The sequence below is a fragment of the Cuculus canorus genome, chromosome 9 (assembly GCF_017976375.1).
Source record: "Cuculus canorus isolate bCucCan1 chromosome 9, bCucCan1.pri, whole genome shotgun sequence".
Taxonomy (NCBI): domain Eukaryota; kingdom Metazoa; phylum Chordata; class Aves; order Cuculiformes; family Cuculidae; genus Cuculus; species Cuculus canorus.
The window spans coordinates 25,080,015-25,224,193 of NC_071409.1; the positions used below are offsets into that span (position 1 = coordinate 25,080,015).

At 46.2% G+C, this 144,179-nt stretch overlaps 2 protein-coding genes and 1 long non-coding RNA gene across 10 annotated transcripts; 1 reads left to right on the forward strand and 2 right to left on the reverse strand.

The window, feature by feature from the left end:
* Positions 1 to 56,809: 56,809 nt before the first annotated feature.
* Positions 56,810 to 57,584, reverse strand: RAP2B (RAP2B, member of RAS oncogene family). The gene has a single exon (XM_009567678.2). It carries the CDS (start codon positions 57,364 to 57,366, stop codon positions 56,815 to 56,817), a length of 552 nt encoding a protein of 183 aa, XP_009565973.1. The 5' UTR covers positions 57,367 to 57,584; the 3' UTR covers positions 56,810 to 56,814.
* A 421-nt stretch (positions 57,585 to 58,005) lies between these two features.
* On the forward strand, positions 58,006 to 108,856 carry LOC128853004 (uncharacterized). Of its 5 annotated transcripts, none has more exons than XR_008451184.1 (6): positions 58,131 to 58,268; positions 58,698 to 58,786; positions 80,003 to 80,097; positions 83,577 to 83,902; positions 95,215 to 95,365; positions 106,398 to 108,856. It is a non-coding gene; the product is annotated as an uncharacterized LOC128853004 (long non-coding RNA). The 5 variants fall into 5 exon arrangements; XR_008451183.1 differs by lacking the exon at positions 106,398 to 108,856 and adding an exon at positions 103,975 to 104,150; XR_008451185.1 differs by lacking the exon at positions 106,398 to 108,856 and adding an exon at positions 99,408 to 101,242.
* A 179-nt stretch (positions 108,857 to 109,035) lies between these two features.
* P2RY1 (purinergic receptor P2Y1) lies at positions 109,036 to 119,578 on the reverse strand. 4 transcript variants are annotated; one of them, XR_008451181.1, is made up of 3 exons: positions 116,033 to 116,171; positions 110,771 to 114,968; positions 109,036 to 109,176 (listed from the first exon to the last, which is right to left on the reverse strand). XR_008451181.1 is itself a non-coding variant. In XM_054074166.1 (2 exons), exon 2 carries the CDS (start codon positions 114,898 to 114,900, stop codon positions 113,809 to 113,811), a length of 1,092 nt encoding a protein of 363 aa, XP_053930141.1. In that variant the 5' UTR covers positions 114,901 to 114,968; positions 119,451 to 119,578; the 3' UTR covers positions 111,719 to 113,808. The 4 variants fall into 4 exon arrangements, 1 of the variants encoding a protein (XP_053930141.1); XR_008451180.1 differs by having other exon boundaries at positions 109,041 to 109,176; positions 109,570 to 114,968; XR_008451179.1 differs by lacking the exon at positions 109,036 to 109,176 and adding an exon at positions 109,697 to 109,822.
* Positions 119,579 to 144,179: the final 24,601 nt, after the last annotated feature.

Consider the following 144,179-nt stretch of genomic DNA (forward strand, 5'->3'; position numbering starts at 1 on the left):
TCATGTTGGCAAGGACTTGCACTAAAAGATACTAACAAATGAATATTATTATTTCATGCTGGGAAAATACACAGTAAAATGGCTTATTAGGCTCTTACCTGCATAGTTATAGCATCTGCATTTCTCATCAGAAAATTATTATTTTTGCCTTTTCTTCATGTCTTTATTAAAATTCTAATTATGATGGATTGTATCCAGAATACTGGGGGGGACCAATCTGATGTCTGAAAAGTCAAGGCTTAAACTTGAGAATGCTTTTCTCTCTCTCAGTTGCATAAAAAGTAAGAGTAATATAGAAAGACAAACTAAGAGATTACAAAAGGAAACAGAAAAAAAAATAATAATTCAGAAGATTTGGAAATGTATTTTAATCATAGAGACTGTAGAGAAGGGTAAATTTGACAATGAATTCAGGGTAGACTCAAAAGCTTCAGCCAGTCTATCATTCTGACAGGTTTTGAGATAGCTCAGATCTACTGTGCAGAAGGTAGTGAATATTTTGTGTTGTTTATTTTGAATATTTTCACTTGGAGCCAGGTCTTTTTGGTTAATAAAAATCAACACTAAGTTACAAAAAAAGTACTTGCACTCATAAATATTGATGAGGAGCAAGACTGAAAGCCCTGTTAAATTGACCAGTCCCATTAATTTTAATGAGCTGTCACTCAGACTGCAGGCCTGCAAACTGAGATACCTTCAGCCACTTGGCATATGCCAGAGTACAAGGGAAAAAGCATGTTCTCAGCTGAATGCATCCACCGGTTTCTTCACAGCAGCACCTCTGCGGCCAACGGACCACAACAAGCCTAGAGATCACCAAAAGTCAGTGGTGGGTTACACAGGCATCAGGTCCAGCTGGTGAACTACTCAATGGCCTCGTGATGCCTGCACAGTCCTTCTTCATTTCCATTCTTCTGAGAGTGTGATAAGATTCAAAGACAGCTCTGTCCTCAAATAAGTGAGTAAAAAAAAAAATCAATTCACAATTCTCCAGTAATTTCTTGACAAGTACAGGTTAAGTCAACAGATCTATGAAGTCAACGGTACCCTCCTGTCAGGTCAGAAAACCAAACTGAAAAACTGTACTGTAATTATTTGCTGCCAATTCATCCATAAATATTAATTTTAAAGAAGGAAATGAAGAACAAAGTTAAAAGCTAGATGTCACAGTGGCAAACAGACTGTCACTGCCAAAGTACCCATTCTGTAATTTACTGATCCAAGATCTATGTTATACTGCCTCTGGTCTTTAAGACTTATTTGCTCTTCAAAACCTTTCCTCCATGATGCAGAACTTTATTTCCTTCTGAAAGAAGACTGACTGGCCACAGGAAAAGGCACGATGTTGAGCACATACTTGTACCCCATGTGGAATTGCCAGATCCTACGGATAAGGCAGCCCTGATGTCTGGAGTCAAGAAGGAACTTCTCCCCCACCAAGGATGGGTAGCCCTTTCCCATTTTCCTGGGAGGAAAGCTGCATGGAAGCAGTAGCTTTAGTTCATAGCTTTAAAGCTATATGAAATCACTCAGTGTAAATATAGACTTTTAAACACTAAATATTCCAAATAAACTCTTTCCAAACCATTCACATTCAGAAATGTAAAAAAAACCCAAACAAAACACCGCAACACAAAACCAGAAAAAAATTAAAGTGTGTTACATTCTGGATAAATGCTGAAAAGGTGAAACAAGATTAAAGTGTTTGTGCCCTCTACATTACAGACATCTAGTTGTATTTTTTCATCCTTGAAAGGGCTGCAAAGAGTGCATTTGTACAGCTATTTCCTCCTCTACTGATATCTTTCTGAAATAATATCAGGCATGGACATTTGCCTTGCTGTGGGCGGTGAAATTTCATTCATATTCTCCTGTAAACAACTTAACAGCAAATTGCCAATGCATTTCCATCCCACAAAATCCCCTTAGCAACTCCTGCAAAACATCTTCATCTTTCAGAGGTAACAGTCACATAGAGACCTGCAATGGCTCCAAGAGAAAAAAATACCACCTAGGGTTAAAAAAAAAGCCCAAAAGCTTATGTTTTGCTACATAGAACCTTTTTAATTCCTAGAAGAGACCAATTCATGTTTTGAGAAGCAGCTGTTTTTAAGGTAAAGGTACCGACATTCCTTTTCGGAACAAAAATTTTTGTCCAGAACATTGGTGCTGCCATTGCACACCCTGCCTAACGTGGCTTTCACATTAGCAAATTTAGTGACAGTAATACCAATCAAACTAGCACCAGAAGGAATTTTCTTATCTTAACTTCTGATACAATTCTGGTAAAAGATCTGGCAGAACAGCAGCATTTTTTGCTTGAGAGGAATTGAGTGCGAACTGGATTCAAACTAATGTTTTTCAGAACTTCTTCTGGATTAGGAATGCGAAGAATATTCAGCAGAAAGAATACATGTGTATTTTTTCCCATTGTTCACCCTGGTACCAGCTTGGTCACATCGGCTTTTTTGCCCCTTGGCACAGCAGTGGACAAAAGTGGCAGGACACTTGCATTAAACACCCACCTGGAAATGCTCTGGAGTTCTTTGATTATCTAGATGAACTAATGCAACCTGTTACCTCCACAAACAACTCAGCCTGAACAGGGGCTGACCCACAGCCCACGTGACAAAAATAACCTGGCTAGCAAAGAAATTCAACCGCCTGGCAGGCTACCAAGAATGAACTAAAACCAGGAGGGAAGGGTGCTATGGTTGGGGTTTTTTGGTGGTGTGTTTGGTTGTTTTCTTCCCATCAGCTTCACGTATTCTTGGGTATTTTACTGCAGTTGATTTTTGTCATTAAATAGTCACCGATTTCTGGTACATCAGTGCATGGGTTAACCAGCATCCACACTTGGCAGCTGAAGTTCCAAAAATTTCGAAGTTATTCTACCGGGTATTTAAAAAACGTAAGTCCCGTGGCATTTTTAGCTACTTCTTTTCCTCGCATCTTCAAGATCAACACTGACTATTTCTAACCGTGATCTTCCTATATTACATATCCTCCAGGAATCTCATATACAGAAACCAACAGGAGCTTGTTCACTGCCAGCTGCAGAGCCCAGATCCTCCAACAGCTCTTTCTCAACCTCATACTACAAGGTTATCTTACATTTTTACCAACTCGTATAGAAACACCATTATTTCCACCAGAATATTCCAGCATGGAATATTCACAGCTGCTCCTAGCCACATATTACTTTACCGCTAGCCTTCACGTGCGTCTCACTTGCTCTAAGTGTGCACGTCTGTGGTGGGCGATGCTGTTTTAGTCACAAATCCAAAACACAGCACCACACAGGTTGCTGCAAAGAGCCTCCACCCCAGCTGGACCCAGTACCAGATCAAACACCCGGACTCAATACCTCATAACCCAGAGATTACTGGTCTGCCATAAGAAGAATTTTATTGATACGATTTTTAACACAGGCTAAATTAGATTATGCGTTTAACTATGAAAATCTTTTGTCAGTGAGGCAACTGTACTGCCAGAACGCGAGCAGTTACAATGGAACATGAAGAAATGAAGATTTCATCCACCTCTGTGTGTATGTGTGTCAACTTTGAGGAACCTCACAAGCGTGAGGTCACTGTCATTCCCTATCACATGCTCCAAGTCAACTGCAGTTGCAGCTCTTTGATCACAATCTTTGCTCTTCTGGATAAAGAGGATGAAATCTGTGGGCAATGTCAAAAATGCTAAGGCAAAATTTGTAATGAATCAATTAATTTCCAATCTTCTGAAAGTCTTGAATACTTTTAAAATACGTCTAACTTGGGAGATAAACTAGTGTTCAATTCATTTCTCAAATGGAATTCCATGAGGGTGCATTTATTCCTAGCTAAAAAGACATGCGGTAATTATACACAAGACCACGTTGTACCTTAAAGTAACATTCATTTGCTGTGAGGTTACACACAAAGTACTTTCCAAAGATAAGGCAGGTCAGTCTAATAGATCTGCTCCAATTACAGATCTAACTAAAAGCCTGTTTCTGTGAAGTTCTGAACAGCACTTTGAAGTCAGAAGGATAAAAGGGTGCTCAGGGTCTTCAAGCCTAAGGGCTCTGATATGAACAAGCAAAATGTCCAATTCCTTACTGACCAAGGCTAGCACCTACCATAGGGATTCACCAGCTTTCAGCAAAAGGTCTATTAATCATACTTTCTAGCTTATACCCACGTATGTAATGCTGCTTAAAAGAAATTCTGAATCACAATAGACTGGATCAAGGATGGTTAGAACAGGCTTAAGAATACAATAAAATAAAAACAAGAACATGGAAAATGTGCTTGATTAAACAGTGCCCATAACTGCATTCATAACACTACGAGACATGCAGGGACATCCAGGAACAGCACTAATTTCCACCAGCACAGGCCAGAGGAATCAGGTTAAGAATTCCCTCAGCCATAATAAATCTACCAGCCTGAACAACTGTTGGGTTTTTTTTAATATCTCACTATCAAACTAGAATTACAGGTCAGATTATCCCTCATGGTTTAGAGGCCTCAGCAAGAAGATGGAATTTAAGTCACTCAAGATCCCCAATGCTCTATAAATGACCAGTGGGATTTGCAAGCCTTTGGGTTGCTGTGAGTACCTTTAAGTTATTTCAACACATATTTTGTTTACTCAATCGCAATCACACAACTGAAAAATATAACCACCATGGCTAGTTGAGTAAAACGCTAATACCAGTTTGACGAACACAGCATGCATCAAAGCACGTGGGCTTCCCACCCTCAGCCCACGGGGACCACAGTGACACGATCCGTTCCTAAAGCGCTCCTACAGTCACAGTATACACCGCTCCTGCAAAGGAGGACATGACCAAGCTCATGTAGGCAACCAGCAGGGTCTGTTCCCCAAGACCCACACAAGGGACCCCCAATGCCCCTCTGTACAGATACGGCACAGTTCGCCAGCCCACAGCTCACTCCAGCACTGCTGAGCGTGGCTATTGTTTGCTTTCTGAATAGTGATGGGGACAGACGTCTCTTTGACTAAGAACGTGTTTCTTGTGAGTCAAAACTACCAAAGGGCTTAACTTCCCTCCCCCCTCCTCTTTTTCCGTAAATTCTGGAATGCAGAAACACATCATAATTACCCCAAAAGCAGAATAGGGAACACAAGCAAGGAGGGAATCGGTTTCTCTTCTTCATAATTCTAATCCTTTGCTTTCTGATCATGACCCGAGGAGTGATTGTTGCCACAAAAGGCTCACTGTTATTAGCTTGCAATTAAAGCCTTCACAGAAAAATATTCAGATTACATTCAGGCATTAATACTTAAGGAATAAAATCTTTGCTATGTACTTTAGAACACACACTTAAACATTCTGTAGTTCTATTCCTTTCTAAGTATATAAGACTTTGAGAGGGGGATAATTCTGTTCTACTGAGTAAATGATATTAAACAGAATAATGTTACAAATAAACCACATGAAGATCCAGCACAGCTTTTACATTTTGTGGCGTAAGGTCTACCGCAAACATGAAAAATTAAGCACTCAAGATAGCTGACAAAAAGGAGAGGTGTTACATTCATTGAATGGTTTTACACTAGCTGTGCTCTTTCATGTTTCCAAACAATCATTAAGAAGTTTCTCTTTTAAGTTTGAATAGTTTCCTGCAGCATTTACAGCAGAAACACTCCAGCACTGGTCTAATGCATAACATAAAAAGAAACCAACCAAGCAAAAACCTCTCCAGAACAAGAATTTATCTTCCTTCCCCTTTGTGTCTTAGTTGTTCCTCCTCTTTTGAGTGTCTAACGCTCAAGAAACATGGGAAGAGTACAGAGCTTAAATGATGACAAACAAGCCAGTTGTCCTCATGACTGGGAAGTTCACTTGGATTAATAATACCAGTGTTTCCATTCTGCATCTGTGAGCTGCCAGAGCAAGCTACTAGCAGATGAAAGGCGTGCTGCGCTAAGCTCTGACTTCTACCCAACAGCCTGACTTAAGCAAATATGAAGCCTGATCTCAGTCTTCCTCAAGCAACAATTCTGTGAAAAGAGCTCATTTACAAAAACCCACCTCCAGTGAACTTTCAAAGAGTTACAATCATATGGAGATGTTAATATGTCTCTACAACTTAATTTACCATATCTGGAGTTTGCATTTTTTCAATATACTCCTTAAACACAGTTATTTTTCTATGGTGGAGAACCACTCGATAAATTAGACTGCAGAAGGAGGACTACATGAATTGTAGAGGGGTTGTGAGTGCAGTTACCTTTAGAACTCATTAGAGCGGTACCGGGTGTACATTTTCTGTGCCACCATTTTCATTGGAGGAAATTCAAATAAATAAATTTTAAATTAAACAAGTACTGCACTCTGAAGGAGAAGCAGTAGATATGCGATATGCTATTGTGAATACAACGTGATTTCCAACAGATTTACAATTATTTAGTCAGCTTTCAAGTCTGCAAGGTCTTCTGCGTTATTACAACACTGTTACTTTTTGGTACGGCAGATTGGAGAAATCAAAGCAAGGACTCTGCACAGCAACAGTAAAACAATAGCTCTGAGGAGTTGGTAAACAGAAAGCACGTTTTTACATTGACTAGCTCTTTATCTGCGTATTAAAGCTGTGAGCAAAACACAAAGATAAACACCATGGTGTTAATTGATGGCGAATAGCCTCTTTTCCAAAATGCTTATATTCACACTACACAAGCAGCATATTTCAGGCACTTCTGTTGTAGATGGAAACACTTCCTAGTAAAAGATTTAAATGGACATAGCCTCTTCATTCCATTTATTTTGAATTCTGACAGCAAATAACTCTGAGAATTTCCTTTGCTTAGGATTAATGTTGCTCCCAGTCCCCTTTCTAGATATTTAGAGATAGTGTTTTGATGCACAGATCACAGCACTTTTAGGGGTCTCCTGGCCGAGTAAGAATAACTCCCATTTCCACTCAAAGTTCTGATATTAAAAAAAGTTTCCCAGGGGTGCTTTCGATATTATTTTAATTGTAATTCATTGCCATCGCCTAACTTCACGTATAGCTTTGGGGAATATTTTGGAAGATCAATGTAAAAAGAGGAAAGAACAGCGAAGAAGCAAAACAGAAAGAAAAGTTCCACCCAACTGGCATGTCCAGGGACACGAGTTGGACAGAAGTACTGCAACAACACGGTCATACCCCTTGCAGACTACCTGCAGCCACAACCACTGGGAAAAAGGGCAAAGCCACACGGATATCTGCACCTGACCGTTGAAAGTCTAAATTTCTCAGTTACTAAGAAGAGTCAGCTAGTTCCTACAGTCCCTACTTTCCAAAATAATTAGAAATTGTAGGCAAGAAAGCTTGATCCTTTTACATTACTCCTGCTGTTGATGTGTTCGTTAAACACTTTTTCTGCAAAAGGAATACAGCTAAAATTGTGTCAGTTACACAAATATTTTGAATGACAGATAAATACACATTCTTTAGTTGGGCAACATGCGAAATAAACAAAGGCACAGATCAGAGAGAGAACAGGCATGCAGAAGCCTTTCTTCATAGGAGGAGTTTTTCCTAAATCCGATCCATTTTTTCAGTGGTACCTGGTAGCCAAAAGCCAAAGGCAAGGGCCTCACCACTCTCATGGTGAAGAAATTCCTCCTTATGCCTAGCCTAAATCTGCCCCTCTCCAGTTTATACCCATTGTCCCTTGTCCTATCACTCCAAGCATTTGTAAACAGTCCCTCTCCAGCTTTACTTATAGCCCCTTCAGGTACTGGAAGGTCACTATAAGGTCTGCTGGAACCTCCTCTTCTCCAGGCTGAACAAGCTCTACTCTCTCAGCCTGTATGGAAGGCGCTCCAGCCCTCCGATCATCCTTGTAGCCTCCTCTGGACCCATTCCAACAGCTCCATATCCTTCTTATGTTGAGGATCCCAGAGCTGGACACAAGGATGCTTGCATAGCCTCAACTGTTGCAAGAGGTAAAAGGGGCAGGAGCCTGGGTTGTCACGTTCCAACTCATTTCTCTGGTCCAAACATCACAATTCCTATAATTCATGGAAAGCTGGACTTAAATTTCATAATAAGGTCCCGCATCCTCTTACCATGGATAATAACTAACAAGGACTGCTGTTCCAAGTCAAATGAGACACATGAGATGAACCCCAGGTCCTAATGCTACCTATAATCTCTGTAACTTACACAAAATAATTACAGCATCATCCTCCTATAACTGACAGGAATTTAAATTACAAAACTATTGAGGCTCATGAATAAAACATGAAGATAGTTCTACAAAAGGGCACCTGCCCTGTTAGCCGTTTGGATACAAACCGTGTAAGCTGTCCACGAACGCCAGTCTTCAGGTGCTGCAGGAAGGAAGGTAACCCCCAGTGCAGGGAAGGCAGCAGAGGCACTCGCAGCCAGGTAAGGGACATCCTGAGTATTCCTCACTTGGAAAGGAGGAACAACCTTCAAAGCTCATCTGCTTTTTGTGATAATTCAGTAACAAAAAAAAACCCCAGTGTTGGTGCAGGCGAGCTTTGCCTCTGCTCTGAGGCAGCGCCCAGCCTGCAGACAAAGGTGCCTAAAGGGGAGGAGAGGGGCTGGGCAACTGTGCCTGAGCTAGGATCATGCAAACACCATCACCTGTGCTCTCCCACCTGTGCCTAAAGAGTGCCACCTGTGCACTCTTTGACGTGAGTGCAAGGCTGCGGCTGACAAAAGCAAGGGCTGAGGCTCTGCCTCCATGCCAGCGGGTCATGTCACCTGCTTATCATAGAATTCCTAGGTTGGAAAAGACCTCTTGGATTATAGAGTCCAACCATTCCTATCTGCCACTAAACCACGTTCCTGAGCACCTCGTCTACCCATCTCTTAAATACCTCCAGCCATGGTGACTCCATCCCCTCCCTGGGCAGCCTCTGCCACTGCCCGATCACCCTTTTTGTGAAAAATTCTTTCCTGATGTCCAGTCTGAGCCTGCCCTGGTGCAGCTTGAGGCCATTTCTTCTCATCCTATCGCCTGTCACTTGGGAGAAGAGACCAACACCATCTCGCTACACCCTCCTTTCAGGCAGTTGTAGACAGTGATGAGGTCTCCCCTCAGCCTCCTTTTCTCCAGGCTAAACAGCCCCAGGTCTCTCATCTGCCTCTTAGAACCCTTGTTCTCCAGCCCCTTCCCCAGCTCCATTTCTTTCTCTGGATGTGCTCCAGCTCATCAATGTCTTTCTTGTATTGAGGGGCCCAAAACTGAACCCAGGACGTCAAAGGTCTTTTCCAACCAAGCAATTCTATGATTCGTGAATTCACAATACTATGTATATCTTACAAAATCAATTTCACAAACACCAAGATAATTGTGTTGCATCACACTGCCATCTAAAAATGTATTTGGATTTTACAACTTTCCTCCTCCTGAGCAGTAAATCTGACAAACGGAATTATGTTGCTTACAAGTATTTATTCTGATATACTCACAGGAGTAAATAGTTAACCTTCATTGGTTAATCAAAAGTGATAACTTTTCGTCCAGCACAGGAAGTTCGCTTAGAGAGGAAGAGGTCATCACGGCACTGACCTCGGATTCAGTTACCCCACAGCAATTCCTCAGATCGATTTTCTTGTGTAAACACAAATTACTGCGTAGCTGCCATAAGTACTCCTCATACACCTTGACTGGGAGCCAACAAAGCATGGCATGCTGACAAACTGAAAATGAATATATTTAAGATTAAAGAAGAAGGTTTGTGCAGCTCTTTTCTATTTCCTGTGTAGGCATCTGCTTATACACAGGTCTGCCTGTAGCAAAGAAAACGGATGGAAATTGGGGGTGGACCCTGCCCCAGACTGGAAACTGCAGCCTTCCTTCCACAAAGACAACGGTTGCAAGAGGAATAAACTGCTGCAGTTTGAAGTGGTGGTCTATTAATATCTTCTACTGATAAATATGCAGAAAACTAGAGCGGTAACTGCTCTTTACAAAATGTGTGATTCCCATTTTTTCTTAATCAGGTCTTCTCACACTTCTTCTCATTAGTTCACCACAGGATCATTAATTTTATTACTGCTAGCTTATCTTAATTGCACTAAAACAAATGTTTTGGATATCACAGACCATTACAGTAACAACTTCCTTTCGTCTCTGTTTCCTTAATCCACTTACCCAGAGCAGTGGTTCAGAATTTGCTTGCGATGGTCACTGTGCTTGGCCATCACTCGTGGCATCGTGCCTAAAGGCTATCACAACAACCTGTGTTGTCCATCAAAGCACATTGTCTGTGATGTGAGATCCCAAAACAAAACACGGATGTGCCTCAGCCTTTGATCGGTCTTGCCGTAAAGAAATCTGAAGAACGCCCGTTTGCGGCATACGGATCGCATGGAGCCCCAAGGCATGGCTGTATAATCAACCACTGCCTATGCACTTGTAAATGACATGTAAATTGTAAACGCATCTGCAATACTTTTAACAGTAATTGCTTGGCTCAAACATAAATATCCATGGCAGTGTTGCAAAAGCTGTGTTAACACAGGGGATCAGCGTTTGAGTTAGTAGAACCAATAATGAAACAGATGCATGCATGTCTACAGAAACAGGCCCTTACACTCTGCTCTTTGAAGCTGGGACCGTAATTGTTTGTACTTTTTGACATTAAAAAAATAAACATAGCAGCAATATGAACTTAAACCGCAAGATGCACAAAGAGTTTTCAGTTATTCTTTTGTTTTATGCTGATTTCCAAATGCCATTAACTCTGAAGGACCCACTCCCATGTTCACCAGGAGGCAAGCGGCAGGACAGCTGATCTTAAAGTGGGGACTGCAGCCCTGGCGTTGAGAAGAAACTTGAAAATATCACAGACACTTTTTAAGGCCTGATCTGTTTTATAATAATCAACCAACATATTGGGGAATCTTCTTTTTCTCTTACCTACCATAGTTGTTTGCCGTTAGCCTCGTTTTCCATTAATATTGTTAGCAGTCTAATAACAGTTAAAAAACACCACCAATTTAGAGTTATCCCTGATGAACTTTATAGATATTTGTATTTAAACCCGCATATGCTTTTTTTTGCTAACCACTAGGAATTTATAGTAGCTACTCCCCTTCCTCTCTACTACGGAACATTTCCCTGAAAAAAAACCCACACTTTTTCAAAATGTAAAATGAAAAGGATGATGAATTAAATTTAATGATTGAATTTGTGGTTTCATTTTAATCTCCTATAATTTTACTTGAAACTGTGGGAAAGTACAAAATTCAAGCTTTTGGTTGGTACCTTTTTGCTTTCCTCCTTCCCACCTGTCTCAGGAACACGCAGCACAGCTTGTGCTTATGGCTGAGTTCTACAAAGTCCTTACAACAGCTTTAGCTATACTTACTGTTACCAGTGACATTAATATCATTTAAAGTATGACCATAAACTCCTGCAGGATTTGTATGCAGGAGAGTTAATGAGAATGAGACCTAACTTGGTCTCCTTCAACACACACTTAAATAGGTAATTTCCTTGTCAAGTAAAAACACTTAAGTGCATTTGCAGATTCCTGTTCTCTATGCTTTAGGGATATTTATCTGTAAGAAAAAAAAAAAACAAATACAAACCAACCTGAAAAATATTGAGAATTCTTTCTCCCCTTAAATAAAAATAAAGAAATACAATTTTTTTATGCATTTCTGTTAGGCTTTTGTGGTGCACTCACTCTGTAGCTGGAGCAGTTGCACCCTGCCCCACTGTGTGTTTGCGTGCCTTGCACATTTCTTTACTTCCTTGAATTGACCTCTCTTTGTTTTACTTCTTGCTCAGATCCCTGAAGGATCCAGATTTATATCTTAACCTTCTTTTCTTCTTCCTTCTTCAAATTACTGGTTCTCCAGTCAGCTGCAATCCCCAATCCCATTGCTCCTCAGTCTGACCCATCCACCGCTCATCTCCTGCTCTCCCACCCTTGCTGACTCTCTGTTAACATCCGCTGTCCTTTTCTTGACCTGAGTTTGTCACCTCTTAATCAGCTATGACTCCACTTTCTCCATTTCTTTTTACAACCAGGCATTAGCCAATTCCCACCCTTAGTCTTTAACATCATCTCTCAAAAATTTTTCCTCCTCAACTTTATTGCCAAAACAATCCACGCTGTTAATTTTTTTGCCCCACTCCCTGCAACTCTCTTCCTGTGCAAATCTTGGCCATTCCAGCTCCCTTCTTTCAGTGCATCCAAAGGCAGTTGCAAAATTACGTTGGTTTTGTGCCCTTCTCTATCGTGGGTTCTCTACTTCCTCCAAAGAACCAGCAAGATTCTGTTTGCAGATTGTGTCTTTTGCATCTTACCTTTTATCTCCTGACTTGCAAAATACTGCAAAATAAATAAATAGAAAAAAGGAGATTAAATAATGCAGACATGCATATGCACTGCCAAAATCCTTGCTCTTAGCAAGTTTGGTTGCTCATGGGAAGGAATTGTAGCCATCCTAATGGAATCATAGAATAGTTTGTGTTGGAAGGGACCTTACAGATCATCCAGTTCCAACCCCTGCCATGGGCAGGGACACCTCCCACTGGCTCAGGCTGCCCAAGGTCCATCCAACCTGGCCTGGAACCCCTCCAGGGATGGGGCAGCCACAGCTTCCCTGGGCAACCTGGGCCAGGGCCTCACCACTCTCATGGTGAAGAAATTCCTCCTTATGTCCAGTCTAAATCTGCCCCTCTCCAGTTTATACCTATTTCCCCCTCATCCTGTCACTCCAAGCCTTTGTAGACAGCCCCTCCCCAGCTTTCCTGTAGCCCCTTCAGGTACTGGAAGGTGATACCTGTGTTCCTTTTCTGTATGTTCCAACATAGATGTGGGGAGAACATATTCAGAGGCAAAAACTCCATAGTAAAGCCCCTTGGTTTCATCAGGAAACCAGAAAAAAAAATTCCGTTTCTATTAAGTTAATGTTTTATTTTTATAATCTTTTCTACTAAATTCATCGCTGAAAGAAAATATCAAAATGTATAATTGAAAATCATTGAAATTAAATGTTAGTTTTTAAACATAATTCTCAGCCAAACTATGAATTCGTCTTAATTCAAAACTAATGTTTTGTTGAACAAACTGTACACATTAAAAGTTAAGTTCTTTGATGCTGTTTCAGATGATTTCTGCCCTGAACAGACTCACGTTAAGAGGCATGGCAGTCAGGCACAGATGAAAGAACAGTATAGTCTCATCTTAAGATATTCCCTTTTCATTTGAAACGGGAAACAGACTGGAGGAAAAAGAGGTACAACATTTGGGTCCCCTTCCTGCTGAGCTGTTACCGTCAGCTATACTAAACACATAGTGTATATTTGATTGAGGCAAACAATTGTAGCAGATCCTGTCAGGGTACTTCCCAAGGAATTGTTGATTTTAAACAAATTCACAGTTCCTCTTCCACTTCTCATGCTGTTTAACATATATTATTAGATCAACTGCCTTCCTGAGTTTATTTATCGGTTGGTCCAGGCAGTCAATTATTGCATGATCTGTGCTACAGGGCATGGTTCGGTGCTGGTAGGGCACAAGGCCAACTGGAGGGCAAGCTGCGAGTGTGGCAGGAGAGGGGATTCAGGGACCCACAGCACCCACTCTTCCACCTCTTATCCACACAACCTCCGCTGCCCCTGTTCAACCCCATGGAATGCTGTGAAAGGAGACAAAGAATGGAAAAGGAAGAATTAGCAGAAGCCATTGCTTGAGAACGCACCAGAGGGCAAATGTACAGACGAGCAGGATGAGTCAGTATCTGTTGGGGTTGGAACTGGATGGGCTTTAAGGTCCCTTTCAATCCCAACCATTCTGTGATTATATGATTTACAATGAATTTGATAGAATTTTCCTTTACGTGTTAATGAGCAAGCACTCCAGAAGCAATCACAACTTACGTAAAAGCCCTCTCTCTCACACACAGACTTCAGGATTGCTTATATTACAGATTTAAAGAGCCATAACGAATTAGAATCTTTCCCAGCAGGATTATAAGTCAACACCATTTAAATTAAGTGACGCGACAAAAAAAAATCCCACCATGCTTTTGTCCTAGTTCTGATTTGAAATTCTTATGGCAGGAATAGACATTTTAGCTCTATGAAAATCAGTAATAGAAACTTTCCTGTCTGGAATAGTTTTTTAATAACCTCTGTATTTTAAAGAAAAAAAGGTGACTACAGTTCTGAGACTTCCCAGGAAGCCTGAAGTGTTTTAGATAAATCTAATGGTGCTGAAACACCACTGTTTCAATGGTGAAAAAACCTTGTTCCATTTCAAATGTTGGAAGTGGCCTACTGGAAATAGTGGGGTTTAATTTTGGTTTATTACAAACAGACAAAATCTCTATTGAAATGCTCTATAACAAAACATACACTGTAATTTGGAAATGAGAAGTGCTACAAGTATTTTCAGTTTCAATATCGTAAAATGGGTAAGAAGTTATATTCAACTATTACTTCTAATAAAAATAACCCTCTGTACTTGTATTATTCTCTTGTATTGTTCTCCAACATATCCCCTTTACACTGAAGCAGGAATTTAATAAAGGAAAATGTGCTTCATTACACAGTAAGCTAGAATATTAGCAAACTAGTACATCCTTCTGCCTTATATATCCATGTTTTATTAAGTTTAAAGTGAAAGATTTTTTTTAAGCACAGTAAACCAACCTCACTGGGCCTTTTATTGGCATTCATAGTGCATTTTGAAATAGTATTGTTGTCTAGAGACTTTTATAACCTTTAAAACATTTTAGAAACAATTAAACATGCCTTTCTTAAAATAAAATCCTTCTTGCTACACGCAGCTGCCAGACTGCTAAGGTTTCAATTTTCAACACCATTTGACTTTTGTGTTGAGCAATAATTAAAACTAGAAAGCCAGTAAGGAAGCCCGTGCTTGCAGATTGCTGCTTTCTGTCTCATTTGTTCTCCTTTTGTTCTTCCAATTGTTTCAGGTTATTTTATAGGAAACCGAAGGCAGTTGATCCGTAGCAGCCCAGCATGGTCCATTCGTGCCACAAACAGGGCCTGGCGCAGGAGCAGATGTACCCACATGCCTACTGTGTCCCTCCCCAGCCCTGCAACCGCATCTGCATGCCGTAACGCTTCAAAAACCAAAATGTAAAAAGCATTCGTTTAAATTAGATGTGTATCCAAAAGTAAGATTCAGTCTACTGCCAGGTTTAAAATTCTCAGTCATGAAAACCATCAAGACTTATCAACCAAGAGATTTGATGACATTTTTACCGTCATGCCACCATGCCTCCTAAATATACTTTGAAGCCCCCTAGGTCAGCTCCACTCCCCAGAAATTCCCATTCTTTCCGTTTGGCTACATCTGATGATGCCCACTTGGGCTTAGTACCTCTCCCACCAAAGTCCGACGCGGATCTCGCAGAAAGGCCCTGGCAGCAGAAGGATGTGGAGATCCCGTCCACTCCTCAGGGCTCAGCTGGGACCTGCTTGGTGACAGACCTTCCCTAAGGAGTCCCACTGGCATCAGTTTGAAGGGATGCACATCAAACAGGTGCTAAGATTGTTTGTTTTAAGCGGGCATGGAAGGCAAGCTGAAAATGCCAGACTATGTCCCATAGACTTAAGAGATTGCATAGAATTTAAATGCATTTTCAATAAAGCGTATTTATAACTGAAACATGATATTTTATGAGCATGTATTTGTTATTTAACTTACCTCAGTTAACTTACACTGCATACAACTTTAAAAAGTAGTCCAACTACCCTGGAAACATCTCCTCTCACCAACTCACAAATCAAGAATATATTTGCCATAAATCCACGAAGGCATTTCTTTATGCACAGTGCAGGGAGAAGGTGAGAACCAGATACCCGAAGCTGCCTTCGCCGCTTTCTCGTTTGCCAGTGTTGTGCTGGAATGTGGGTAGATCACTCATGACTGAAAGATGTCTTTGCAGGACATGGCACTCTCAACACCTGCAGGATGGAGCGTGCTGCCTGTTTTACGGTGTACTGTATGCCATGATCACTTCTGATAAGAGGCTTTGCATCTATCTACTGACATAAAATTATAGGCATTTGATACAACCTCGATCAAGCTTAAAGTACCACTGAGCATCCTGACTTGCTTTCAAGTTGTTGGGATCGAAACAGGGTTTCTTTGTAACAGATCTCGGCAAGATTATAAAGGAATGCTGGCTTTTCACCTGCAAACTGAGGTGAAAGAGGGAGAAATCATAAATGCAGGTTTGCAGCTTCTGGTCCTTTCCTTGAATTTCAGCAGTGACTATAAATGCATTTATGAGGCATATGCTGTAAAGGCAGCAGGCAAAAATGTTTATTTAAAAGGTTTCTTTATCAGAGGTAAAGGCTCTGAATACCTCAGAGGACCTGGCTCTATTTTGGCTTTTCACACTCTATGTGTTGGACTGTTACTTGCACAACTGGTAGATAATGCAGTGCTGGATTCAGGAGCACCTTAACAAAAAGACTGTAAGCACGTGGACTGAGGCACAGCCACTTCTACTTCTTGCTTTCCACTTCTTTTGCTGTCAGATTTTGCCTTCAAAACCCAGGTGAATCCCAAGCAGCAGAAGGCATGGTAATTTCTGCAGGATCCAAGAATGCTCTGCAGATACATAGACTGACACCAGCCATGGCCATGGAGACTTGTCCTGCCTCGGGAAAAGACACACTATCAGCCAGCAGCAAAATCGCACAGACAAATGCCACTAATTCCATCCTGGGGGGTTTAGTGGTAAAGTGGAATTTCCATTTAGCAACAAAAAAAAAACCCTATTGGAAATCACCTAGATGTGTCATTAATCAGTTTGGTTTGCCTTGCGGGAAAACCCAGGCAGAGGGAGAGGTTTAGCCTGTGCTCCCCACCCGTGAGGAGGGGCAAGGTGTTGGTACAGGGCTGGAGGCATCTAGGAAACGCTCACCACCTCGGTGCCATCATCACTGTCAGAAGCACTTGACATCCACCCCCAGAACTAGGCCTGTGCGAGCAACACCAACTCATTGGTGAATTGTTCAGTACCTCATTCCTGAAAGCAATCTAGGCAAGATCCTCCTATTGGAACATGTAAGAGTGGGGAATAGATCGGCTTGAAGGGATCTGATTAATTGAGACATCAGAATCAGCAATGCAAATACGATAAACAGACACAAAGGACTTCAGGCTAGGTCACCAAGGCCTAAATACCCTCCAAAACACAGCAAGTATTTCCATTTCCTTTGGCATTTAGTATCTTTAATGAAATTTTTAAGTCTTTTATCAGGTCAGCTCCTGAACTGACACACAGCCTAATAATAAGAAACTTAATTTAATATATTTTAAAAAGCATTTTTCATTTACATGACTACAAGCAACCTTGCAATCTCCTTAAGGGAAGTCTATAAGGATTAAGAAAATTATTAAAACTGCCAAAACTGAGACATTTTTGAAATAACATGAGGTGTGTTCCATAGATCCACATGGTGGAGAACAGTAATCCTCTACTGTCATTCCTTTAAAAAGGATCAGCCTTCTCCACAAGAACCGACACTTCACAATTATGGCTTCTACGTTCCCTAGCCAGGTCCTAACTCGCAGCGCAGTCGTGGTGTGGATACTCCTCCCCATTCTCCACGGCTCACAGACCTTGGATTGAGGTCCTTAACCTCTTGGTATTGTGTCCAACATCCCATTATAATAAAACACCATTGTAAAGAATAGTATCAGAAGATGAGGTAATGTTATTTACCGCGTCCGGAAGGAAGGTTTTCCTGTTTGTGTCTGAAGTATACCAGAAATATCACCATTGGGGATGGAAAAATGATGTCGGGCAAGCACTATGGACACAATTGGTCTGTAGCAAACTTGCCTGTGCCAGAATCCATGCCAGGGTGTTGCCCGGCGCAGCCCAGCACCCTCAGCTCAGCACGATCCTGCACCGCGGGTGATGCTTCTGCCACTGCAACCCAGGGAGGGACCGGCGAGAGATTGGCCTTACGCGGAATTATTGACCACAGCAGAGGGAGACCGGTAAGCAAACTGGACTGTGCTTGTGTTGCTTGGAGGCAATTTACAGCACCTCTGGTCTGCTGGAGCTTGTGGCATCAGCTTGGGGCTGGAAGAGAGACCGAGGGTGTGGGGAGGCTTCCTGCCTTCGAGCGCTGCCAAGGGATCGCGCAGAGAAAGGGAGGGGGAACAGCGAGGGAGGGCTGAGCTGGGCAGAAGTCCAGGAATTAGAGAAGTTGAAGAAAGAATCAGCAGCAACAGAAGAGTTTGTTGGACTTTTATCCTTTCTTCTTTGCAGTGTAAAAATAGCAAACAATGGGGAGAAATCACGATATTTACTAAAGCGGGGATGAAATACAGCTCCATCAATAGAGGAAAAAACACAGCCAACTGGATGTAGAAGCTGTGGGACACGCATTAGCTGGTAAAGGATACCTAGCAGAAGTTATTTATGTGTGAAATGAGCTCTGACAGAGCTCACAGGGCAGAAAATCAGAGGATTAAAAATGCATCTAGGAAATAAATGATAGAACAATTAAGACGTGACAGAGGAGTGGATGAAGATGCTCTACAGAAACCTAAGGAACTGCAGGTGCAGGGGAGGAGTCATCTACAGAAACACAATTATGGGACCATGAGCAGATTATGCATTTAAATGGAAAGTTAAGTTAAAACAAATAAATAAACAGATAATAAAATATTCCTTAAGGTAAAACTGCTGAGAAGTTGCATGCGGAGTTGCATGTGGAGGAAGGTCCAAGTATTTTATGTTCTAGTCCACAATGCAAAAAGTGCTTTCTTTCTTCCAAAAAGGGGGACTTCACAGGTGTGGAAGGGAAGAGCTGATTTAGTGGGGTTCAGAGCTGGAGTGACTGACCAACCAGCCAGCACGAAGACAAGATACTTAAGAGAAAGGACAGCGCTATGCAAAATGGAAGAAAGACCCCATCAGGGAACGCATGATGACAACAAAGGTGCTGGAGATGCTGCAAAGTGCAAGGATACTGTAAAGATGCCAAAAACCAAGCAGAGTTACAAGAACGAAACAGCAGAAGGTTCTTCAGTTTAACAATTATTAGAAGAACAAAGGAAAGGTGGCCACAGTGCTGGGTGGATGGAAGAGAAATTACAGCATATCACACTTTGTCTCACACCTGACAGCAATCACTGAAAGATGTTATCATCCTGAACATGGGAGCAAAGGCAGAGGAATAATAGCAACAAAATCATCACATTTAGGCTAGAAGTAGAAGTCCAAGATGGCACATCTTTTCAGCATGCCAACGGAACTGGTGTGTAAAGTAACAGGTCTTGGACAAAGTGCTTCGTGTTTGTTTGTTTGTTTTCTTAAACATTTTTTTTCTGGAAGCTTGGGGTGAAAGTTGATAATGTAAATTATGACCAATGAAGGAGAACACCTGCAGGCAGCGTTCAGTCATAGCGTGAATATGGACCACTGGTGCTCAAGGAGACATTGCAACTGCACCTGCTGCCTCCATCGGGCAGGGGCTCGTGGCAGAGAGAGACAAGAGTGACGTGGGGCAGGGCAGAGGGAAGCATCACTGGGGGCACAGAGTGCCATGCTTACAGGTTTTCCTTGGAAAACAGGATTCAAACTGGAATAGATCCACAGAAAAGTGACTAGGATGATGGTAACAATCAAGAGCCTGGTTAACCCTGTAAGGGCAAAAAGCGGAGACAGTAGGATTGCCGTGTCAGAAAAACCCAGGGGGAACAAGAATGCTGGGGAAAAGCTGCTCTGGCCAGAGGCACTGCTGAGCCGGGACACAGGCAGGACCTGCCCACGAGGGCCTCCTGCCTGGAGATCCTCCCGACTCCTAAATGCTTTCCATTATAGGATGAAGCTCAGGGAGTCAATGGCGTTCACAGCAAGACCTCCCTTTTGGCTGGTTTATAGCAAGGGTTCTATAGGCATGTCGGGGGTCACAGCAACCAAACCAATGCTTTTCCCACCACGGAGTGGCTGTGTGGAAGCACCAGCCCAGAACAGCTCCACTTAGCTGGTACTACTGTCATAATGACTTGCATAGAATCATAGAATAGTTTGGTTGAAAGGGACCTTAAAGCCCACCCAGTTCCACCCTCTGCCATGGGCAGGGACACCTCCCACTGGACCAGGCTGCCCAAGGGACATCCAACCTGGCCTGGAACCCCTCCAGGGATGGGGCAGCCACAGCTTCCCTGGACAACCTGGGCCAGGGCCTCACCACTCTCATGGTGAAGAAATTCTTCCTAGTCTAAATCTGCCCCTCTCCAGTTTATACACATTCCCCCTTGTCCTATCACCACAAGCCTTTGTGAACAGCCCCTCCCCAGCTTTCCTGGAGGCCCCCTTTAGGTACTGGAAGGTCACTATAAGATGAGCCTTCTCCTCTCCAGGCTGAACAAGCTCAACTCTCTCAGCCTGTCCTCGTAGAGAAGATGCTCCAGCCCTCCAATCATCTTGTAGCCTCCTCTGGTCCCGTTCCAACAGCTCCATCTCATCTGCAAACTTGCTGAGGTTGCACTCAATCTCTCTGTCAATATCATTGATAAAGATATTGAACAGCACTGGTCCCAGTACGGACCCCTGAGGGACACCACTCGTCACGGATCTCCATCTGGACTTAGAGCCATTGACCACTAATCTTTGAATACGACCATCCAACCAGTTTCTTATCCACTGCACCGTCCACCCATCAAATCCGTATCTCTCCAATTTAGAGAGAAGGATGTTGTGGGGGACCGTGTCAAAGGCTTTACAGAAGTCCAGATAGATCACATCCGTCAGTTTACCCGTGTCCACTGTTGTGATTATCCCATCATAGAAAGCCACTAAGTTGGTCAAACAGGCCTTGCCCCTGGTGAAGCCATGCTGGCTGCCATTAATCACCTCCCTGTCCTCCATGTGCTTTAGCATAGCTTCTAGGAGGATCCATTCCATGATCTTCCAGGCACAGAGGTGATGCTGACAGGTCGGTAGTTCTCGGTCATCTTTTCTACCCTTTTTAAAAATGGGCACAATGTTCCCCTTCTTCCAGTCACCAGGGGCTTCTCCTGACTGCCAGGACTTTTCAAATATCATGAAGCAACCACCTCTGCCAATTCCCTCAGGACTCTGGGATGCATCTCATCAGGTCCCATAGACTTATATATGTTCAGGTTCCTCAGGTGATCATGAACGTGATCCTCCTCTACAATGGGAGGGGATTTACCCCCCTGGTCACCACCTTGCTGTCTCATGACCCAGGAAGGGCGAGGAGAGTGGTTATCAGTGAAGACCGAGGCAAAAATAGACTAATGGATGTAACACACAGATAAGAAATCAGTCTTTACAGAGATACTGGGAGACACTAGAATGGAACGAGACTTTTCAGGAAAGTCATTCTCTTTCTAGGAAACTGATGATAATCAAGCTGTATTATATGAATTACCCTACCACACCGAAAAGTCAAGCTGCCCTTCTTTTCAGTGGCTTTCAGCAGATTCCTCTTTGTGCTTGGATGCCCTTCCTAATGAACAGGCTGTGCCACCACACGCCAGACACAGATCTGACTGCAAAAACAGTGAAGAACTTGTTGCTTATTTAATTTTAGCCAATACTGGAAAGAGAGCTTTCAACGAAATATTCTTTACATAAACCTGGGAAATTCATCTTTCAGCTATGTTTTCTTTGACAAAATTTATAAGTGTGGAGCTGGGGCCTTATCCTGCTGCACCAGCAACAAATTTCCCATTTGGTTCTTGCTATGGCATCAGTATACTGAGGGTGCATTCATTTTAGCTCCACCGGCAGAAACATACCCGTTTTATATAACATTAAAAATAAAGCTGCCAGAAAGCATGCTGATTAGAAAAGGCAAAGATAAACAGCAGCCATCAGATCCAAACGAAGGCCACGGAAACAAGAACTCATGTTTTCCTTCTCTCCCCTGCTGCTGCCTGGCTGCCAGCAACTTCCGAAGCAAACAGAGGCGCTGTGATCGTTGCGTCTGCTCCGCGAGCAACCAGTGCATCTACGGCTAAAACCTGGCGAAATGCGCTGTGCCATACAAAATGCTTTGTTAAAACCTAAGGAGGTTTCCATGTGCCTTTATGGACTCCACAACCACAAACAAGGTGGTGATTTCTTTGAGAAACAGATGACACAGGGGGAAAAAAGAAGAAAATAGCATTTCCCCCTTTCCCTCAGGGTCATTGTTTTCTGGTAGAGCAAGGAGAATCAGGGCAGTGAAATGCAATAGTAAACAACTCTGGTTTTTTACATCTATTTCTGGAATGACAGAATCATGGAGTCATAGAATCGTGGAATAGTTTGGGTCGGAAGGGACCTTAGAGATCACATAGTTCCCCCCCTGGCCATGGGCAGGGACACCTCCCAGTGGCTCAGGCTGCTCAAAGCCCCATCCAACCTGGCCTGGAACACCTCCAGGGATGGGGCAGCCACAGCTTCCCTGGGCAACCTGGGCCAGGGCCTCACCACCCTCATGGTGAAGAACTCCCTGTGTTGGTCTGGCAAGATCCACAAATACAACTGCCAGAGGTTGTCAGTTCTCCAAGTCTTTCTCTGAGAGATGTCTTATTTATGAGATTCATGATTAATATGATGAAAGGTTGAAAGGATGTTCCAAGGGAGACCACTTTCCCCAATTCTGCTTCCATCGACTGTGATGAGGAGAATATTGAAATCCCTACAACCTGCTGTAAAAGCTCCATGCCTGAATTTCCTAAGAATGCCAGCCAAGCCACTCTGGTCACCCTTGGTTCTACAGAACATTTATGATGTGACTGGGAAAAGAAACCAACAAGATTAAATGAAAAATTGCAGTAGAGAAACCTAGCAGATACTGCAATTGCAATATGTGGAGAGCCTCGATTAAAACAAAAACTGAATAGCAACCAAGGCACATTTTCTGATTAAGTAGGGTTGGAAATATACAGCCTTATTCTGGCTTGATAGTTAATTACAGTCTCCAAACAGTCTAATAAAACAAAACATGCAGCCAAACGGGGTCTCTCATTAGCAAGCAGCCATTGGCTTCCCATGGAACAAAAACAAACACCGAAACCCTGCAACATTGGAACGAAGAGGAAAGTGATACTGAATTTTAAAGCTATTTTACCTACTTTTCTACATCTGAAAAAACTGAAATAAACGTTAGGAATGGATACGTCCTTTCTGTTTCCAGAGAGGAGCTGGTGCCCCAGCACTTCAGGTACCACGCTGCCTGATGTGAAACCACTTTATGGCATCCAAATGACTTACCATCTTCAGCGTGTATTGGTAAACACGTATTTATAGCTGGGACAAGCACGTTCAGATTAATTAAGACACTTTCACCCCCGTGAAAAAAGCAGCAACATTTCAGACAGACCATGTTACTTGTGAACTTCTGGGAAGATGTATTTTAGCAGCAGTATAACAGCAACAAAAGATCTACTTAAAAGAAACATGTATTGAGCAGATCCACATATGGATTTCAAATCTTCAGAGCAAATTTCAAGCATATAAAATGCATCTCATTATTTTCCAGTGCGCTGGGAAATGATCCAGCTCACCTGGCTCCCAACAGATATTTACCCTATTGTTAAACGTGAAGGTTTTAGAAACATAGAAATAAGTATTTCAGCCAAAGGAACTGTGCTTCAATGGAAGTTAATTTTGTTGGTGTTCCTTAGTTTTAGCCTTTTAAACCACAACAGCTGCACTACAGATCCCACCTTTCTTCTTGGTTCAGCTAATGACATGTCACAAAGATCTTGTAGAATTGTTTTGAGCTATTTATTAACTCTCTGAATCAACAAACTGCAGTCAAATCGCTATCAAAGACCTGACAGACAGCCTTATACATAAGAACACCTTTCACAGGCACGTCTCTGGCTTATGAAAGAAGCTGACAAATAAAGCTCAGAGGGGAGTTCTTCAACCAAAACGAACCATGAATCTCATTTGAAGGAACATGAGGTGACAGATGGTAGTCTTTTTATTCTAAAGTTAGTTTTAGTTTGTAGAAAACGATGAAAAATTAGAAGTGCTACAAGTCAAGCAAACCAGTCTTCATTAAAAAAAAATTAAAAAAATTAAAATGCATTTGTTCTTTTCTAAAAACTATCAACTGTTTCTTCCTCCCAACTCATGTTGGAGGAAGAAATGTAAGTTTAAGGAACGTCTCTGTGTCAGCAGATAAGCATTTTTCTTCTTCCCATCAGTCTTCCTCCACAAAAACTATTTCTATAAACATCACCTGATGTCTGTGATGAGTTTGCCACGTGGCAGCTCCGTGTTCTTCCCTGGCTTCTTCCTGTGAAAACAGCAAGCAGCAAAGCAGGGATCTCCGTGCAGAGGCTGCCCTCGCTGGCCGGGCACAGCCCTGCTACGCACGCGGCATGTTCTCCTGCCATGGGAATTCTGACTGAAAGCAAGATTAAAGAAAGAAGAGAAGCTGCCCACTGGAAACAAGTGGACTGTGGCAGTTGCTCTATGCTGAAAGGACTTTAAGCAATGCTATGTTTTCCTTCCAAAAGACAAGAACCCAGTTGAAGCCTGCAGACAGGCTCCACGCTTAGTGGTGCCGGTAGGCAAATAACGGCCCACAAGCATTAAATCCACACCACGACTACACGAGCATTTATACACAGGGTAAGTTATTTGCAAATACAGCCAGATGGCAGCTCACTTTGATCGTGTACGTTCCAGACCGTGCAGCAGTTTTGAGGAGTTCAACAGCAATAAAACCAACACAATATGGCAATTTTAGCTTCTTTCTGAACTGAGAACTACTGCGTCATTTCATTTACAGAGCTCTACCTATGCAGAGCAGGTCAGAGCCACAGCTGCAAACGAAGAAATCTGCAGAGGCCGGACAGCCAAGTAGCTGGAATTAAGGGATTTGCCTCTTTTTGGAGCTATAACCGAAATGATTTCTCAAATTTCCCTTTCATTATTGCCTTTCTACACTCATTACTTGCATTTCTTGGTAATTATAGGCTGTGTGTCATTACTAGAATTCATTAGCAGAGATTTGACTCTGTCTGCACCAGGCCATAACACCACAGCTTTTGTTAACCCTTCTCTCCCCGTCCCTAGCCTGGCTCGGTGCCTCTCCAGCCATTATTCATCTTTAGTTAACATACCTAAAACTGAATTGTCTGCCTCATTTATTTCCCTCCATGCTATCTTTATTACAACAGTTTGTAGAATAATGAAAAAAGAGCCTAAGGATTGTGTATTCTCCTCTTTAACACACAATGCCTGCTTTTATTTTTGAGTCAGGGAGGCGATAAATCACGATGCTTATTCTTAGAAAACTCATCCAAGAAATAAATGTGAAGAAGTCTTTTTAAACAGCTCTTTCCCTTGGGTTTGTTTCATCAGCAGAAAAAGATTTCCTTCTCAGAACAGAAACAAAACGCTCTTGGTTTCAAGAATTTTTTTTAACTATAAATTTGCTGTAATACAGATGAGTGCCAATCGATTGGAAGAGTCATAATTCACATCTAGTAACTGTAGTTCTGAACTCATCCTCACCAGAGAAGGTCTGTGGGCTGCTGAACATAACAGCAGCAGCGCTGCCCTCACCGTCATACATACATCATTGCGTTTTCCCACAGCAGTTCTTCCAAAACATTACAGTGTTTGAGCTCTTTCACCTCTGCATAATATGAGCATTTCATAGTACTCAAATTGCCAAAAAAAAAAAAGTGGCACACATCTAAAATTCAAATATTACTCAGCAAACAAATAGAAATGTAATTGGAAGTTAGTTAAAATTAATAGGTTTAGGACAGAAAACCTGATTTTACAAAAGCAAATCAAACATTGTGAAAGCCCAACTAACTTCTAAACAGGACTTTATGGTTCAGATGCTTCCCAGTTTGCATCGTGAAGAAGTTCACCAGTATCCATTACTTTTTGTATAAGTTGGACACCCTTCTTGCACCCTTGTAACCAGAATACCTGAGGGGAGAGAGGGACTGTGCGAGAAAGATGGGGAGAGGCAATTGCCAGGTGGATTTACATTAAAAAATTCTTTCTTCCCTTCATGCCCATGGAAAATCAGAAATGATGGAAGACAGAGAAACTCCCACCTGTATCGTCGGAGACAAATTCTTTTTCAGTTTTTGCAGAAAACGTAATGATCCAAAGAATATGTTCACAGACTTCCCAGAAGTGGGGGTTGACCATCTGATTAAAGACAGTGCAGACAGCACTTGGCCTTTAATAAAATTCTTTTTTCATTCATTAGAAGAGAGCTGTAGGTTGTGCAACAGTAAGAATGAAGCAATATAGTGATCTGGGCAATGCAAAATGTATCTTCTGCTTATTTCATCTCATAGATTTGGGAAAAACCTTTGCCCAATATATAAAAATCAGCGTATAGAACACTAATCTTGAAGAGGTTTTTCTATTGAAGCAAATGAGAGATGGATCCTGAGAAAGACATAACCCACCCATTTGTGACTGCAGGTGAACATATATCCCAGCCTACCGAGCACAGGATGAGTGCTTTAAGCTTTGTGAGATGGTGTGCCTAAAGTTTGCTGTGGTTTGCATGCTGATACGTACCGCGAAGACCCAGGAGCATAATCATAAATCCTTTGTTCCATTTGCAATAACAGCCTTTCAAAGTCTTCACTCAGGCTGAGAAAAATACAAATACGACATCGTCAGCCTACGTACAGAGCGAAGGCTGCTGGAGAAAGCTGTGCTCGGTCCTTGCACTTAGAGAGTACTTTAGCATAAGACGGCAGTGAGGACTGGAAAATAATTGCCCAGTCCTGCTTGGTAGGCATTTAACCATTTTCTGCTCGGAAAGACAAGTAAAAAGTGTTCCCTTCCGACATTCAATTAGGAGAGCTGTTTGGTGTCAAAGTGGCGAGGGAATTTAGTGGGGACAGTTATTGCTTCCTTATGCATAATTCTGAATTTGCTGCTCTAATGAGCCCTTCTCCATGTCCTTTGTGATTGTCACTCATCTTGGTGAAAATGAGTTGGCCTGACAAATCCTGTTAAGCCTCAGAAATTAAATGAGATCTGAAAATGCTTGAGTACACATCCGTAGCTCCACATACTGTTCTGATCAGTAGTGTTAGTTAAGCAAGCTTGGAGGAAAGCCAGTAAACCCAGAGCTATCAAACAGGATCACCAGAAGCAATTAATGGGGCCTGGGAATAACAGGAGCTCCCTGCTCCTTAGAATCACACCCAAAACAGAAGGAATAGAAACAATTAGCAATGATACAAGCTAATTCCTCTGAGCCGTCCAGGTCTATTCTGGGTGGAGCATCTCGTTCCCACACAGCGGCAGAGTGCAGGAAGCCTGAGATGCTGAGCTGCAGGAACAAGAGAAGCTCGCTCCGCGGTGATGCAGTCCTTCCGCAGCTACAGTTCCAGCAGCAACAGCGCGCAGGGACCAGAGGGGCTGGAATGCACAGAGCTAGGGTTGTTGGACTATGGACCTCTGGAGAAGAGGACATTTGATTCATTTATTATTCCAATGTAACCGCCAGGTAAAAGGGAAAGGTGTCGTACCTTCGTAGAAGCCATTTAGATTCCCTACCAAACAGGCTGTTGGCAGGAGTGCAATCCCATCTCCATCCTCCCCTGGCCTGCTGCTAAAAGAAAATTATAAAAAATATTATTTAGGGCTGGAGGGGGAAAGTACTAGACTGTGTGGTCTGTGGGATTGTCCTGTCTGTGCCAAAATAAAGCAGGAAAAGTTGGAGTTGAGAAGGAACATTCGGACAAGACCTTTCTTCAGATGCCTGAACAAAATCATGCTACCAGGAATTGATTGTGACTGTTATTTTTAATTATTTATTTAAACCAAAAGATCTCTAGTAGTGGACAGAAATATTTGAGGCATCAAAAAAAGTTTTCCAAAAGAAAAGAAAAGTGAAAGTTGAATTCTGTAGTACTGATTTAAAAGCTCCAAAATAAAATCTGACCATTGAGTATTTTCTTACCCATTATAAGTAGATGAAGAGCACAAATATCATGAGAATATCTAGCAATTCACCTTTAGGTCCTGACCAAGATCAACAGAAATTGTAACAAGTTCATGGCAGTCTCAGGATCAACCCTTTCTGGAAGCTGGTAGAGAAGGGAATGACCAGCCCAAGCAAGGTGCCCGAAGCCCTCAAGACTTCCCCGTTTGCAGATGTCCATGGTAGATTCCCTGCTGGGAGCCACAGCACAGCCAAGGGTGTGTTACACCAGGCAGGTAACGCTGTTGGATGGAAAGCTCATCTGTCTCAGTCCTTCCCCCTCTACCTGCTACCCTCCCTACAGCCTTTGAAAACATTCCCTTTGAGTCAGAAAGCTGATTTGCTCCTGCTAGGCTCACAGGGCAAGAATTCCCAGCCACAGCATCCATCCCCATCATTTCCATTCAGCAGCTCTCACCTCCCTGTCCCAGGTGCCAGGTTTTATCTGCTCCCATCAGAAACTACCTGGGGACAGTAGCTCTTTTCAGTTGTCAGTAAAGTTGAGTTAAGAGAATGGACTGTTGTGCAGTGGTACTGAGTTGAAGAGTCAAAACAGTGAGGAAGAGAGCCGCAGTCCCGTGGGTGCGTTAGGAGGGTGTGCACTGCGAGACGCTGCTGTCCGCAGACAGAATTCAAAGGCAGCTTTAAAGGTCATGAAAATTAACCGTGACATGGTCTTCCTCTGCAGCTCTGGCTTGTGATTCTCATATGATTTCAGCGATCTGACGTGGGGCGCGAAGACAAGTCAGCATTTAAAGCAAATAAGAATCACTGTCTCAAAGCAGCACCAGTCAGAAACGCTAACCGCTAGAAATCTGACTGTCCCGGTTCAGTGGCACTGGGAGAGCCTCACTGCAAGAAAAGCAACCATCAGTTTTGCAACATCATTCCTTTTTTAAACCCTAAGGAGCTCCACAGGCTCAAGGTTCCACTAAGCTCAGCTACAAAGTGCTTTATCCGTAGGGGTGTAGCTCTCACTTTCCTTAACTATAATCTGGCATTGCTAAGCTCCGCAGGCAGGTTTTTGGTGTCAGGACGTACACGGAGCCCTGCAGCCTGCAGAGAGCTGCCCAGAGAAGACGTTACTGCCGGAGCTCACTGCTGGGACGTGACAGAAGGTGCTCGGGGCAAACAGGGCAACCCTGCACGGCACCAGGGCAGAGGAGAAGGAGGTTCCCCAGAGTAGCTCAGCCTAGAGCAAAGCTGCATTAACACATGGACACCCTGAAATGAGAGTGAGGGACAGAGCGCGCTGAAACACAGCCTGCTGAGTACCTGGTCACACTTGCAAATCTGTCTAAGTCTGGGCATCAGGACCTGCATCCCTCAGACCAGAAAGTGCTCTCCAGCTCCTATCAATTTGCAGGTTGAGCCACAATAACTGTCAATACCAAATCCTGTATTTATACACTGAACTACATGGTCTGCTCATGTGACTGAGAGACACTGGTGGAAATCCATTTGAAGAATGAATTCGGAGGCATCCTTGGAAGATAGCACAAAGAATCCCAAACTGGGAAATAATATCATAGTTCAGCATGACAAAATAAATTTATAGCTCAGTGTTAGCCTTAGTGATTTGCCCTACATCACCCGCATTGAACCCAACTTCCTCCTCGGCAAATTGTGCCGGGGTGAATCACTGCTGACTCACGTGTTCAAGTTGGATATTTTACTGCAGTTTCATCCATGTGAAATCCATCCAGTTGCATTTACCTGGTGCATTACCAAGCCTGAGACCACCGCAAAAGTAAGCCACGTTTGATGCAATAAAATGTGAGGAATCAAACATTTATCATCATTTGTAATCTCTGCATTTCTCTGCTTTGAGTGGATTTAGGAGATTTTATATTCCATACTGAAGAGTAAGTGCTGAATGCCGTGACTATAGTGACATAATACATATTTGTTTGAATGCGACTGCATTCTTCCACACCACAAAAAAAGCAAAAGATGGAGCATACGAGGTGGCTGTTTCTTCAGTTGCTGACAGTACTAACCAGATGCTCCTACATGGTTCATTCATTGCTCAAATACCAGTTGCAAACCAGTAAGCACAGCCCCTCATGTTATGTTTTGCTTATGGGCAGCTCACTTCCCCACTTGTTTGACCTTATACCCTTCTCCAGAACCCTATTTGAGCCTGAAGTAAGATTTCAGATGACAGAGAGCCAATTTCACGAGAGCAGCACTATGTGACTAAGTCTGACAACAGCCAGATAGCACCGGGCAAACCAAAAAATGCAAGAGTTAACAGATTCTCCCCTTGTCTCCATAAATGCAAACTAGCTTAGAAAAACAGAAATAATTCCAACCCTGCCTCTTTCCCTTCCTTCTGCAGAAGAAACCCCCCATGAATAATGTGCTCTTTTAGATCAACAATCCTATTTGCTACCAGAACAACCCATTTCTTGCAAACAACCCTCTTTCTTTGAGAGCATAAGCAGTACATTTAGTGCACTTTTATGTGGAATCATAGAATGGTTTGGGTTGGAAGACTCCTTAAACATCATCTAGTTCCAACGCCTCTGTCATAGGCAGGGACATATATTTATCTATACAGAAAGAGAAACACGCATAAATATATATATATATATATAGTGTATATAATAAACACAGTATATAGATACTTAAGCACAAGATCCCAGGACACTCAGTTCAGCCACACTTCTAAGCCACAGTGTCACGCTCAGTGCACATCCTGGAGAGCCAGCAGACACCATGCAACACCACGCAACTCAATCTCCTTCCTGCAGCGGCTACACAAACTACAAACAGGATTAAAAAGTTTACGGTTGCTCGGCATGCAGCCACTGACAGGAGAGCTGGACCTTGCTGCAGCCAATAGGAGAGACAGACCTTGCCGGAGGAAGGTCATGGGCTCCAAGGAGACTACACTTAAAGTGTCTTTCTTGAAAAGAAGGAATTCAACACGTTAATGTATCCAGTGCCGTGTGGCCGCCTCTGCCCCTCTGCCAGTGGGATAAGTGTGCAGGCAGGATGTGCCCAGGACATAAGCCTGATGTTGGAGTCCTACCTCACTCTCCCTCACTACAGCTGGTGAAACAGCAAAAATGGGCTGAGCTGGAGGAAGGCAGAAGAGTGAAGAACAAAGTGATCAGCAAATTGCAGCAATGCATCATTCCTTCTTTCTGTATTTTCGGTAGCAAGTAGTCATTTCATAGAATCATAATATAGTTTGGGTTGGAAGGGACCTTAAAGATCATCTAGTTCTAACCCCCCTGCCATGGGCAGGGACACCTCCCACTGGCTCAGGCTGCCCAATCCAGTATAATTTATATCCAGAGTATATTAGAGCCACCCAAAGGCTACTCCAGCTGAACAGCTGCGATCCAGACCCAGATGCTGTGCCAGCGCAATTACATCAGTGGTGTTATGAACTCAGTAATGTAACAAGTTAAAAGCACCATAGGAAGCTGAGCAGTCAGATGTGGTCGCTGCTAAGGAGTCAGCAGCGCGGTGTGGCTGGCAGGGATCCCGCCGCAGAGGGTGAATTCTCTCTGTCCACATGGGTGACTGCTATCACCTTATGTGACTCTGCCTATCCTTGCAGCCCTCCCGGGCTCACGCGCATTAGGGGCACACGCAATAGCCGCAGGTGCGTAGCTACACCTTCCCCACCCATCCCTGAGCAGCAAGGAGGGCACTCGGGGCGGCCGGCCACCTTGGACTTCAGCTGTATTGAAGCAAGATCCTTCTGACTATTTGCAGATGGTAAAGTCATAAGGATAACCTTTAACGCTGGACACACATAAAATGCTTCTCTGGTCCTTCTACGGTTTCTTCTGCACTTTGTCCAACACAGTGACTTGTAATATAGATGTAAACCTGAAAATAATATGCATAAGCCTGGACTCTACAAAATGTGCTATGCTGGATATAGGGCATCAGCCAAGCAAAACGACCAGTACACAGCAATCCTGCAACAGGAGAGAGGGAAATCTGAGCGAGGCCAGTGAGATAGGTTGTTCATTCATTGTACTTTTAGCAAGAAATCAGAAAAGACACCAAAGCAAACTTTAAGGAGTCTCCTTTCCACCACTCCTCTTTGGAGAAAACAGCACCGCTCCTGGAAAAGAGACGTTTTGCTCTTTACTGATGGCTGATGTGCCTAATGCGATATGAAACCATCACTCTTGCCTTGATCTCAGGGTCCTATTTCTGACACCGCGGTAGCAGCAAGCAAAGTGCAAGAACAGCAGCGTGCATCAGCACTCACGGCAAGACAGGAAACCTCCGGCAGATCCACCCTTCCTTCCTGCGCTCCCCAGCCACGTCACACACCCCAAGCCAGGGCAGCTCACTCAGCACCGAGAAAGCCGAAACAAGCATCCTGCAACTATACTTAGAGTTTCTCATGTAACACAATCATTTCCAGAATCTCTGAAAAGCTACCTTGATGGTAAGTCAAAATATGAGACAACACTTGGTAAAATACCACGATTTTTCCTTTTCGTCACAGTTATCTAATTCTGGACTTTACTTTGACCTTAAGGAAATGAGGGGCCCAAATTTAACTAATGGGCTTCAAGATTTGTGTAGCTATAAAGAACAACCCCTGAAACCACAAAACTGCTGTCTGGGTGTTACAACATAGCGAAAGCCTGAACCAGTAAAGCTGACACGGCAAATGATAGGTCTCAGGACAACATCTGCTCCCCTGAAGCAGAGAGATTTTTCCTGGAAAAGAACCCAGATCGACACTTTTAACTTTGTCATCTTTTAACTCTTTTCTTTCCATTACAAACATGAACAAAGAGGCAGCACAACCCCCTGCACAGCATTACCTCTAGCACGGAAACTTCTTCAACGCACTTAATAGTGACCAAGATTTTTTCTTCATAAGTAATGTTGAGGGTTTTCTAAGCTACAAAAAGCAAACCGTCCCCAGGAGCCGCTTCTCCATGCGCTGGGTAAGAGACCGTGCTTGGGTATTTCCTATGGACAGACCCAGTTCCAGCACGGCTGCTATTTGCAGCCACCGTTGTTCGTTCTGAGTGGAGCAGCATTTATACAAAGTGGCTTGAAAGTGTTTGTTCTTTCAGCCACTTATAAAAAAAAAAAACACCCTAAAGAAACCCCCACACAACAAAAAAACCCTTCTGGCTGCATTGTGTGGTAGAGTAGCCAGTTCTAAGCCACGGGGCTGAATTGAATCATTAAATACAGCTTGATGCTCTTTAACCCAGTGGGGCTGTTGGCAGCAAAGGAAACAAGAGGTTCTGCAGGCACTGCAAATTGGCAAGGCTCTCATTCTCTTTAAAATTTCTCTTTACTTTACAATGGTATCATTTAGGATCTATTTTTATTCAAATCCCTGATGAGACTGATTTAGGTCTATAAAGACCGATGTGAAATTCTTTAGCTCAGCAGGAGCATTACAGGCAAAAGTAAACAAGCTACGAGGGTATATTTTTCTTGGCTATTTACTTCACTGCTATTAGTATTTACAGGCAGACTGAAAAGTCACCTCTTTTTCCTATAACAGCTTTTTTCAGCTTGATTTGCTACATAATCCAAAAAGCAAATCTCTGAGTTGTCACATTTAGGCGGACGTCGAACTCCCAACATCTGACAGACGCTGACAAAGACGCAATCAGTCAGAACAGCAGCAACACCACTTGAATATCTGGAGCAGTCGGAGAGGAAGGTAACACAAGCCAGCTTTTTTTCCCCCCCGTTTAGCCCAGCCCAGCCTAACCGGCAGCTGAAACAGCATGAATCATGCCAGCAGCAATCGTAAAGCATGGGGAGTGATGCTATGTCACCAGTTTGCCCTCGCTATGCAACGTGGGACCAATGACTTGACATCCTTCTGGAGAGGTAGAGCTGGAGTCCAGGGCTGGTTGCCCTGGTGCCACCAGATGCCCGCCCTGGCCAGGAGCAGTGGCTAGCACGCGGTGTGGGCAGCTTGCTGGCTATGGCCAACAGCAATAACACATGACAGCCCAACCACACTTCATTTTCAGATGCCAATGGCCACTTAGGAAGTGCCAAACTGCCATCAGCCATTTAAGATTTATTTGCATTAGAGGCAGCATACATTATAACTTCTTCTGGGATGGGTCAAGGGTCTACTAGAAAGCTGGGAGGGGCTGTTCACAAAGGCTTGGAGTGATAGGAGTAGGGGCAATGGGTATAAACTGGAGAGGGGCAGATTTAGGCTAGACATAAGGAGGAATTTCTTCACAATGAGCGTGAAGCACTGGAACAAGTCCAGGGAAGTTGTGGCTGCCCCATCCCTGGAGGGGTTCCAGGCCAGGTTGGATGGGCCTTGGGCAGCCTGAGCCAGTGGGAGGTGTCCCTGCCCATGGCAGGGGATGGAACTGGGTGGGCTTTAAGGTCCCTTTCAACCCAAACTGTTCTATGATTCTATGATTAAGATGCCCTGCAGTGCATCCCGGGATCCAGCTAAGCAGAAAGTCTTTCCTGCACTGTTACTATCCAGAGGCAGATCCGGTGCTGCTGCACTGATCCCTGTAGAAGAGCTGCATGTGGAACATTCTGCAATAAGTCACAAACAACTTTAATGAGAAATTAGTTCTCCAGCCAGTAGGATAAAACTGTGGGAAACATCCACAGAAGCTACTGCATTAGGAAACGTGAGGCCTTCCAATAACAGAGAACTACAGGATATTTTTCCGTTCCTACCCAAGACTTCCATTGGCAGATGAACCGCTCAGAGGACCACAGGAATTATTCTTAGCCCTATCAAAACTAAAGTCTACTCACGTCTTTTTAATTAGAGGGAATAACAGTATTTTACTTCAATTCCACATCCTTGAGTTTCTCGTGTCTTTGTAGCCTTATACCAGTTGTCAGTCATGCTGGTATCTGCACAGACAGAAGTGATATAGGTCTCCTCTTTACATCCTGAAGCTCTCTGCCTATTCCACACGTGCATCCCTTGGTTGCTGCCTGTGGAAGGATGCAACAGTTGTAGGCACTGCTTTTAGAAGCAGAGCTGCCCCCGCCCTCTGTCAGCCCAAGTGTGGCTCTGAGCAGCTGGCAGCACACAGAAGTCAGTGAAACTCTCAGACTGCACAGCCCACCACGTGGCAGTCCTCGTGGTTGAGTTCTACAAAGGTGAAGTTTGATAGTCTCCAAGGTAGTTCAGCTGATGCCGTCCAAGAGTGCCAAATTCCCCCAACAAGCTCCTGGTCAGAGAATTACAGACTGTTGCTATCGGTCTGCGCTTTTTAAAAAAGAAGGAAAAGAGATCATGCCTAAAAGTTTGTGAAATAGAGAGGCAGAAAGAGGTACACATTTGTACCTGCCAGTGCCATACGTCCCAGGAAAAACGGAAAACATTGCAGCAGATGCTTTGTCCAGAGATGCCACTGAGCGGGAGGGCCCAGCACTAAAATTCAGCTCTGCTTTCAAGTTGCTGCCAGCCTGCAGCAATACAGAAGGTGTTCTGACACTCCAGAAGACAAACACATCCCTGTCAAGTTACCAGCCACGGAAGCTGGAGCGTGGGGAGCTGTGAATCAAAGACAGACAATGGAATAACACCTGCCTCTTCCTTTGCTCTGCATGGGTGCCAATGGACAAGGAGATATTAGGGCAGAGGAACCCTTATTTATTTCCTGCTGTCACATTTGGTGATGGACTTTATGGTTCTCCTGAAGAGAACAAAAAACGGTACAATCACCAGAGTAAAAACTACCATAAGTCCTGGCGGACCAAAAGACCATGATACAGGATCCCTGGCAAGACTTGCTACTTTAAAAGCAAAATCTCATCAGCACACGCAGCTTGCATTGCTACTAAGTCTCATGTATTCTTAACTAAGAGAGCTTTGTCTTAAATAATTCAACCTTCGCAACCTTCCAGTCCGATTAAAAACATTGAAAACTATTTTATACTGCTCTCTGAAATACATTAGCAGCTGTCTCTCCTCATTGCAGAGACTGGGATTTACACATCAAATCCTAAACCCAAATCTAAAATGTTAGGCTCCAAGTCAAATAAAAATAAATGAAATAAAAAAAAAAAAAAGGAGGAGAGGGCTTACAATGAGAAAAATATTAACTTGCAATATTTTGATCATGCATGATTTGGAAGACACATGAAACAAATTAATAGGAGTGTCATCTTCTGGAACAAATTACCTTGGTGATGCACCCCATCACAGCGTTCCCAGAAACTGCCATCGCTGCCTCATCTCTCGTGCAAGATTTACCAAACTGTGGCTATATCACAGTATTTGTAGAGTCAGCTTAAGCAAAACTTCACCCAACTTCACAAGGATTAAACCCGCAAGCAATCTGCCTCTTAAGAGCCAGAGCCCAGCTGTAACCCCGTACATGACAGCTTTCCCAATGGATCATTCAGATTATCTCAGATGATGAGCTTTTAGCTTTAGTTTCTGGCTGTTCTGCCCAATATAAGTTAAGCAACAAAAAAGGAAAACCGTGAAAAAAGTAACAAAGAAAACTTGTAGAAATGTGGCACTTCTAATAAAAATCCAGATGCAAAACTTAGTGAGGGATAAGATGCTAACTTGGTCTTCATGAATTGGTTAGTCACCATAGTCCTGATCACCTGGCATCGTTCCAGAGCTGCAGGTCAATTAAACTCCTGCTGCACAGCACTCGTAACAGAAAGAGTGTGCATATATCTAGTTATGTGTATAAAGCCACAATTTCTGATTTATTCTCTATAGCTCCTAGACAAGTCACCAGAATAAAGTATAAACTGGATGGGTGTAGTCCAAATGAAGAACCTGTATACAATCACAACACGCAAACCTTATTCATCCACCCAGTATATTCTCCTATAAAATCAAACTCCTGCTTTCTGCCAAAGGCAGACTGTCACCAGCAGAAATAACAAATCATATTCCTGCCTCATGCTGAGGAAAATCATTATGTAACTTGAGTGGTCCCAGAGTGGGCCCCTCTTGTACCAACTTGAGTCAGTTCCAAAGTCAAATTGCGGTTGATTAAAGAAATACTACATTAGAATCATAGAATAGTTTGGGTTGGAAGGGACCTTGAAGATCCCTTTAAGATCCAACCCAACAGTTTGGTTTGGAAGGGACCTTCTATTACTCCATGCCTTTGTAAAAAGTCCCTCCCCAGTTTTCTTGTAGAAAATATTGCAGTTGTTCACCTCAAACCCCAAAAAAATGTAGTTTGGTAAGAAAGGAAAACTATTCTTGCCTCACTGTGGAAGTCTTACTGTGGAAATAAGATCCAAATACTCACACTACCAGTTCTGAATGACAGCATCTGACAGGGAACGTTGCACTGAGTCTGAATTGTCCTTTGGTGAACTAGGAGGGAAAACAGCAGCACATTATCCAAACCACAAAAACCTTTAAAAACTCTGCTACTATTGAGTTTATGGCAATGGACTCAGAAATCCTAAAATGATCGCAAGGTTGTGTTGGAAGAAACTTCAGCTATAGCTAAATAGGAAATAACATCAAAACATCAAGAAGGAGACAAGAGTTGCAAACTGAGGTTGCTCAGCAAGTGAAAAAAACCTGGTGCGTTAGATCAAAATGAGGACTATTTTGGTTTTTGTTTTAGCACCTGCACATTTAATTTTGATCAAATTATGAATTGAAAATAAGAGGCCAAAGCAAAATAATTTTAGCACCTCGTAGATGAAACATGGTTTTTAAAATACAAAACAATGCTTCTGATCACTTCCCCAGTGTCCTCCCCCACTCCATGCAAATGGCTCAGTATATTTGGCTCAGACTGTGGAACAGCTTTGGTGCCTTTTTTCATCGCTGCACTCAAAAGAGAAGTTAAAAGAAGAACCTTTCTTATGCCAGGTCTTCTGTGGTTACACTAAAACTTATTACGTTCAGCATTTGCAAAACATATTCCAGTTATTCCCAGACAGAAATGCTCCCGTCAGCTTTTTCACAGGTTTTTGGTTTTGATTGGAACGTGCATCCCAGCAGCCAAATTAGGAATCGTCCTTTCACCGTAACCGTAAGAGACGCTAAATTGGTCACCATCATTGGAAATGCTGTATGAAAAAGGATTCCATTTTTTACCGTGAATGGCAATATTAGTGAAAGAAAAGTAAATTATTAGCACTCTGAAATACCCATCAGACATTATAATTGGATCCTCTCTCCTGGCATCCTGCCCTCACTCAGCACTCACCCATTTGTTCAAGTACTCACCATTTTCTGGTAAGCTATATCATCATTTCCTTTCTCCACCCTTTTCTCAACAGTTGGCTCCAAGCCGTTTGTCACCTTTTCTAGTTAGAGCAAAAGCCTCAAAATGAGGAGTCGCGATTATGACAAACAGGTGCCTAAAAGGCAAAAACTAAGAAAGGTTTGGACCACAGGAGCCTTCTGCTCACCCTGGGAGAAGTCCATGGCCTCAACATCCCTCCAAGGTTGGCAGTTTGGATACCGGGATGCTTAAAGGCCAAGTGAAATCTCTGCGGACCTAAACCTGACTTTGGTCCATCTAGGGAGACAAGATCCCTGCTTGGTCTAAGTGATATCTGGGGCCATACTGTGGATCAGGCCGGGCAAGGAATTAAGTCCAGGGACCCTGCAGAATCGCAGCCTCTCCTGGACTTTGTGTTTTGGTCGTTTGTTATGTGCGTGTGATTAAAAGCTGCTGGACAGGCTCTTTAATACTGCAGAAGCCTGATCTTTTAGCATTTCTGCACTCTAAACCAAGTTTTCTTCTCCTCCTCCTGTACCTTGCTGCTGTTTTCCTCCAGAAATAGCATTTTAATGCAGTCGGCCCCCTCCTGTCTCGAAGTGTCATGCTCACCTCTTAAATTTAACATAACTCCTGCTGCCGTGGGAAGCACAGAGCATCCAGGGTGAGTTGCAAATAAAAAATTCCCAGTGATAATTTTTAAGCCAGCTGTAATCACAAATACCTTGACTATTTATCCACTCTATGCAAGTGTAAATCAGCCTTTCCCTCGCCTTTTCCTTTTTCAAGGATTTAAATTCATTCATTCGTTGCTTTTACTGCCAACAGCACAGCATTGAAAAACAAACAAAACCAAAAAAAAATCACTGTTCAGTAATGCAACTACCTGCAACCCTATGCAGCCAACTTATGAATAAGCTATAAAAATCCACCAGCCTCACCTCGGTGGATCCAGTACACCTTGAGGTGCCAGGAAAGACCATGGAAGCACAGGAGGTCTGAGCAGAACTGAGAAAGACCAAACTGCTTATGTGGCTTGAGGGAGGTCTACGACAAAAGCCTCATCCTGGGCAGGAGGGACAGCAGCAACCTCTGATGCAATACATAAAGGTTACAAAGGGAAGAGCCTAAGTTTGAGGTAAAAGAAGGAATACGGGCAGCTTAGAATAAAGATTAGCATCGGTAAAAATAAAGACAAAAGGCACTGTTTTCACCAATGCTTTCTCCCATCCCTCATTTGCATTTTTTGATGCCAGCTCGCTGATACAACATGGAAACGGTTTGACCAAGTGATGTATCTGTAGGTTTCTATGGTGATCAGCACATAAATTGCCTGCCCAGTCGTGTGTGAAAGAAACCATTCGTTTCAGAAACCACAAATTCTATGCAGAGAGAAAACCGTTCCCTGCATCAGGCTATCAAAGACTGCACTGCACAACAGAAAGCCCAGCACTTATTTACCAGCTGGAGATTTCTGTTGGTGTAGAAGTGTGGGACAGCACGTTTGGGTGATAGCTCGGAAGAGGGCAAAAAACTCTACGAAACATAATACTAATTGCCACTAAGTAATTACACTGCATATCGTAATTTTAAAATATTAATACACACAAAAATTTGTGTATCTGAAATACTGATTTATACAGTAAACTGTAAATAGGTGAAAATCAGCCCATCGCCGATGCCTTTGGGGTGTGATACTCCTTAGGTGCACCTGAGAGAGAGCAAGAGAGCTGGGAGGTGAGCCCTTGGGGAAGCTGCTGGGCTCCATCTGGGATGTTCGAGGCAGTTAGGCACTAGAAGGATTGACAGGAGCTTAAACTTTGTATTTGTTTTACCCTTTTCTTGAAAAAAAGTGCCTTGAAAATGATTGCCATCTACTCCGATACAGACAAAAAGGCTCCACCAACCAGCGGAGACAGTGTCGACCATTTATATTTTGTAAGCGTAGTGACGTGGAGGATTTCTCACATTAATAGCGCCATAGAATGTTTGGGATGGACGGGACATTTAAAGCCCATCCAGAACAACCCCCCTGCAATGAGCAAGGGCATCTTCAACTTGATCAGGTTGCTCAGACCCGATCCAACCCGACCTTGAGTGTTTCCGTAAGCAACCTTCATCTGGAGTAGAAAGAAAAGGCAAATGAGGATCTTACACTACAAAATTTGATAGGGAAGTTTTTAAGAGGCCTTAAAAATGATGTTAAGGCTAATTCTGACAAAGTGAGATGATCATTATTACTACTGAGAAAAGGCAACACAGGTTAGAAATGGTTGTTGGAAGATCCGAAGCCAATAAAAGGTGCCCTGGAGACGTGGTGAAATTCCTGTACGGAAGCTCATGCTTTCTCTAATGAAGTAGCTGTGTCTGATATTCTGCCAGTCTCTTTAATTAAACATATCACCTACACATGAAGAGAAAAGTTGGAGTGGAGTAGAAAGGGCTGTTTTATGCTGGTATCTTCCTTTCCTTGAATTTCTGTCCTGGCCATAATCCCAGAACAAGTACGCTTGGCAGAAGTAAATTTTGGTCAAATATGTGCGATCAAAGTTAGCACCAAGAATAAACCGTAAACAGGAAACTCTCTCAAGGTGTGAATCATCTGTACTTGGGAGTATCTCCATTGGTTTCGCAGTAGTCCATCAGCAGATCAACCCCTGCTCCATCAAAAATCAAATTATGATCTAGGGACAAGCATCTTATTTGTGGCACTCAAAGTCAGCATCCAAGTACAGCGCAGAAAGCTTTCACCATCTGCCCAGAAACCCACAGAACTGAGTCTACAACTCGATGGAGGAAGATTCCATGCATTATTTTCCTATTGAAAAATCTTTCCCATTTGAAGGACAGAATTCCCCATCACTGAGCCATCACCAGCCCCGCAGCAGACAACCGCAGGGCTCTGGGGCAGCCACAGTGCAGGTCACGCACGCATCCTGGCGAGCACAGACTGGCAGGTAAGGCCAAGTTTCTCCAGGGAACATTTTGATTTGATCAGGCATGGAAAGAAAACACTTGAAAAATAAATATTCGGCATAGCCGGCAATGCGCGCTCGCAGCCCAGGCGGCCAACTGTGTCCTCAGCTGCACCAAAAGCAGCGTGGCCAGCAGGGCGAGGGAGGAGATTCTGCCCCTCTGTTCCTCTCTTGTGAGACCTCACCTGGAGTATTGTGTCCAGTTCTGGAATCCTCAATGTAAGGAGATGGAACTGTTGGAACGGGTCCAGAGGAGGCTACGAGGATGATCCGAGGGCTGCAGCACCTCCCATACGAGGACAGGCTGAGAGAGTTGGGGTTGTTCAGCCTGGAGAGGAGAAGGCTCCGAGGAGACCTTAGAGCAGCTTCCAGTACCTGAAGGGGCTACAAGAAAGCTGGAGAGGGGCTGTTCACAAAGGCTTGTGGGGATAGGACGAGAGGCATTGGGTACAAACTGGAGAGGAGCAAATTTAGACTGGACATATGGAAGAATTTCTTCACCATGAGGGTGGTGAGGCCCTGGCCCAGGTTGCCCAGGGAAACTGTGGCTGCCCCATCCCTGGAGGGGTTCCAGGCCAGGTTGGATGGGCCTTGGGCAGCCTGAGCCAGTGGGAGGTGTCCCTGCCCATGGCAGGGGGTGGAAGTGGGTGGGCTTTAAGGTCCCTTCCAACACAAACTATTCTATGATTCTATGACAGTAAATAAAGTTTTCAGGTGAATATCTATTTATATTTGCTAATTTCCAAGTGAAATTCCAGACACTTCTTAAGCACAAAATCTTTTCCACTCCATTCTCTGGAAACTAAGTGCAAAAAAACCCAAAATCTGAAGTTTCACACCATACTGGTTTTGATGCAATAGCTTCTATTCCCCTTCTCTAAATGCCGCACCTCTCCCCATAACTGCTGCCCTGGCTTTCCCGGAGCAGAGGGCTCAGCGCGCTCCCCGGCACTGAGGCGCTGCCTGCCCCGGCAGAGCCAGGCGGCCACGGCTGTCAAGAGCAGGAATGGAAAGAATGAATTAGCATTTTTATTACACGCATCCCCCAAATCAGAAAAGCAACTCCATACATGTACCGATCAATGTAGAGCCACGCAGAGAGCAGTTATTTTAAAGATCTAGTTTAAGAAACTAAAGCTAAGAGGAGGGCTTTTTTCCCCCCCCCGTAAAACAAGTACGACTTCTTCACATTAGTGAAACATCTAAGGGATCTGAACAGGCTGGACTGCTGGGCCGAGACCAATGGGATGAGGTTTAACAAGACCAAATGCCGGGTCCTGCACTTGGGGCACAACAACCCTATGCAGCGCTACAGACTGGGGGAAGAATGGCTGGAGAGCTGCACGGAAGAGAAGGACCTGGGGGTGCTGGTTGACAGCCGACTGAACATGAGCCAGCAGTGTGCCCAGGTGGCCAAGAAGGCCAATGGCATCTTGGCTTGTATCAGAAATGGGGTCACCAGCAGGTCCAGGGAGGTTATTCTCCCTCTGTACTCGGCACTGGTGAGACCGCACCTCGAATACTGTGTTCAGTTCTGGGCCCCTCACCACAAGAAGGATGTTGAGGCTCTGGAGCGTGTCCAGAGAAGAGCAACGAAGCTGGTGAGGGGGCTGGAGAACAAGTCTTATGAGGAGCGGCTGAGAGAGCTGGGGTTGTTTAGCCTGGAGAAGAGGAGGCTGAGGGGAGACCTTATTACTCTCTACAACTACCTGAAAGGAGGTTGTGGAGAGGAGGGAGCTGGCCTCTTCTCCCAAGTGACAGGGGACAGGACTAGAGGGAATGGCCTGAAGCTCCGTCAGGGGAGGTTCAGGTTGGATATCAGAAAAAAATTCTTCACAGTAAGAGTCATTGGGTACTGGAACAGGCTGCCCAGGGAGGTGGTCGAGTCGCCTTCCCTGGAGGTGTTTAAGGAACAGGTGGATGAAGTACTTAGGGACATGGTTTAGGGAGTGTTAGGAACGGTTGGACTCGATGATCCAATGGGTCCTTTCCAACCTTGTGATTCTGTGATTCTGTGATTCTGTGATCTAAGCATGTGACAGTTATGTCCAACAGCAATTATCAGCTACAGTCATGATAACAGGGCAAAAGACAAAGGGTAAAAAGGAATAAAATTCATGTACTTTGTAACTAGCTGACTGTATAACCTGTGTAGAAGGCTTTCGACTCAATGTTTGCCGTCCTTGTGAATAATGGCATGAAACCCAGTTTTTATGAAGTGTTAGTCCTTCACAGGTCTTTATGAAGCTGAAAAACAAATCTCAGTCCCTGACTGCCACACACTTTAGGCAGAAGCACCGAATCCATCTATTTAGGAATTCCCAAAAGGAAAATGTGGATAATAAAAAACTGGCAACAAGACAGACCTTGTTCATCGCTGTAGACTAAGTCACTGGTTAGCACTTTTCCCCTGAGAAAGTATCAAGTAGATTCCTCTTGAGTATGTTCCCCTGTACCCAGGATTATTATTTCCCTATATACCTTGGAAGGGGATGGGCTAATGGCAGGAGTTAATGCACTTAGTGCCCTTCAGGAATCAAACCTGGAATTTGTGAATTCAGATACAACTTGAAGCAGATAGCAATGTAAGTTTAAAAAAAAAAAAAAACCAAAAAAAAAAAGAAAACAAAAAACCAAAACAAAACAAAAAACCCCCTATGTTTACTCTCAGTTTTTCCACAAACAAGCATTGAAATGTCAGTCGATTGTGTTTTACCCCGTTACAGAGAAACATAAATGCCAACTCCTAAAACATATTAGGGAATTTGTATGGCTGAGAGAAAGGATATAATATACACAATGATTTTCTTTTCCAAAGTCAATTACTGTCGCTCCCAAGCCTGAATGAAGCAGCTGCAAACCTTCAGCAAGCAGCTGCTCCCGTAAGCCCGTCTGCTCCGTCGCCGACTCTGCACCATGGAGTGCGGTGCTGAGCTGCCAGCCCCGAGCCGGCGCTGACTGACCCCACCTTAGCCCGACTGCCCGAGGCCACGCTGAGCACTGTTCATCACCCACGGCCACGCGATGCCTTGGCCTCCTGCAAGTACCTCGGTAGCTTTATATTTTGTAAAGCGCCGTGGGATCCCGGTGCATAGATAGGAGGAAAGCGAGATATTTGGGCTCCATCAGGCGCTTCCCGCGTTATGAGTGTGCGGGGTAGCTCAGACTTTCTTCATTGAGGCTCTTTTAAAGAGCCATAAACTCCCAACATCCCCTGGCACCATCATTTTAGACCATCTACAAACAGCACCACTGTACGAAGATGGAGCTTTGAGAACCTTGATCCTTGACGGGTCCCTGTCCCTGGCAGGGGGGTTGGAACTGGATGGGCTTTAAGGTCCCTTCTCATCTGAATCATTCTATAATTCTATGATTCTAGGATAAGAACTGCGGGCCTCCCACTAAGATCTGAGACCTGGTGAATGTACAGACGCAGGAGAAGCTACAAACACACAGCCAGAAGATATCGCCTTCTGGGTGACCTGCGTGCGTAAAGGAATGGAACCCAAGTACACCCAAGCACCACTTCTGCTACCTCTGACATGCCTCAAACCCACAGAAGAAACACGTATTCAAGACGCCAAACTGATGAATAGCAGAAATCAGTAGCCCATAAACAATAAATCTATAAATTTGTTCCAAATAATTCAATAGATATAAACCTTTTAGCAGACAAAGGGAAGTCAGTGGTATGGTGACAGCTTTTAATCAGAACAAACCATTTTACTTTAAAGACCCTTAAGCTCTGAACATTAATCGGCATTTATTACTTAATATTAGAAAGTTCCATTACTATCGCCCAGAGCTGGAAGACCATATGTCTTCCAGCCACACTCAGAGCGAGTGCATTTCAATTCATCAGCCCGGTTATTTTTTCAAACGAGGGCAGAGTTGCTGTCGCGTGGTACTTGCTCTATGCCCAGTGAAATTAGCAGCGACTGGAATAACCCACGATTGGAAATCTATATTATTTATAACCTTTGCGTAATCCTCTCGAGCCAGTCATTCAGTGCTGCAGCACTCACTGCATTTTCCATGATGATGCCAAGGAAGAAGCTGACGCTTTGCCCTCAGGTGCTGGAGGTGCCGAGCGATGCAAAACCATCAGCTCGGCAGCCACCTATCTCCGGAGAACAGCTGCACAAAGCATTCACCAACCTCAAATCCAGACACAATAACATGTGCTTCCTTCTTAGCACCCCCAAAATATGAGCTTAACTACTTTTTTTTTCTGTTGGGATAGAATGGGAGGAAGCAGAAATGTGTGTTTAAAAGGAAAGAGGGAGGGAGCTGAGAACACTGAAGTGCACTGATGTCTTCATTTTTCCTCTGCAGCTATGGAAGGAAGAGATAATCATCTACCAAGGAGAAAAGATGAAGAAGCACAGCGTCTCCGGCAAGGCCCCGCTAACCCGGGGAGGCCCTGGGAACAAGGGGAGGATTCTTAGCTCTTCAGCCACATGAGTTTCTGCTGGAAAGAAGGGGAGCTCAGGCTTCTGCAAAGCTCACGGTGCAGAACACCTCCGGGAGAAGAGAGTGCCATGAGATGACCATCACCTTCCCAGGGACGGCCTCTAAAGCGCCAGGTTTTCTGGAGGGAGCTCCTCAGGGGCTGCCAACAAAGCCATTCTGTTCCATACGGTGGAATTATGGCCCTGCAGAGCCACAGTAGCAGGCAGGAGCACCACCCCATCAGTCTCCGGTGAGCCCTGCTAGAAGCCCAACATCAGGGAAACAAACTTCCCGACAACTGCTGCAGCCTCACGGGCAGCAAAACAAGAGACTGGCATACTGTCTCCCAAAGAGAAGTCTGCATAAATTAAAATCTGATTATGCTACATTTTGAACGCTAGATTTTCCACAAGATGGTGAAGCACAGAGATATAGGATCTGTTTTGCATTGGTAATTAAAATAAATTATCATAATCCTTCCTGAGTCCTGCAATCACTATTTTTTAGATTGAACCTTCCCCGAGGGCTTGAAAAAATATTTTCTTTTTCCATAAGGACTGTTATTAGACTTAAAAATAGTATCTATCCTTGACAGAAAGCTAGAGCCACAGCTGAGTGTGTGCCCTGTTACCAGGCTGTAATGCAGGACTGAAATATTCCCTTTTTCACTCTACTGGATCAAGTCTTTTCGTTAATTTTATGAGCGCTGTGACGGATCATCGCTAAAGTCCTTTTTGAAGTATGCATGTTTAATCTTTCAGAAAGATTGATTTGAAAACGACCCAGTTTCAAGTGAATAAAAACTGTACCGGTTTGAAATGGATTCATTTTTGAGCCTACTCAAATCATGTTTTACATCTAACCTTTGGATCTGAGAAATATTTCCATTTTTCTTCAAAGAGTGAAGGGTGGGGCCACCCAAAGGAACTAATCCTTCTCTTTGCAAAGTTTCTACAGTGCCATGTAGCACTTATGCCAAAGCAACACAGCAGTTTTGCTTCCTGAAGTACGGAATTGCAACTTATATTTAATATACACATTTTCATACATGTGGACCATACGCCTCTGGAGGGACCCACAGGCTCGAAGGCTGACAAAGTTCATCCTTTTCTGAATGCAGAGGGGGCAGGAGGGAAAGGCAAGCCCAGGGCACCTTTGTTGTCTCTCCAATTCTGACATAGTTCTGGGGCTTATGTAGCTCCTGGCATCAGCTGTAAAATAAAAACAATAATAAAAGAGAAAAAAAAATGAAAAAAAAAAGTGACTGCTTCATCTAACTTATGGTCTTTTGATGCAGCACAGAGCAGCTGCAGAGCAGAGTGCTCAGGATGTACCCCCAGTATCACTTCAGGATAAGAAACATCCATGGGCAGGGGGGGAACCAAGCCACAAAAAAGCCCAAAACAAATTAGTTCACATTTCAGACATCCGAAAATCCAACTGAAGGCACAGGAGACATTTTTTTAAAAAAAAAATGAAATTACAACTTCTTAAAAGGACAAAAATCACACTTCTAGGCGCAAGTGAAATATTTAAAATGAAGAGTGGGGTGAAATTCTGCTCTCGTTTGCTTAAATAAGGCCCTGATTTCACTAGGGTTACAAAAGAACAGGGAATTCAGAATACATACACTTATGGAATCAGAAAATAAGTCAAGTTTAGATTCCTAACAGCACAGGTCAGTACACAAACACAACTTCAGTCATGAAGCTATATTAAAAATTCTATTGTAGACAAGGAGGATACCCAACACATTTGTTTAGAGTTTGTTTACATGCTAGAATAATACAGTTCAAGTCTTCGCATTAGTATGCACAAAGGCACTTGCCAAATGAACTCCAGTTACTCATCAATTAATTTCTGTTAACTACTTTAAGTGCTGAAAACCCCTGAGTGATGATAAAGGATGTCAGTGTCTTACACACACCTGAAACAAGCTGTGACCAGATGCAGATTGAGCAACTCCAATTTATCACTAAGTCTGTAAAGAATCCAAGAATCTCTATCCTTGAGCTCACAGTATTTCAGTCTGGACGGGTTGTTTCCATCTCCTTATCACCAGCAATACAGAGGGAAGACACAAGCCAGACGTTTCACTCACAGACAGCACTGACCGCAAACAATTCAAACAAGTCCGACAGGTTGCTATCCCCACATCTGGAAAAAGGCTGCACATGTTTAATAACCACAGCGATTTTCTGGTTTAGCAATGCTGAAAAATAATATGTGCCAGGTCAAAAACGTTTGAAAAGAACCAAGAAAACTCTTTCTAGGCACTTATAATTGGCTAAATAAACACGTTGCTATGTTACCAGTCTGATATTGAGTGAGTGTAGGCATCAAATTCCTGATTTTCTACGCTCAGAGCAGAAAAACATGATGTTTCCCAAATTGTGGATACCAAATAAGACTTTATGTATGCTTCAATATTTATGCTCAGAAGTCTGTAACTTTTGCTCCCAGTCCAGAGGTTGAAGTACAGTAGTACTGTAAGTGAATAAATAGCTAAAGGTCCCTGCAAACTCTAATTCACTCCCAGGCTGACCTAATTCTTTGGTAAATAAGCTTTTTCAAGCCGTTTCTGTGCTGAGAGTCCAGGCCTGGGAAAGACTTCAAACATACAATGTTCTCCTTAAATTTGTTTTTATTGCAAAAACACACTGAGTGCATGGCATATATTTCTGGAACGTAGGCAGCGTGTGCTATGCAGTAATTCAAATGTGAATCTCCTCTCTCTTTTTTCCCTTAATTAAAGGGAAAACCAAAAGATCCAACAACAAAAGAGAAAGCAAAACCCACACTAAAGCAAATATAATATTTGAAATAAGAAACCCAGAAGAAAATAGACAGCCAATCTGGAACACGGCAGAGCATTCCAAAAAGGAGGTAAATAGAGATCTCAAACATCAGAAACTTAATTACTCAAGTACTTCATCAGCATGCTTTCATCTTAACTTTGTTAATCATCAAGTAAACTTGGCAGCAAACTCCCAATACTAAATTGAGGTACACAACATTACTGCAGTTCAATCAAGGAATGAAATTATCACTAATCTCATCCTCGCTCCCAACTGCCTTGAGCCACATTCTAACATCACCATTATAAACTTACTTTGGTTAGAGATGTGGAAAACACTCAACACTCATTCAATCTCCGATGCCTCCCCAGAGCCCGAAGAAGCAGCCCTCATCGCTGCATTAGGGGTGGGGCGCAAGAGGAAGAAACTGCAGTCCAGTCAAGGAACTTGTACAGAAGCCACATTACGCATTTCTTACAGAACACAAAGATTCACTGTTTTGACCTCTAAAATGTATCTATTTAATGCAACTAAGGAAAGTATTTGCAGAACAGGTACCTGCAGAAGACTCCTCTTTCAGACTAGCCTTCCAAATGACAAAGTGGATATAACGCACATGCATACTTCTTCCTCAAAACGCTGAGCCGTTTTCCTCCGAGCACACCAGACACCACTGCTACTCGTTAGCTGTAGGAGTGTGATGCAAGGTGTCAGTTCACCTTGATGGAAACTGTTCTTTGCCTCTGCTCTCCCAGAACAAACCTACAGCAACCACATAACTCTGACAAGCGCAGAGTCGCAGGTATTGTACGGATGCTCAGTGTCAAGTATAACTTCCAACAAAGGCTACAGCTTCTCAAACATTTCAATGTGAACCATCTTTCCATCCCAGGGCTTTGATAAGCAATTGCTTCATTATCGCTGCCTCATCTGGGCTTCCTCCTCCCCCACGCAGCCTACAAGAAGAACGCTGGAGCTCCGAGTGAGCAGCAATGCCACAAAGTCAGCCCATGTCTGACAAACACCCATGGCAGAAGCAGCACAACGTTTTTCCTCACTATAGGCAAAAAAACCCGCAAAGGCACAGCTCGCCATGCAGCAGCAAAGAGAAGGGATAATCATCTCCCGTCTAAATGACTGTCCATTATTCTGAGCGATGAGAAGTCATCTGTAAACAAAAAGTTACACTAAGCGTTCTTATTTGCATGATCATATTTTTTGAAAGCAGAAGCCTGGAGGTTTTGATTCTTTACCTCCAGTAAGGCTTTCAGCGAGTCAAGAGACCTTCGCTTCTTGCCTACTGTGTCTATCAAACCCTACAACATGGAGATATTTACAGTACCAAGTTAATATAAACATTGAATCATACTTAAACACATCCTCTTATCTAGTGAGAACTATCACAATAATAAACCAATCTTCGAACATTTAAATAAACCCAGGTTGGTGAAAAATTACAAAGGACATTCTCTGAGATTATTCAAGTACCATAGTTTCACCTCAAAAGGCTTTTAAGCATCTTTTCTAGTAACCTCCTTCCAATACTGAGTTCTGTATTAGAGGAAAAACAGTCAACACACTCTTTTAAGCGACAGCATTCTTTCTGCATACTATGTGTCCTCAATCCTTCTCTCTTGATCTTCTTCCTTTCCTTCATTTGGTACTGCAATTCCAGAGCCAAATGCTTGTGCAAAATCAGTTCATCTGCACTGAAATTAAGATTTAAAAAAAAAATCTCGGGTTGGAGAAACTGAGGTGTAGAAAGCTTTAAATATTTGCCAGAAGGATGCAAAATCAGTGCGGAAGCTGGAAACCTATAAGAGGGCACGGCTTTGACAGAAGGCTAAGCCGGACATCCCTGTTACAGCTTTCCAAGTTAGGAACATCTTGCTCCCTCCAACTCCGTCACAGATGCAGTAAACTGTTTGGAAGCAGCAAGATGGTAAGGAACTTAAATAGTCTCTCCTATCAGAAAAGCATAAGGCTTCCCCACCTCAGGACAGTTGACACCATGGCTAGAAAGAACACGACCAGTTCCATCATCTCTTGGCAAGACAAGGAAATGACACAACTCAAGTTAATTTAATGGTAAATGCATCTCCTATCTTTCCTCAACCCTCCGAATAAATGCTATCACAAGGGTATCAACGGCCACATTTCTCAGGAACACTTCTAGGTGTATCACTGCTAACAGCTAAAACAAAACTTCTTTCAGATACCCACATCAGGCTCCACACCTGAATATCTTGCCTACTAATAACAGGGCAAACAAACATTCTACTGCAGCTCAGTACTTACTGCTTTTTCTGCAATTTTATCTCTAACAGGATAACTTGAATTTGTTAAGTATTCATCCTAATTGTTTAAACTGGGATAACAGGAGTAACACTGCAGAAACGAAGCATTAGATGAATATACCCATAAATGAGAAGCTGGTTAGGGAATAGCGATACAAACGCTGTCCTGTACCATTTTCAATACTCGATTCAAAGACAAAAAAATCCATTCCAGAGTAGTTTTTCACCTAAAAGTCCATTTACAATCATCCTCAAAACCAACCTCAAACATCCCATTTTACCCTAGCATCATAACAGAGCAGGATAACAGGACTACAGTGAAAAGCAAAGAGCTGAGCAATGTCATTCTGAGAAGTCTAGCTGCTGCAGCACTTGCTGCACAATCATAATCAGTCAATCAAGCAGAGGAGAGACATCTGGGATCTGTTACCTGCACATCACATCTCCTAACTGCACGCTTCTTATAAGGTTCCCTTAAAGACCTTTGTAGAAATAAACGGGTTTTAAATCACTAAAGCCAAATTCACATGTCAGAGACCATTTACCTAAAAATACCTCTGTCAAGGATTACCAAAAACATAGCTATGGATTTTTGATTGCTTAGTCTCCTCTTTGCCCAAACCCCTCCTTTTGCTCCAAAAGACCCAGACACTGCCAAAATGAAATAAAGTCATTACAGAACAGCTGCTTCTAATATTTTAAGACTTATTCGAACAACTTAAAAGATTTGGTCAGCTGACTTCTAGCTTTACAGTGTTTTACCTAACACTTCGCTAATATTGCAGATTCAGTATTTAAGCATAATATTTACTTCTATGCACAATTTGTCATCTACTGAATCACTATGACCTAGCATCAACAGCATTAAAGCAGCACCTGATGTGTATTAGAGCAGTTATACCCTTCAAAAAAAATAAAACAGCTAAAGGGAAATTATAATGGCTGTTCTTAAGCTTTCTGCACATAAAGTGTCTCTGCTCTAGCCTATTACTGGTCAACCAGCTCAGGTTTCATTGGGCGTTTTCTTCAGTGCGACGCTGACTCTGTGCAGCACTGAGATCACAGAGGTTGAGATCATCCGTGGTAAGGGCAAGAATTCCGATTCCAACCCCAACAAAGCCAGAAGAATACACACATGCACACAATGACTCTTAATTAGGGAAGAGATTCTCAATTACAGACCAACAAATCCTCAGTCTACTCAAATTAAAAAACAAAAAATCCTGAACAAATCCAACCCAGGCAGCCCCAGCAACACACCTCCACCCCATCTCCCATCATTAACTCACTTGATTAGCAGTTTGAACTAAATATCTGTGATTGAACCACTCTCATCTGCTATGCACACGTTTACCAAAGATTGCCAGCCCCAAATAAGAAGTTGTAGGAGTTGGGCAGATGTTGGATTTCCACAAAAAGTAGATTCTAGAGCACCGTGATGTAGCAGTGACAGGAAGGAGAAACTTTATAACACACACATTTTGCCCGAGGTGATAAAACACCACTGGAGCAGGCTGTAAGCTGTGAAGAACATTATTTACAACCATTTCACCTTTGAACAGAGCTCATATGCATCCTCACTTCCACAGCAAGTTCCAAATCTCCGCATAATGTGAATAGGCACTCCAGAAAATACTTCCCAAAGACACAGTGAAGATCTCTGAAGAGGAAGGTCTGTGTTGCTATACAAACCTGGAGAGTAAAAGAGCTTCCAACAGCAGTTGAGCTTCAGCCATTCTCTCCACTGAAGTCATGAGAGCTGTCCTTTAGTTGGAACGGGATGAGATTCTAGAGAACACACACATCACTCCTTTTCGTACAAAATTCTCAAAGTAAAATGGAAGTTTCTGCATTTTGTCACTCTTCAAGGAAATCTGGTACTTAACAACACCTGCACGCAATGAGTGTCCAAAAGAAGAGGCCATAAAGAGCCAGCTGCCCTTTATTTAAAATGCCCTTTGCAAAAAACTTGCCATACATTCTTTTGAGAGGATCAGAACCATCAGGAATCCAACAGCCACAGAATTCAACATCATCTCCAGAGCAATAAGCATCAATAAAGCCTGAGCATCGTGTCAAGAAGAACCACACTTGTAACGAGAACGAGGTTGAGAATACTGTAGTTACAATCACAGAGACTAGGATTTCAAAGACACGCTTTCTTGCAACAGAACAAGCTTGGAGTTTTAAAAATACAATCGTTACGTACAGCAAAATACGTGGCCACAGGACCAGCCTTAAACTAAGGCCTTGTTTACACAATTTCTGCACTGTCAGGAAGTATTTGGGCTGGGAATGCCATTTTTTTCTTTCAAATCAATTACATATTTGTAATTCTCACTGTGAAAAAAAGCTATATACCACCTTTGTATTGACACGGGTACAACATATTCCCACAGGGAAAAAGGAATAAAAGAGTACCTTTATATTGATACATTTTCCTCAAGTGTAGAAGCTAATATAGCTTTCATTATTCAGTCAAGTTAAAGCAGTATGACCTTTTTCTACTTCAGACAAGGCTTATGTTTAACAAGCACCAAAACACCTCAGAGTATTCAGAAGATCAGACTACTGAGCTCTACTTTTTGTCCTCACGGAGTCACAGAGAACATTGAACATCTAAATACATTCAAAACACTGGTTAGACCCATGCCATGGTTTCTTAAATCCTTCACTGTTTAACAAACACACTTTTTTTGGCAGAGTATCTACACAGAACCCCAGTATAATCCAGAACTTACTAGGCTGCCTTCAGCTGCTCTGCCAGGCTCAGGAAAACTGGACTTTCTGTGCCACTGTGTGCTACAAACACCCATTTTTGCATCGTTCCTCAATCACGACGCAGGCAGTAGGGAAACAGGAGGCACTAGAGAACACGAAGAATCTGCTGTCTGTTGGGGAGAACAGAATAAAAATCTGCTTTTATTAAATCAAACAAGTTGCTTTCAATACACTGATCTGGAGCAAGGCCAGGTGGGGTGCTAAAAATGGTAAAATCCCATTGAATTTAAGGCGAAACTGAACCATAGCAATAGCTGAGATGTCAATTTATGGCATTGTTTTTAAAAGTTCAGACATGATTTCTTTTAAATCGCAGACATGGTGGCAGCCACACTTTCTTAGTTTTCAACACAGTATTTTTGTTAAAAGAAACCCCTGCTATTAATACACATTATACCCCTGCCCCTTTAAAAAAAGTCCTCGATGGGCCGGCTTCTAAACTCATTTTTAGCCATTTCTCAATGACAAGCTGCAAAAGTTATTTGCCATTTTCACTTCAAAATAGGGGGCTGGATCAATTTGTCTGTTACTCAAAGACCCCAAGCAGAAGCTGAGGGAGCATCACTACAGTCGCCTTCTCCAGACTGTCTTTGTTTTCAACCGTGATTGTATCAGTCTGACTGATAAAACCCCACTGATTGAATCAGAACAGGTCTTTGCTGTTTTCTGAGGAAGAGATATGTTCAATACTTAAGTACATAAACTATTCCAAATTTTCAGTAGATACCAGATGTAGCTAAAATAAGTATCAAATTTTCAGCTGAAAGAGACAATTATAATTTTAATCTCCATCACTGCATCCACAGAATTAAACTAATACTTTACACCCTTGTTCCAGTGCTGAAGCAGAAAGTTTTCCTTCTCAAAATAGAAGAAAAGAACAGATTCACAGGAGGAACCATGGCAGTTAGTTTTCAGTTGGTGTGATTAAAAAACCCCTTTACACAGCACTGCTCAACTTTTGCTTTCATATGGTAAAATCATTCCAAATCTCCTTGGGATGGGGGGGATAAATAAAACCCAAGTTGCAGGTTTTGTGTGTGAATGTTTAAAGAAGGAGCAAAGAGAAGAAGATAAAACTCCTTAGATCTTCCAAATGACAAAGGTACAGGTCTCCTCCCACCCAAACCCCTCTGCAAACCACAAAAGAAATAATGGTCCTATGCATAATTTTGAAGAGTTATAACACAATGGGATTAAAAGCTTAAATTTTATAACTAATTGACCTTTAGAGTTTTACCCCAATAAATCATACTGTTCCCAATAATCTTTAAGGACCTCATCTTGCAAGTCCTTCTGCATTAAAGCCAGCCACCCTCCTAACGCTGCCTCCTGAACACAGCCTCCTCTCACATGCTGGCATCACATGGGGTCAGGACACAAACACAAATGAAAAACTGCATTACAAATGACTAACCATTAGGTAAAACAGCAATCTTGTGGCTTATCTCTTTCCTTCAAACACTGTCCTTAGCTAAATCGAGCCCTCCCACATGCCTTTCACTTCTATTAAGATATAAACCAGGATTAACAACCTAAATAATAGTGTTTCATGTAATACAGAAAAGCGCACAAAGTTGTTTTCTAAAAAACAGCATTTGTATTAATTTTTTTTTTTTCCAAATGGATAGACACCTCTTAAATGAATGGCTAGAATTAAAATGACACTTGTTAGAATTTTCTTGGTACATCATAACGATAAGATTTCCTTCTTTGCTGGCTTGGAGGTACATCCCACAACAAAACCGAAGGGAAAAAAAGACACCAAAAAAAAAAAAAATGAAAAAGCCCACCCCTCAAAATCCCAAAAGGCTAAATTCTTGTAAATTTGAAGTAAATGAAGCCCAAACTTGCAAGACATGGAAATTACAGTTAAAAGGCTCAGATGGAAATAAGAAATAAATTCCGCTAACAATAGGCCCTTTTGTCCTGGCTTGTTCGGTAGGATTACTGCAAGGAAACTGTTAAGTAGTTTTTGGAGTAGCAGATAATGGGATTCTGTGGAGCTTTCACAGGTTGGCACCGGCTGGAACAGCTGAGTTTTGAAGGCACTCTATAGACACAGGGTTGCTGTTGGCCCTGCATCACACATAGGAAGTCTTTGCACTTTTAGAGAGCTAGTCATCAAAATCAGTTATTGCCAACCCAAAAAGAAAAACCCTCGGAACAAAACCACCACCAAGAGAAATTCAAATAAACTCCCACCCGCCCAAGAGAAATTCAAATAAAAAACGAAATCACACACACACGCACACCTAAAAAAAAAAAAATTGTGCAGATTTGTAACATTTTCACAGCTGATTTTTTTAAAAAAACAAACAAACAAACAAACAACCACAAACAGGGAAACCCCAACACGCTCCCACTCTCCTGCAAACTCCCATCCCATACAGCAGGTAAACAAAATAGAAGATGATTCCACGGATCATCAGCAGACACGTCCTGGCACCCCGCACTGTATTGGCATCAGTGTTTAACTCAAAGTTCCAGTTCAGATGTGCAATTCTCCAGGCTGGACGCCCCGGCACAACCTCCCAACTTTGCATAGAGATCCTCGGGACGGCGGAGGGGGGAAACCCGCGTCCCGGGCGGCTCCCCGAGTCCCTCGAGCCTCCCGGAGGGATGGGACCGGCTGCCCCGCATCCCTCCATCCTCCCGGAGGGATGGGACCGGCTGCCCCGCATCCCTCCATCCTCCCGGAGGGATGGGACCGGCTGCCCCGCATCCCTCCATCCTCCAGGAGGGATGGGACCCGCTGCCTCGCATCCCTCCATCCTCCCCCGGGATGGGACCGGCTGCCCCTCATCCCTCGATGCTTCGGGAGCGATGGGACCGGCTGCCCCGCATCCTTCGCTCCTCCTGCGGGACGGGACCGGCTGCCCCGCATCCCTCGATCCTCGGGCAGGACGGGACCGCTCCTGGCCGCATCCCTCGCTCCTCCTGCGGGACGGGACCAGCTGCCCCGCATCCTTGGATGCTCCCAGACGGATGGGACCGGCTGCCCCGCATCCCTCGATGCTCCCAGAGGGACGGGACCGGCTGCCCCGCATCCTTCGCTCCTCCCGCGGGACGGGACCGGCTGCCCCGCATCCTTCGATGCTCCCAGAGGGACGGGACCGGCTGTTGCGCATCTTTCGCTCCTCCCGGAGGGACGGGACCGGCTGCCCCGCATCCCTCGTCCCCCGTGCCCGCAGCATCCCGCGGCAGACACCGACAGCAAATATTCAGCGACCAAGACTGGACGAAAACGTACATGCCGAAAAAAGCCACATTTCCAACACGATTTTTTTTTTGGGGGGGGGGGTGTTTTTTGTTTGTTTTTTTTTCCTCGGGTTTCGGGGTTCGCCCGCGCTGGCGGCTGCCCCGAGCCCGCAGGCAGCCCCGCTCCCCGCCCTCAGAGGATGGCGCAGGAGGAGCAGCACTGCTCGTCCCCGTTGGGCTGCGAGGCGTAGTTCATCTGCCTGACGATCTCGGCGAAGAGCTCGTCCACCGAGTCTTTGGTTTTGGCCGAGGTCTCCATGAAGGGGCAGCTCCACTCCTCGGCCAGGGCTTTGCCCTCCCCGAAGGAGACCTCCCGCTCGCCCTCCAGGTCCACCTTGTTGCCCACCAGGATCATGGGCACCCTCTCGTACCTCTTCACCCGGATGATCTGGTCCCGCATGGGCTTGATGTCCTGGAAGCTCTGCTGGTTCACCAGGCTGTAGACCAGGATGAAGCCCTGCCCGTTCTTGATGTAGAGGTCCCGCATGGAGGCGAACTGCTCGGTGCCCGCCGTGTCCAGGATCTCCAGCACCGACGGCGAGCAGTCCACCTCGATCTCCTTGCGGTAGAAGTCCTCGATGGTGGGGTCATACTTCTCGATGAAGGAGCCCGTCACGAACTGCACGGTGAGGGCGGACTTGCCCACGCCGCCCGAGCCCAGCACCACCACCTTGTACTCCCGCATGGCTCCCGGCGCGCCGCCTCCCTCGCCTCCCGCTCGGGGCTGCCGCGTCCCTCCCGCCCTCACGGCGGGCGGAGAGAGGGAGGGAGGGACGGAGGGAGGGAGGGAGCGAGGGCCGCGCACGCCCCGCCGGGCGCTCGCTGGCGCCGCCGGGGCGGGGAAGGGGCCGCCCCGGGGCCGGGCGGCGGCTGCGCGGGGCGGAGGAGAAGGAGGAGGAACTCGGCGCTCCCAGCACCGACACGACACGGCTCTGCCGCGCCCAGGGCGCCCCGCCCAGTGGCTGCCCAGAGGCGCCCCGCCCCGCTCCGTTGGCTGCGGCCGCAGACGCCCACTCTCATTGGTTGATCACCAGAGCATGGTCACGCCCATGTTGCTTGGTTCCGCCCACCGTCCGCTCCCATTGGCTGCCCGACCCCGCCCCTGCTGCTTGGTTCCGCCCACCGCTCGCTCCCATTGGCTGCCCGCCCCTACTTCTTAGCTCCGCCTACTGTCCGCTCTCATTGGCTACAAGCAGAGCACGGCCCAGCCCCTATCCTTTGGCTCCGCCCACCGCCTGCTCCCATTGGTGTCCCAGCAGTGCCCGGCCCTGCCCCTGCTCCTTGGCTCCGCCCCCGCCCGCCTCATTGGCTTTAGATTGGAAGGGGGAAGACTTAAAATCAGATGTTAGAAAGAAATATCTTCATAATGAGGGCGGGGAGGCCCTGCCCCAGGCCCAGGTTGCCCAGAGCAGTGGTGGCTGCCCCATCCCTGGAGGGGTTCCAGGCCAGGTTGGATGGGGCTTGGAGCCCCTGATCCAGTGGGAGGTGTCCCTGCCCATGGCAGGGGTGGGAATGGGTGGGCTTTGAGGTCCCTTCCAACCGGAACCATTCCATGATCTCTCAGGCTGGAGTTGTGGCAGTTGTCAGGTATTGGTGGTGTTTGCCCTTGGTGGCCCGCGAACGGCAGTTCAACCCGGTGGGGTTGACTCATGGGATTGGCTGTTTGCCACTGTTTGTAGAAGCTTCCCTTTGCTTTCTGTTAAACAGACATTCCTTTTGAGAAAATATCATTAGTTACTTTGGCACCCTCCAGCCTTTTCTTTCATTTCCTACCCAGTTCTCTACTCTTCTAGGTATTTATTCAAGGAGTTTGGACTTGTAGATCGTTTCCACCCCACCTTCTCAGTGTAGAAGGTTTAGGTCCTTTCTACCCCACCTTCTTGAGGTAAACCTTGTTTAAACACAGTACCTTGGGAAATAGGCTGAGGTAGACAAAGGGATTCGAAATAAGTTTTGTAACTGTTGTTACTGAACAGTTTTTAAAGAGACTAAGTTCTGCTTACGGTATTTTTCCAGAGTTCGCTGTGGAGAGTCACTCTGCTGGGTCTAGCTGTGCTGCATCCCCATGGTCATCTGTCAAGTACTGCGTTTCCACTGATCCTCTAGTGAGTACCACATCTCTGGTGATCCCCTGTCTTCAGGAGCTTAAACTCAACCCCTCTGCTATTGCTTCTGTCATTGCTAAGGAAGCTTCTCCCAAAGAACACAACGGTTGTGTTCCACCAACCCAGCTGCAGAGTGGGCAACAGTTTAAGCTATTTCTGCTGAAAAACACCTGACCCTACATCTTCCCGTGACCTTGAATACAGGATGGTGTGTTCCCTTTGAATGGAATTGAAGTGGCAGCCACAGCTTTCTTAAATATTTTGCATATCTGAAACCCGGTGCTCTCTGCGTTCAGTTTGTAGGCGTTGTCATGTCCTGCAGTTGATGCTGGTCTGCCAAGCTTCCACCTGATTTCTCCCAGGTGCAGTCTTCTCACTCTCCTGCAAAATTTGTCAGCTGTGGGCTGATTCTAAGTGAGTTAAAGGTGCTGCAGCCTGGAGACTGATCAGATACTTTATCTTATATTGAATCCCCAGGGCTGAGCTTTTGCTGTATCTCTGTTGTAGAGTTTGCCTGCTAACCACATTACCCTTAGCTTGGGGCAAACCTGTAGGCCATCTTTTTTTCAGAGCAGTACTAAAGGTCATTGAAAAAGTGAAGATGATCTCCAGGAGTACTTTTAACCTCATGTCCCATCAATCAGGTTCTTCACAATAACTGCTCAGCCCAAGCATATACATTTACATATGGATGTTGGGCTTGGAAACAAAATAACTGAGCTCACTGTGAGGCTTTTAAGTCCCTTCCGCACCTTTTCCTGTTTCTGGGCTGTCCTTCTGATCCCCCTTTGTACAAGTACTCGAGAGGTGGAGCTGGCACATCACCGCTGACAGCAGTCCCACCTCTGTGTCAGGCAGCCAAACCCAGTCACCCGCCAGTAAACGTTTCCAAAGTTATCTTTAAAAACAGCTGCAAAAAAAATGGTTGAAAGGCTACAATATCACTACAAAAATACTTGACTTCCTCGTTCTGCTGACGCACTTTGCTTATGCTACTGGAAGGTTTTGGGTACAATGGGGATTTGTTTATCTTCATCACTTCTGTGGCAAACCCACATGTAAATTACTTATATTGCACTTTCTCCCAACTTTATAAAGACCAGGTAGTGGTGACGTTGGTTTAAATCCAGTCTATTTAATCCCAGTTCACTGTTGAATTGTGGTGTGGTTTTTTTTTTTTCAGTGATTGAATAAATTTACTCTATATATTTTTTCATTCTACACTAAGCTCTTAATTGCTGCTATTTCTGAAGAAGGAAAAGTATTGTGTTCAAAGTAACAAATTATCTTTATGCTGTTAAATATGGAATATCATTTCTCAGGTCTCCATCCTATATTACACCTATTAATTTAATCTCTTTTGTTACCAGCCAGCTCTAGGTAATTAGTTGGTCTGCAGTACTGCTTTAGAAACTTGGAGTCTGTGAAGTAATATCAAGGAGTCTGTGGGAAGTAACTAAAAGCAGCAAGTCTGGTTTTGTTAGAAATAAATTTTCTGTGCATGGCTACAAACCCCTAAGGGGATCTGTGAGTTGAAAAGGTTGAACATCTCTGGCTAAGGGTTTAGATTTTAGGTTAAATAAATCACAAGAGTATTCAGCACATTATTTTTGAATTATGAAGCACATGTTATATTGGGTTGTTGTACTTCATGAATGGTATTGTAGTTTAGACACTCTCAGGAATAAATGAAAGTTGAATCTAGGCAAAATGCAATTATCAGACATTTGGCTATATTAATGTGATCTTCAAAATTATCAAGCATCTTTTAAAACCGGTTTCAAGATGATTTGATACTGTCTTAAAAATGTTGAAATAAAAATCAGCTGAAAAGTACAAATTTGGTTACTAAGCGGTTTGCCAGACAATATTTACATATATGACTAGCTTTTACTGTGTTGACTGGCTCTTCTTGCTCAGTAAAACTACTCTTACAAGCTAAGATTGTTTCTTGGCATAGTTTAGAAAGATCTAGTCACTGTCTGCTCCTGTTATAGTTACTTTGTCTGTGCAAGTATCAGCGTTGTAGAACTAGAGAGCAGCCTGGGGTTAGGTGGCTTTTGTTTTCCCAAAAATTATAAGAATTTTCCACTCATTATCGGCAAAGACTAAATTAAATCAGTAATATATGATATTCAAAAATTCAGTGCTGTGGAAATCTGTCAATGACTGATAACGACAAGTCTTAGCACAATAAAAACAGGTAAAGATGTTCTGGTGTTACTGAAAGGATCTTCTAACCAGCTCCTCTGATGCTCACATTTTGAAGAGGCAAAGCCAAAGCACTTACAGCTATGGAATTATCTTCCAGACAAGGTCAGTGTTAGCGAAGGGCTGTGTAGCTTCCTGAGATCTGATTAAGTACCATGGAGCTTGTTTAGGATGAGTATTTTATGGAAAATCTGTGCTGTACCCATGGAACAGAACAATGATGGGAGCAGTGGGGTGAGTTGCAAGATACGTCCTGCCCAACGGTTGTATGCTGCTGAGTTTTGGAGGGGCTGAACTCTATAAATGAACCAGAGCTGGAATCTGTAGGGAATGTGCGACCGATTGAAACAGGCACTTTATAAATATGCTCAGAATTAGGTGAGGTGTGAATGTGCTTGTAGCGTAAATCTGAAACTCTGTAATGCTCAAGAGGAAAGAGATGATAGCCTTCATTCCGATTTTCCCTGGCTTCTGTTAGTGACTACTCATTTAAATAATTTTTATTAGTATGTGGGAAGCTGTCGGGGCTGTAAAAGAGACTCTTCTGAGATCACAGTGCTCTGCTGTGCGCTAAGGAGGCACGGTGATAATTGAATTTTAAGGCTACAAATAATACTAAATGTCATATTTTAATGTTTGAGGTAAAAGTGATTTTCATAATAGTTTCATAATCTGTATCTATATAACACCTTTCATTTCAACATGAAGATGCAGTTCTGTATGCTTTTCTCCCCTCCTTTCCCCTGTGTCAATGGTGACTAAAGGACCTTATGCTCTTTGCTCTTAATTGTACAGCAGCAGTTTTAAGGTCCGTGGTGTAAGCAGACACGACAACAATCAAATAATCTGTGGTGAGAATAGCCCCTTATGTTGTGCGTTCTGCTTAACTGCTTATGAGCCACTGCGGCCAAGTGCAAAGAGCTGAACAGTGAATTGATCCTCATTCTCTGCAGAACTAAAGGGTCTGAGAATGCCTTAATTCATCATTGCTGCTGAGAAAATCCTGAGGGACGGGCAAAGATTGGTCTGAAATGTTCCCTGGATATAATGGAGATGTTACAATTCACTTGAATTTCAGTGACTTAAATGGTTCATAATCTGCTATGAAACAGTTAAAGATTCAGAATACTTTGGGGCAGAGATGCTGTTCTGTCACTCCCATACTGTTATCATAGCAAGTGGCGTTAATATTAGCAGTAAACCTGAAGGTAAAGGGCGAATAATTACTGAGGGAAACTGGGATGATGAAATCTCCAAGAGTTCAAAGTACAGAATTACACTAAGACTTTTCTGGCATTGGACAAATATGGAGAAATTTTTTCATGTTTATTCATTTTCAACATATTAAATGGAACAAGATTTCTGGGACTGAATTAGTTTTTAAATCAGTGGTAAACAAATAAGTCTTTGTTTTGGATTCACCAGCATATGATTGTAGGTTGGTTTGGGGATCCCTTGGCAGGGGCTGGGGAAGGAGAAGATGACTTCAGTACAACAACTGAATTATTTGCATGATTGAATATTTACCAGCTTTAATAACTACTGGATAAACAGTAGCATTTTTAAGATTTTATGTGGATATTTGATGAATAAGGCCTCCTCTCTCCCCTTTTGTTTTTTGTTATGTTTGCCACAATAGTGTCTAATAATACTGGCACTGACATTCAGTTTCTCTTATTCTGAAACAAATACTTTGGGTTTCTTTGTTTAATTTGAGTTGCTCCTGTTGAGTAGCAGTGGTGCATTCAGATCTGCACAAGTGAGAAGCTCAGTCCTCAGGCCTAAAAATTTTCTGGCAAGCTTTAACCAAAAATCAGCAAGAAAGATTTACATGGCAGGTATAAACTCGTTTTAAGAATAACAGTGGAAGCAGCTGACTGCTTTTGAAAATCTGTCCACATCCTGGCAATGAGGGTTTGAAGACCTTTGTCCTCCTATCTTTCTTTACTTCTCCTTCTTCATCCTTCCTCTTTCCCATGCCAGTAACTCTAAATACCGATCAGAACATAATGAAATATATTGTTATAATCAAGTATTCTGCTCTCAGACTCTGCTTGGGAAGTTGTGCAAAAAGCAGGACAATTTTATTGTTTATAAAAGTACACTTGGTTTCCATGTGCCAAAGTACACTTGGTGCCATGAGTTATTCTTGATAATTCTGTGCATTTGCGGCAATGGGTATAAAGTGGAGAGGGGCAGATTTAGACTGGACATTGGGAGGAATTTCTTCACCATGAGGGTGGTGAGGCCCTGTCCCAGGTTGCCCAGGGAAGCTGTGGCTGCCCCATCCCTGGAGGGGTTCCAGGCCAGGTTGGATGTCCCTTGGGCAGCCTGAGCCACTGGGAGGTGTCCCTGCCCATGGCAGAGGGGTTGGAACTGGATGATCTTTACCGTCTCTTCCAACCCAAACTATTCTATGGTTCTATTTGTGAATATGTATCTCAAACAAGATTGCCTAATGACTGTTTATCTTAATCCAATGGTATTAGGTATTCTTATTCTCGGATCAAAATGTCTACATATGGAGTTAAATGAGAGTCAATTAGGGTAATTCCGTGGGTAGACTAGTTTTATTATAAGTGAAACTGTTCCATCTGCTCAACACCCAGATAATCAGGAGGAAACTGATAAGACAAATTGCTAAGTGACTCAGGCCAAAGGTACTGCTTTAATGCTGAAATTGGATATGTTTGTAGTTGTATGAGCTGGTTTCTCCCCTGACTCAACCAGCTGAACAGTCTCTTGTTTGCCAGCTACTTCCTGAGGAGGAACTGATTTATGCGGAGTCATCCTTTTCCTGCTTGTCTGTGTTAGCAAGCCTAGCATGGATGTCATTGGGAAGCTTAGCCCTGCCATGGCGTTCCTCTGCAAAAGGTTTCTGAAATGGAGAATCCTCAAGTTTCATTTTTCTTCAAGAAATGGTAGCAGCTGCTGGTGGGTGTAAATAAAATAGAAAAGAAAAAAAAAAGTAACACACACACATAGAAGAAAAAGTTCATTATTTCCATTGAAAGTTCTGCCAGACATCTTGGCACTACTGAAAAAATAGCCTGTGCTGCCAGAACATATTACGTATGATCTCACTTGAATTGGTGTAATAATGCCACTTTCTTTTTCTTTATAAAGAATACATTCAATGGTATGTTTATATCCCACTCACAGATGTGATGTTTCTAGTCAAAATATGCATAATTTTCAAAGTTCAGATCTGTTTCTCTGTTCTTTATTAATTATCAACCCCTTTGTATTTACCACAGTAGCACTTTACATCAAAGGTGATAAAGATTAGGATTTCAGGTAAGCATATGAAACAAAGGGAGAAACTTATCTGTTCCTGTGTTCAGCAGTCAAGTTGTGTGTAGGTGTAGTGAAACAGCCTTTGGAACCATAAATGCAATCTTGATAGCACTTGCGGGGAAAGAGCGCTATTGTATGTTAATGAAAATGGTACGATCAGCATGAAGTGAAACCGGTGACTAACTCAAAAAATAAACTTCCTGTCTGCAGCAAAAGCCCCTTTGTTGAAAAATGCAGTTTCTTCATTGACCCATAGTATCATAGAACTACGGAATAGTTAGGGTTGGAAGGGACCGCAAAGATAATCTAGTTCCAACCCATTGTAGTATATCCCATTGTAGTATGAACTCTGCTGGCAGTAGCGTTCAGACACAGCAAAAAGTTATGATTTGGAGAGTTTTCACTGTTTAATTTGTTTCATTCCACCATCTCCTGACCAGGAACAAAGAGCTTCACCTGACAGACTTTTCTGTCAGATGGCAGTGAGGAATGAACACTTACCACTCTGATCGTATCATATTTCATAAGAGAGATTAGAGATTTCCATGAGTCCTAAAGAAGCAGGAAGTGAAGTTTGCGGGTCACCAGGTTACGTTTTTTTTCTTCCAGTTGAGGAGTCACTGTGACAGGCTGCCTTTGGTCTCAGGTCCATGGTGTAAAAGTGGGGTTGTAAGTACTGGTAGTTATTGAGATCTGGGGATTTTTTTACTTAATAATGAAACACATTCTCATTTTTAAAAATGACAGTACATCTATGGAAAGAAAACTCCTAGATAAAACCAGAACTGTATTCCATTCACTTTTTGTCGCCTGTAATTCTCGTGAACATTGTGGAGTGAGCGGTGAATCCTACAAACAAGTGAGTCTGTAGCCGTCAAGTAGATAATGTGGAACTGGTGTGAACAAGGGGCTGGTAGATGGGTGAAGCAAGTGGTTCTGATTAGCCTCTGTACCAGAGCAAGAGAAATAAAAATGCTTATTCCATTCATTAAGAAGAAAATGTGATTTAAACATAGTTAAAACACATGAAAGGTTTTCATTTTCAGGGGTGTTTGTAGTTTTCCATGGACACCATGGTATTTTCCCCGAGAACATAATTTAATCCAAATCCCTGTGCATTGAACAGCATTTTGTGGCACATTTTGACTAACCTTAATAGCAAACAAGATGTTAATAGCTGCCAGCACTTGCTTTCTTGTAGTTCAAATTATCGTGACGGGTCTGTCAAGGTAAACTCTGTTCGTTTCCTGACATTATTTCTCTTACATTTTAAAAACTGTGTGAACAATATATCTGCTCCTAGATTCAGATCAAGCACCTGGCGACTTGAGCAACCCCAGCTCCATCTGCAATTTGCCCTGTGCCGTGAGCTGTATGTTGGCTCCCCAGGCCAGTGCAGCACTGAGCGAGCCAGCTCAGCCCCAAACGCCCTTTGGCAGCAGAAGCTGAGAGAGCCACCTGGGCTACAAGGAGGTTGTCCACAGCTTCTGGGTTTTTTTTGCCAGCTTTCTTGTAGACTCTAGTGTAGATTCATTTGTAAGAGGAATGGAGGAAGCTAAGCCCTAGATCACAGTAGGTGTTAGCGAAGTAAATGTATTTAAACCCAAGTTCTCCTTTCTGGCTGCTTGATACAACGCACTGTAAATGTTTACGTTGACTGCAAAGTGGAGATGTTGAGTTAGGAACACTGGTTACAACAAACCAAATTGAGTTATGGAAAAACTTTACTTACCCAGCCTCCAGGGACATTTGTATAAATTCTCGTCTCCTTACAGGTCAATAAGGATTAACTGACTGACTTGTTGTTCTCTGTTACAATATTTTATCCGTTAGGCTCCTGAGCCAAATCAGTTAGTGCTGGTGGAGACTTAAAATAGCATTTCTTTGATGGCTGTAGAAGACAAGCTGCAGTTTGCGTGTCCAGGTTTTACAAGGACCGCATAGCAATCAGTGAACAATCAAAGCTTAAAACCAAATAAACATACAGAGCCACCATCAAGGCCTTTTGCCTGCTTTTGGGTTTGTATTTGTGGTAAGAGAAAGTTGCTACGCAAGCACATTTTCTCTCTGAATCTGTCCCCACATGACTTTTTCAGGAATGATGACTTGCAGAAGCTCACCAAAAACGCACCCATTTGGTACGAACGCATAAAATATTTACAGTGTAGGTGTTCAGCATCTCTAGGTCTCAGGTAGATGGGCGAGCCACAGATCCCCCAGCCTGACTGAGTCCTTCAGGCTGCAGGAGAAAAGAGATTAAAGTAGACAAGAGGCACTGCCTGCTCAGTTGAGCTTTATTTTGTAGTACACAAGCAGACTGCAAAGTCAGCAAATCTCTGCAAGCTCTGTGGCCATATGGGCAACGGCAGTTTGGGGAACAACTGTGCCAGAGTTGGCAGCCTTGCCGGTGACCACATGGCAGGTCAGTGAAACCCATTTCAATGTGAGCTGTATAATTTCACTCCTCAATCATCTGCAAAGAATATATAAGACCAGATTTTAGAATGGATGGTGCCACTTGAGCTCTGAAGCTTGCACTGATCTTTATATTGTATGTACGCTTCTGATGTAACCAGCAGTTCTTTTGCTACATCTTGGGTACCTGAAAACATTGGGTTTTAAACATTTGTTGACATTCTTTGTGTGGAGCCTTGCATTTGAGTATTTTGAAGTAATTTGGGGGTAAGCATATCAACAAAGGAGATAAGAGGATTTTGAGAGAAAACTAAGACCTAATATAGGCTCAGACTGACGTAAGCCATTTGTATCCTCAATAGCCTTCAAATCTCTTGAAGTCCTCCATGTTAACGAAATTCCACGGTTCTTGATTGTTTTAAAAGGGGTGCTGCTCATAGCTTACTTAACACTTTGGTTGTTTCTGGCTGGTCAAGGTTGGAGGGATCATTGTGGCTGACCACTGATTGTGTCACCAGCCTAAATACCGTTTCATCTTTCAGTCCTACAGCTGCTGGGCCAGATTAGTGTGAATGTGGGAGCAAACGAACTCTTGCAATACCTGGCCTCTGCAGATAACCCCACCCACCCTGACTTTGGGCCAAGTCATGGCACAAACAACCTCTCTGGTATTGACAGATGACCTCATGAGAATGAACAGATAAGACAGAATGATGTTGATACTACTTGATCTGTAAGCCATGTTCGATATTGTCAGCCAGGGCAGTCAGGAATGCTGATGTGATCACAAGCCCTTGGAGAATCTGTTTGAAGGCTGGCTATCATCATGCCTTGTCAGGACACTGTTCCCTCAGGGCTTCATCCCCCAGCCGGCTCTTGGCAGCTAGACTCCTGGCCCCATCATGGAAACCCACAGCTCTGATTTTTCTGAAGCTGCAGTGCTGTAGGCCTTTCTGCGTACTACAGTCCATAACTGCAACAGTAAACACAGAATATTATCACTCAATGAATGCAGATGTATTTCTGTTTCTGTATACTTTATTTTGCTGTGAGTAGCTCCAGTAAGAATCATAGAATTATAGAGTCATCAGGTTGGAAAAGACCTCTGAGATCATCGAGTCCCACTATTCCTATCTGCCACTAAACCATATCCTTAAGTACCTTGTCTACCTGTCTTGTAAATACCTCCAGGGATGGTAACTCCACCCCCTCCCTGGGCAGCCTCTGCCAGTGCCCGATGACCCTTTCAGTGAAAAATTTTTTCCTGATGTCCAATCTGACCCTCCCCTGATGCAGCTCAAGGCCATTCCCCCTTGTCCTGTCCCGTCACTTGGCAGAAGAGAGCACCCGGAGATACTGCAGGAGTACTGATGGCAGTTTGTTGGTGTCACTGCCTCCTTGGTGGCACTGTACTGCTTGACATGCACCAGTAAAACGCACTCCAAACTGGTCCCATCACAGGAGAAAAATACACTGGGAAGACCTGACTAAAGGTTACTTTAAACATCGATTGATTCTGTTCGTAATCCATCACTTAACAAGGGTGAGGGACCTGCAGTAGGCTCGTAGAGACAGAGTCTTGATGGTTCTTCAAGTGAATTGTGGCTTACCTGGGAATCATGTCTAAATGGCAGTAATGCAGTATCGTGAGCCTATCCACAGTAAATGGGAAAAAGACACAAGTTACGTTATTTACGGGAAGCATATTGCCCAGGACAGGATTGAATTCTACTTGTTTGTCCTACTTGCAGAGAGCAAACAAGAGATCTGGTCCAAGGGTCTATTCCGTCTTATTAATGCACTCTGTTCACTAGTGAAGCCTGCGAGCTACATCGCCCTGTGAACCGGTTCTTTTTGTGTGGTGGTAAACTGTAAATGAAAACTGGATGCACCATTAAAGATGGGATCCAAGGCACAGATGTTTGTCCCTTATCCGGTTTATCAAAATCACTTGGAATTCCATTTCTGTTCTCCAGAGTACTGACAACCAACTTGGTAGCATCGGCAAACCTCCTATTTGGACTTGTGGTGTTCAGGGCATTATACAAATGCGAACTGCATTACAGATCTTTTCATATGTCTTCAAGTTTTATGGCAGACTTGATAAGTACTCTGAATACAGTACAATAATATATCAACATTGCTTTCTTGTGGGAAACAGGGGATACAGGAAAAGCTTTTCTATGGTTAGCAATACATCAGATCCAGTGGCTCCCACTCACAATGTGTAGCCACTGCTTCGGACAAAAATGGAAACTACGTGCATTGTAGTTGGGTCATATCTATGTCTGGATTCACTTAAGAAGTTTCTCAACAGGTTATTATCTCCTAGACGCTTTCACAGACTGTTTAATGAAGCGTTGTAGGATTCAGCCAGGTATGCTAACACCGAGGTGACTGACTAATGCAAATATATGTGTAAGAATCGAGTTTGATTTCATTGTTAACCAGTGCCTGGGTGTCTGTCTTTGTACAGTAAACAACAAATGTCATAGTTTACATCAGATTAAATCTTTCTGCAAATATAAGCAAATACATTCATGAGAACAGGAAAGTAAACTCTGTTTACTAAAGATACTCATGGCTCCAGTGACAAATCAGCTAAAAATAGTCTTTTATTGTGGATTTTTGCTAATTAAGCAATCTGGCATTGTGGTGCATAGCACCTAAAGCAAGAACCTCACCCTAAAGACCCTAAAGCAAGGGCCTACACAGCCTGGAGAAGCATTTGGAGGAGGGTTTGGGGTCTCATGATTACTGGGATCTGGAAGCAATGTGCCCATTCTCTGTGTCATGAACTCATTCTGCAATGTCATTGCTTAAAAGAGTGATATTAAATCTGATCCAATGGGTGGATGAAGTGCTTAGGGACATGGTTTAAGGGAGTGTTAGGAATGGTTGGACTCGATGATCCAGTGGGTCCTTTCCAACCTGGTGGTTCTATGGTTCTATGATATGATTAAATCTCCTTTTAGTCTTCCTAATTAAAGGCTCTCACATGGAGAGAGAGAGGGAGTCCTTCCCTCACCCTTACCTTCCTTACCTCAGAGAAGAGGTAACCATAAAAATTTCCTATTTAATTTTACTCTCAGTTAACTGGAAGCAAAAGCGCCTGTGATCCTCATTCCACGTGTGACTGGTCCAGGCATTTCCCTCCGGCCAGGGTGAGGCTCCAGCTTTTGGGGAAGGGGCTGATCCAGCCATCCCTGGCAGGGCTCACTCAGCTGGTTGACTTGGCAAGGCTTGAAAGCAGAGGGACAAAGGCTTTTAGGAAGTGCAGTTGCTAGTGTTTAGCAAGTGTGCATCGTATTTGCTTTCTGTCTGCCAGATTCATACCTGGTGTGAGTGCAGCAATGGCAGTACTTGGGTGCTGCAGTTAGCAGGCTATAAATACCAACCCGAAAACATGAGTCATACCTCCTGCGTGGGGCTGAAAACCATTTCTGGGACTCCAGGGAGTGGAAAGAAGGTGAGAGCACGTAATACCTGAGACATTTTATAAGGTGTGGTGCTGACTCAGGTTAGCTACAGCCAAATCTTACGATTTTCTTCACCAATAAACAGAATTAAACCAGTAACAACAACAACAAATACCATGACTTAAACCAGCAGCAGCACAAAGTGGCTGTCTGCCATGCCACGTAAGGGCACTGAGCACCAAACCGAGCAGCCTGTCTCAGGAGGAGGAGAGAGCTGGGAGCTGGAGGGGCTGGGAATCCCCACAGCAATGCACTTCACTCAAACAAGGAGAAAATAACTCAGCACACCGACAAATGTGTGCCCTGTGGCTTTGGAAGGCTTTACCTTGGAGATCTGCGTTGGTTCTCAGCATGTAGTTACCAAGCTCAGTCATTAGAAGATTGATATCTATTAATAAATTGATTGCGCTCAAACTAAATCTGCTTATCACTAGCACTGATAAAAGTGATTACTAGACGCTATTACAAAAATCAGATCATCCTGCAAGAGGCAGAGGGAAAGAGCTGCAGCTAGAGGCTGTGCTCGGTGGTGGAAGGAGAGGATGGGGCGCTTCCCCTGCCCTTGGCTGCGCTCTGTGGTTCGAACCCAGTCACTGTTGCCCCTACACAGTCTCGTGCTTTGTCTCGCCTTTGCTTTTAGCTGGATTTGTGGAGAACGGCAGGAGTTGGGGCTAATTTCTTGCAGATTCTTTGCCACTTGCATGTCTGTAGAGAGAAGGCACCACCAGGGAAGACAAAAGTAGGTTTGCTGTTTTAGTGATCAACATCGCTGATCCAAATGGTTAAAAAAATGCTATCCAAATGATGAATTTGTTAAATCTAATTGTATTCTTTCATATTTAACCATTTATTCCCATCATCAGTAGAAACCTTATAGAAGCTATAATTATGTGTAATTAAATTTTCTCTTTTTTTTTCACCAAATACCAAAACCCCTGTGATTGCAGAAAAAATTGTTTTAGAACGGGAGAAAATCTATTGCTTAGCTAATCTTTTATGGCAGTTTGAATATGTAAAATACTGTATAAATGTAGTCTATGGTTCAGTTGTCGGTATCTGAACACAAATTACATTTCACATAGGGTTTGGGATAAGAAATTCCATAACATTTGGCAAAATGGCTTATGCATTCCCAGTAATTTTACACAAAATCTATTCACAGTGTCCATTGACTGGAAACAATATATGTGATTCTTTTAGCTGAACTACTTAATTCAGCAGATAACCACTGCTGCTTCATAGTTCACGGATGAGAATTTAAGAGAGCAGCTGAGGCATACATTTGAATTTGATTAATGACAAAGGAACCATTTCAGAGGACAGAGGACACACTGTCCACTTCGCTCATAGCACAAAACACAAAGTCAAAGTGACCACTTTCAGCTGAACAGTAAAAACGAGAGTTGGTCCTGCCCTGCCCTTGAGTGCAGCCAGTTTTGTACAGGATGAAGGCACGAGGAGGTGTGGCAGATGCATCAGTGCTTGCATCGTCCTACCAAATTCCAGCGGCTGACAGTAATTTTTTCTGACATTCAAAGTGAGAAGGTGCTTAGAGCTTCTGGGTTTGTTTTTCTTTCCTACTTTTGATGATGTCAGAGTTGTTAGGGCCTGATGCCACACTCTTTGCGCATGCAAAATAATAACAGATAAATGGCTGAGACTAGCAAGAAGCAAGTTTGTGCGGTGCTACATAATGCACTTGAATGAGCTGTAAGCAGGCTTGAGTTTGGAAGGAATACAAGGTCTGACATAAAACCATTGAGACTGTGCCTGTAACTCTTTTCATTTAATACATTAAAAAAATCATCTCTGATGACCTTCACGCCAGGTCTATTCTGAGCTGACAAATGCTGCACGTGGTGTTGCCAGCGTTCAAAGCAATTCCGCAGAGCATTTCCTGAAATGCTGTTGGGGATTTCCATCGTTTGTGCTTTCACATCTTCTTCTAATGAAAAGTAGGTTCCTTTGAGCACAGACTGGATCTTTGGGATCTCTTCACCATCGGCCTCAGTCAATAATTGAAAAGTTTCTGTTGTTGTTTTCTTTGGTGTCACAAGAATCATAGAATAGTTTGGGTTAGAAGAGACCTTAAGGATCATCCAGTTCCAACCCCCCTGCCGTGGGCAGGGACACCTCCCACTGGCTCAGGCTGCCCAAGGGACATCCAACCCATGCCGGCTGCTCCTGGCACTTGCTCAGCTGGGATGAGCTGAGCTGTCTGTGAATAGCTCTGCCGCACCGCAGACGGGGCTGAAGGCAGCACAGAAATCTGCTGTCAGCACCAACGGCACAGAAAGGACAGCAGCCTGAACAGAGCTGGAGCCTTCAGCCACTGATTGAGAATACCTGCAAAATGCATGTGAAGGAATGAGACAGGAAAACTGCCATGGATGGCCATTACAGAGTGTAGCCTTAGCACAGCAATTACCAATGAAGAACAGGTGATTGTGATAAAATAATTGCCTAATAGCTTCTAAGACAGATTTATCCAGAAATTTGTAACAGCAGAATATTTTTCTGCTGTTATTTTATGAAATAGTTTTATTATTCACTCAAATAACGAAATGCTTCTTTAAATTGCCTTTTTTGCTCTGTACTGAGTATCTCAAGAGACTCGTTTGCAGTGATCTGGGGTGTTTGCTCATCAAAAGATGACAGTTTGAGCTCAAGGAGGAAGCTATTGCAATACACAGAGTAACAGAATGGGCTCTCCTCCTTCATTGTTTTGGATGAAATCCATGAGATTTCACGCAGAGAGCTGTAAAACTAGACCCAGAAGCTGCTGGTACTTGTTATTTCCTGAGGAATGTATTTTGTCTTTTGCTTTCCAGTTTTATGCTGCTTTGGCGCAGATCCCCTGCAGATCCCTCAAAGCCATGAGGAACCCTGGTCAGATACCACTGCTTCTAGGGATTTTGAACAGTTGAGTGAAATCCTGTCTCTCAACACCAGTTTGCCTGGAGAGAATTCAAAGCTAGAACCTAGTCTAGTGGTGGACAAACAGCTCTTTTCTCACGTCTTCAGTTTGAGCAAGAGAGGTCTGAGACTTGTAAGACTTCTTTCCACTATCAGTACATCTGCAGAGGTAATGAGGGTGTATTGCAAACACACTATGCCTTTCCTGTATGTTTTTATTAAATACAAAATACTTTAAATGCTCCTGGTGGAGCTGGATGACTCACAGGATTGGTAATGGGATTAGATCATTGGTTCAAGACTAGTTCAGGACCAATATCCTGTAATCTGATATATGTGGCTCAACCCTGTTTACTTCAGTGGGGTTCACTAGAGAGATTCAGGCTTTCCCCTGTAGATCCCGATGCGGGGGTAGAAGAACGCAGGCTAATAGGCATTGGCACCGGGTTTGCTCGTGTTCTCATTTCTGTTCCCAGTTCTTGTTCTCATTACTGGGTCACATCATTAAGAAAATAGAACCTTTTAAGTAACTGCACAGAGCAGAAAGAGAGCTTTTTTTGCTCCCGCGGTGCCTCCAGCCCAGTAGAAGCCTCACAGGGTTTCTTGCTCTGGCCAGCAGTGTCTGGAGCTACCAAACCCTGCACTTTAGCCATGGACGATGGGCACCTCTTTACTGACCGGTGAGTTGTCGGACACTTCAGGAGGATCCTGCATCTATCCTGCCTTATAAATCATTCTGAATCTTGCTGGTTTGTGGTTATAGACTTCCAAGTTTTATTCATCCACAGTCTAGATAGGAGACCTGTGTGACGCTTGAACTGTGGTTTTGTAGATCTTGTCCAAACTATTATTTAGTTCTAACCTAGGAATATCTTCAACGTGCTGAGAGTTTTTCATGCCTCCTGTCTCTGAACAGTAGGTATAGTAATTCTTTCTCATTTTCTAGTAGGATTTTAATTACTTTTCATAGGGAAGGGTAGTATCCTTTTCTTATTTAGCACAAGAATATCCGGCTGTGGCCAAGAGGGAAAGCTTTCAAATTGCCTGACGCTCATAAATTTCAGAAAATAAATGTTCATATCCACATTGGCCAGGATAAAGATATTCTAATTGTGTTTTGTAAGAACATCAGTGCTGTCACTATTTCGTTCTTTTGGAGACCTTAAGGAAGGAGAACATAAAACGTGAGCCTTCATCGTTTATCACCACTTCCATGTCATCTTTGGAAACAAGAGTTCTCACTTTATTTTCCCGTCCGGCACGTAACTGCCAATATGTATATATTCTTTCTGCTCAAGCATTCTCTTTTCCCCATCGTACACACTTTAAGACACTCTAAGGATTTTTGCAATATTCTAGCCTAGTTTAATAATAGTGGCTGGGACACAGAGTGGTTACAGAATGCCATCTCCTCAGCGTGGGGAGGCACAGAGCTCACACTGCTTCTCCTAACACCGCCGTGAGCGGGGGCAACGCTTCTGCAGTCAAGGACAACTCTTGGCCCACAAACACCCTTCTCCTCCTGGGCCAGCCACAAGAGTTTGCTTTGATTTTAAGAGGGTATGGAAGAATCTGAGCACTGAATTAAATTGTGTTTATCTTCAGTGAGTTATTTCTGGAGATTTCTGAAATGTCCTAAAGTCGCCTGCAAGTGCTTTCGGGGGTGGAAAGGAAGGAGGCAAAGAGGAAGGAAGCATTATTATTTGTGCCAGCACAGGGGCAATCCTAGGAACTATTCAGTTTTAAGGAAGTTATATATATGTGCATATAGATGCATATAGATGTCTATGTACCAGGGTATTATATATTTACATAAACAAATATTAAATATGTATTTAAATATATTGGTGCGTATATATTTGTATATGTAATATACTTCTATATTCTATTCTATATAATTCAATACATATAAATTCCATATTTATATAGATACATGCCATATTTTTATAAATGTATAAATATAAAATCTCTGTTCCCTGTGTCTCTTGCTATTCTGTTTCTGGGAATTACAGGCATCATTCTCATCACCCCCATTTCTCAGGACTGCTGAGACTATTTCTGCCCTCAGCCAAGTCCGTCTCTCTCCTCCCACAAGTCTCCTTTCTCTTTCTTCCTTTGGTTTTGTGTTTTGGATAAAATTGTTATTCTAGTTTCCAGCTCTTCCTAAATAACTTGCAGGAGGCAGTGACAGGTTGCAATTTTAAATCCACTTAGCTATTTTTTTCCATGTATAATCCTGTTTGACAGGATTTTCTCCCCTCCCTCCTTGCCATGAAGCACGGCTGCGGTTCAGGTGGAGCAAAGAGCAGGCTAATTTTTTTGGTTAGGGACACAAATGAGACAGATTTCAGCTACTGTGGCCTGAGAAGAAGCAACAGAACTGGTGTCTAAAATCTGAGAAGTACTTTGACTTTTTATAAACCATGAATATCTATTCATAGAATCATAGAATGATAGAATAGTTTGGGTTGAAAAGGACCAGTTCCACCACAGCCAAGGTCTCCACTCTAGGGTTGAGGTGCGGGGGTGTCTGTAGATCCTGGTCAAAGCACAATGCTGTTGTGCTATTACTGCATGAACACAGCACTGCCAGGCTGAGTTCTCTGAAGCTCATATGCAATAAGGCCTCTGTGTGCCCTAATGCTGGGATGCATTTATGGCCACACTCCAATTTCAGTTATCTAGTAACAGTTGGTGGCTCTCCATCTCCACTTCATTTGCCCTGGGCATTTCTTGTCTCTTGTGTCAGGCTGTGGGTGTGGGGAAGGGATGACCCTCAGGATGCCTCTGCCCTGGGGTGCTCTGTGGTGCCCTGAGGGTCAAGACACAGGCAGTGCAAGGAGCATCATCAACAGTGGTGGCAGGGATGGCCCTTGAAGCCAAAGAGGCCTATGAACCCAAAAACATGTGTAGGGCAAGATAACGCTGGTGCAACAGAGAAATTATTTGGGCTGTGACGTTTTTCTTCAAGTTCACTCCCTAGATTAGGCACGTATCCTTCAAAAGGCACTGCCAAGTGCTTGTTTTTATTGCAGACAACCTTCCTTGTGCCAATGTCCTTGACAAGCCAAATGATATTAATGCTTAAGTACAAGTACATAGTTCTTGCTAGTCTTAGCCATTTATCTGCTGTTATTTTGTATGCACATTCTCTAATTTTCAGTAATTGCTTGGTTTCTTTTTCCTGTGATATCTCAGGTCTTTTTCACTTGGTGTTTTTGACAGGGATTTTGAACAGGTTGGAATTAATACAATGAATGCTGTATATTAACAACTGTTAATTTTAGCCTAGCTAAGTGATCAGTCGTATGTATTTGCACTGTTGCATCCCTTCGTGTTGAAGCAGTCTAGGAAAATTCACTTATTTTACTTCTTATTGATTAGTTTAAAAGGTTTTTCCTTGCCCTTTGCTTCTGGAAAATATATAAACCTAGTTATTTTGAAAAGCTAATGAGATTTTTCAAATTATAATGGATACATCCATAGCCATCGTGTTTAACAACTATTTGCCTCACATCCAATTGTCTAAGTAATCAACACGCACAACACATACACCCTGATATGTTTATTATTCCAGAGGAGCGAGGGAAATAAAAAATAACCTCCTGTGGCCTTTTAAATTGCTCATTTCCTGCTTAAGACAGCAAATGCCATTTTGCTGCTATGGGATAGATAAACGAGTGGGACTTTTTTGCACTCCATTAAGAAGGCAGTGCTTTGATTAATTATTACAGAAGCAAACTGAAGAATTAATTGTTAGGAAAATGAGCCAGAGGTAGTATTATTTTCTTAAGCAAGTAATAAATGCAGATGATTTCCTCCAAATGCATAAAGGTTCCAAAGTCACAGAACATGGCACTAATGGATTCAATTCTTACGTGCTGCCTGCTGAGCAGATGGGTTTATACTTGTGCTTCAAACCAGAGGCTTGGCAACTAAGTGGATAAAAGCTCTGGCCTTTCACCTCAGGTGCAGCTTTGGTTTAACAGCAACGTGGGGCTTGTCTTTCTCCACGATTCTCCTGACTTTATGTGTAGAAGTTCATTCCTGGCTTGCTATTTACTTTTAACCTGTACTAAATTCCCTGTAAAAATGTTTCTCTATGGTTTTTGTGGGCTTTTGAAGTGCCTGAGATCTAATTAAGACATCAAACTTAGACTCTTTGTGGGGTTTCAGCTCCAGGATGGAGCAAATATTACATAGAAAAAACAGTGATGTGACACAGTTGGGAGAGAAAATTCTCTCCCTGGGGTAGGCAAGGGCTGGGAGCAATGGGAGGAACAGTACCAGGGGCGCAGCAGTATCCTAGTGATGTTGTTGAAGGTGCTGTGGTGGTCCTGGGGAAACCAGCACCAAGGAGCAGCCAGCACTGTAAATTCATCTCCTGGACATGGATCTGAGCATTTAAAAGCTGGATGAAGGGGAGAGGGGGTGTCTGTGGCGTGTAGTCCCCAATGATGGAGCCCCAGGTGCTGGACGGAGCCAGGGATGTGGCTCTGCTGTCCCATCTGGGAGAAGAGCAGACATCAGTATGTGTATCAGTGAGATGAAACCTATCTGAAAATTTCCTTATCAAAGGTGAAATTCACCTTTGAACAACAAAGCCACCCCTTCCAGTAAAAGGAAAAGCAAAGAAACCCTATTTTCACTGACACACGAGGTGTGGGTATCTATGCAAAGCTGCAGCTGTAGAACTGCTGTGGTGCAGACGATTCTCACAGAATTAAAGTCCTTGGCTCAATTCAGCTCCATTTTTACACCGAGGAGGGTGGCTGTCAGGGGGAGGCATTCGCAAGTGTTAGCCGAGCAGTACAAACCAGCTTGTCTTACAAATCTAACCATGTTTCACCTGGAGACAAATGAACATTTTTAGTTCTTCACATGCTGTTTGTGGATTAAGTCACGCAAAAAAAAAAAAAATATAAGCAAAGCTCGTAAAACTGATTAAAAGCTACCATTTAGAAAAGTTCTTCGGATATTAATACAGACTGCTGCCCTACTGATCTCGGTGAGCAGCGTTTTCACGTGATCGAGGCAGAGAATGAAGCGAGTGGGAGTCAGGCACAGGGAGCTTAATCAGTCACTGCGAGCTGAATGTGGGCCTTGGCGCAGTGCTGGATCTCACGCTTAATAAATAATTGTGATGGATGTTGAGAAATCTGAAGGGCTCGTATTTTAATGTGGTGCTAAATTCACGTAGACATGTCTACAGAATAAAAAATGAGAGTGCACTGACAAAGCCAGTCTAAATGTACTGAAATTTCATAATTAAGTGGCTATTTAAGTACCTTTGAGTTAATGCTTTTGGGATAAGAAGCCAGAGATGTGGGTGTTTGGTACTTGCGCAGGTGCTGGAACACAGTGGGGTTCCATGGGGAGCTGGTGGGGTGATTCAGCAAGAGTCCCTGAGTTCCAGGGGGAAAAGGCAGTGTTGGAAACACCTTCAACCTAACTGAACTGACAGGCTGGAGAAGTGAAGGCTCCCAGGAGACCTTAGAGTGGCTTGCAGTACCTGAAAGGGCTCCAGGAAAGCTGGGGAGGGGCTTTCTCCAAGGGCCTGGAGTGATAGAACGAGGGGGAATGGCTTTAAATAGGAAGGGAGAAGATTTAGATTAGACATTAGGGAGAAATTCTTCACGATGATGGTGGTGAGACACTGGCCCAGGTTGCCCAGAGCAGGGGTGGCTGCCCCATCCCTGGAGGGGTTCAAGGATTGGATGGGGCTTGGAGCACCCCAGTCCAGTGGGAGGTGTCCCTGCCCATGGCAGGGGGTAGAAATGGATGGGCTTTAAGGTCCTTTCCAACCCAAACCATTCTGTGATTCTATGATTCTATGAACTGCCTTTTGTGTCCCATTATAATATCTGTACTCCAGGCTTTGTGCTTAAGCCAAGCTTATAGCTGGTAGGATATAAGAAAAGCCAGACTCCTCTGCTGTTTACATGATAGCTTTCCTGCGATGGCTCATCCCAGCAGCAAACTCAGACTGCCATGTCCCCTGGCCCTGCGGGCAGCAGGTCTGTTCTGCTGGGGCTGCTCAGGAGGGCAGGGGATGTCTGTCACCTTCCCCAAGCCGCCAGCCGGTTACAGCAGGGTGCCGTCCCTAGCCAGCACCCCTCATCTCCCATGGAGAAGGTAATTAGAAAAGCAATTATTTAAATCATTTGGAGACCTTCCAGCCCAAATACCTACCTGTGGAGAAGAGTGAAGGTGCAGGAATGTTTCCAGAAAACAAACTTAGACGCTTCATATATCCAAGGGTTGAAGAAGGGGTTTGCCTGATGACTGATGTTTGCGGAGGCTGATTCATGTAAGCCGTGTCAGCTGGAGTCAGTGAGGTTACTTTAACCGCAGCCTGCAAAGGGCTGGGTGGCAATTTCAGGCTTTGATTTGAGCATGCCAGTAAGCCAGAAATATAGGTAAGTTCACAGACTGTACTTCATTTGCTATTTCTAGCGTTAGCTCTGCAATCAGACCATTAGCAAATCTACCCTTGAGAAGTGTTTGGGTTTGTGCTGTTCTTGTCTTTGCATTTCTGGAATTGCTCAATCACGTAGAGCTAAATTTTATTTTACTGAATAAAGACTATCATTTACTTCAGTGAATGGCTTCCAAATCCGGCCCAGCTTCACTTCGGTTTGCTTGCGCTGGGGCAAACTCTGCTGATCAGCCCCTGTACAGCCAGGTGCTGCACAGCAAGTCCACACACGATCTGGTGATTTTAGACAAAATCAAGTCAGTCTCTAGAGAAGGCAGTTGAGAACTTGTGCAGAAAACTGTTTCAAATTCTTTGCACCATTATAACAGAAAACCATCAAAGTTCTCCAGAATCTTCAATAGTCCTTTACCCCACTGGACAGTCATGGGAATTTATAGTTGTTTTCCCCCGTTTTTTCAGCCTCTTCCCTCTGGAGCCAGGCTGGAACAGAACTGGAAGAGAGAAGGATTTCCAAGGGGGATTGAGGAGCTACTGCTGTTTGCTGTGTGCTGTGGGTAAGTCAGCCACATCCATCATCCCAAAGTCCTTTTGGCTTGTTTTAGCCTGGAGAAGAGGAGGTTGAGGGGAGACCTTATCGCTTTCTACAACTACCTGAAAGGAGGTTGTAGAGTAGAGAATGTTGGTCTCTTCTCTCAAGTGACAGATGATAGGACAAGAGGGAATGGCCTCAAGCTGCATCAGGGGAAATTTAGGTTGGACGTTAGGAAAAATTTCTTCACTGAAAGGGTTCTCAAGCCCTGGCAGAGGCTGCCCAGGGAGGTGGTGGAGTCCCCATCCCTGGAAGTGTTTAAAAGGTGGTGGATGAAGTGTTTAGGGATATGATTTAGTAATGGACAGGTATGATTGGAACTGATGGTCTCAAAGGTCTTTTCCAACCTAACGATTCTTTAATTCTATGATTCTGTGATTCTTCACAATGCCCTGGATATGAGAATCACTTGTGGAGCTATTAATGGTTTAAGAATATTTAAACTCTTATAAACATCTATTCCAAATGTATGGGTGATTTTAGTGATTTGTTAGTGTCAAACTCAGCTCCATCTGTGTATTGTGTTTGAAGGTCTGTCAAAGCCTCTGTGTTAACGTTAATCCCCTCAGGATCCCTCCGGAGCAGAGAGGACTGCTGACAGCTCAGAATAAAGTTAAGCAAATTGCCCTAAACAGGGTTATCTAGTGAAGGGAGCAGGAAGGCCAAAGGCAGGCTGATGTTTTACATCTGTAAACAAAAGGCTCCCCAGCCCTGAGGGTTTGAAGCTGGGAAGGTCCCATCTGACACATGCAGCCGTAATTCCAGTTGCTTCCTCACAGGCTGGAACAATGGGAACATTGAGGCTAAACAACCCATCGGGAGGTTTCAAGTACCATTTGCTACTCTTGTTTACAGTCTTGTCTGGTTTAAAATCAGTTCTTTTAGCCAAATGAGGTGATAAGAAGAGTCAGATTATCAAACAAGGTTAGTCTTCTGGAGAACAACCAAAGAGGTGAGCCCACCTCTGTTTACCTTCACAAGCACCACATTCATAGGTATGCACTTGAAACTTGCCAACCACTAAGGCAAAACCACCGCTGAAAGAAGCCAAACCTACAAGATGGACACAGTGGCAAATCATGGAGCTTACAAGGAGATTTTGGAGAGGCTCCTCTTTCCCATGAATGCTCATGGAAGGATAGACACACACAGAGCTTTGTCTGATTCACACAAGCACTGCTGCTCCTTTTCAAGCATGCCTTGGTCTGTGCAATAAAGAACAGTGATTTTGACAGGAATTGGTCATTTTGGCCCAGGTCCGACAACATCCCAACAATGAGGACAAAGCTCGAAGAATTCAAGGACTTGGTCAGCAGCTGGTGGAAACCACTGCAATTCCACTGGCTTCCACTGAGTTGCCCCAGGGTAAAAATACTTAGTCCTGGGAGAATTTTAAGCACTGGGGATTATGACCTAATGCCACCTTATTGATACGTTTGCTGCTGTTTGGTTTTTAATTCAGTAACAGATTTGGCCTTAGTTGTTTTGTGGGGCCAAAATTTCTTCTCATGTAAGTGAGCCATCAGCAGCTTTAAAAGCAAGTCTTCTTCATCACTCTCAGGCAGGCAAGACTGTAATCCCACCTCTGCACACCTCCTGAACTGGAACCTCTCTCCTAGGAGGTCTAGCTGCTGATCACAGCCACCAGATACAAGGATATATTTTTTACCTGAGCTGGTAGTTGGAGGATTTATGTAAGTATAAGAGAGAGAATTTTCAGGTTGTGAGAGCAGAGTCAGCTGCAGACTTTGCTAGAGGCAGAGTGCAGTTCTGCCCAGCTTCCTCACCCAGTGGCTCAAACGCTGTGTAACCACAGAATACAAATCCTGCAATAACTGTATATCTAGTGTGAAAGTTCAACATCCCACCTCACTGCCTGTAGCCGTGTTCTTATCACATTCAGCCCTGGATTCTGGCTCGGGCAGCACCGTGACCTGCACCCAGCTAAGCTCTGCACGGTACCATTAGTCATCGGAGACCAGCTTGAAGACAGGGCTGGGGAGGAAGAAAGAGCAATCCCTCCTCAACCTCCTCTTCCACACGTCAATGTGAGCCAGGGGGGTTGCCAGCACTGCCTTCCAGGTCTGACTCTCCCTCCTTGCTTCTCAAACCAACAAATATTTGTCAGATGGCTGCACTCATCGATTTTAAACGTAACGATTGGAGTTGCTGTGCATTAAGGAGGAGGGGATGTCATTTAACTGGAGTCAGACTTGTCTAGGGAGTTGTGTACAGTGCAAACAGCCAGAAAGATGGGACTCCAAACACCACAGCTCCCTGCATTTGCAGCTGGATGGTTCTGAGCTGCTGGACTGGAGGCAGGGAGACCTCAGCTTGGTGGAGCAGAGCATGGTACGCTTGCACAGGAAGCCCCCTCAAGCGAGGTTGGAGCATCCAACACACGGGGAAGGGCACAGCTGGAGTCGGCACCAACTGCTCACCCTGACCAGCTGGCACTGTGCCCTCTCCCCCCTCCAAAATACTGCCCCGTGCTCATACATCGCTTTGCAGCACAGTGGGAGCAACCGCTGCCCCTTTCTGTGACCTGGAGATCAGAGCAGCCACTCTGGATGCAGGAGACCCTGATGAAAACGTCTTTTCCACCCAAAAAGAAGCAGTAGTTCACATCCCAGGGAAGGAGCAGCCCAAGCTAGCAGGGACTGTGAACAGGGCTGAGGGTCCGTGCCGGGAGAGTGGGTTGTGGCGTTGGGTGGTGCGGCGGCAGGAGGGAGCAGGACTGTTGCCAAGCGGGTCAGATGCTGATCCTTCCTCCGGTCACCACAGCACATTAGGAGAGCCGATGTGTGCCAGCAGCAGAGATCAGCATGGGTAGTTGAGCAGTAACCAGGGAGCAGAAAGTAGCTGCACAGAGGGAGCAGGGAATGCCACGGGGAAATGATGGGGAGGCAGCGGAGGTGGCACAGCCTCGTTTAGCTGGGAGCTGCTTCATCAAGATGCTGGAGAGCCAGAGCCCTGCGCTGCCTCCCGGCCGGGGTCCAACAGCATAAGGGCAGGCTCCAAACTGAATCACCTTGTGGCTTGGCTCTCCCTGACTTCTCGAGGCTCACCACGAGGCTGGCAAACAGTGCTAGGGCTGCAGACTGCTTGCTCCCAGTGGCTGAGAAGAGGAAACGGTGCTGCTGCTCTGATGTTTCTGTACTCCCAGCCCATGGGTGGCTCCGCACAGAGCTGGCTCCGGGCAGTGTCTGCCGAGTCCCTGCTCTAGTGGCAACTCACGCTCAATAGCACCTTCTCCTCCAGACCCCAAAGCGGCTCAGTACAAACAGCAACATGCTTTTGTTCACCTTGATGACCAATAATTATAACCGTGTGCTTTGTCTCTCTGTTTCCTACCCAAAAGCACCACGGAACTGCTGGAGAGAGGTGTTGGGCACCTCATACACAATGTGACCTGTATCTTGTTTTCTCATATCCTTTCATCAGCCTTTCCCTCGTGCTCCTCTCTTGGGCCACTGGCCCCGGTGGAGTGGGGCAGAGCGGGATGGATGGATGCTGGCGCGGAGCCTGGCTGCTGTGCTGCCCCGGATGGACATCCCCAAGGGATCCAATTGTTGCAAATGGCCACACGTGAAGAAAAATACACTGCTTTTAATGACTTACCTGAGCACAAAGGAAACCTCATACCTACTGCTGTATGAAAAATATCTCCAAGACAACAGTGCACTGCACAAGAAGCTGCATTATATTCAGTCATATCATCTGAATGGACTCTTGATGATGTGGGTATCTGGCAGGATGCTCTCTGGCAGGTCAGCGCTAACAGCCTACAGACAGCCTGCTGAGTATTTTCAGCGCTGCCATACTATGAGTGTATTTGTGTTTATTTTATACATCTCTGCCTTTTTCAAATTTAGGTTGGGTGTGGAATTGGTTTTAGATCCAGTTATATTTAAAAATGAAAACAAGATCCCATAAAACCAGCTGCTGCTCTTCATTCAGAGCTGGAAGTTGAATCAAAAATGAAGGTCCAGTCTTAATGTTCAACACTCTTTGAACTGAAGAGCTTAACCTGTTTAGTTTAACCGAGAAGTAATTACGGTAATTTGATTACAGCTTATTAAAACTTACAAGGAGAACAAAAGCGTGCCAGTTTTAGGTCTCTAGCCTAGCAGACAGACGTGTTTTCAAATCCAGTGACTGCACATGGAAGCTCTTTCACAGCAGAGCAGGGCAAATGTGAAGAGCCAGGATAACCAGGGTTTGGAACAGATTCGTGAAAACTAGAAGGAACCTCCTACCCCTAGTGGGTTTTTTTAAAACAAGATAGTTGTCTCCTACATGAGATGCTGCAGACAGGCAGGAATGTGGCTGGGGGAGTGCTGCAGTTTATAGTATGGGAAGATCATATTGGAAAATTACAGTGATTTCTTCTGGGTCTGGATTCCTTGCATGCAGACTGTAAGTCTCAGCGAGTACAGCCTGTGAAATGCAAACCTGAATACCTGAGACATCATAGAAGTAATTAACCAACAGTTATTGAAAATTACAGAACAGAGTGTCATATGCTATTTATTGTAGAGAGAAGGCAAATGCCTTGGATCAACATTGCTCCATCTTGTGCAAGATGTAATGAATCACGTCCTTGGTCAGGATGGTGTTTTACTGTCACCAGAGAGGAAACACATTTGTATCATAAACAAATCGTCAGGGTTTGGAGTGATTGGTAGAAAAGACTTCCAATATTGAAACCCAAGGAGCCAAAAGGACTTCACAGATCCCCCTCTCTGCCCCCAGACCAGCAGAGGGCTGGAGCACCTCTGCTATGAGGACAGGCTGAGAGAGTTTGGATTGTTCAGCCTTGAGAAGAGAAGGCTCAGAGGAGACCTTAGAGCAGCTTCCAGCATCTGAAGGGGCTCCAGGAAAGCTGGAGAGGACTGTTTACAAGGGCCTGGAGTGTTAGGACAAGGGGGAATGGCTTTCAATGGGAAGATTTAGATTAGATATTAGGGAGAAATTCTTCACAGTGAGGGTGGTGAGGCCCTGGCACGGGTTGCCCGGAGAAGTTGTGGATGCCCCCTGCCTGTAAGTGTTCCAGGCCAGGTTGGATGGGGCTTTGAGCAGCCTGGTCCAGTGGGAGGTGTCCCTGCCCATGGCAGGGAGTGGGACTGGATAGGCTTTAAGGTCCCTTCCAACCCAAACCATTCTATGATTCTATGATTCTATGATTCTATGATTCTATGATTCTATGATTCTATGATTCTATGATTCAGAGGTGGTGCTGCTGAACCTTCTCTCCCTGTGTTTCAGCCGGGAGGGACCCAGCGGACACCTCTGCCGCCATCTACCGGTGCTTACAGGGTGGTGAGAGCAGCCTGCACCCTGCAGCCTGACCCCCCCTGCCTGCAGCCTGACCCCCCCCCACACCTGCAGCCTGACCCCCCTACCTGCAGCCTGACCCCCCCTACCTGCAGCCTGACCCCCCTGCCTGCAGCCTGATCCCCCCCACCTGCAGCCTGACCCCCCCTGCCTGCAGCCTGACCCCCCTACCTGCAGCCTGACCCCCCCTACCTGCAGCCTGACCCCCCTGCCTGCAGCCTGACCCCCCCCACCTGCAGCCTGACCCCCCCTGCCTGCAGCTTGACCCCCCTACCTGCAGCCTGACCCCCCCTACCTGCAGCCTGACCCCCCCCACCTGCAGCCTGACCCCCATACCTGCAGCCTGACACCCCCCTGCCTGCAGCCTGACCCCCCTACCTGCAGCTTGACCCGCCTGCAGCCTGACCCCCCTGCCTGCAGCCTGACCCCCCCGCCTGCAGCCTGACCCCCCCTGCCTGCAGCCTGACCCCCCCCACCTGCAGCCTGACCCCCCCCACCTGCAGCCTGACCCCCTCTACCTGCAGCCTGACCCCCCTGCCTGCAGCCTGACCCCCCTCTGCCTGCAGCTTGACCCCCTCCAACCCCTCCAGCCTGCAGTCTCACCGTGCTGCTCTTATGGCTTTGATGTTGGGAGATGGAGGGCTCTGCATAATTAGGGCTGAGGGGTTCTGTTAATTGTCTGACAAACGCTCTGTAGAGGTGGAATAAGTTTTCTGAGCAGTGTGGCAAAGCTGAGGCTCCCATGGGGATCCAATGGGACCCAAGCGTGTCACCCACCAGTTGCCTGGGCAGCATCTCCTGGGGGAGCAGAGCAGTCAGGGTGTAGGCAGGGCTGAGCTGGGTTCTGTGGGGCGTGCAGGGTCATGGGGAGATGGCAGCTGACAGGGTCAGCACCATGCAGCCTGCAGCACCATGCCAAACACCCAGGCCTGGGACCACAACCTGGGACCTCCTTGTAAATGGACCCACCTTGTGGACCCACCTGCACCAGCATCTCCCAGATGGTCCATTTGCTGCCCATGTGGAAATAGACATTGCTCCAGACCTGCTTCTGCACACGCTGCCGAGTGCATCTTTCTCATTGTGGCAGTGCTGCACTGCCAGATAACCCATGAGCACTGTCCTTTATCTCACGTCTTTCCAGGATGTGACAAGCAACACTTTGGCTGTTCAGTATTTTTTATCTCATCTCTTCCACCCCACTGCACCACGTTAGCAGCTTTCTTAAAGCCCAGCCACATGCTGCTTTGCCGTGGCTCTTCGCCAAACGTTACTCACCACTCGGTACAGGACTTATATATTTAGCCAGTGCAGAGACAATATCACCAACGTAAAAATAGGCATAAACGAGCCTGCAGCTATTGCTGACAGAGCGTACCAGAGAGGCTGTGGGTCGCTGTGGGGCAGGACAGGGTTGGATGTGTTACCCATCACCATGGCCTGGTGCGATGCCAGTGCCAAAGCCACCTCTGCCCTCACACATCAGGCTGGCGCTGAGCCTTCCTGGGCACTGAGACCATGACTGTGGGCGATGCTGCCCTGAAGTGGCTCTGCATGGGAGCCCATCGTCAACTGCACCCCATCCTTCTGTATCTTCCCTGCTCATCCTGCCTGGCTCCCTGGGCTCGGAGGAGATGCCGGTGCTGCCTGAGCACCCTGCGGGAGCCTGCGCTGAGCAGTAACCATGGAGATGCCTGTGGCTCTGGGGTCTATCCTTCCATGGATCTGCAGAGGAAGAGAAAGGCTGCTTTGCAGAAAAGCAAACTATTATTTGAAATTATCCCCTTCTTGTTCTTCACACGTGTTGCTGAATATCCGTGCTGGTGCCTGGCTAACCCTGCAGGAGCCGGTCTGCTCTGCCCAGCACAGACCCAACAATCTCCATCAGCCAAGCTGCAGAGCCAATGCTCACCTTCAAGATGGGACTGTCACCAGTCCTGTGCCGGTGACAAACTCACCTCTGCTGTGGCCCATCCTTCAGCCCCTCCTGGCCCGCTCCATCCCTCACTTGTCCCTCGCAGCCGTTCCATAAGCAGTGGGTGGATGTCGGCAGCAGTGGGGAACACAAGGCGTCTTGGGGCTGCTCAAGAAGGGGAAGCAGCCAAGACCAGCAGGGATTTGTTCACAGGCACTGCACATTTTTGTAGTTCCCATAAAGAGGATACATCTCTTAAAACAGGTTTCACAGCAATTAGCTCTGTTTGGAAAGAGATGTTTAGGCGCCTTCAACATCGCTACCTGCGCTGCCCCTGTTCAAAGCCCCTTCAATGAAATAGGTCGTCTTGGGGGTTTTATCTGGATCGCCAGTACCATGATACCTAAATATGTGATATCTACAGTAGATCTAGAAGGAAAATAAATATTCTTTGCTAAACACAGCTAAAATCCACGTCAGGATGAGACCAGCACCTTATAACAGTGAAATATATTGTTTTCTGCCCATCCTTTGGTGAAGAGATAACGCTGCCTTAACCTGCCCAATGCAGCACCTGACCTGCTCCTCACGTTTCTGTGAAGTACAAGAGTACAAGTGGCACTTGCAAAATACATGTTGTCCTTTCAAATCACACATTGCAATGACAGAGATCAGCGATTTCTACAAGACACGGCCCGTTACAGACAACAAACCCAAGCAGCCAGCGCGTAGTGGGCAGAGGCACCCAGACACTTGCACTGCCTGAGAAGCTGGGATCCAACTAATGCATTACCATACCTAAAGGGAATAAAGACCTTCAGTGCTAAACGATGCTTTCTAGTGTATTTCTAAATTGACCTGTGATCCATTATTTAGGAGCTCACATTATAAGAGCATTGTTCTTCTAGTGGGATTAGGACATTGTTAAGTTAAAGAGGAGAAATGTATCATCTTTCCAAATATAAAATACTTCATGATTTTAATGTGACTTCTTGTCACTGCCACATTTTAACAGACTAGTGCCAGAGCACTCCTCCTTTAAACTGCTGGGGTTATTAGAAGACATTTTCATTTACCCTGCTTCCATCCTAACGTATTTGCTTTCACATCCAGATCGCTGTTTGCCGAGCACATTGCTAGAGCTCTAATTTACATTTTACCAAAACATCACGACTCCTTTCTTAGCCTCTTCACACCCACCTTGTTTTGCTCCAGTTCCGAATGGCAGTGTTCAGTGTGCCTTGTGTGATAGCAGGGTTATGTTTTCACTATGCGAGGAATATATAAGCACTTTTAATTTTGGTGCTCCCCTGTCACCTGGATGCACCTTTTCTGTCCCTTCCCTTTCTGGTTGGATCCCATTAACTCAATGCACCTGAGTCTTTTTCTGTTCAGCTGCCACGGCAGCCGATGTCTGCAGCCCCTGACCTTCTCCTGGTGCTCCCCTGCGCTGGGCTCTGCTGATGCGTTGTGTGAGCAGAGCATCCATCATAGAATCATGGAATAGTCTGGGTTGGAAGGGACCTTAAAGCCCATCCAGTTCCACCCCCTGCCATGGGCAGGGACACCTCCCACTGGCTCAGGCTGCCCAAGGCCCATCCAACCTGACCTGGAACCCCTCCAGGGATGGGGCAGCCACAGCTTCCCTGGGCAGCCTGGGCCAGGGCCTCACCACTCTTATGGGGAAGAAATTCTTCCCTATGTCTAGTGTAAACCTGCCCCACTCCAGTTTGTACCCATTTCCCCTCATCCTATCCCCACAAGCCTTTATGAACCGCCCCTCTCCAGCTTTCCTGTAGCCCCTTCAGGTACTGGAAGGTTGCTGTAAGATCTCCTCTGAGCCTTCTCTTCTCCAGGCTGAACAACCCCAACTGTTTCAGCCTGTCCTTGTATGGGAGGTGCTCCAGCCCTCCGATCATCTTTGCAGTCTCCTCTGGACCAGTTCCAACAGCTCCACATCCTTCTTACTTTGAGGATTCCAGAACTGAACACAATCCTCCAGATGAGGTCTCACAAGAGAGGAATAGAGGTGCAGAATTGCACCCCTCGCCCTGCTGGCCACGCTGCTTTGGGTGCAGCCCAGGACATGGTTGGTTTCTGGGCTGCGAGCGTGCACTGCCGGCTCATGTTGAGCTTCTCATTGACCTGCACCCCCGAGTCCTTCTCTGCAGGGCTGCTCTCAATCAGAAAGGGATGCAGCGCTTTAGAGGGCTTGCACACTGATGCTGTGATTCAAAGGGGTGTGCAGCCTTCTCAAGCGAGAGAGAACATCTCACTCTGCTTCCATAGGGCTGGCAGGAAGTTCTCCAATTGGGAACCGAGGAGAAAACCCTCGTCTCCTCTTCCTGAAACTGGGAACACTGACCTTGTGGCACTCTGCTCCTGGGGAATGTGACCTGGCCCTGGAGTGGTGAAGGGGCATCGAAGTTCCAGGGCTGCACTAACAGGGATGGTTAGTCTGAAACTCTGCTTTTTGGACCAGCCTTCATGGATGAAGGCTTAAGAATCCCAATTCTCACAGGACAAAGGTTTCGCTGCTAGCTTCCTATGTGCACCTTCAGTGTACGATCCCATCTAATCTTGTTTGACTTTTGCTATGTGCTCTAGCCCTAAGGAAAATAAAACTATCCCTTGGGAAGCTGCTGGTGCCACATCCCAGGCTCCACTCCAGCCATCTTCCTGCACAGCCCAGTCCAGGCCTATGGCAATTTCTCCCATGCATCCAATGAGCTGAAAATGGGAGAGCACGGCTGGAGGACTGGCACGCTCCCTGCCTGGGTCCTGGGCAGGCACCAATCCCTGAACATATCTGAGGTAGTTGGTAGCCTTCATCCACACTTCAGAGGGTCAGAGATGGCGAGAGAAGGCTCAGTCCCTGCTACAGGATATCGGGATGCACCTGAGCTTCAAGCACATCTCCGAGTCACAGTATGGTGAAATAAATGACAGGCTTTTGATAAAAGTGTAATTGGCAGAAAAAAAAAGCCACTTTCCGTCTCTAAGCACAAAACAACTTTCTAAATCAACAGCAGGGTTTTTTTCCCGCATTAACTTTGGAAAGCCTGCTGGCTTTGGAATTGCTTCAGCCTGCTGTAAACAATGTCTGAAATGAAACAGTGTCCCCTGCCCCGGCATGACTGGACTCCAGTGGCGCATTGTAGATGGACACAAACCACATCGGGCCCTGCCAGGGGAGTGGGGCCGGTTTTGCTCCTTTTGCTCATTACAGGGTGCACAGCTTGATGTTTTTTGGTTTGGTTTTTTTTTTAAATTACAAGAAAGCTGCTTTCTGCCCCCAAATGCAGCCTCTCCAGCCCGGCTGGGGGCTGCAGCCTGCGTCTGATCTTGCTTGGAGAGACTGCAGACAGCCAAGTCAGCCCCCCGCAGCCAAACCAGGAGAGCATAAAAGTAGTTTAAAGTTTGGTTTTCCCTCCACATGCTCCTTTTTCAGGCACTGGAAGGGAAGGATGGAGCCTGGATGGCAGGCAGGCAGTGGGGCATCACCACGCCCTTGTGCCACGAGCTGTGGCTGTGCAGGCAAAGAGCAGATCCAGCCCATGCCGTCAGCGATGCTCAGCATGACCAAGGGAGGCTTTGGCACAGAATCCCAAGCTCTGGCTGGCAGCAGCCCGGCAGGAGGGGGCTGAGGCTGCCACAGCGTGGGGACTGAGCAGGAGCCAGAAATGCGGTGTTATTGCAGGAAAAGCAGCCGTGGGAGTGTGGGATCCCTTGGATAACATTTTTCCCTCTCTACTGTGCAATAATAAATGTTAGCTGAAGTGCAGCCGGAGCCCGAAGCACAGCCGTGGGTGCCGTGCCCCGGGGGATGCAAACCTCCTGCTCTGAGTCCCAAGGGAGAAGGGAGAGCAATAGGGAGTGCAGAAAAGCTGGCTTGGAAAGAAATGCTGGGACAAACGGAGTTGGGAGAAGAGGGGAAGGCTGAAGGGAGTGGTGAAGGGATGGAAGGGATGGGGAGCAGCTGCCCACGCTCGAGGGCCGCTGCTGAACAGCCAGTTTGTTCCATGGCTGTGTAGCTCTTCGTGGCGGCACCAAGGACTGCTGGGGCTGCTCGCCCCAAGACGCTTCCCAGCAGATGCATGGGGTCAGGTCTGGGGGTGAACTGCTCTCTGCTGCAGGCAAAATGGGGCAGGAGCTGCTCTGCTCCCAACAGCAGCACTGCTGCTCCCGGCCCTCCTAGAGCTTTCCACGCTTTCCTTTCTTACGACAAGCGGCTGAGAGAGCTGGGGGTGTTCAGCCTGGAGAAGAGGAGGCTGAGGGGAGACCTTATTACTCTCTACAACTACCTGAAAGGAGGCTGTGGAGAGGAGGGAGCTGGCCTCTTCTCCCAAGTGACAGAGGACAGGACAAGGCGGAATGGCCTGAAGCCACCAGGGGAGGGTCAGGTTGGATATCAGAAAAAAAATCTTCACAGAAAGAGTCATCGGGCACTGGAACAGCTGCCCAGGGAGGGGGTCGAGTCGCCTTCCCTGGAGGTGTTTAAGGAATGGGTGGATGAAGTGCTTAGGGACATGGTTTAGGGAGTGTTAGGAATGGTTGGACTCGATGATCCAGTGGGTTCTTTCCAACCTGGTGATTCTATGATTCTATGATGCACGCTCCCAGCCCTCCCGGCTTCCCCAGTGCTACCAGCCATGCTTGGTGCTCTAACACTGGCAGAATAATCAGTCTCTAATAGTTTGTTTCATTACTTATTTTTAGCTTTTGTGGCCCTTGGCTGAAAGCACAGCTTGTGCAAACACAAAAATAGAAGAAATAGTGTCCTGCAGCAGGGTTTTATTTCGTGCTGGAGTTTTGGTGCAGCGTACCCGGCACAAGTCGCAGCTCATAGATGTACTGCCCATCCGTATGCTCGTAAATGGCATGTGATCGTCCACCGAGGGCAACCTCAGCTCTGTTGGGAGGTTGCAGGGCTGGTTTGAATGTTGTGGGGTATAGTCAACCCCCTAGGAAATAACACAAGCCTCTAACAACCACCGTGAATATGTTGCAGCAGAGATCTGAAATAGAATTTCTTGAGAGGAGCCTGGGAGCTGCCAGGACCGGCACTCGGTCGAGTCCAGTGAGCGCTGGGGGCTGCTCGTGGCGGATGAAGTCCGGCACCCAAGCGAGGTTTAATTCCAGTGCTGAGGGATCCTGGCAGAGATGCTGCTTCTCACTGGATCTGACCGGAGATTGGCAAAAGGAATTTTTCTAAGCAGAAGAGATTAAAAAACATCAGTTATGCTAAGTGGGACTTGCCTAAATCAACAGTGGGTTTGTGTCTCATGGACGTGACACAGAACTTGTTTGACATTCCCTTACTTCAGCTCTTTACAACAGTGACATATTTTTTCCTGAGTATTTAATAAATAAAAAGCTAAACAAAACCCAGGACACATAGATGGCTGTAAGACACTGGGCAAAGGATAAACTCCTACAGCAAATCTCTCCTAAACATTTCTGAAAAGATGCATTTTCCTCCTGAATGCATTTGGGAAAGAAGCTTTGCTAAAACATAGAATTAAGTTACTTTTTTTTTTTTAATTTATTTTAAAATGGTGATGGCTTTGTAATTTTCCCTGGATAGGAGTCCCTGAGGGACGTGGGGAAGCCAAGTCAGCACCCAGTGTCTGGTGGTGCTGCTCCATCCCAGCGCCCTGCCCTGCGCTTGGGGATTTAACCAGAGCCAAGCTTGATGCTCAAGGCCTTGAGACAATCTTTTCACTGTTAATGTTTGGCTTTTGTTCTATTAACGGTAAAGTTACGGCAGTCCCAATGGAGGTTTCCTGGTTCTGTTTGATTCTGGTATAATGAGATAATCTGTTGCCTTTAAAAAAAACTTTGTGATTATTCCAGCTGGAGTCTGGACACTAGCTTATGTACACTTCATGTGCTTCCAACTAACTGGACTTGAGCACAGCGTAAATCCGTGCCTCTTCAACTGTAGCATTGCTCTGTTACACGTCTGTGCATTGATTTGCTCTTTAGCACCCATTATGTAGGGCATTCAGCTTCTCAATGGCCAGCAGGGTAAAAAAAGTATCTGATATTTAAAATAACCCTTGAATATAAATATCTATGCCTGCAAGGGAGCAGAAAAGCCCGCAGGAGCCAACCCACCTCCCATTCGGAGTGCTGCTGCAGCCCATGCATATGCATGCCCGGCTCCTGGGTATTTATAGACCTTCGATATGTTCATAGCTCTAAAAGCAAGGTCGGCTGCCGGCCGTCAGCCGGGATCCAGGATCTGGTGGGTTATGATGATGTAAGGTATGATGAGGCTGGGGCTGAGCAGGTCTGGGCCCCGACACCTGCTGGGCGAGGAGAAGCTTCTGCCCAGGACATGGTGGTCTGGAAAAAACCCTGTGTGACACCTGCAGCCCACTTGGCAGCTGCCACCTCCGACGGTGTAAAATTACATTTCCAGGAAAACCGAACTTGCTGCAAGTGGCTGGGAAGCACAAGTGGCAGGAGGTGGCTCTGAGCAGCTATTTTAGTGCTTTATTTTAAAAACACAAGCAGTGAGTGCCCCTGGCAGAGCTGTAGATGCCAGCATTTCAGATAAATGTGTTGAAGAAATGAGAGAAAAAAACCCAGAAGAATTTCTGCTTCCTTAGAATGTTTGCAAATGGGGTCTTGGGAGGACCAAGGATGCTGATTAACTTGAACAAGCAGACAAAGACCCTGACATCAATTAAATACTGCTGATGAGGTGAGGTCAATAGTAATTATAACCTGCTCATATCTTCACGCATTGTAGATACGTTTCGTCTCTTTATTGAAAAGCTTTTTACTGAAATTATGTGGTGCGATAATTTCCTGCAGTGTCCTTTTTCTAATTAAGTAGTTGGAAATGCAGTGGATTGCACTTGATCATCTGTGCTTCAATTAAACCTGTGGTAAAGAAATACCTTTAATTTCATTTTTAGGTTTTGGATTTGGTTTTTTTTTCCTTTTCTTTCTTTTTTGTTTTTTTTTTCTTTTCTTTTTTAACTGTAGCCTTTAAAGTGGCTTTGAAAATGTTTAAAGTGGCTTTGAAAATGGAGAGCACACGTGTATCAGTGTTTGTATATCCTTCCAAAATAAAACCTTGGAGTCAATGACCATGACCGTGGGACAGCCATACCTCTGTGTTTTACAGGAAATCTATTTTCTCTGTATTTCTGCCTTTGCCTGATGCTCACTGAGTACCAGGTTAGTGCTAAATGTTAAAAGCGCGAAGGACATTTGCTCAGCAATTAATCATTTTCCGTGTGCATCTGGCTGCTGTCGGAGCAGCGGCGCAATGACCTCGGGCTGCATCGCTGCGCAGTGGGACCTGCAGCGGAGGTCAGGGCCCTTCTGATGGGGGTGAAGGCAGCCTGGGGGTGTTGGGGTCCTGCTGCCAGCCCTGCAGAGCTCACCCTCGGGGGACACAGCTGGGGATCTGGGTGAACTGGGCAGCCCGAAGGTAGTGATGCTGCTGTTGTCACAGTGGCAGGAGAGGGGAGCCAGGTCTGTGCTTGGCTGGCAGGGCAGCGTTGGCAGGGGGGTGACTGAAGGCAAACTGCCTGCGGCTTCAGCTCCGTCACCCTAGAGTGGGTCCCAGAGGCACCTGGTTCTGCCGGGGGGCAGTAATGGTGGTGGAAAGGAAAGATCCAGGAGAAATGCTATGATTTGAAGCTGCAGAGGGAGCCCTGGCTGCCACCTGTGCAACTGTTCTTTGTCTCATTAGCATCTCATACAAAGTAGCCCTGATTCCAGGACTGTCCAGGTCGGGTTTGAGCTGTGCAGAGCTCTTCCACCCAATACTAAGAAAGATCATGGTTTTTTCCTTTTTTTCCTATCAAGCTGGGGAGGTGCCACTCACCACAGTGACTCCGGAGAAACACATCCCACAGAGGTTGAACATGCCAGGGCTATTCCAGGACAGAGGAGGGCACTCGCCCGCCAGCCTCCTGCCACCACGGTTGGGCATCTCTGACCATGGGCCGTCCAAAAGGTACCAATCACATTCGGTAAAGCTAGCGCTGAAATCTTACTGAGCGTTTTAACCCAGACAGTTAATAGAGAGCATGACAGCCAGCGGCTAAATATAGCTCTGGAGCAGTGGCAGCAGCGGGGTTTGGGAAGAGGTTTTGACGGGAGGCTGGGAAACTGGGGAGCGCTGGTGAGGGAGGCGTCCGCCGGTTCACGCTTTGCTACCTGAGCTGAAAGTGCAGCCAGGAAAGATAATGCAGCTCCTCTATCGTGCTGCCGGCTGGGAACACGCTTCAGCAGAGATTATCACTGATTTGAAAGCTCTGTTGAGAGTTTATCGCTAAGGTGAATCATGCTGGGAGCGGAAGCGGTGGGGAGAGGAAGGGGCCAGACTGCAGCGCCAGAGGCAGCACCAGACGCTGGGCAGGGGTTGCTCCTCTCTCAGCTCTCCCAGGGCGTGCCAGCGGCTCTCGCTTCTCATCCTCAGCTCCACTCTCTGCTTATTATCCAGAAGCTGCTTAAAGATCTGTCCAAAGCATCAATTACCTTACGCAGTGTCGGGAGGTGTCTGTTTGACGTTGCCTTGAGCACCCGCTTGTGCTGTGGGTGTTGGGGAAATGGAGAGCCGTGTCTGCACCCTGGACTTGGGGACCACCACTGGTGCTGCCTGGACAAATCAGACTTTGTGTTACCAGTCCTGAAGCTCCTGTCCATGAGACTGAGTGGCTGCTCCCATATAATGACCCTGGTCCACCAGCCTGTACCCTTGTGCCAGGGAGGTTGCATCTCGAGTAGGCTGGGCTGGAACTTGCCGACCTTCTTTCCAGCTGCCCCCAGCATCCCTGGGGCTCACTGGTTAGGATGTGCTAATGTGATTTTTGGACTACGTTCACTTAATGGTAACTTGGCATTGAAACAAATGTATTAGATTTGTTGGAGAAAGTTTATATGCCAGTTAAGTAGCTTTTATAGTTCCAGCTTGGCTGAGAGAGATGATGCAGCAGCTAGTGCTTTTCATTCAGTGCTTTGCTGCTCCACAGATGGGCATCCCCATCACTCCTCGTCCCCTTCTCTCCTGGTGGCAGCATTCTCCTCGATCAGGGGAGGGCTCGATGGAGAAGCGGGTGCTTCTAAAGGTACTGAGGCTCAGATACAATGGTGACCAGAGAGAGACTGAAACACTTGAGGTGGTTTTGATGATCACTTAGGAGAGGCAGGGAGTAACCAGATGGGTTTGGGGTGTCCTGCAGAGGTGAGAGCCAGTGCCAGAGCCTCAGCACCACTGCCAGCCGGCCGCCTGTCTGCCCCACTTCCCGAATAACCACCTCCTGACACGCCAGATGCACGGGGGACTTAATGAAGCACTGTGGGTCATTACATGAGCAAAGACAAGCACTGAGTTCTCCTGAAGTTACTTAAGTCAATGCCAGCAGCCTCCAGCACACCCTTCTCTCTCATCACCAGTTGAAACAAGGTTGAAATAATAGCATACATCTCTCTCTCTGCAAGCCACGAGACATCAAGTCACTAGGAAAAGGCTGAGAGCAGCTCATCAGAGCATGTGCCGCTTGTCTCCCAGCCTCCCAACTTTCCCAGGGACTGACTAATTACAGCACTGGGCTGCAGCAGAACTGCTTTTAGTTTTAAAAGCCCAGAAATCTGAGGGGAAATAACAACTGTGGTCTTTCCCTTTGCCAATCCAGAAAGGCTTTGCCAGCCCCAGCTAAGCCGATTTGAACACTTGCGGTGTCCCCGCCATCCCTAGAGCCTTCCCTGTATATCTTTGCCTTGTTTTGAGGGCATAAACTTTGGGCTCAGAGGTGATGAGGGGTAAGTCCTGTCCCTGCATCTGCTGGCCACGGCAGCCCTGGGTGGGTGGTGGCAGTGTCACACGATGGACTCTGCAGGCTCTGTGTGTGTCACTGCCTCGGAGCCTCCAGAGGCGCTGAGCTGCCAGCATGCTGGGCACGTGTGTGTGACACATGTGCCATATGTGCCATGTGTGCTGGGCACGTGTGTGTGACACATGTGCCATATGTGCCATGTGTGCTGGGAACGTGTGTGTGACACATGTGCCGTGTGTGCCGTGTGCATTTGTGCTGCATGTGCAGCGTGTGCCATCTGCACAGCGTGTGCCGTGTGTGCCGGGCACATGCGTGTGCTGATGCAGCAGTTAGTGCTTTTCATTCAGACTTTTTACATGGTTCGGGGCATCCGCATCATTCGTCGTTCCCTTCTATCCCGGTGGCAGCATGTGCAGGGGGTGCTGTGCGAGCCTTGTGTGCTTTGCGTTCCATGTGTTCTGAACTCACTGTGCGAGTTCTGCAAAATAAAATCCATGATGTACATCTCTCCGTACAGCTTCCCCAAAGCCCCCCCCCCAAGTTTCCTTTGTTTCCCTTCCCACTCCTACTCTCATTGTCCTGCCTGGCAGAGCCCAGCGTGGCAGGGAAGAACGCGGGGCACTGGGCTGTTCAGCTTCCTCTCCCAGCACATGCATGAAAGGGGACAAAGTCTCCTCACCCTGCACAGTTCTCTCCTATAACAAGGCTCCTTTCTTCTCCACGGGACTAAGGATAAATTCCTGCTACCTCAGAGCCGCTGGCGAGCACAGCCACTTGGGAGAGCCCTGCATGCAGAGGGGTGGGCACAGCTCTGCATTGCACGGGGGGCACGGGGTTTGTGTCGCAGCCCTCGCCAACCCACTCTGACTCAAAAAGTGCCCATCCAGGCAGAGCCGCGTGTTTCTGTAATCACTGCGTTTCGCTGGGGTTTGCTCCCATTGAGCCTAGCCGTGGGAGTGAACCAGGATCTGGGCTGAGCCTCTGCGCTGCTGCTGAGGCTGAGCTGAGCTGCCTCAGAACACAACCAGACGGCAGAGGGGCTGGCTTGGCAACCACCCATCTGAGTGGTGGGAAGGCAGAGGAGAGGTCCAGCATTTGAGCTCCAGGGCTGGGAGCCCAGATCTGGCCCATCCTGTGCATCACCGTGACGGGAGCAGGGCTGGTGGTTCTGTGGGCGCCCACCTGTGCCCGAGCAGGGGCAGGTGATGACTGCAATATTCAGCTGTCTACCACAACCCCCATGTCCTTTCTTAAAGACAAACCAAGATACTGCTCTCCTGCCTTGCTAGAGATCTAAATTGCACTCTACTCTCTGTGTGTGATGGTGCACGGCACACAGCGGTGAGGAATCTGCCACCAAACCCTTGCCTAAATGCTTTGGAGTGACCCTCCCTGCTCAGTACCTGCAACCGCACGTCTCCAGGTCTCACCTATGTGTTTTTACAAAGTCTTTATATGGCAAATTGGAGCCTGTAAGAGAGCAGGAGTCTTCAGGATGAGCCAGTAGTTGACGGAGTCCGAGCAGATCCATGGGAGGGGAAGCAGTGCCAGCCCCGATGCATGCTTTCTGCACAAGGCTGAAAAGCCTTACAGGGACCTTTTTTTTCTGCTGCTGCTGTTGACCTTTCTTTAAATCACAGCACCAGTGCTGGCAAGGGCATCAAGCATTTGGGAAACAAGCTACTTCATGCGCAGAGGGTAGTTACAAAAGTTTCCTGACAACTGCATCTGCATTACACCTCATTTTACTGGATAAAATGTGTTAACAACTTTACAGGTTTGGAGCTGATGAAAACAAGCATCACACGCAAATGATTTTCAAAGCAGAGATCTTGAAAACCACTGGCAGCCTGACATACTTCTCCATATGTTATATAAAGTAACTGTTTACAATATGAGCTGGCAAATATCATATAATATAGCTAATAATTAGATGACACTGAAATATGACTCATTTTGAATGATCTCATATGCATATTTATACCCTTAAAAGTATTAATAGGAAAGAAAAGCAAAAGCTTCTCAAGGAGCACTGGCCCAATGGGTGCAGCTGCAGCTCCCAGCTGGGCATTTCTGGGGGTGCACAGCCCCATTCAGCTTCAACATCCCATGGGACGTGCAGAGACCAGATCAAACCCGGGGATTTCTGGAGGTGCACAGCCTGGTTCAGCCCCAGGACTCCTCAGTCCCTGTCCTGAGAAGGTGCCCTTGCTGTTGCAGGTGGGGTGCAGCACATCCAGCTTGAGAGGCACCCACACGGGCACACCAAGGAGCTACTGCTTTGGCAACACTGAGCAGGATGAGGGCGTCTCAGAAGATGGAGAAAAACTGTAGAAAATGAGTAACTCACTGCATTTTGCCATGGTGAAATGAATCTGCTGTCCTCATTTTGGCTAAAGCCACCTGACGACTTCTTCCTAAATCCTTTTTCCTCCCAGTACCAGGCAGGGTCTCTCCCCTCCCGGGGGCCTGATGCAGAGCACCCCAGGGCAGCTGGATGGGGCTGCAGCCTGCCCCAGCCCCTCTGCTGCCCCACAGGCTCAGTCTGACCCTCTTGTGCGTTGGCGGTGAGGAGGGAGTGGAGTTGGTGACTGCTACTGAAAGCGAACTCTGTCTGGGAAACACCGCGCCCCGGCAAGGCTCCTCCAGGCAGCCTCTGTTCCTGCCATGTCACCTGCTTAGCTTCAAATATTAAATCTGGCATTTAATTACAGATGGTGATGACAGCGAGGTTAGTCATGATGCGGTAATTAAGGCCAAGGTTTGTATTCACTCGCTGCCATTAGGCGTAACCCAGTGGTGGGGAAGGCGAGGCGGCAGCCCTCCAGAGCTGAGCCGGAGCAGCATCGCACAATGGGCCAACCAGCCCTGGGGGCTGCTTTGGGGGAACCTGCCAACACTTAACTTCAGTTTCTTTTAGCCTAAGAGTCAAATTCTTTTGATAATTTAAACGACTCCATCTAAAAGGCAAAGCAGGGCCCGAAATGCAGTTCCCTCATCTTCTTAGCATTGGATGCTGATGGAAAGGACAATGGGGCTGAGAAGCTCTGGCTCTTCTGTTCTCTCCTGGAGATTTCCCACCGATGTGAACTTAGCAGTGCTTCTAGATCTGCTCTCGACCCCTATGGGCGTGGGGGCTTCACGGTGTGTTGGGTTGGGCAAAGTACAAAATACAGAAGCGCCATTTACGCATTATCAGTGCATCGTGTTTTCTGCCTCCCCACCCTTTACAGCAAAGTATTGGGACTTCCTAACTTTGAAATCCTAAAATATTTACGGTATCAACTGTTAGGGCTGTATCAAATCAGGTTGGTCACTGGGACACCGAACCTTTGGTGAAGGGGGTTGTTCTACAGATGGGGTTTTACTGCCACTTGCTCTCGGCCACCATGAATTCCTGGGGCTGTGGCCCCAGGGCTTTGGAGGAATGGTTATAGTACCTGTTTCTTCAACCCTTATCATACGAGGGTGGTAGGAACCACCTCAGATTGGAGCTGTAAAACGTCTGTCCCTGCAGGGCTGGGTATTGCAGTAGCAATTTCAAATGTGTCACTCAAAGTGGAAAAAAATAGTATTCATTACAACTGGATCTTAGCATTTTAGGTACGGGCGCATGCATGTATTTATACACCCCCCATGTATGTATGTACGTAGTTGATGGGGTATTTTTAGATACAGTGTAAAACGATCCTGTTCATGCGCTCCCTGGTTGGTGTAAATTGATTAAGAGCACCAACTGAATGCTTTTGTTTCTATAAAAATATAAAGCACATATGCAATTCTGGAAATCGAACTCAAAATGATTTTCAAAGATTTACTTCCAAATAAGTTCCGGGATGGCTGGTGGCTTTTCCCGAGCGGGTGACAGGGCTGCATTGCCCGCAGTTCCCGCGCTGCATCGCGCCTCCAGCTCCCGCTGCCCGGGCACTCGCCGGTGGGCTGAACCAGGCGAGCCGCAGGCAGGGCTTGCCTCTATTTTGGGGAGAGAGAAAACTATACTTAGGGCTGAGTCATCCCTTCCAGTATCAGTTGCAGGAGAGCTTAACCGAGCAGAGCCGGTGACCAACTCCACCGGCAAAGGTTGGTGGCCATGTGCTGGGGCTGGGAAGCCAACCTGGAGCCTCTCTGCCAGCATCAGTAGCCGCGGACCCGGCCCTGGGCTGACACTGCGGTTACAGCTCTGTCCCCTTTTTGCTGTCGGAGCCTGGCGCAGGGCGATGGGGGGGATTTCAGCGGGTGGGTTCTGCAGTGGGCTCTGACCCCAGCTACGGGCAGGGCTCCCGTGAGCCCCCCCCGAGGTTTTAAGGGCCACATCCCTCCTTGGAGCCACCCCTTGAAAGGCAATTTGCCCTGGGATGGGAGTGTTACAGCCAAAACTTGAGGTCTGCTTCCTTATGTACATGGATTAAGGGTGACTGCTTATACAACCATTTACTGGGGAATGGTATTGACTGGTATACAGTGGTATTTAACCTCTCTTCATTTTACTATCCTGTTGACGATCCCAGAAGCAGCCAAAGAAGCTTCTCAGTGTACTTATTAAGAAATGCATATAGAGCTGGCTGTACCGATGCTAGATATCGCTGGTATGATATCAGTCCTGCCAGCAAACAGCAAAGAGAAATGTTTTTCTTTGCAGATTTATTCCCCATGCAGAAAGAGAAGGCTAGAGAACATTTTCATTGAATCGCATCCAAACAGTCAAGTCAGCCTTCTCCATCTGCTTGAAGTGGGGGTTTGGTTGTTAATTTGCCTCCGTGGGTCTCTCTGTACCTATTTTCTGTGGTGTTACATTGGACACCTGTAGGTCATTTTTTCTCTGATTTTTGCTGTGCTCAGCCATCACTGTCAAGGGACATTTTTTTCCCCAGTTTCTGAAGAAGGGGAAGCAACTCAGAAACAAAAGATCATTTTTGTGAAGAGCTGTTCTGATGGTAGTGAGAGCTGGCTTATAAACCCAGAGTTTTCAGTCTGAATCGAGTCCCTTAAGTAATACCTGAATATTGGCATATTTTTTTCTTTTTAAAGCATTTAACTTGGGGAATTTTATTTTTGGCACGTAAATGTCAAGACGAACAGCAGCCTTTCAATCTTCCCCTGGCTCTTCCTGCTCTGCGCCTGAAGCTCCTGCTCCCCCTCCAGCAGGGCTGTTCCCCCTGGATGCTGCACCCCCTTGGGCTGGGAGATGACGGGGCTGGAAGGTGGTGGGTCAAGCAGGTGTCAGGGCTGGGGGGTGATGGGACCAGGGGTTGATGGGTCCAAGGCTGATGTCAGGGCTGGAGAGTGATGGGCTGGGGGGTGCTGGGGCCGCTGCGGGACTGGGCAGGCAGGGAGAGGAAGCAGTCCTTCTCCCAGCTCTCTCCCTTCCCTGAAGGACTTTGTTTTAAAACAAGTACTCTTTTAAAAATCTAGGGCAAGTCAGTCTCTTGCCAAAATTAGTCTTTGTGCAAGAGCATGAGAAGGAATTTTAATGGGAAGCTGGTATGTGGGGATGGAGGGAAATGACTGCTTTTACTATCTCAATGCTGTTTTAAATAAGGCCTGGATTATCAAACAGCTTTGCCACGCTTGCTGATATGTTTTACAGGAAGCATCACTGCCACTTCTCAGTAATACACAAGAATGTTAAACAACAACTTACTTTTTTATTTGTGCCAAACGTGTCCTGACACATTGCTGAGGCAGATGAAAGCTGCAGCTCAAAAGAACGCACAGGCAGAGCCTGGGTACGCTGCTTTTATCTGCCTTGGATATTGTCGCTGGGTTGGTAATTGATACAAAAAAACCTGCAAAGCCATTTTTCAGCTTTTATTTACCTAACTGCGGCTGAGGGGAGCAGGGAGAGGCAAATGCCGTCTTGTGCTCTGCCCTGCCAAGTCTTGGAGCTCTTGGACAGAGACCGCAGTCGGGATGGAGACAGGGTGGGAACAGGGATGGCGATGGGCACAGAGATGGAGACAGGCTGGTTTAACAGCTGGGCTGCAGCTCCTGTGGAGTTATGTGCTACAGGACATCACCAGTCATGGAAGTAATCTAATAAAAAAACAGGGAAATGGGGGCTCCTGAGTGGAAAAACTAATATCACGATTGCATATCCAGCTCTGTCCTGGCTCCTGCCTCTTTTCAGCCCAGCACCGACCTGTCCCGCTGCCTCCCTGCCCATGGGCTCTGCCGGCTCCTCCGACTGCCGGCAGCTGAGCAGCACCTACAAAATTATCCTAAGGGGGTGATGATTTGTGATTTCTTTTTGCAAAAAATTACATTTGACTTTGTAAACTAAACTTTGTAGGTACTGTCCCCTCCCTATAGCAAAGCGGTTCATTATTTTTAACTGGGATCTTATAACCTCTGCCTGCGCTGGTCCCAAGGTTCTTCCCAAAGCTGTGTGCATCCCCCAGGACGGGCTGCAGGATCAAAATCCACACAATGTACTGCTCTTACTGGTTAAATGGGACACACTGGTCTGTCCGTACATGGAGACAAAAGCTGTATGATTTCATTTTGCATTAATCTACATTTCTACAGGCACTTGCGGGACAAAAGGGATTTCTCGCTGCTACTGAAACTTTTTCGGAGAGGAAAAAAAGTTTCTCAGTGCAGCAGGTGAACTGAATCCCAGTTTCTGTGGCTCAGAAGTGGCTTCTGGCCGTGCTGGGGACACTCAGCACCACTGCTCGGTGTGTTTTGATTATGGGAAGAGCCAGTCAAAAGGTGGCTGTTGCCAATGGGGCTGTGCCCAGGCAAAGCAGCCATGACAAAACCCACAGTTTCTTCTCTTTAATTGCAGATGTGCACATGGCAATGTCAGGCACAAAGGGGGAGTGTTCAGCTTTGGGTTGCCCAAGTCCAACATCATTAGCTCTGGGAACTGCGGCACCTGCCCAGTGACACGGGAGGCGGCAGGTCTGGACCCTGTCCTGGTTCAGCACTGGAGGGCTTCAGCCACCCTGGAGTTGTTCCTGGTCACCAGGAACATGATTCATGGGAGGGTCAGTGGAAGGCTTTCAGGGAACACCACCAGCCTCTTGAAAGGGCAGTGATGTATGATGAATCTCCCATAAAAAAAGGCCCAGCAGTATAAAATAAATAAATCATTTCTCTTCTACAATGCACAGTTTCATGGTTTTTCCATACGTAACTGAACTTCTCAGATGTTTATGCTGAGGATACTCAAATTCTGCCATGCAAGTAGTCTGCAAAGATTTAAATTTACCTGGCTCCTCAAAAGTATTCTTTAATTCTGAAATTGATACTAGCATAATATTTGGTGTGAAAACTGTGTATAACCCCCAAAAGCTTCTCCAAGCTGGGTCCTAGAGAGACCAAACAAGTGAGTCCTCATCTATTGATGTCGGGGCTGTGCTCCAGGCCTTCAGTGCATCAGTTTGGGATGCTCTGCTGCGTGCAGGATCATCCCTTCCCCACCTCTGTCAGTCCCTTCTGTCTGCTTGGGTCTTGCTGACACCAAGGGCAGTGTCTCAGCGCTACAAGAATCTGATAATCATTGTCTCACGATGCCCTGTAGCTACCTCCATCCACTCTACAGCTTGGAAGCTCTTCCCGAGTTCTCCTGAGCATTCACTCCTTGCGTTGTCCCCACTCCCAGCTGCCGGTGGGGTTCCGCCAGCACCGGGTTGGCTCTGCGTGGCTTCTGCCCTGCACCCATCTGCCCCAGCACCCACCTCTCGCCCCAACTCTGCTGACTTGGCGGTTAACTCCATAGCTGGGTTGTTTCTCAGTCACTGCCTTGGAGAAAAATCAGTTTCCTACAAAAGGCTGTTATTTGTAGTGGAAGGAAATGCATTTTTAACCCTGAGCCACAGTGCACTCACAGCTTCACACAGTGCAAGTGTGGCAGAGGTCCCATCAATGGCCAGGGACACGTATTAGAACGTGGGTTTGGTTCTTAACATTGCTAAAGCAGAGCTGAAGCACTCACCCCGCTGGGTGAGGTCCATGAGAGCGGTCAGGCTCTTGCAGACGGGTTTCGGTCTGGCTCTGGGTTGCTGCCTCAAACTCTGGGAGGAGCGTGCGGGGTGGCTGCTGGTGCTGCTGCGTAAAAAAAGCCATCAACTGAATGGAGAAGACTTCTATGAATTATTCACATAAATAGCTTTGCTGTTCTTTGGGTATATGGGAATGCCAGGAAGTTCAAATGGTGTTTTGAGCACTTTAAAGAGTAGATCTTCCGGTGGTCCTCACTCAGGGACACAAGGATGCTCCCACAGGCAGGCAGCAGCCCAGTGGTGCACACACAGGTGGAGCTGCTCAGGACCCTGGTAGTAGGTTTTCCTGCATGATTCTCATCTAGGAAGTCTGGAGTATGCCTGGGCTTCAGGACCTCTCCCTGCTGGCTGCTGCCCAGCGTGGGCACCAACTGGGAGGAAGGTGTTGCAGGGACGGAGAGCTTGTCCACCTCCTGCACGTCTGCTCCTGTCCTGCCAGCAAGACAAGCTGTCCATGCAGCCCGGCTGCTGGCTGGGAGCAGCTTCTGCCCCTGGGCTCCTCGGTACTCTCCTGCCGCAGGTCACTGCCACCTCGCAGCGCAGTGACACCGTCCCACAAGGAGCACTGGGCTGGTCTGTGCACCCCAGGGGCTACAAAAACACCTGATGCTTCACTGTCCTCTTGGTATCACACGTAGAGGCAGCGTTTGTGGCACCCACACTCAGCTGCCATGTAACTCGTGAAGCCTTTGGGTATTTATATTTCTGCCAGCAGACACGGTTGTTTCAGTCTCTATGGCATAGAACAGCTTTGCATCTCTCACACCTCACTCTTGGTCGCTTGAAGCCCTGCGGGGATGCAGGGAGGCGGCTGCGGGGCTGCCGGCGTGGGCAGCAGGGCTGGAGGAACCCCCAGGCTGCTGGGGCTGAGCACTGCCCGCCCGCCTTGCTGCCGATGATGGTTTGGGGTAGATCCCATGGGAATCTATGGCTTCTCCCAATAACCCCTCAGCACTGACCTGCTCGTCTGAATTCAGCCCGAACCATGCAGTGGCGTTCCCGGCATTTTCCTCCCACTTGCGTCAGAGCAGGAGCTGGATGCTGGCAGCAGAAATCTGAGCTGCACGGTTTGAAACCCCTCGTTTATTTAATTATTTATCTAATCAGCCCATTGCCAACCTGCGCAGGATTCTCTTCTATCCTCTAATGCTGTAAGATAATTTATTGAGAAGTTTATAAACAAACATTCCTTACTTTCATGCAGTGCTTCACACGACCATCTGTCAGGTCAAGAGCAAACCACACCCAGGCAAAGGTTGAAGGAAGCCAGAAAGAAACACACAATCAGCTCAAGCATTGAAATATGATATTTACATACTATGTGTTACTTTTTATGTTTAAATACAACCACCAAGAGCGGACCTTTATAAACCCCAACAGATCTAGACCTGACGGACCTGGGAGCATTTTAAAGGATTCTGTGGATCCAAATGTGTGGCCTCACTTAAGGACCTGTAGAATTTACATGAGCTTCATCCATCCATTTGCTCAGGAGTATGAGGCTGTTGGGTCTTACTGGGTGTGGAACGGGAAAGGGAAACGTGATGATTTGTTGACAATGGAAACTATTTGCTGATAAGAAAATATTGTTATTGAAGGGATATTACATCAGAGCTAAGAAGTTTTCGTGGAGTACAAAGTTAAGCAAAGGATGAGAAAAAATAAATGAAAAGAAAAGAGGAAAAAATAAAATAAAGCAGGTGAAATCAATGAAATCATAGGATAGTTTGGGTTGGAAGGGACCTCAAAGCCCATCCAGTTCCACCCTCTGCCATGGGCAGGGACACCTCCCACTGGATCAGGGGCTCCAAGGCCCATCCAACCTGGCCTGGAACCCCTCCAGGGATGGGGCAGCCACCGCTTCCCTGGACAACCTGGGCCAGGGCCTCACCACTCTCAGGGTGAGGAAATTCCTCCTTATATCTAGCCTAAGTCTGCCCCTCTCCCATGTGTTCGTGGCCCTGCAATTTGCACCACAGCATTCCTGTCATTGCCCACACCTGGACCCTCAGCATGCAGGACCACGAACCAGGAATCTCTCACTCCCTTCACAACGCCGGCTGAGAGTCTGGGTCCTTGCTCCTTGTCCCGGGGTTTTGCCTCACACAGTTACTGGAATAGAAAGAAGATGACAAGAATTGTCCTCTGGTCACCCAGTGCAGCTGTGCTGCTCCATGAAGCTGGAATGCAGGGGTGGGAAGGCAGTGCTCCAGCTGCTCCCCCAGCAGCATCCCCAGCCCTGGGCTCCGGGAGCAGGGCTGCCTCTGGGCTCCGCATGGATGGACAGGTAAGCAGAACGAAACTCCACGCTGGGTGAAGTTAGCACGGCTGCAGGCAATGAAACGAGCCAATGGCACGAAAATGGAGGTCCACTTAAAATCCAAAATACTTGTATTTTCATGCAAGGTATGGCTGAAAAAAAGGGTTAAATATTATAATTTGTATTGCAAAAATGGAGGTCCACTTAAAATCTGAAATACTTGTATTTTCATGCGAGGTATAGCTGAAAAAAAGGGTTAAATATTATAATTTGTGTTGAAGTGTTAAGCCATTCAGGAAGGAACAGTTGCGCTGCATCCTGCAACAAAGTCAGCCGAAGAAAAGGAAAGAGTTTCTGTAAAGGCAGATTTAGCTTTTGCTCTGGATGGACCAGGCGATGCGCTCCGGGCTGTCAGGTTATGGTTCCACGTGCTGTGCGGTAGGTGGTGGAATAAATACCTGAGGCTGAGCGAGAGCTGTGCAGGAAAAGGCAGAAAGGAGCTCGGAGCAGGCTGTTATCCAGCTGAATGCTTGGAATGGGAGAGGGTATGGAGGGATGCTGAGGCAGTGTGATGCTGAGGCTGTTACCTGTGCTCGGAGGTGGTCGCTCCCCCACCAACAGGCTGCGAGACGAAGCGTCGCTCATTTAACTCTCTTATTTTTGATTCTCGGTTCATCCACTTGGTTCTTCTCAAGGTTTTAAGTTGTAGCTATTTTGCAACCCTTTCATTATCTGTTTTGAAGCACCTATCGCTGCCTGAAGAATCACCTGGAAACGTGAATTAACTGCAACAATACAAAAGGCAGAAAAAGGGTTTCATAATTTTATTGGAGTGGTTTCAAAAGGAGGTTGCTAGGTACGGTGCCAGTAACTCTGTGGCTGCAGGTCTGCTGCCACTAAAAATAGTTACAAAAAGCCATGCCTAACAGTAAATGTACATGCAAACAACCCCATGCTTTATTAAAAAAAAACCAACAAAATCTTTTCATTTGTTAAAATTATAGACAAATCAAAGGATATTTTTTACTACTATTTAATTAAAGCAGTTACATAGCCTGAGCCTAAAATACCAAGGAGCGCTGTCTCTGCAGATATCACAGTCAAAGTTCACGAGTATTTACACAAAAATCGAACTTAACAATATTAAAATCACGGTACAAGAGGAAAATAAACATTTTCATGTATATCCTTGAAAAACACCGTAACCCATAGCCACAAAATAAGAAGTGGGTTTAATTCACAAGCAATTCAAAGTATTTGAAATTATTGTGCCAGTACAGCCAGGCTCCAGAGATAATATTCAGTAGTGGGTTCTGATTGAGCGCAAAGCCCCTGAAGTTGGAAACGATACAGCAAATGTAGGTAGGTTGAAACGGTCGTATTCAAGCGGTTCTTACTTTCGGTTTGATTTGGTTTACTCATTTATTTTTTTAAGGGTTTTTAGTGTGGGGTCAAACCTCCTTCCACCCACGGGCCGGCATTCGCCCCCCAGCAGCTCCGCGTGCACCAATCCCAGTTTGCCACCAGCAGTCATCGAACGCGGCTGCTCAGGAGCTTGGAATACAGTTTTTGTATTCAAATTCAACTTCAGGCCCACAACTTCCTTCAAAATGTTACCAACGGTGGAGACTAAACACTGCAGGTAACACATACCAGTGTGTAGACTTGAATAATAGTGGGCTGTGTTGAAACATATCTATCGATGGTTTCGTTCTGGTCCAATCTGAAGACAAAAAAACAGCAACAAGATTAATAATATTAAAAAAAAAAAGGTTCTAGAAAGGCTATTGGGAGATTTCTGTCTCCTGGGCCAGCGTGTTTGGCTGCTACAAACCTGACTTTCCCGCAGGACTCTCTGTGGGTGGCAGCGGGGAGGAACAGCCCTTTCCGTAACGCATCTCACCCGGCTCTCGGTGGGAGCAGAGCTCGCAGAAGCAGCGTGCTGTGCTCCGCAGGCTGCAGCCGGAGCAGCGTCTGCTCCTGGGGCTGCTGCTGCTCAGCTGGGCTCGAGGAGCCTGGGGTGCCCGCAGCCCCATGTTCCCCCTTGTCCTGCCTCACCCAGAAAGAGAGGATGCCTGGCTTGGCAAAACTTGGCATGACCGCTCTTCATGCTCACCCAGTACGATGCCGAGGTTTTAGTCTATGGACCCACAGGAAGGAACCAAATCTTCAGCTTCTGTCCTGGGCCATGGGGAGGAAGCAGCAGGATGCTCTGTGGCATTGACCCGTGGACCATCAGCCACAGACACAGCCCCACAGCAGAATGCGGGTTGGAAAACGGCTTACGAAGGCATCCAGTGCAATCTCGGGCAAGATTCTGCTGGCTCCCTGTGTCTGAGCATTATTTCGTTCAGTTGGTGTCATATGAACTGGATTAAAAGAAAAAATCCTAGGTGCTATGCTATGAAAATGTACAAACTGACAGCAGATCATGTGTAGGTTTCATACTGATTTCATTTTGTATTGAAGATTGCCTTATGTGGGAGATAATGGGCATAAACGAGGAAAAAAAATTAACCCTGTGAGAGCTGGAGGAAGCAAAACATAACTAACGAATAATACTTTGTTTCAGTGTGGATCATTGTAGAATGCTTTAGCAACACTTAAGCTCTAAATAACGATTTACCTCAAACCTTTTCGTGTCTCCAGTGAATATTTTGTATTTGTTAAAAGATGCCTAAATATACTCAGAGGAAAAACAGGTTAACAGCATGATCACAAAATTACAGTGCCGGATTGCATTTGCTAGTCAAAGGCAGCACGAGGGGAGGCGAACCGTTTAGGTGGTCTTCCTGTAGTAAGACCATGAGCTGAATCTTCTTCCTAGTAAACACAACCTATTGTCATCGTTGGTTATTACTGAAAATAGGCTGCAGGTGAGATAGGGATAGGTCAGAAACTCCAGCTGAGCGGCTTAGGGAAAGGCTTCTTTGCCTACGCCCACTGCAGAGGTTTATGTGTAACCACAGGGATCGCTTGGGCCTCTAAGGTTGGTGGACCGATTGTCTTCCACAAATATATTAGAGTGGAAAAGTACCCAAAGGCAATTTTTTAACAGCAGTCTTGCCCAGTTCCCCCGGAGCTAATGGCTCCATCACTGTCTGGAGAAGACCTGCCTGGCTTTTGCCCTGGTAGTGCCCAATGACCCCATCTGACCAGCTTCCTCGCTGGCGGGATGGCCCAACAGACACACGTCTGTCCTGTTGTAGGTAAAAGTAATCGTGTGGGAGGAGATGGAACTCGGTGTGATTTTTGTAAGGGTTCCAACTACCTCATGTCAAATATAGCAATGTTTACAAAAAAAGGAGGAACTTTACATGAGATCGTGAGGCTCAGCTTTGTGTTTCTGCTGGATTCAGAGTAGGTTGTGACATCCCAGTGTGTGTCACATCGGAGCAGGATGCAGTTTGAGGTGTTGGCTCTACAGGTCCTAGGATGTGAAAGATGGAAAATAAACAGTGTGTAAAATGTGTTCGATGAATCTTCTTGGTGTTAGGGGAAGGCTCTCGTGTGCTTCCATGAGGTGAAGATGCCGAGTGCAGTTGCCTGCCATGTGGATCATCAGAATTGATCTTCATTTAATAAACACAGACCTCAGCAATGAACTGGGTGAATAACCTGGCCGGTTGCACAGTTCTCTTCCATGAGGCAAGACAGAACAGAACGAGCTTCCAACGGTTCAGAGGAAAGCAGGAAAACTTGGCTGGTGTTCAAGATCCACAAGGCTGATGCTGGGATGGAGATGGCCATCCCGAGCTCCAGAAGGTGGATGTCCCAGGCAGGGTGGCTCTCTGGCCGCATGTCTCTCCCACAGCACACCCAGAGGATTTGGTTGCACGTGGGTTTCCGTACACTCCGTAACAGTCAACGATGCCATATTAGAGCGACATATTGCAAAAAGACTGTAAGTAACTGCATAAGGACCAACCTGGGCGTATGGTTTTACATTCTGCTGTGTCTGTTTAGGATCTTTTTTCAGACATGGATTAGCGGAACATTTTATTTCCTAACTGAAACAGACAAATAGACCATGAAATGCTGGGAAATGGATACGATCTTAAACCTAAAGAAGAAGATTCAGAGAATATCCTATTTTTATGCTCTCTCTCCATTTAATTAATCCACCATTCCAAACAAGACGTGCCTCAGTTGAATGAAGTCTCAAATAATCACATAATGGAAGTAATTTATTGTGAATCAGGCTCATTCTCTGGCAATACAAATAGGCTGTGCAGTTCCACAGTCTTTTGTCAGTAGGGATTAATTAGCAATTGACCCTTGGCGGGGATTTCTTCAAAACCTCTACATTTTCCATTTTATAGGGCTAAATGAGATCCTAACATTGCTTTAAGAAGCTACGCTTTCTAAGCAGCAGTTAAATTTAGCTTTAGGCTATAAATCAGGAGTTTAATTTATCACTAGGTTACAAGTCAACAGTGAACAGTCAGGGTGGAACTGAGTTTATTATAAAGATGTTCTGTTAGAAGACACAGTATTACAGAGATCAAAACATGCTGTTAAATTTTTCCATTAATGCCCAATTCTGACTATGAACACGGAGAACCACACTTTACATACTTTACATTTAGCTTTCTAATAAATAAGTTCAATAAATAGGGATTTTGCAGATCAAGAAGCTGTACGTGTGAACAGAAGCTGCTTTACAATGTCATCAAAAAAATAACTAGAGCTATTCTTGTTTGTTACCAATCACTGGAAGTTAGTAAGTAAAATATAAATATTTTACTCTTACCACGAAGACTGGAGGAACAAAGATCTGTTAAAATCACCCTTAGGATTACACAGAACTTAACTTCGTACACTAATTTTAGAGCATGCTTTTGTACCATTTCTAGCACACAATATTTTCAAATACATTTCTTAAAAATATCAGAATAAATGAATAAGGCTGCCCATGTCAGATTTCATCTGTGCTCTGATCACCAGCTATTGTGTTACACAATATTGCAGTTTGGCTAATTTTGGATGACCTATTCCACATTTGGAGAAGACACATAATAAAGGGCTGGATTTAGTCGGTAGTATATTGCAACATCTTGTTAATACAGTAATTTATTCATCACAGTACAAAATATTAATTCCCCCCCCAATTATTTATATATATATAATATATAATCCATTTATATTATCCTTTTTAATAACTATCTTCTTGGGAAACAACTCTTACGTTATCTCTAAGACTGCCAGAAATAGAAACACTCTTGTACCAAATGGAAACGCAAGTAACTCGAGCAACCGTAGTTTTACTTGTCTGAAAGGTACAGTTATTTTCAGCACACGCATTTCTCATGTTTTACCCGTAAAGAACTCCAGCATGGCTCCCAACGCCGGCAGTCGAGCGTTGGCACCGTGGGCAGCCTTCAGGAAAGGCAGCTCGCCCCTTGGCTCTGCAGGGCTCGCTGAGGTGCTCCCTGGGCGAGCCCAGTCCTCGCTCAGCCTCATCCTGCCGGCTGACAACACACCTGTTTTCCCTCAGCATGGAAGGCAGGATCAAACCACCGGCTGCTCACAACGAAATCATCGCTGCATGCATTTGTACGCTGACATCTGTTCACGAAACGCCCTGCCATGTGCACGTGCAAAGCTGGCGCCTGCTTGCTCGGGCTCCTAGAGACAACCTGCTTCTCCGCCTGCCAGTGGCGAGGGCCAGTTCACCTGGACGCCCATTTGCCCAATTCTGGCTTTGCCATTTTTTGCTCCATATTTTTCATGAACAACCATCGCAATCCGAAAGCATAATCATGCACACACCAGTAAGCCTACCTTTTGTAAAACACGGGCACTCAAACAAGACTGAATCGTAAATGCTACCAAAACTATCAAATAATGATCAACACCAGAAGTAGATGAAGAAATAAGAAAACCGTAAAGGTGAGATAACTGCATCCTGACTTTGATATAAACGTTTGTGTACAGCAGTAAATGAGCGAAAGGCTAGTGGGCCTCCAAAGAGAAGATTCTGCTCCTTCTTATTTCGTATTTTTAAAGAGAGGCTCATTGAGAACATTTTTGAATGTGGGAGACTAAGTCATTAAAACAGAAGTACTTGGATTGCTTTCTTCCTTTAGGGGATTTACTTCATTTTACTTCATCTGATGCAAGTCAGAAAGGAATGAGAATATCATAAGAAGGAAAGCTGATTTTGACACGTTCTTTTCCATTAAAATTCTTCCACTTACTTTGTTAAGCTTTTTCTAAGATCAGAAAATGAGGCTTTGCCGAAAAGGAATTTGAGAGACTGGTAGGTTTTCCCCACACGCTTGTAGCACTACAGCATCCTACTGTCTCAAAGCGGAGGATTTTTCCAAGCCGTTCCCAAATCTTTTGCATTCGTTCACAAACTTGTATCTCCATTCTGTTTATACTCAGACAAAATATTGAGAGTCATTTCCTCACTTTTGGACTGCACATTGTGTTCACTTCTTCGGGACGATTTCCTGGTCGCCCTGGAAAGCCGCCTTCGAAAGGTATCACCTGCCAGAAAGTAAAGGATAGGGTCGACGCAACTGTTGAGGCTGGCCAGACCCCTCGTTACCTGGTAAGTAGCATAAACCTTATCGTTGAAGGCACACATTTGTGGAGTCTGAAAATCCACCCTGGCTCTTAGATTTAAGGTCTTCATCACGTGGAAGGGAAGGTAAGACACAGCAAAGACCGTCAACACAATAATAACCAGGTAAATAGACTTTCTCCTGAGAGGAGAATTGTCCAAATCTTTGTAAATCAAAGCTTTCACAATTAGCCCATAGCAACCAAGAATCAGTATGAATGGGATACAGAACATCAGCACGGTGGTGCACATGCTGTAAATGAAGTAACTTCTCAGGAAATCATCGGCGGTCGTGTCGTAGCACGTCGTGGTTTTATTTTTCCTTATCCCTGTTCCCGAGTAGAAGAGTATTGGAGAAATCGCAGCCACCACGATGGCCCAGACCAGGGTGCTGATGTACACCGCGTTCTTCTTCTTCAGCCTCCCCAGCGACTTCAAGGGATGCACAACCCCTGTGTACCTGTGCACGCTGATGCAGGTGAGAAACAAAATACTGCCGTACAGGTTCACGTGGAAGATGAACCTCTGTAGTTTGCACATGACATCGCCGAAGATCCAGTCTGTTTTATTGAAGTAGTAGAAGATGAGGGCAGGCAGAGTCAAGACATACAAGAAATCAGCTAGCGCCAAGTTGAACATGTAAACTGAGATGCCGCTCCAAGGCCGCATATGGAAGACAAACATCCAGATGGCCACGCTGTTGCCCAAAAACCCAGTGATGAAGACCAAAATGTAGACGGTGGGCAGGTAATAGAACTGGAAGCCAGTTTTAGTCAGGGAACACTTGGTGGTGGCATTTCCGGCAGACCAGCCACTGCTGGATAACAGGTTGGGCTCAGTTCCATTCAAAGCAGCAGAGAAGAGGACTTCAGTCATGATCCTTCCAGCAAAGTCACATAGGTCTGATGTGAAGCAACAAAGTCTCTACAGGAGCAGAAACGCATCTAAAGAAAGGAAAGCACAAAGAAAACCTCACTGGATGGCAAAACCTACCCTGTTTTACTTAGGGAGGGTCTCAAGGGGCTGGGCTGAGCCTCCCCTGCCTGCACAAACCCGAGGAGTGCAGGTGTGGGGTGAGGGCTGAGAAGGGGCAGCGGAGGGAGGAGAGAGAGAAGGACTGGGGAGGAGGGAGGGTGGAAGAGGGACTGGGGGGAAAGAGGGACTGGGGGGGAGAAGGGGGACTGGGAGGGAGAAGGGGGACTGGGGGGAAAGAGGGACTGGGGGGAAAGAGGGACTGGGAGGGAGAAGGGAGACTGGGAGGGAGGGAAGGAAAGAGACTGGGGGTTGGGGGCAAAGAGGGACTGGGAGGAGGGGAAAGAAGGGCTTGCGAGAGGAAAGAGGCACCGGGACCAGCCTGGGGGGCGGCGGAGGGGGGACCAGGGGACACCGGGAACGGGACCGGCAGGACGGGCAGCGTGGCCGCCGCTCCACCCGCGCCCCTCGGGGAGCGCCGCCGCCCCGACCGCCTCCGCCCCGCTGCCTCCCAGCGCTCCCGGCTCCCTCTGCTCATCCCAGCGCTCCCGGCTCCCTCTGCTCATCCCAGCGCTCCCGGCTCCCTCCGTGCGTCCCAGCCCCCTGGCATCTCATCGCACCCGGCTCCCTCCGTTGATCCGGACCCTCCCGGCTCCCTCCAGGCATCCGAACGCACCCGCTTCCCTCCGGCATTCCGAACCCTCCTGGTCCCCTCCGGGCATCCCAGCCCTCCCGGCGGCATCTCACCCCATTCGGTTCCCCCCGTTCATCCGAACCCTCCCGGTATCTCATCCCACCCGGTTCCCTCCGGGCATCCGAACGCTCCCGGCTCCCTGCTGGCATCTCATCCCACCGGCTCCCTCCGGGCGTCTCATCTCGTCCCTCCCGGCTCCCTCCGGCATTCCGAACCTTCCCGGTCCCCACCGGCATTCCGAACCCTCCCGGTCCCCACCGGCATTCCGAAGGCTCCTGCCCCGCTCCGGCCATCCCAGCCCCCCCGCCGCCCGCGGCGCCCCCGTCCCGCCCCGTCCCGCACCTGCGCCCCGCTCGCCGGTCCGGGCGGGGGGCGGCGAGGCGCCCATGGCGCGCAGCGGCTCTCACGGCCCGTCCATGGCGGGAGCGGCGCGGGGCGGGCGGGACGAGGCGGCGGCTCTGCCCCCGGGCGCGCCGCCCTCGCAGGCGGGCGGTGCTGGGGAGGGACCGGGGAGCAGCGCTGCGGGGAGGGGGGGGTGGGGGTGCCGGTGGGGAAAAGAGCTCGGGGACCACAGGATCGTAGAATGGTTTGGGTCGGAAGGGACCTCAAAGCCCATCCAGTGCCACCCCTGCCATGGGCAGGGACACCTCCCACTGGATCAGGGGCTCCAAGGCCCATCCAACCTGGCCTTGAATCCCTCCAGGGATGGGGCAGCCACCACTGCTCTGGGCACCCTGGGCCAGGGCCTCCCCACCCTCAGTGTGAAGAAATTCTTCCTTATGTCCAGTCTAAATCTGCCCCTCTCCAGTCTATACCAATTGCCCCTCATCCTATCCCCATAAGCCTTTGTGAACAGCCCCTCTCCAGCTTTCCTGTAGCCCCTTCAGGTACTGGAAGGTCACTATAAGATCTCCTCGGAGCCTTCTCTTCTCCAGGCTGAACATCTTCTCCAGACTGAACAACCTCAACTCTCTCCGAGATCATCGAGTCCAACCATGCCTGCCCATCACTAAAACCCCTAAGTGCTTCATCTATCCATCTTTTAAACTCTTCCAGGGATGCTACTGGTTTAAGCAACAGTGAAAAAACCATTCATATGGTCCAAAAATTAATGAATCCTCAACATAAGAAGGTGTGGAGCTGTTGGAACGGGTCCAGAGGAGGCTACAAAGATGACCAGAGGACTGAAGCACCTTCCATATGAGGACAGGCTGAGAGAGTTGAGGTTGTTCAGCCTGGAGAAGAGAAAGCTCCGAGGAGATCCTTCCAGTACCTGAAAGGGGCTACAAGAAAGCGGAGGAGGGGCTGTGCACAAAGGCTTGTAGTGACAGGATGGGGGGCAATGGGTGTAAACTGGAGAGGGGCAGATTTAGACTGGACATAAGGAGGAATTTCTTCATGATGAGAGTGGTGAGGCCCTGGCCCAGGTTGCCCAGGGAAGCTGTGGCTGCCCCATCCCTGGAGGGGTTCCAGGCCAGGTTGGATAGGACTGAGCCAGTGGGAGGTGTCCCTGCTCATGGCAGGGGGGTTGGAAATGGATGATCTTTAAGGTCCCTTCCAACCCAAACTGTTCTATGCCTCTATGATTCTATGATCTTTTAAACGCCTCCAGGGATGGGGACTCCACCACCTCTCTGGCCAGCCTCTGACAGCGCCCGAGAACCCTTTCAGTGGAGAAATTGTTCCTGATGTCCAATCTGAACCTGCTCTGGTGCAACTTGAGGCCATTTCCTCATATCCGATCGTCTGTCACCAACAGCCACCTCACCACAACCTCCTTTCAGGCAGTTGTAAACAATGATGAGGTCTCCCCTCAGCCTCCGTTCCTCCAGGCTAAACAAGCCCAGCTCCCTCAGCCACCCCCCATAATCCTTGTTCTCTACCCCTTTCACCATCTTCATTGCTCTTCTCTGGATCTTGGTGTTCTGGTTCACAGCAAGTTGAATATGAGCCAACAGTACACCCTGGCAGCCAAGAGGGCAACCAACCATGTCTTGGGGTGCATCCAGCACGGCTCTGCCAGCTGCGAGGGGGGATTGTCCTGCTCTGTTCTGCACTGGTGTGACCCCACCCCGAGTATTGTGCGCAGTTCTGGGTGCGCAGTATAAAAAGCATCTAAAGCTACTGGAGAGTGTCCAGAAGAGGCCACGAAGTTGGTGAAGGGTCTACAGAGGAAGTCATATGAGGAGCGGCTGAAGTCACCTGGTCTGCTTAGCCTGGAGGAGACTGAGGGGGACCTCAGTTTACTGCTTCCTCACAGGGGAAGGAGGAGGAGCAGGCGCTGATCTCTCTGGTGGCCAATGATGGGGCCTGAGGGAATGGCAGGAGGATGTGCCAAGGGAGGGTTAGGTTGAGTATCTGTAAGGGAAGGCTCCTCGCTCAGAGGGTGGTGGAGCACTGGAACAGCTCCCAAGGAAACAGTCACAGCACCAATCCTGACAGTATTTGATAATCATTTGGACAAAGTACCCAGACACATGATGTAAATTTTAGGATAGTCCTATGCAGGGGTAGGGGTGGACTGGATGATCCTTGTGGGTCCCTTCCAACTCAGATCATGCTGTGATTCTGTGATTCCATATGCTTCCACCAGCTGCGGGATGCTCGGCCCCCTCCAGTCCTCTGCAGCGACAGAGGAGGGGGATGCCGAAGCCCCCTTCATCCGTCACCTACTCCGGAGGCTGCCAGCACCGTCCCGCAGCCGAGTGCGCCGCGCCTGAGCTGCTGCGAGCGCTGAGCAACGCTTCCCTGATTCTGCCTTCAGTCAGCCCTTTGAAAGCTGCTCTGCAACCCAGTTTAAGCTACGCGAACATGTTAATTGCTGTAAATGGAACAGCTGAGCAGAAATATGCTCTACTGACCTCTAATTAAGCGCTATACATTTGGCACTTGAGTCAGAATACGATTATTATTTATTGTCTTAGCAAAACACAATCTGCTGGTTTCAGCCATTTCTTCCCCACTCACATTTTCGCTCGGCTGTGTGGTGAGTGATACATGAGCGAGTCATATCTGCTCTCAGTGAAAAGCTGTGTTCTAGACGGAGGATTATCAGTACCTCATGAATATTCATTTCTCAAACTTTTGAGTCTGGCTAAATTATAAAACTACTTTGTTGGGAAAGCTTAATTGGGAAATCAGCTGCATATTGTACCCCTGTAGGAATATGCAAGTGGATGCAGATGGGGTTGCCAGATTAGCGTCTCTTTCAAGGCAAGTTATTCAGACTAAAACTTTGAAGCCATGCCTTAAATTTTGTAAATATAAGACCTTTTATTCATGTATGTTAGGTTTTTTTCTTTTTGTACTCACCCACTACCTGTGTATTTACTACTTTGTAAAGCCTTTTTAATTTTAGTTTTAATAACAAGCTGAACGTGAAAAGAAAGGTGAGTGAAAAATGAGACAGGAATAGCAACACCTGTACAGTCTGTTGGAAAGCAAAGCCTGGTTTGCAAAACTGTTCAGTGGTGCCCTCTAGGATTTGAAAGTGTGAGCAAAAATTAATCCTTAGCATCGGCGTTCCCACAAGAGAAAACACTCAACCCACAAACCAGACGTCTGGTGAACACAGAATAATAATATCAAGCCCACCGTGCTGGTTTATGAAAAAGCCGCCTTGCTCCCTGGAGAGCTGGCTGCATGGCCCAAAGCCAGGGTTTCTTGTAATTAAGAACTTGGATTCTTGGGAACAACAAAAATAGAGTAAGATACGAAGCGATGTTATTAACATGTGAGAGGTCTTTAAGTTTATCTTTACCTTTACAATTGTTATTTCATTAGCAGTTTTCTCAGAGCCGTCGCTAACGCGTAGCTTCTCTTGGCAGCTCCCTTGAATTTCCTGTCTTGAGCAAATTTTGAGTCATGCCGAAGCAGTGTTAGATAGCATCAGTAAATATGCACTATGAACTACAGCCTGTTTTCCTCAGTTACCTAAGCACGGCTGTAAATCCAAACCGCGGAGACGAAAGGTCGGAGCAGTAACTCAGGGAGCCCACAGCTGCCCAGGAAGGAGGCATTTCTTAGGATGTGTGCTCATGCTTAAGATAGGCTGAGGTGCAGGCAGCAACACCAGGCGCAAGGGTCGGCTGCGAGGATTTCTCTAGAACAGGGCTGCAGTTCATTAATGTGGGACCTGGAGAAGTACGAGTTCACCGGTGCAAGCAGGAGCAGGCAGAAGGAGGCGGCTGCGTGTGCTGGGTTTGCCCAGGCTCCCCCGGCAGCGTTCACACCAGCTGCAGGCTTCGTGCTGACATGACGTTGGCTGGGGCAGGAGAGACAACACCTGATCCAACATGAAGCCGTGGCTGCACAGGGAGGTGGCATCTCATCTGACGTAACATTCTTGTGGGTCCAATGCGCGTATTGAAGGTTGAATATAAACATATAAATATCTGCAGGCAGAAGTGAATCTGTACCAAACCCATGCTTCACATCCTTCAGCTGTAGTCCTGTTGATCCGTTACTAAAGACTCCAAGGTCAGATTTATAATCTGGTCTGAAAGACTTCAATTAATTCAGTCTTCTGTGCCAGGGCAGGATTTTCCAAGGTACCTGAGTCATCCCTCTAACCTTTTTTTTGAGCGACCTCTCATTTTTCATCGGCTTTTTGGAAGGACGGCCACCCAAAGCAGGCACCATTGTGATGTTGCTGGCATTGATTACAAGCACCAAGCTGCCTCACTGCCCCAGCAGTTTCTGACGATGCCCCTCATGGGTGTAACATCGCACTCACGTGTTGTCTCCTGGCTTCTCCTTGGGAAGAACCTCCATCAGCAGATCAGGTGCTGCAAACCGCAGCATCGCACCTGAACCACACTTACCTTCCTCACAAGAGTGGTTTTATGCACATTTTCTACATCACTAGCATTCCTCCCTCCTTTCACTCCTGCCTCACATACGTCACTTCATCCAGGCACTTCTTTTCCTTTTTTATACCCCAATAACTGTGACTGCTCAATATTTCATCCTTTGCCTCACCTTGCAAATCTCATCTGTTATCACTGCCTACACTACATTCCCCTCTTGCTACAACCTGGTATCAGCCAAGGCGCTGCTGATGGGGAGCAAAAGGGACGAGCGAATAGCAGGGACCCTCATTCCTTGCCTGCTTTAGTGGCACTTTGGACCTGCCAAGGAAACCACCTGCCCGCTGCAGCCTTGCACGTGCAGCCCGTGCTGTATAAGCAGCTATGTCCCTGGTGCTTTATCAGTCTCAGCACCGCCCTTTGGAGCCTGCCAGTACTGGAAATGGAAATCTCACATACTGGTTTTAACAGTTTGTGCATTCTGACTGCAACACTTCATCTGTAAAAGGTCTGAGCACTTACATGAGTAAAGAACGAGGCATGGTTTTTAGCAGCCATACTGTTACGTGCCTTCATACACAGCCAGCAAATTAGTGTCTTCCTGCTTGTATCACCGATCTGTTCTTATTTTGGACCACAACCATCAAGCGTATTGCATTAGCACCTTTTCCTCCATAGCTCCAGCATATGCCTTGTAGATGGATAGCTTTCTGTCTGGTATAGCTGAGAGTGAATTCGTTTCAGCTTTGCCTCTTAATGCACTTGCTACAAAATCTGGGATTTTGTACCGCTGATTTCCTTTAAACTGAATGTTTTGTTCTGTTAACAGCTGATTTAACTCAAATGGATGATATATCTCTAATGAGAAAAGAAAGCATGCCTGAGAATGAATGGAAATTCCCAGTCAGTCCAATTAGTGCTGAACTATTGCAGTGTGTGGGTGTGCAAAGGGAATGGCCTGGACATAAATCCAGCTGTTCCTACCTGTTGGCTTTAGTTATCAGGAAGACTTAAAAGCAGATTTTAATATTTCAAACACTGCTGGTATGAACAACGGACCTAAACCGGCTGCAGACTGAGAAGCGGGTAGAAAGGATCCCCATAATCGATCATCGCAATGCCTGCTCATAACAAAGGGAAGTGCGTGGATGTATATACACACGCGCACGTAGATAAGGGGCTGTAAGTCTCACCTGGGAGTCCTGCAGGAAAGGATGAGTGAGCACAGAGCTCAGAGGGAGACCTGCTCTCGACTCCCTGCTGCAGGAGAGCTTATCTGCTGCAAAACTGGCTAGTTCACATTCTACCTGAACTGGCTTGTGATCCCCCTGTTGCCTTCTGGTGAGCTTCATTTCCTCTTTTCATTTGGAAACCCTCAAGGTCAAACAATGCTTTATCACATTGTGTTTTCTTTCTCCAGTCTCTGCAATTTTGTATCTTCTTTTTCTTTTCATTTGTCACAAAAGGCGGCCCTTATATGCCATGCAGACTTTCCACAGTGAGCCTGGAATATTAATTTAATTTATTTTAAAATACTACTGCCTACAGCATTTAAAATACTGCACCTTCAAAGCTCTAAGAGGTCCCTCAGCTGGACTTCCAAAGGCCACCTGCACATTGGTAAGAACCAAGGAAATACTGCTTTAAAGGATTCAAGTAAACATTTATACAAAAATATTGACTTATTGACTTAAAATTATATAGTAAACAGACTGTTAGCAACGGCTATTTACCCTGTTTTTTGTTTCCTTCCAGCTTTAGCTTCACATGCTGAAAATGCCCAGGTTTGGCTTCGACTTGTGAGAAAATCTGTTTGGGAAATGTGAGGGCGAGCAGACAGGTACGTGCAAAGTTGCTTTTGTGCAATAAGCAATTCCTGTCACCTTCTTGCAAGAACTTGTGGCCCATAACAACCGAGGTGGAAGGCAGAATGCTGGCAAGAAAACTCTGTGCAAGACAAAAATATCTGTAACAGTCAAGAAAACCAGGAAGAGAGGTAAAATGTCCCACAAGAGATGCCCAGTATTCACTTTTTTCCCTTGTGAAGGGCTGACAGGGTGGGTTTCTGCTCTGTGATTCTGCACCAGCCCCAGGGATCCTGCTGACCAGGGCACTGCAGGAGCTGTGCGGTGCGGAAAAGGGGTTGGGGTGCTCCTGGGAACCTGAAGGGAGTGAGGGGGTTGGTGGAGGCTCAGAGAGCAGAGGTCACCCCATCCTGGTTCACCGCAGAGAACCTGGCACGGCACAGGACGCTCACCACTGCAAGCCTTGGCTGCCTCTGGTTGCCTTTCCTCGGAAAACAAACCTGGGAAATGACAGTTCGAGAGCAGCTAAGAATAATTAGACGTGTCTGTTGCAGATATGACATGTGCTGCTGGATGAAAGCAAGTCTTAACTGAGTTCCCAGCCTGCTCATGAAAACTGCCAGCGGAATACGTGCCCAAAGCTCTGAGAGTGCCAGCAAAGTCTCTGCTTTGCCACTGCTTTGCCCTCCTGTGCTTGCTGTCCCTGCAGAGTGGAAGTTGCTATCCTTATTGCTGTTCTCGGAGACTGTCAACCTGTTGTTTAAGGGGTGACAAAATCCTGCTGTGCCACTGTGCTCAAGGAGAACCCCTCAATGCCTGCTGCTGCGGCATGGAAAGCTGCTCTCCCCCACCCTAGAGCAAGAGGAGCCTGCGCCTGTGTGCATTTTTAATGTCTGAGCTGACATTTTGCTGTCTTGAAAACAAAAGCTGTTCACGGGCTAATTAAATTGATCGTCACACAGCATAACGGAAGCCCCAAGGAGTGCCAGAGTCCCAACAGGGTGTGCACTTTGGAAGACAGAATGACACAGTACTGTGCACGCACCAGATTGTAATTTTATAATCAATAGTGGCTAATACAAGTGGATAGTGTGTGAAATTAGAGGGCTTGGTCCATAAGGCCCTGGTAAATATCTGATATGACTGGCATATATTCCTGTAGGGATGAATACTACATGCATTTTCTTCTCCTTCTTTGCCTTTTTTAACGCTATAAACCGACAAGAATTACAAAACTGCTGTTTCAGAGTCCTGTCTGTCAGAAGATGCAAATGGTTTCTCATCAGCACTGCCACTGTGATGACCCTGTGATACCAATGCAGCAATAAATAGAATTAATGGAGGTGGCTTATTAATCCTAGTAGAGCAACTATACTTCCAGAGCCTAAGGATAACGCAGAATACTGAAAATCTTGTTCTAATTACAGCAGGGAGCATCTCGCCTCCTTCCTAGATTGCCATTTTAAATTGAAATTACTATTCTCAGTAGAAAACATCTTTTGTTCAGCTACCAGCCAAGCAAGACAATTCTACAGAGAAGGTTTAATAAGTGTGTTAATACTCACATTGCACTGTTTCCTCAAATGGCCAAGAAAACAAACAGACAGGAAACAGTGAAGATCGCATACCAAGGGAGACAAAATTAAGTATTTCAATTAAGTACTTGCTACTTAATCCATGAAGGCAAATGAACACAGCACTCCCTCTGAGGTGCCATAACTGAAGCATCCTTATGAGCGTATCTCAGTGGGGTACAGGGACATCCTCTTTGCATCTCCACGAGACCACCCAGCTGGCTGCCAGGGAAGCCGTGGGGGGCAGCAGCCTGCCTGGCTCCTCGTGCTCCCCCAGAGCCTTTTGCACCTTGAGATCCCTGTGGCAAAGCTGGATTTCCCCGTACAGCAGAGGCCCCAGGCAGCAGCACTATGTCTCACCCTAATGTTGTTTTGAGCTCTGATTTTCACTGAGCCGGCTCGCGAGTAAAATGTCCATTCATGTACACCTGCATACCAGGGTGGCTGGTTTTTTTTTAAGCCATCTCTGTCTTTTTCTCCATTATCCGGACAAAAGCTTGCAGTAGAGAAGGCAGCTGGGTTTTCCTAGCTCAGCGAGGGCAGCGAGCAAGTGAGATTTGGATGGAGCAGAGGGAGCCTGAGCTCTGAGGCGCTGCACGGCACCACCTGTGCACAGCCCTGCTGCTGCAAGGAGTTTTTGGGTGGTTTCAAGTGTGTAGTTAATTCTGCAATCTGCGTTAGTGATCCCAGCAGTGATCTTGTTTGAGGTGATGGAAATGGGTGTAAACATTGTGTTTCCTCAGAATAGCTCCTCAGAATTCAGGAGTTTTGCATATGTCCTCATTCCTCACCTCCAGGGCAGGTTTCAGCTCCGTTTTGCCTCCTGTAGGTAGACATGGCTTGGGGATATGGTTAGGCACCCATACCGAGAGCAAGAATTTGATAATCAGCACAGCAGATGTGCTCTTCAGGCTGCAGAGATCGGACAAAAGCTCTTGGCTTTCCCTGGGTTTACAGACCCCCTCTGCCCTGTGCTTCCTGGGTGCCAGTGATGTATCTTCAAGGGCACCTCAGAGTGCAACCAAGGCAAAAGATGCGTTTGCTGGAAAACACACTCACACTGCTGGATAATGAGTGCTAACAGTGCTGACTTACCCTTTGTGTAAGGAGATGTCCTGGCAATGACCCTGAGCTGCGCAGGGCCCCCGAGACGTGCAGGATCTGGCCCTGTCTCACTCCGTGCCCATAGGATTGCAGTGTGGGTGTGGGGAGAGATGAATCCTGGACTCCCACCCAAGGCAGGGACTTGAAAGAGGTGGCCCTGCATCACCTGGCGGGGGCAGGAGAGCAAGGGCTGCTTCCCTGGCCACTTCCAGATGTGCAAAGGGTGCTCAGCAGATGCTCTCAGAGGAGTCAGATTCCAGCCACTTTGCACATTCACATGGCATTATCGTCCAGCGCTGGCCCCCAGCGAGAGCCTGGCCTCCAGCTTCATACCCGTTTGCAAGGCAAAAGCATTGGAATGTGCTTCTCAAACCTCACTAGGCTGCTGAGAGAGGCCCCGCAGGCACAGCTGGAAGTGGCAGCCAGTTCTGGAATGGAGAAGCCAACTATTAGTTAGAAAATACCTGAAACTGCATCACTGGCAAATCACATCAATGGCAAACATCACCCGCTACCGCTTAGGAGATATCAGAAAATATAGTAATATTGGATTTTCAATTGAATTTCTCTTTTGATATTTCTTTATAAACAAGTTTAAATGCAGGCAAAATTGTTTCTCGACATTTTAATACAGTATTTGATCAGGTCATCTGGTTCAAATGAATTTTGTCAGCACTAAAAATACAGGAAATCCAAAATCAGATGATGTTTTCAGGTGCTAAACTTTCCTAGTGTGCAAGAAACACTGAGAGAAGGTGTCGAAAGTGATCTGAAACAAATTTTTAAAAGCTAAGATTAAGAAATCAGAGAACAGTAATGTAATAATAGGTGAAAGCCTGGCATATTGCCATTCTACAGACTGGAGGTAGCAACAACTGCAATTTAATAGCTGTGGAGGTGACCTCTTGCTGCTGTTAGCAAAAACCACTTATTGAAGCCCTTCTGAGCTTTAATCCTTCCGCTTTTCTGCATTCTGTACCCACATTTTCTTTCCCAGCCAGTTCTACATTAGTTGATGTAGACAAAAGGAAGAACATGCCATGTACCCGCAGCTGGTGTTATATTTCCTGCAGAAATCTCACCCTACAGTATTACCCTCAGCCTAAGTGGGTGAATCATCATTTTCCGTATGGTGGCATCTCACCTGCTGCGATGAAGAGCACCAGATGACCTCCCAGGGCACCCGTGCCAGAGGCTCTCACCAGCCCTGGAGTAGCTGATGGGAGTTGCTGGGTTTGCTGCACTGGAGGGCTTGGACTGGTGCTGGTGATGCCCGTGCCCTTAGAAAGACCGTGCCAGAGGGCGAGCACTGTCCTAGCAGTTGTGCCAGGCTTGTCTGAACGCTTACCCATTTCTCCAGGCTGGGCTGCTCCAGGAGCTGTAGCTACTGCCTTCTCCGAATGGAACTAATGCCCTTTAGATAGATCTCAAAGATATAACTTTTGAATTGTGATAGAATATTTCTATGTGGATAAAACCAAACACCCGTCTTGCTTTGCTGTGCAGCAGCAGTTACGTGCTTCTGTGTTCAAACACTGGCATATTGACTATCTAACCCTAACACTGCATTTTCAAAGGCTGTTAGTGTAACGATATTATTCATCAGGTCCCTTCTAGCGGCACAGGCTCCGTTTAACCGTGGTTGACATTAAAGTCTGGCTATACTTGAGCTGTTCTTGAAATCGAGGGTCCAGAGCTACCGGTACTGACCAGTCAATGGTTTTTCTAACGGATCCTAAGGATCTACTTTGGCATTGTTTTTACAGCAAGAACAGGCAAGGCGTGATCCTTGCCGAAGCCTCACTGTCAGTGCTGAAGCCCAAGTAGCCTGGGGAGGTTGCGGTGCCCCCTAGCCCTGTCTGCCCCTTCTTCCCAGCAGTTTGCCTTTTGCAAACTGCTCTCCCTCCCATTCCTGCCCGAACAGTTTCACTTGGGGAAGGAAGGGCCTCGAAAATAGTCATGGAAATGGAAATTAAATTATTCAGTTTAGTGCTGCCGCATAATGAATCCTGGATTTTTAGCTGTCCTGATGCCGGTACTCTCTTTTATTTTATGAATATCTGAAAATATGGTAATGACAAAGAAGTGTCAGGAGTTCAAACTAAGTATTAGAAGTCCCTTTTGTTTGGATTCCCTTCTGATGGGTTTGAAGCTGATCAGGGTAGGAGCAATAAGTATCTCTGCACTGATGTCTCCACAGCCAGACCCTTTTCATGCCTCCTCCAGCTATTGTTCCCTTCCTCATTACCCTGCAGCTCATTCTCTTTCCCAGACCCTCTGGCCTCCTTCCTCACAGAGCTGTTCCTCTGGCAGAACCTTTTCCCTGCTGCTGCTTAGGTTCAGGTCGCCTCATTACCAGGATGCTCTTAACTGGCTTCTGTCCTGCCACTGGGCTAAAAACGAGCGTGTTGAACATTTTCCTGGCCATGTCTCAGAGCACCCCAGTATCTATCGGCTTTCTGTAACTCAGTGAAACTTCAGTATGCGTTTGATAACTTAAGGTAAAATTCGACAGCTCCCATTAACAATTAGGAAGGAGGTGATGCTGAGGAATAAACAAGGAGATACATCAGTAGCTGCAATAAAAAAGCCTAATTAAAAGCTAATCCTGTAGTACAGAGAGATGCCAGCTCAGCTCTTACTGGAAACACATACCCTGGCAATCATTACTAAGCCATTTCTAATTTAATGTTCAAGCTGCAAAAGCTGAAACATTGAGGCCTGGGCGGAAGCTGCACTGCTGCAGGGACACTTCTGCCCTCAAATCCCCACCGCCCTTATTTAAATTCCAAATACAAATAGACTCACCTAGTTTGTATCTGAGTCATTATGAAACAAATATAGAATCACAGGATATTTTGGGTTGGAAAGGACCTTAAAGATCACACAGTTCCAGCTCCCCTGCCATGGGCAGGGACACCTCCCACTGGCTCAGGTTGCTCAAAGCCCCATCCAAAATACAGTAGGCAGTTTGACTGTAGGAAAACCATTGAAAACATACATATAAATCTGTTCTGAGATGCTGGGAAGCAAAGTTAGCCCATGCCTCAGGTGAAGTGTGTACACAGACATGAGGCAGAACTGCTCTCGAGGTGCAGACCGCGGCGCAGCGTGGGTGGGAAGCCCTGGCTAAACCAGACAAGTTTCTATTTTCCCTCAGGAAATCCAGTACCAGTTTCAGACCAGTTGGTGAATGCTCAGATGGCTTTGTACCATGCCATTACAGAGTGCATCATCCCCCGCAGCGCCGCAGGTCACCTGCGATTGTTGTCCCTGCAAATGCCTCATCCCCATCAGAACCCCCTATTTTCAGCAAATCGCACTGGGATCAGGTCCCTTGTTATATCTGATTTGAGTTTCCATTCCTTATGTCTCTGATTTTTTCTCCTGTTTCATACCAAATGAGTCACTTTTCTGATTTTGTACCACCAACAGTGTGCAACCATTTCATTTAATTCCTTCCAGATGCCCACCTGGTTGGGTACCGGCTGATGTCTCTTGCTGCCCGGCTGCTGTTGACTCTTTCCCGGACAGACCCTACGCAGAACAAGCTACATTCACGTCCAGTGACACCACCATTACTTCAAGTGTAAATTTAGCCAAAAAGTCATCCCAATATCCGCTTTTCTCCATGCTTCACACATTCATTCCTGTGCGACATTGGCCCCCTCCAGGCATGGGTGGTCCCAGCTGCGATTCAGGTGAGCAAACCCAGGCGCTGGCCACGGAGACTCCTCAGGAGATGGAGATAAACACGGCATGTGTGGAGCCATCCAAGCCACGGGCCTCTCCTTTGAAATGGTCGGGCAAACCAGATAGACCCTCCTTCCCTTTAGGCGAAGTTTTAAGCGCTTTCCTCTTTTTAGGATTTAGCTTTTTTGCCTAAAATTCAGATCAGGTCCCCCTGGCCATGCTGTACCTAAGCCAGCCAGCACTGCCCGTGGGGCTGTGCCTGCCCGCTGTGCCAGCGGGACCCGCTGCTCTCCATGCCCAGAGCCAGGGGCTGCTGCCCGCTCTGGGCACATCTTTCCCTTCCTGCAGCCTCTGCTCCCACTGCACCAATGCTTTCCATTCCCTTGATAACTATTCATTGAGCTCTTAAGGGATTAAGTTTTGGCTTTTACAATTGGGCTCCAGGAGCTTATTTTAGGAGATAGTCTAAAAATGCACTGGAAAAAAAATATCACCGGCATACATAATCCTTTTTGTAATCTCTAGAATTTAGCTAAAAGAACTCACAGTTAAGGAAAAATACCTCCGTTAATGTTCAAACATGATTGAATATGATTGTTGTTATATGAACCTTTTAAAGCGATTAATGATTGATTTTAATGACTTGCATTTAGTGAGAGGGCAAAATCAGCACTGATTTAAACCATAGCAAACGTGGGTGAATGGCAAAAAGTCCTCTGTGGCTTTCTGTTGCCACTTATACAAAACCAATTATAAATGGGGGCAGATGGAAAATCTGTACTCTAGAACTGCAGAGATGCCTCAGAGAAGGATTGATCCCTAAATATATTGATATTTAATATGGGATTTCTTAAGAGAAACATGTCCTCCATGAGCAGGACCGGTATCATTGCACAGAGCTAGCTGGGAAGCACTGGTGTGCAGCCGTGGTGGAGCCCATAGAATGGATCCAGTGTAATCCCATGTTATCTACTCTCACTTCACAAATGTTGTTTCTTAAAAGTTCTTTTAAGATTCCTTTTGCAAAGTATTGCGATAGCCAGTGTGAAATTCAGCCAAGTGGCCTAAATCTGCTCTTAGGAGGACACATCCAGCTGCACGCGCCCCTGCTAGGAAAAGGGCTTTGCCTGCTTTCAGAGCCTCTTTGACTCGGCTTAGGCACCCACACTGTCCAGAGCTGCCTGTCCTTTCCTTTCTGTACCCCTTACCTTTAAGAAATAGCACCACACATACTAATCAAATGTTAAATTCTTGATTTGACACAGTTGTAAATGTTAAAAGGGAAGGTCCGTGGTTTTACAGGAAACAAGTGAGATGTGACTAAGCAGAAAATACAAATTACTTCAGACCTGAGGTACCCTGTTATGTGCTGTCCTATTACTGCACAACCACATAGAGAGTGATTTACCGAATTCCCAGTGTCTGGAAGAGGAAACACCAGTGAGATACGTCTGGTGATCATTCCTTTTCCATGAAACAGCTTAGGCATCGCTTCTGGTTAGTTTTCCCCTTATCTCTACATGAGAAGAGACAAGGGGACAGAGAGGGAAAAAAATTCCTTCAGCCTGAGTCACTGAGAAAAAAGGACAGTAGGAGACAGAGAGAGGTTTGCTGATTAAACCAGAGACTTGGAGTAAATTTGTGTAGCCCTGGTGCAAGGACATACAACCAAATAGTTGGTTATCCCACAAAACATGCTGCTGCCCCCAAGCTACATCCAGGCATGGCTCTGCGCAGCCTTTACTCTGCACCCGGGTCTTGCCGTTGGGGACTATTCCCCCCATGCCTTGTTGCAAATTATAGGTGGAGATTTTCTCCTCCTGTGCTGTCTAGAAAACCGATGGACAGGTTATACATGAATTAAGTTCTAATTTAGCAAAAAAAAATGGGCCTGTTCAGGAGGAGCGGAGAGCAACGCACCCCTGCAGCAGCCACCCCAGGGAACAGCTTCCTAAAGAAGGCAGAAAGTATAAATTCTCTGCTGTGAGCCCCAGCAGCAAGACAGCCTGCTAGCGAGAGGGCCGAGCCTGGGGCCCTGCTGCACCCCTGACTGTGCCTGGCCTGGCTCCACCGCTTGCCATCACCAGGGTTCAACGTCTCCTCCTTCACCTCTCCCCGTGTGGAGCATTGGCTCCGGTCAGCCCAGATCTCTGCAAGTGTGGGAGGAATATAAAGATTGTGCCTTCTTTCTCCAGCAAATGAAAAACAAACCTTAGAGGCTTACGAGACTCATGATTTCTGGTGGCAGGATGCCAGCAAACCTCCTTCTGGGCATAAAGACCCCAGTGAAGAGCTTGTTTTTTCAGCCCATCAGTACCACTGGTTCCACCCACGCTGTGCGATGCAGCACATATGGGACCAGCCCCAAAGGCTCTCCGCAGCGGCACTTTTGCAGCCATGCAGAGCATCCTGGAGATGCTGGTGGGCTGCACCCTCTCAACCCCATCCTCAGGGACTGCAGACACCCCTGGGCTTGCAGAGGTGCCAGCCCCAGCTGCCGAGAGGGGAAGGTAGAGCTGCAGACAAGCTCGTTTGTGGCTCCGTCTGATTTTGGCCGACAGTTTAAATAGATGCTAAGTGATGAGGGAGCTCTCGAGGAAAGGAGAGCAGGACTTTGTCTCTTGCTGTGTTTGCGCTGTGCCTGGCAGGAAGGCACCCTCCATGCTGTCTTAATGGAAATAAATACCTCTCTGGTACAGGTGCTAATGAGGCTTCATCTGTTTGGCCAAGGCAGCTGCTGCAGGAACACTGCCAAATCCCCCCGGTCTCTACTGCAGTGGAGAAAATGGCAGCCAGGGCAAAGGCTTAGTACTTTTGTAAGGTAATGAGAGAAGAGTGATCATCCTGCCAAGCCTACTGGCCAAATAATGAGATTGAATCTCTGAAGTCATAATTTTGTGGTTAGGTGAACAGGACTAATTCTATGTAAACTGACGGGTCTAATTATTGGAGTCATTTCTAGATAAAAAACCAGGAGCAGCTGTCCGTCAGCCTGCTCCAGAACCAGGGGGGTTTGCAGGGTCCCCCAGCAGCAACAGCTAGACCCGCTTTGCCCTGAGGCTGCCCAGGTACCTGATGAGGCTGACGGGATGCTCCTGCCAACAAGTCTCGTGGTGGTGGCCTTTTGCTGCTCGAGGAACACATCAAGTGCTTTGCAGGAACCTGCCTTGCCGCCTTTGGGTCCAGCAGGAGAATACTTAATTGCCCAGAGGTCTCTGGTGCCAGCTCCATAAGCTGCTTACAGCCTGCTGAGCAGCAAGTGGCCAGAATGGCATCAGCTTTCCTGCCCAGGACATCAGCCTGGGCTAAGCAGCCTGATAAGAAGGACTCGCTCCCTAGGCACTGACTCCCCTCCCTTGCACCCGCCTCAGGTTGCCACGCTGATGCCATAGTCGACTGCAGGAAGGGGGCTTTGCAGCCAGGAGATGTGGTGGTTCTGGTGAGGCCGCTGTGCTGGGTCTCGCTTGGGCAGAGGTGGCTGCCCCTTCCCCAGCAGCCACGGGACTCACAGACCCAAGGGATGGCTCAATCCCTGCCCACATCCCATGCAAGGAGGGAGCACAGGGTGTATGTAGGGGTTTGACGGGTTGCTGTGTCCCCAGAGCACCGCGGCTGCATACCCAGCTCCTCACCAGGAGGATAGTACGGTACAGCCACAGAACCATGTCTGCAGGGCTTCTCCTGACGACATTGCCCTGCCCAAGAGTAACGAGTCCCTACCAAGAGGCTGGGAATTTCTGTGATCAAATTCAGCTCTCCTTGAAGAGCAGCATTGGTTTGCACTGGAAAGGACCATGAGCTCTCATGGGTTTGCAGCCCAGAAGAGCTTGTTGATCTCACCGAGTCATCACGCAATGAGATTTGGCCCAGGAGGTTTTCTCACCATAAGCCCAACCAACTGCCACAGGACCCACCGGCGTCCTGTGTTCTAACAAACACCTGACGGAGACGAGGGCAGGAGGTGAGGCTGTGCATCAGCAGAAGTGAAGGTTTGCTACCCTGCCCAACACCACGCGTGGCCCTGACCCGAGCCACGCACACTGCTGAAGGACCGGCAAAACCTGCTGGCAGACACCCTTTCCAGGTGGGATTCACATGATCTGCCTGCTTTACCCAAAGGGTCGCTGGAGGGGAACACTTGCCACCAGCTTCCCACCCCAAGCACACAGGTCATTTCCCAGCCCTCCCCAGAGCCGCTGCCCGTCTCCCCGCGGCTGCAGGTATTGTGCCTGCCCGGTCCCAGATCTACACATCCCAACTTCATCTCCTTCCTGTGCTTTTCTCTAGTGGATAAAACCTGATTTTTTAGCAAAATTATTATATTTCAGCCCTGTTGAATATTAAAGTGCACCCCTCAGAGGCTGGTTAAATAAAGGCAGAACCTTTGAAAGGGGGAAAAACGAACTGCACCAACCATGCACTTAAATTTATATTATCTTGTTTAAATTAATTCTGGGTTTTAAAAGGCTGTTTAAAATCAGAACAAAAAAAATCACTGGCAATGTTAACTGTGCCACTTAGAGTAAATAGGCTTTTGCGGAGAAATGTAAAAATAAATATGCTGTTCTTCTAGTGGCCCCACTGATCGTTTCATAATGAAAGCAGGCAGGCAGATGAATTTCCCTTCAGGGAAAACACACAGAAAAATGACAGGCTTGTGGTTATTTACTTTAGGTTTTGAAATGAAATTATGGCAATTATTTTCCTCTTCAGAACACAAAATGCAGAATTAATAGAATTCACAGAAGATGCGTATTCAATTATCCGGGTTTAGGGTTTTTTGGTGACTGGTGCTGAAGCAATAAGCAAACATTCCTTCAAAGCGCTGACTCCAGCAGTGCTGTCTGCTGGCAGATCCCTGCTTGGTGCAGTTCTTGCTCTACTTTGCGGGCTGGATGCAGGGCAGGAACAGCAGGAGCCCAGGAGCTGGGAGATGCCCCACATTCCAGAGGCTCCCATGAGCCAGGGTCCCTTTTCCAGCTGCCCAGGCAGAAAGGGCTGAGCAGATTCTTCAGGGAACACAGGAGAGCCTAGAGGGGCTCGCCCAGCAGCTACAGCCAGCAAACCCTCACCTCTGCGTTGGCGGCTTGGATACAAAAAGTTGTGGGAAACAGCGGAAAAGTTTGTAAGCAATACCTACTCTTGTTCACAGAGAGATTTTTTTTCGGGAACACTAGGCTCGAGAGCGCGTGACTGGTGCTACCTGTAGTCAACAAACAACTAGAAATTGTTTAGATGTTAAATTTAGATGGTGGGGCCCAGAGTATGGATCTATGCACTCAGCGTGGGCTCTAATGTCAAGATACTTTTACTGTTCAGCCCTGCCATCAGTGATGCTTCTCATTAAGGTCACCAAATGCCCAGCTCTAAAGTAGTCCTTTCTCTCTCAGGAGCAGGACTGCAACCCGTGGCAGATACCTGCATGCACACATGAGGTGCATTGCTAGCAAGCTGCAATCAACAAATGAAGAACCCGTAGCGGCTACAAGAAAGCTGGGGAGGAACTGTTCACAAAGGCTTGTAGTGATAAAACAACAGGGAATGACCATAAACTGGAGAGGGGCAGATTTAGACTGGACATAAGGAAGAATTTCTTCACCAAGAGGGTGGTGAGGCCCTGGCCCAGGTTGCCCAGGGAAGCTGTGGCTGCCCCATCCCTGGAGGGGTTCCAGGCCAGGTTGGATGGGGCTTGGGCAGCCTGAGCCAGTGGGAGGTGTCCCTGCCCATGGCAGAGGGTGGAATGGAATGATCTTTAAGGTCCCTTCCAACCCAAACTATTCTATGATTCTATAATTCTATGAAATAAAGTGTTCATGTTCCACAGACAGAGGCTTCAGAAATCACGGCTTAAATAAAGCAGAAATAGTTACTGTTAAAAACTACGTCTCAGACCAAAACTGCCTGGTGGCTGTGCCTCAGCCACCAACACGCCCGCGGGGATACCTGCCTGCCTCCACGCACAAGGGCGATGGAGCCAATGCTGTTAAAAGCCACCAAGCCCCACGTCTCGCCTTGGCTGTCATCTGGGTCTAATGGTGGAAAGCTCTACCTGTGGGATCCTGCACCCGTCCCTGCCTCTGCACAGGGCCAGTGCCTTCGCCTCGGACCCTGGCGAGGGGCTGGGGGGTTCTGCCCCACAAGGTGCCCCGGCTGCAGCCCCGCGGCTCTTCCATTTAAGGAACTTTAAAGGCAAGACTTACTTTTCCAGCTCACAACTATACACTAGAAAACGCACAGGTGAAGATTTTTGAAAGTATTTCCCTGATCATAGTGGCGAGGTCATTTTTGTTTTGTTTATGAAAGCAACAAGCTACCATATGGCTGTTACTAAAAGAAATGGATTGGAAAAAACGAACTTTGAAAGAGTGATATGCTTTGAAACCGGCATATTCTAATGCTTGCAAGAAAGCAGGTCCTTTGACAGCAGCATCCTCAAGCAGCCTGCCTGTGCTTTGTCTCCAACACTCCTGTGTATATCCAAACAGTGTACAAAGCAAGTATGGAGCCAGACACTCTTGGGAAGACCTGCAGGCTACAGCTTCTGAGCCTGGTGTGCACCACAGCCAGGAGGACATCTCTCCTGCAGAAATCAAACTTATGGGAGTGTGTTTCCAGCTGGAAACTCTGACTGTAGATGTAAGACAGTGCAGACCCCCTGCAAGACAGTGCAGACACCAAGGGTGTCCCCTTGGTGCAGGATAGCCCTCCTCTCCTTGCCCCACGTCCCAGCTGCTCCAGCACACACTGCCCCCGATGCCCCTGGTGCATGAGCAGGGGGATTAAATCTCCCAAAGGAGATGAGGCGAATGCATGATGCCGTCACCACCTTTAAGCCCCACATGGCACAGCCTCTCCACCGGTCTTCAAACCAGCTGGATACTGCCAGAGCTCTGCTGGCACCACTGCTGACAGGGACACTCGGAGCCACCTCCAAATCCTCTGGGGATCTGCTAAGAGGCTGGTTCTACCAGTTCCACAGTTTAAAGCAGTACAGAAGATTTCCTCCTATTTCCCTTTTACAGGGTATTTCTTTAAGGCTCACACAGCCTTCCAGGAGGAGGTATTAACGCAGCACAAGCTAACGTGTTTACAGCTTCACGTTTAAACTTGAAAATGTGTTTTCTAAACTGATGGCTGTATATTTTCAGACCTTTCCAAAGTGCTTGTTTTTCTTTGTATAGCTTCTGCTTCATTATTCTAATTTAATAAAACCATAGCTAAGGCAGAGAGCTGACTCTTTCTGGCTAATGACAGACTTTGATTTGTTTGTACTTCTTGTTATAGATTTTTCCTAATTACAAGCATTTTTCAGAGGCAGTTGAAAAAATAAACGAGCAGCTGGTTTGAATGTGCAATCTATTATTGTATTTCCTAGAGCTGCAGAAAAAGTATTACATTCACAATAGGATGGTTTTCAACAGAGGAGGGCAGAGGAGGCATTTTCCAGTCGTGAGTCCACCTCACCTCCCTGCCCCCAGCATCATGGCCAAGATAAAACTGATTTTTCAGCCTTTCTGGTGTCCCTGGAGGTACTCATTCAGCTCAGAGCATGATGTGTGGGCTCTTCCCAGGGCAGGGAGGAAGAGGAGCCGCATCTCTGGGTCCCCACGGTGATTGCACTCAGTAAGGGAGAAAAGGAATCTCCAGGGTCTGGATGAGCAGAAAAGGGACTGCAACACCCTTGCTGGGAAGATGCTTTTCACAGCCAAGAAACAGGGGGATTAACCCTACAGCGGCTTGAGCCCAAACCAAGAAATATATCCAGAGCTGCCCCAGTGCCTGTCCAGTTTCCACCCTCTTCTGCGGCTGCAGAAATGAGCCCACCGAACAATAAGCCTTTCATATGAGCCTCAGACCAGGTGCTGTGCGACCCAGTCGATGCGTATCTATACAACAATTTCCCATTAAATACCGATGGGAGCATTTCCTGAGATAAATATAAAACAGACATTTTTTCTTATTTTTTCCCAAGCAGATGATGTTATTTGCTGCACAAATCTACATATTTTAGAGTCATATAAGTTCTCACAGTGAGCAAGTGAGTTTCTAGTCATGGGCAGGACCGTGCCAAATACTGAAGCCAACTTTTCTTACCAAACACAGTCCTTCCGTGGCCAGTCATAATTTTGGCCACTTCTTGTCATGCAGTGCATTAGAAATCACATAAATGTTACAAAACTGTATTGCTGAACGCCTGCTTAACTCGTCCAAGTCAAAGTCCCTGCATGTTTGATTAATTTGCTAAACGGAGACTGATTTTCCTATGAAAACAAACCACTACATGCTTCTCTTTACCCCCTAGGCAAGAGGATCTCTGGAGGTGGTTTTGTTGTTCTTTTTTCTTTTTCACCCTAAAGATAACATGCTTTATTGGAGAAACCATTTAAAACTCGATTCAAAAGAAAGGTTAGAAGCCCATGTTCTTTCCTAGGGCAAATTTGGAAGAAGCTGTATTTGAATCACACAGTCCACCCTTTCCCTTGGCAATGTGCTGTAGATGGGCTGCAGCCCCAGGAAAGCCAGCCAACGCTCAGCAAGTTTGCCTTTTGGCTGCCCTAATTTTTGCAAAGCAGCAAAGAAATACAGCAACATGGTCGCGAAGATAATGCTGCTGTTGGAATTCCGCTGCTGACTCCCCCGTGTCACTGTGCTCTATAGCAGAGTGCGTTTGGTAGATAATCCCTAGGCACCAAGGTGCAGAGAACATGCTGAGCATGGCATAAAGGAAGGAATCGGACAGCCTTCGATGCGTGCATTGCAATTGTGAGTCACCTATAGATTCAGAGCCAAACGCCCACCCGTCCATCCCTTCCAATGCCTGCTGGCATGGACCTGCTCCATGCTTCCCTGCTGGAGTGTCTCAGAAGTGTTGTCAAGCGGCGCTTCCCGTCATCTCCCCCCCTGCCTGAAGGATGATTAAGTTGAAAAGCCAACAAACCGGAGCAGTGAGGTGCTCCTACTGCTACATCCATTGCTCACTTTTGGGCCAGCCGTGCAGCCCTGTTGAGGCTCGCTGCCCAGCTGAGGGGGCGATGAGGGCAAAGCAGGGACTGGCAGTGGGCTGGGGTGCCATGAGAGCACCTGTATGGGGTGGTTTACTCACATTGTCCACCACATTGGCTGTGTCGGGGCAGCAGTGGTCGAGGACTGCAGACTATGGCAGGGAAGCACTCCACCACAGGGAGTGCAAAACCAGGTTTTCTTCAGCCTTCTGTATTCATGTGGTATTTCAAATTGGTGTTTTCTGTTTGAAATAAAGCTCAAGGATCTTTCCATGAGCATGCACATGTGTGTGCAGTCCTGTAGTGTTGGGAGGTAAAAAAGTAAGAGAAACCCACCATGTGCAGGTGAGGAGCAGGGCTGTGGCTTTAGGGAGATGCAGAGCCTGCAGATGTGATGCTGAGTGTATGGATAACACCAGCATCCCCCTGTCCCAGGTCTCACAGGCTTGCCTGCAGCCCCTTGGGGTGGCTTTGGCGCAGAATGGCCAGTTTTGGTGCAAGGGAGGTCAGTGCACACAAAGCAGTGCCTTACCAGGACCAATTTCATCAAGCGAAAGCAGCTGAGAGCAAAGATGGGCAAGGACCTAAAGCAGCGAGGTGTGCAGGTGGAGGGGGCAGCTGGGGCTGGTGGGCAGGTGAATTTTCCTTTCAGGCCCACTTTTACCCCACAGGCAATAAAAAAAGATGAGTTTTGCTAATCTGACCCTTCCCATTGGGATCACATCGACGTGGAAGCAAGGCCGTTCTCCCCACTGATCATGTCGGGTTGTGGCCAAGGCAGGGGCACTGCCAGCCCTGCCTGGGGGGAGCCAAGGTGGCTTTTCATTATTCATGGGTTCTGTCTGCTGCAGAAAGCTGGGAAGAACAAGGATTACTTTGCCAAGATCCATGCCTCCTGCAGGCAAGGCTTCTGATAAATAATCCTTCCGCTCCCAAGTCATGAATTTTTTAGCGTGATCCATTTAAAAGAAGACTTAATTCTAGTACGGTTGGCCACGCAGGGCTTTTCTGATAGAAAAGTGGAGGCAAGATTATTAGTGAGAGGGCAGACGGCTGCCCAAGGGAAGCCCAGCATTTTCCTCTAGCTTAGCTGTGACCAGCTCCAACAGGGAACAAGTCCCTATGCTTGCCCCAGCTTTCATTTCCCAGTAGTAAATAAGGATACTCAGGATTAACCACCCAGGTAAAACACTTGGAAATCTAGAAATGCAAAAGAGCTAAATCTATTGCAGAGGGATAATAGAACTTTAACAATCAATAGGTGTCATTTGCAACCCAAGAGTTGAGAGCTCCAAACAGACAGGGATTGAATGGTAGGGTTTCACCTACCACCCGTGCAGTCAGTGCAGCAGGAATGAAAGCTCTCTGGCCACGAGGCATGGGCAGAAGGTGATGCTCTCTACTCCTTAAATGAGGTCAATAAGGAGAAGTAAAAAAGAAGCAGAGGAGGAAAAACCCATCAGAAGTCCAGTTTGACAACAAGGAATCATAGAATCATAGAATCACTAGGTTGAAAAAGACCTCTTAAATCATCGAGTCCAATCATTACTATCTGCCACTAAATAAAACCATCATTATCAGCTCATTCAACCATTCTTGGCTGTCCTCAGAGTGTATGTAGCCAAATTCTTTGGGGTTCTCTCTGGAGACCACGCCCGGGTGCCAGTGCCCTTGCAGCTTCCACTACAAGGGCCACGAGGAGCAAGAGACAGGATGAGGGCTGCAGCACCCAAGCAGCTGCTGAGTCACATTGAGACCAAGAGACCCCACTGCTCCTCCAGCCGCAGGAGCATCCGGAGCCAGCTGGGCTGCCACGGGCGGCACCAGGCAGGAAGCAGATTTGACTCTATCTGGCATCTGCTGCTGATGTTGTAGCCTGACCACAACTGCTTTACAGTTCTTTTTTCCGCTCTTTGAAATGGAAGAACACGAAAGGAGGGCAGGCGAGGTCTCCTCCAGGGAGCCTGGTCTCTCTAGAGCATCTCTGTTTTCTGTTCAAGCTGGCACCAAACAAAAACCCCCTTAGGAAAAACTGCCCCCAAATTAATGCAGGCCTTCGACATGGGATCAAAATCAACCCTCAGCAGTGCATTAAACCAGGAAGCGGCACATACTCGATTGTGCAGCTACTTAATATGCATCTAACAGCAGTTGAGTTGCCTCTCACTAAAGCAGAGCAGAGCCTGACCTGGGCACACAAACCCTGTGGCACTCAGCCCACTGCAAACAAGCTTTCCGCAAGTCTGGTTGTAATTAGACCCCAACCATCCCCTCACTCAAAACACCATCACCAAAGATCAATGCTTTCAGCCCAATTTGTGCCCAGAAAGAGGAGGAAAGCAGCCCAACGCCTGTCCAGGGGCCACCACCTGCCTCGGTGAACGGCATGTGCGGAGACAAGAGGCCCCTGCCAGGGCTCTGCTCTAAACCTGGCTGGAACTACAGCATCACAGGGATTACCACACCGTTAAACAAAAGCTAATTGTCAGGTGCAACTACAGTGTTCAAACAATGAGCCAAACCAACTCGACTCGCTGTTCAGGCCACCCAAGGATCTCTTCTGCATCTCCCCTCACATCCCTCTCCCCAGCACCTCCAGGATCCCGACCACTCGTCTGCTAAACACACCAGTTATGACGATGCATAATTAATGCTGGGAATTGCATTATGTATGCATATAAGCATAATCTCACTTGTAATTACAGCCAGTGGAAAACCCACCAGGTCTTGCTGCAGAAGAACCTGCTCCCTCCTGGCAGTCTGAAGTCAGAGGGGTGAGCCAAGCAAAACCAGAGTCTTTGTGTTTTTCTGCTCTTTGATCTCCCTGCTATCCAAGCAGAAGACTTTAATGGCATCCGTTTAGGGTTGTGGGTTTTTTAAGCACATAGTTTTTATTATTTAAACAATAATAAAAAAAAAGGAGTTTGCAGTCTTCACACAATTGGCAACCACACCTGCAAATGCCCATCCTTGCGGTGATGCAAGAAATGTCACTTGAGTTGCATCATTCCTGGTTCCCACAGTCTGGAAACATATTTCTAAGCCAATTCCCCATATGCCTTCCCATTTTTCCTCTGGAAGCTGCTGCTGTGCAGTGGGCCAGGCTCTCCTGAGCCCCTTGCCAGTGGATGGGCTGAGCAGGGTTGGTGCTGAGACCCAGAGTGTGGTCCTGTCCCCCTGCTCATCCCAGGAGAGCTGCAGGAGGACACAGTGTGTTTGCCCAAAAGCAGGAGCAGGAGCACGGGTAGAGGGTTGGGACCAGAGGCACTTCAGGGGAAGGTTTGCCACGTCCCCGGGCGCTGGCTGGCAGCTTTCCCTTCTCCTGCTTGCAGCCTCTGGAGGTGCTGCCCTCTCCTCCCGATGGCCTCTTCCAGCCTTTCCCACATAACGCAGAGCTTAATTGATGCATTAGGAGCAAAGAGCTAAAGTACACACACTTTCCCAGTAAAGCTAATTTTGTACAAGCTATTAGGGGTTTGAGTGCCAGTGGATGACAACAAGATCAGAAGATGCAGAGAGCAGCTGCTGCTCTCCTTGCCGGGGATCCCGGGATGCCTCACAGCAGGCTGGGGTGAGGGCATGGGGCTGGCCAGGCTCTGCTCTTGCCCCGTGGAATGGGATGGACTGGGATGAGATGGGACAGGACAAGGGCATGGAGGTCACCAGGCCATCCTGTAACATCCTCCTGCCCTGTGGGATGGGACAGGACAGGATGGGACAGTAGAACAGGATGGGATGGGACAGGGTGGAATGGGATTTGATGGGGTTGAAAAACCCCCGGTGAATTTTCAGAGGATGAGGAAAACCATCTGTAAAGGTTCCTGTGTCATCTGAACATTTGGCTACACATATCAGAGCCTTTGCTGACAGTCTAACCTCTTTATTCACAAATTTCCTTCCCTCCACGAGAGGCTGCACCACAGAAACAGGTTCTGCACCAATAGCTTTGCACACAGAGTTCCATCTCTTAGGCTGAGTTATCTCTCTGACCCCAGACACAGCCCGGCTTAATAATTAATGACTTTTTTTTTTAATTACTGGAATACTGTGTAGATTCCTCTAGTTCACTGAAGGAGGAAACCAGACCTACTCTCAGTGCTTTAATAGGAATCGACTGAAAAGTAAAGCAGCCCACGCTCTGGGGCAGAGCAGGCTCCCCAGGACGCTCTCCCTGTCAGCCAGGCTAAAACCTGCTGGGAGGTCACACATTTGAAGTTTTTCAAGTTTGCGGCTTCCCACAATTCTCTGGATAGTTTTCAGCCACGGAAAACCAGTGGGCTCTTTAAATAAGTCACCAATTCTCCGAGACACCAAATACTGTGATTTTGCAGCATCAGTGGTGCCGGCTGCTTCCTGGTACCTCTGGGGATAATCACACATCAAAAAGCCAAATATTAAAAACAAGTCATGTCTGAAAGTGCTTCTCCACACAGAAAACCAAGGACGTTTTTCTTCTTGGAAAGGGCTTTGACCCATACGTGGGACACCACCACAGGGTTCTGCCCTGGAAAACCTTTTGCCTCTGACAGTTGTGCAGCAAAGCCCCACCACCGCTCATGGGTAAGATCAGAGCTGGTCCAAACCCTAAATAAATCGGTGTTTTTGTTCCCTGGGAAATTTTGACATATTTTGAAATGAGCTGCGAATTTTTAACATTCATAGTTGCCTTTCAGTATTTTGAGTCAAAATATTAATTTTTTCACATTGAATAGTGTTAAAACAAAAAAAATGCTAGAGCATGGCAGCCCTTCAAGCTGTTAACAACATTTTACTCTGAGATGTTCCCATAAATAGGAAAGACTAGATAAATTACACTGCACGACTTCAGACAACTAACACAAACTCATGGGCAAAACTAACAGGAAATGAAACCTTTCTTCACTAAAGCGTAGATGTACACTGCAAGCCCGACCTCCAAAGTTTTCCTTGTCTGACCCTGTTTTTAAAGGACCTTTGAAAAAGTTCATGTTTTATTTCCTTTGTCAGAAAGGATCTGTGCAGTTTTGCAGAGTGAGTTACAAAGAGTTTTCCTCACTCGCTGCATTTACTCTCTTGCTGGTTGCAATCCCTGGAAAGCGATGGCAAAATCACCCCTGGGATTCAGCCCAGCTGGGCAACAAACCAGCTGGGCAGTGAAAGCAGCTCCTGCCCAGGCTGAAGCTGTACCACAGATGTCCCAGCCAGAACTGGAAGGGCCAACTCTCTGCCAGGAGTCATTAGAGTCAGGGTTAGGCTTAGAGTTGTCTCTGCGTAGAGTTGTCCAAGACACCTCAAGGAGGTTGTAACTCATACTTGAGTTAAAACAACCACTAAGCAGTGATGAGACTCTCCAGCACCATGGGTTGGGGGTAACCCTTTTCCTCCTCTGGCAAACACATTATATATTTTTATGTTATCACAGTCATTTCTGCATTGAAGGTCAGATGTGCTGCAGGAATGCAGCTCTAACCAATGCGTGGTACCTGTTGGGCAGCTCTGCATAGCACCGCCGATCGGCACACGTGCTCTGGGCGCCACCCCACCGCACGCACAGGGACAGAGGGACCGTCCCTGCTTTGGGGGTCATAGAATCATCACAGAATCATAAAATGGTTTGGGTTGGAAGGGACCTTAAAGATCATCCAGTTCCAACCCCCCTGCATGGGCAGGGACACCTCCCACTGGCTCAGGCTGCCCAAGGCCCATCCAACCTGGCCTGGAACACCTCCAGGGATGGGGCAGCCACACCTTCCCTGGGCAACCTGGGCCAGGGCCTCACCACCCTCATGGTGAAGAAATTCCTCCTTATGTCCAGTCTAAATCTGCCCCTCTCCAGTTTACACCCATTGCCCCTCATCCTGTCACCACAAGCCTTTGTAAACAGTCCCCCCTCAGCTTTCTTGTAGCCCCTTTCAGATACTGGAAGGTCACTAGAAGGTCCCCCCCAGGCACAGCTTGGCTTGGGCAGCCTGGCAAGAGCAACCCAGGGGCTGGACGATCCTTTGGGTTGGTTTGTTTGTTTAGTGGTTATTTTAATGTTAACTTCCTCATTAGGCTGCAGTCGCAGTAAATCAAGCTGCCATACTCCTCCCCCACAAAAATCCAAACTATGGCCCGTGTTTGTTACCCCCACACGCATCCTGCCCGCTCCGGCCAGCCTCCTCCAGCCAAGGAAGTTAATCAGCTAATTAAGAGAGAAACTCTGGTCTCACAGCCTCTAACCCAGCGTGTGTCTGACAAGACAATGCTTAATTAAAACAAATCCCCACACTATTTGCAAACAATCCCTTTTTTAATTACAGTGCATTGCCTGTCAGAATAATATTTTTAATGAATTGTACAACACTGCGGCCATCTCCCATCCACTACTGAGACTCAGCAGGACATGCTCATTTTCTTATATCTTCTTCTTTACCCTGCACAAACATTCAAAGATCAGAAAACATCTGGAGAAAACAGTGCCAAAACACTGTGGTGATGGCCATGGAGGGGTTGGGGTGTTACGAAACTGGTGGTGCCTGAGG

Excerpts from the sequence above, each read along its gene's own strand:
- P2RY1 (XM_054074166.1), bottom strand. The coding sequence starts at position 114,900 with ATGACTGAAGTCCTCTTCTCTGCTGCTTTGAATGGAACTGAGCCCAAC.
- RAP2B (XM_009567678.2), bottom strand. The coding sequence starts at position 57,366 with ATGCGGGAGTACAAGGTGGTGGTGCTGGGCTCGGGCGGCGTGGGCAAG.